The 105,811-nt window shown below is 42.1% G+C and overlaps 5 protein-coding genes across 5 annotated transcripts; 4 read left to right on the top strand and 1 right to left on the bottom strand.

Annotated features, from left to right (window-relative positions):
* Positions 1-5,288: 5,288 nt before the first annotated feature.
* Positions 5,289-80,196, top strand: LOC141795225 (uncharacterized). The gene is made up of 9 exons (XM_074676040.1): positions 5,289-5,337; positions 9,090-9,309; positions 9,416-9,670; positions 9,770-10,015; positions 10,143-10,400; positions 10,475-10,777; positions 16,414-16,683; positions 16,966-17,049; positions 79,851-80,196. The coding sequence occupies exons 1-9, from the start codon at positions 5,289-5,291 to the stop codon at positions 79,915-79,917; spliced, it is 1,752 nt and encodes a 583-aa protein (XP_074532141.1). The 3' UTR covers positions 79,918-80,196.
* LOC141795163 (uncharacterized) lies at positions 21,336-40,583 on the top strand. The gene is made up of 10 exons (XM_074675953.1): positions 21,336-21,438; positions 23,250-23,687; positions 23,827-25,426; positions 25,620-25,886; positions 26,191-26,628; positions 38,845-39,108; positions 39,215-39,469; positions 39,569-39,814; positions 39,945-40,202; positions 40,277-40,583. Exons 2-10 carry the CDS (start codon positions 23,297-23,299, stop codon positions 40,581-40,583), a joined length of 4,026 nt encoding a protein of 1,341 aa, XP_074532054.1. The 5' UTR covers positions 21,336-21,438; positions 23,250-23,296.
* LOC141795162 (uncharacterized) lies at positions 55,301-72,883 on the top strand. Its single transcript, XM_074675951.1, has 10 exons — positions 55,301-55,365; positions 55,533-55,970; positions 56,110-57,709; positions 57,903-58,169; positions 58,474-58,911; positions 71,145-71,408; positions 71,515-71,769; positions 71,869-72,114; positions 72,245-72,502; positions 72,577-72,883. The coding sequence occupies exons 2-10, from the start codon at positions 55,580-55,582 to the stop codon at positions 72,881-72,883; spliced, it is 4,026 nt and encodes a 1,341-aa protein (XP_074532052.1). The 5' UTR covers positions 55,301-55,365; positions 55,533-55,579.
* Positions 80,197-83,684: 3,488 nt separating the features above from the next.
* apmap (adipocyte plasma membrane associated protein) lies at positions 83,685-95,626 on the top strand. Its single transcript, XM_074675018.1, has 9 exons — positions 83,685-83,934; positions 85,094-85,210; positions 88,582-88,697; positions 89,526-89,618; positions 90,084-90,200; positions 90,562-90,736; positions 90,896-91,030; positions 92,685-92,877; positions 93,867-95,626. The coding sequence occupies exons 1-9, from the start codon at positions 83,852-83,854 to the stop codon at positions 94,074-94,076; spliced, it is 1,239 nt and encodes a 412-aa protein (XP_074531119.1). The 5' UTR covers positions 83,685-83,851; the 3' UTR covers positions 94,077-95,626.
* Positions 95,627-97,639: 2,013 nt separating this feature from the next.
* cst7 (cystatin f) lies at positions 97,640-104,624 on the bottom strand. The gene is made up of 4 exons (XM_074676214.1): positions 104,099-104,624; positions 100,397-100,575; positions 98,638-98,763; positions 97,640-97,928 (listed from the first exon to the last, which is right to left on the bottom strand). The coding sequence occupies exons 1-4, from the start codon at positions 104,145-104,147 to the stop codon at positions 97,848-97,850; spliced, it is 435 nt and encodes a 144-aa protein (XP_074532315.1). The 5' UTR covers positions 104,148-104,624; the 3' UTR covers positions 97,640-97,847.
* Positions 104,625-105,811: the final 1,187 nt, after the last annotated feature.

Raw genomic sequence — 105,811 nt, 5'->3', positions numbered from 1 at the left:
ACTGTTCATTTAGTCATGTTGTTATTTTTGAACCCTATTGAAACCCTCCTGGTACTTTTATTTATCTAGCTTACAGATCCCATTTCAAAACATTTCATCATCATTGCAAAAGATGTTTGTATATTCTATATTTATCCCTGTTATCTAGATTTTAATGTGTTGTTTGTTTTGTTTGAAGCCACTGACATGTTACATTGGTTTAATGCTAATATTTTAATCTATTTATTCAGTTTATTCCTCATTGTTTATTTATTTCTTATCACTGACATCAAGCCTCTGTTGTTCTACAGCAAAAAGATTGATAAAATGTTCCCTTGTCCAATTCTAATTAATACAACTAAAAATTATGTTATCAGAATGGAACAGAGCACACTTCAAGAAACTCAACCAAACAGCAGCTTAACTCTTTATTGGTCTTTGATTTTTACTGAATATTGAGAGGTCAAACATGAAGTCTGGTATCTGTAGGCTCAGATCTGATTGATCGATCAGTTACTGTGTGAAGTGTTAAGTTTTAGTTCACACTGACCCCAAAGCAGAGACTGAGACAGGTAATTGAAGTCACAAAAAACAGAAGCATTTAATAAATCAAAAATTCAGGCAGTGAAGGCAGGGAGCTGGCTGGCTTGATGAGAATCCTCAGAAGACAACAGGAACATAGATGACGAAAAAACGCAGCGAGGAACCCAGGAACATCTGCACACAAAAAAGACATAGGTAAGAACCAAAAAACTGCAGAAAACACAAAAAGCCTCACAGTGAAGAGCAACTTGAAAATCCACAAGGAAGAAAGTTGGGAAACTACCCAGTAGAACGAAATTATCTGGCAGAGCAGTGAAGTGAAGACCAGGCTTTTATAGGAGAGTTGATGAATTGAGTGAAACCAGGTGTGCCTCTGCTGCTGAGAGGAGAAGCCAGCCACACCCCCTGCCACTCACCTACCTGCAGGTGAAAGAACAGAAAGGGAAGGGGGAGGAGGAAAAGCAGAACAAAACATAAAACCCCACAACAAAAACCAAAACCAAACAGAATCATAACAGTACCCCCCCCTCAAGGGACGCCTCCTGGCGGCCTACCAGGCTTGCCAGGGTACCGTGAATAGAAGTCCCTAATGAGAGCAGAGTCCAAAATCAGGGAGCAAGATATCCATGAACGCTCCTCTGGCCCCTTCCCCTCCCAATCAACCAAGTACTGGAATCCTCGACCCCGCCTCCGGACATCCAACAACTTCTTAACTGTGAAGGCCGGGTGATTGTCAATGATCGGGGGGGTGGAGGGGGTTCAACCTGAGGGCTCAGAGGACTGGTGGTAACTGGCTTCAGGAGTGACACATGAAATGATGGGTGAACATTCAAAGAGGGAGGAAGCTTTAGACGAACCACACTGGGGTTGATAATGCGTTCAATCTCATAGGGGCCAATGTACCTGGGTGCCAGTTTCCGGGACTCAGTTTGAAGAGGGAGGTCACGGGAGGATAGCCACACTTTCTGTCCAGGCTGATACTCCGGGGCCGGAATGCGATGGCGGTCTGCCAGTCTCTGGTTCCGAGCCGCAGTACGGGTGAGAGCCGCTCTGGCTTCTCGCCAAACTCGGCGAGCACGTCGAAGATGCCCCTGCACAGAGGGGACTGCCACATCTGCCTCCTGGGCTGGGAAGAGTGGAGGTTGAAAACCGTTAGAGGCCATAAATGGAGACATACCTGTGGCAGAAGAAACCAGGGAGTTGTGGGCATATTCAACCCAGGGAAGGTAGGTGGACCAGGAAACTGGGTTACGAGCAGCGACACACCGAAGAGCTGATTCCAGATTCTGATTCACTCGTTCGGTCTGACCGTTAGTTTGAGGGTGGTACCCAGAAGATAGACTGGCTGATGCCCCCAACCCCTGACAGAAGGCTCTCCAGACCTGTGAGGAAAATTGTGGACCCCTGTCCGACACAATGTCCAGTGGGATACCATGCAGTCTGAAAACATGCTGGGTAAGCAGAGAGGCAGTCTCGAGGGCAGAAGGTAGTTTGGGTAAGGGAATGTAATGCACCATCTTGGAAAAACGGTCAACAACAGTCAGAATAGTAGTGTTACCTTCTGATGGGGGCAGGCCTGTGACAAAATCCACAGCAATGTGAGACCAAGGCCTGTGAGGAATGGGAAGAGGGCGAAGAAGACCAGCCGGGGCCTGGTGAGAGGCCTTACCACGGGCGCAGACGGAGCAGGCAGAGACGTATTCCTTGGTGTCAGCAGACATAGATGGCCACCAGAAATGTTGCTGAAGAAGGCTCAGGGTCCGATGAACACCAGGATGACACGCAATCCGGGAGGCATGTCCCCACTGTAGTACCGGGGATCTAGCAGATGGAGGCACAAACAGACGATCTGGCGGGCAACCCTCAGGAGGTTGATGCGCCACTTGGGCCTCCTGGACCACCCTCTCAATCTCCCAAGTAGCTGCTCCCACCACACATGAAGATGGCAGAATAGTCTCCTCAGAAACATCCTCAACCGGTGGAGCAAACTGACGTGACAGGGCATCAGGCTTAACATTCCTAGAGCCTGGACGGAACGTCAGAGTATAGTTGAAACGGCCCAGGAACAGGGCCCAACGAGCCTGGCGAGAGTTTAGCCTGCGGGCAGAACGAAGATAAGACAAATTCTTGTGATCTGTCCATACCACAAATGGGTGCGTAGCTCCCTCCAGCCAATGCCTCCATTCTTGAAAGGCCAAAACGATAGCCAGCAGTTCTCTGTTCCCTACATCGTAGTTCTTCTCTGCTGGGGTGAGCCGTCGGGAGAAGAAAGCACAGGGGTGCAGCTTCTGATCAGAGGTGGAACGTTGAGAGAGAACAGCACCAACGCCAGAGTCTGAGGCATCAACCTCCACCACAAACTGAGCTGTAGGATCGGGATGGGACAACACAGGAGCAGAGGAAAACAAACCCTTCAACTGAACAAAAGCAGCCTCTGCCTCAGCAGACCAAACAAACGGAACCTTGACAGAAGTTAACTTGGTAAGAGGTGCAGCGACTCGGCTATAGTCTCGGATAAACCTTCGATAGAAGTTTGCAAAACCAAGAAACCTCTGGAGTTGTTTCCTAGTTGTAGGAGCGGGCCATTCGGCCACTGCCATGACCTTGGCAGGGTCGGTCTTTATTTGGCCCTTCTCCACAATGAAACCAAGAAAACTAACAGAGGAAGCATGAAACTCACATTTCTCCGCTTTAACATAGAGTCTGTTTTCTAATAGTCTTTGCAACACCAATTTCACATGCTGAACATGCTCTTGGAGTGTGCGAGAGAAAATCAGAATGTCATCCAAATAAACAAACACAAATCTGTTGAGCATGTCACGCAGGACATCGTTAATGAGAGCCTGAAAAACAGCAGGAGCGTTAGTAAGACCAAAAGGCATGACAAGATACTCAAAATGTCCCAGTGGCGTGTTAAAGGCTGTCTTCCACTCATCCCCCTCCCTTATCCTCACCAAGTGGTAGGCATTGCGGAGATCCAACTTGGAGAAGATGGTGGCTTGGCTGAGGGGAGCAAAAGCAGAGTCAATGAGTGGAAGCGGATACTTGTTCTTCACGGTAATGTCATTTAAGCCCCTGTAGTCGATACAGGGGCGCAGCGTCTTGTCCTTCTTCTCAACAAAAAAAAATCCTGCTCCTACCGGGGAAGTTGAGGGACGGATGAGTCCAGCAGCAAGAGAGTCAGTAATATAAGTCTCCATGGCCTCCTTTTCAGGCCTTGAGAGATTATAAAGTTTGCTGGAAGGTAGAGGTGCACCAGGGAGCAAGTCAGTGCTACAGTCATAAGGTCTATGGGGGGGGTAGCGATAAGGCACGGTCCTTGTTAAAAACCTCTCCAAGGTCATGGTACACAGAGGGAACAGAAGAGAGGTCAACAGGTTTAGGTGAAACAGACGTGGTAGTGGCAGAGGTAGGTATAGCTGAGTGCAAACAGTGTGAGTGACAAAACAGGCTCCAGTTGGTGATGGATAAAGTTGACCAATCTATGTGTGGATTGTGGAGCTTGAGCCAGGGGAGACCTAACACGAGTTGTGAGGAGGGTGAAGGAATTATGTACAGAGAAATTGTCTCGTGATGGTTACCCGAAACAACCAATGAAAGAGGACCAGTGTGATGTGTGACACAAGCAAGGAGCTTTCCATCTAAAGCAAACACGTCCTTAGGCTCAGGAAGGGGCTCGGAGGGAAGGTTAAATTGTGACACAAAACCAGAGTCAATGAAATTGTCATCAGCACCTGAATCTACCAAAACTTGGAGAGGATGAGAGACTTGAGACCAGGAAACAGTACCTTTGAGCTGCAAGCGTCTTGAGGGGGATGAACCGTCTGCAGTATGGCTCACCAGCGCCCCCTCCGTGGCTGATGAGCCTGCTCTTTTGGCAAAACAGGACATTGGATCAGGATGTGGCCAGCCTGACCACAGTAAATACACAGTCTCTGGCGAAGACGACGTTGCCGTTCCTCAGGAGTGAGCCTCATTCTTCCCAGCTGCATGGGTTCCTCAGAGCTGGGAAGAGATGATGCTGTAGGCGGAGAGGCACTGGTGGATGGTGACTCCAAAGGGGTTGCTTGATGAGCTGATGGTGTAGACTGGTGTGGAGGCTTGGAGTTGGAAAGGGAGAAAGGGAATCTTTGCCTGCCTGCTCTCTCCCTACGCCTCTCACGGAGGCGGTTATCTAAACGAATAGCCAAAGAAATTAACTCCTCTAAGGAAGTAGTTTCATCTCGAGCAGCTAACTCATCCTTTAATTCCTCACTTAGCCCACGAAAGAATAGTCCTTGTAAAGCTTTCTCATCCCAACCACTTTCAGCTGCGAGAATGCGAAAATCAATGGAGTAATTGGAAACGGAATCAAAACCCTGACGTAAGGAAAGAAGCCGGTTACTGGCTTCCTTACCCTGTAAGGGATGATCAAACACTTTGAGCATCTCAGTAGAGAATAACTGAAGAGAGTCACAGATGGGTGAGTTACTGTTAGCCATAGCTAGCGCCCAGGCTGAGGCCTTATCAGTCAACAAGCTCATAATGAAAGCTATCTTAGACTTATCAGATGTGTATGTCAAAGGTTGCTGATCAAACACAAGAGAACACTGGTGAAGGAACTGACTGCATGACCCTAGCACTCCTGAGTACCTGACAGGTGTGGGGATAAAGGGTTCACGGGGAGTGCTGGCCTGGATGTGGGTTGAAGCCAGAGCAGGTGCTGGAGCCGTAGCTGTAGCAGAAGTAGAAGCGGAAGCCTGAACAGGACCAGTAAGTGTGGCAAGATGGGTGGAAACCTGGTCAAGATGGCTGCCGAGCTGTGCCATGCCAGTGGTAAGAGTCTGAAGGGTGCTCATTATTTCACACAGAGCCTTTTCGTGCTGCCCAACCAAAGCTCCTTGAGAAGATAGAGCCTGCCTTAATCTATCAGTCTCTGCGGGGTCCATCTTGGCCAGATAATTCTGTTAAGTTTTAGTTCACACTGACCCCAAAGCAGAGACTGAGACAGGTAATTGAAGTCACAAAAAACAGAAGCATTTAATAAATCAAAAATTCAGGCAGTGAAGGCAGGGAGCTGGCTGGCTTGATGAGAATCCTCAGAAGACAACAGGAACATAGATGACGAAAAAACGCAGCGAGGAACCCAGGAACATCTGCACACAAAAAAGACATAGGTAAGAACCAAAAAACTGCAGAAAACACAAAAAGCCTCACAGTGAAGAGCAAATTGAAAATCCACAAGGAAGAACGTTGGGAAACTACCCAGTAGAACGGAATTATCTGGCAGAGCAGTGAAGTGAAGACCAGGCTTTTATAGGAGAGTTGATGAATTGAGTGAAACCAGGTGTGCCTCTGCTGCTGAGAGAAGCCAGCCACACCCCCTGCCACTCACCTACCTGCAGGTGAAAGAACAGAAAGGGAAGGGGGAGGAGGAAAAGCAGAACAAAACATAAAACCCCACAACAAAAACCAAAACCAAACAGAATCATAACATCAAGTTTTCTTTGGCTCCTCCTGCTGCTTCATGAGCTGTATCCCAGTTTATCAAACTATCTGTGGATGCAGAGGAGAGGACAGAGCTCTGAGGATGGACTCAAGTCAGAAAACCTGTTCTGAAGATCTTCATTTGGTGTCAGGGATCAGTCCTCTACATTTAATGGACTTGGTTCAGAGTCATTTGAGTTTGAGATTGAGGAGAGGAACTGATCTCTGCTCACAAACAGCTATTTGTTAGCTTTTAGTAGAAACACTCCATGAGTAAAACATGTCTCCTTTCCTGCTGTTAACATCACATCCTGACAAACTCTTCATCTTCTGTTTCAGTTTCTCTGACAGGTCTGAAAATGGAGTCAAGTTTTGTGGGAGACTGTTCTGTGCAGCAGCAGAGAGAGATCAGCAGACAGGAGGGAACACACTGGATCTGTTAGCATCACTGTGCACACATCCGTGGTTTTCTTTTTCATACACTGAAGGAATCCACCAGTGTGGTTTCCTTCTGGATCTGTTCTCCTACATGAAGGTCTATGAGACTGAAACAGGCCTTAGTGTTCTTCCATCTCTACAGTCAGTTTTAAAGTCAACTCCTGCAGTCTGGATCATCAACCTCTCAGAGAGAAAGACCTCCATCCTCCTGGAGGTGCTGAAACTCCAACCAGAGAAGACACCTGTGAAGCTGTGGGGCTGTTCATATGAAAAGAGTGAATTGAGGACTTTCCTGCAGTGTCTGCCTTATATCTCACAGCTCAGGTAAATGAACAGTTCTTCACACATCAGTGCTCACCTGTTGAGGTGTGCTCCTCCATCTCAGTCAGCTCACTGTGACATTGGAGGTGAAGATCAAGGAGAGTAAAATTCCAGAGGGCTGGATGAAAGTCTGTTAATGTCAGTTAAAGTTGATCAGGACATTGTTGCAAAGTCTTAGTTACATGTTAGTTTTTCTCATTTCATTTTAAGAACATATCTTAATGTTCAGAGGTCACTGACAGGTTAAAGCAGCTAAGAAGTACTGATTGATTGATCGGTTACTGTGTGAAGTTTTCTTTGGCTCCTCCTGCTGCTTCATGAGCTGTATCACAGTTTATTAAACTATCTGTGGATGCAGAGGAGAGGACAGAGCTCTGAGGGTGGACTCAAGTCAGAAAACCTGTTCTGAAGATCTTCATTTGGTGTCAGGGATCAGTCCTCTACATTTAATGGACTTGGTTCAGAGTCATTTGAGTTTGAGATTGAGGAGAGAAACTGTTCTCTGCTCACAAACAGCTATTTGTTAGCTTTTAGTGGAAAGACTCCATCAGTAAAACATGTCTCCTTTCCTGCTGTTAACATCACATCCTAACAAACTTTTCATCTTCTGTTTCAGTTTCTCTGACTGGTCTGAAAATGACGTCAAGTTTTGTGGGAGACTGTTCTGTGCAGCAGCAGAGAGAGATCAGCAGACAGGAGGGAACACACTGGAGCTGTTAGCATCACTGTGCACATACCAAGAGTTCCCTTTAGAAATAACTGATGATGATGAAGAATATAAGGAAGTGCAGTGTGGTTTTCTTCTGAATCTGTTCTCCTTCATTAAGGTCTATGAGACTGAAACAGGCCTTAGTGTTCTTCCATCTCTACAGTCAGTTTTAAAGTCAACTCCTGCAGTCTGGACCATCAACCTCTCAGAGAGAAAGACCTCCATCCTCCTGGAAGTGCTGAAACTCCAACCAAAGAAGAAACCTGTGAAGCTGTGGGGCTGTTCAAATGAAGAGAGTGAATTGAGAACTTTCCTGCAGTGTCTGCCTTATATCTCACAGCTCAGGTAAATGAACAGTTCTTCACACATCAGTGCTCACCTGTTGAGGTGTGCTCCTCCATCTCAGTCAGCTCACTGAGACATTCAGGTTGAAGATCAAGGAGAGTTAAAATCCAGAGGGCTGGATGAAAGTCTGTTAATGTCAGTTAAAGTTGATCAGGACATTGTTGCAAAGTCTTAGTTACATGTAAGTTTTTCTCATTTCATTTTAAGAACATATCTTAATGCTCAGAGGTCACTGACAGGTAAAAGCAGCTAAGAAGTACTGAACTAGATCGATTACTGTGTGAAGTTTTCTTTGGCTCCTCCTGCTGCTTCATGAGCTGTATCACAGTTTATCAAACTATCTGTGGATGCAGAGGAGAGGACAGAGCTCTGAGGATGGACTCAAGTCAGAAAACCTGTTCTGAAGATCTTCATTTGGTGTCAGGGATCAGTCCTCTACATTTAATGGACTTGGTTCAGAGTCATTTGAGTTTGAAATTGAGGAGAGGAACTGTTCTCTGCTCACAAACAGCTATTTGTTTGCTTTTAGTGGAAGCACTCCATGAGTAAAACATGTCTCCTTTCCTGCTGTTAACATCACATCCTGACAAACTTTTCATCTTCTGTTTCAGTTTCTCTGACAGGTCTGAAAATGACGTCAAGTTGTGTGGGAGACTGTTCTGTGCAGCAGCAGAGAGAGATCAGCAGACAGGAGGGAACACACTGGAGCTGTTAGCATCACTGTGCACACATCCGTGGTTCTCTTTTTCATACACTGAAAGAGTCTACCAGTGTAGTTTTTTTCTGGATCTGTTCTCCTACATGAAGGTCTATGAGACTGAAACAGGCCTTAGTGTTCTTCCATCTCTACTGTCAGTTTTAAAGTCAACTCCTGCAGTCTGGACCATCAACCTCTCAGAGAGAAAGACCTCCATCCTCCTGGAAGTGCTGAAACTCCAACCAGAGAAGAAACATGTGAAGCTGTTGGGCTGTTCATATGAAGAGAGTGAAGTGAGGACTTTCCTGCAGTGTCTGCCTTATATCTCACAGCTCAGGTAAATCAGATAAATTCTTCTTGTTTGCTGAAATGTGAGGATGCTTTCAGAATAGAATAAACAACTAATGAGGAGAGAGAGGAACTTTTGATGAATGATAATCTCATTCAGTAGCTTTTTGTGTCAATGTTTTTGTATTTTTTTGTTCTTTTCAGCTCTTGTCTCCTCTTGTACCTGAGCTGTGTTTACACTTCTTTTTTTCTGTTTTAGCTGTGGTCCAGAGTTTTTCCAGCGTGTGTGTTCATCCCTGTCAGTGAGATCCAGAGAGGAGGCTGAGCAGTTTGTTTCTCTGCTGCAGCTGCTCGGGTTCATCCTGACATTAAAAGGAGAGTTACCCAGCAAAACGTGCAAATCTGTTGGACGAGTTCTCGGTCTTTGTGGTTCTGAAGTGGATCTGATCCTCACACCCACCAAGATTTCTGTTCAAGGAGCCTCACTCCTATTCAGACACACAGCAAGTCTACGCAGGCTGAGGTCGGTATCATACAATTCCTGTTTTTGTTTTTTTTCAAACATGTCTTCTCCAGCTTAATGTCTGTATTGTTCATGTCTCAATGCTTCCTGTGTGTGTGTGTCTCAGGCTTTCCAGTGACATGGCCTTGGTTCTGTGTAGATGGGTAAAAAGAGGGAGAGTGAACCCTCTGTCTGTCACAGAGGAGCTCTCTCTTTCCTCTGAGAAACACCCACCTTCAGAGAGAGTTGTGCTGAGGGTTGTCAGCAGTTTGGCATCCCTGCTGCGATCCTGGACAGTCAGACAGTTAGACCTGACCGAGTCCAGGATCCCTGCTCAGAGTCTGATCCCCCTCCTGCTTCACGATGGCCCTCTCACTATCAAGTAAAAGTTTTCCGAGCCTTCTAACCAATTTCTGGTGTTTAAGAAATGTTACGTTGTCAGTACCATGATACTTTGACTAAGACACATTTTCTTTAACAGACTGAGAGGGGAGGTTTCAGAGTCACTACTTGCCATCCTTTGTGAAATTCAAGACAAGGACTTGACCAGGTCCTGTTTGAGTAAGGTTGGTGGAGACCTGACCCCTGTCTGTCTGAACTGGGAGCTTCTTCATCATCTTTTGGAGTCTTCACATCAGACTGTTACTGTGGACCTGAGGAAAAACAGCTTCCTACAGGAGAGCTTCACACGTCTGCTCCCCTTTCTGGACAGGGTTCTGTTTAAAAGGTTTGTTTGTGTTTTTGTGACCCATGATGACATGGTCTGGATATGTGTACATGGTTTTATCAGCCTGAACTTCTGCAGTCTCTGTGAAATCCAGAGACTTGTGTAAATACTCTTATTTGACTTTCAGGCTGTCCCCCAGCTTTGTGCTGACTGCCATCAGAGAGGTCCATACGGCTCGTGCCAGTTCCTTTATTCCCAGTTTACTGAGGTCGTTTGATCATGAGATCAGCCTGACCTGCAGAGAGATGGACTCAGAGGACTGTGCTGCTCTGCTCTACACCCTCAGACACAGTGCTGGGGCAAAGCTGAACCTCATGTGGACCTCCATACCAACAGAGGAAATCAGCTCCATCCTCTTCACGCTGGACAAAGTTTCTCAGCTCAGGTCAGACATTAGTGCTGGTTTCCCACAGACAGGGCTCTATCAGCAGTGTGTTTTTAAAGCACTTTCTCTTCCAGTGTTGACAGGGATCTGCTGCTGAGGATCGTCCACTGCTGTGCTGCCTCTGCTGCCCCGCAGGAGAGAGCAGCCAGTCTGCTCAGGAGTCTGCAGCACAGGTTGGATCTGTCCTGCTCCTCTCATGTGGAGCTGTCAGCAGGGGGTCAGACTCAGACCCTCTGTCTCAGTGTCTCTGACTGTAGGGCCATCTTCACCGTCCTGAGATACAGCAGCCAGGACACAGAGCTCCGACTGCAGGACTGTGAGGTGGGGGACAGTGGACTGGACCTGCTGTATCCTGTCCTAGACAGAGTCCAGCTCAGGTAGGAGGACTACAAAACGACCAAGATCCTGGCTCTAGTTTTATTCATGATTTTATTTCATTTTTTTAATTCTTTATTTAGAGGATGGTTGTGAGCATAAACTATTAGCCATGCAGTTACAGAGGGTATGAAGGGTCCACAGTGAAAGTCCGCTGCAAACATGGAAATATCTTCAAACCCTTTTCCTCTTTAACATCCTTAATATTTATTTTTTTAGCAATAAACTCCTTATTACTCTGTAGCTATATACAGTCTGTAAGAGGGATGTGCAGTTACCCTGATCTTCTTTCATACGTAGGGTAATTCATGAACATTAATCAAAGCAGAGGGCCAAAGAGAACAAAAACAAAATACAGGAAAAAAAGACAAACACCCCTCAAAAACAACAACAAAAACAACCCCAACATCTTATGAATGATTAACATATAAGACATCAGTAAACATATATGTTTGCATGAGAATAACATCAACTGTTAATTTACCAATTCACAGAAGTTTGGTCATGACTGACGTACAGTACAGGCCAAAAGTTTGGACACACCTTCTCATTCAATGTGTTTTCTTTATTCTTATGACTATTTATATCGTAGATTCTCACTGAAGGCATCAAACTATGAATGAACACATGTGGAGTTATGTACTTAACAAAAAAAGGTGAAATAACTAGTGCTGTTAGGCGATTAAAAAAATTAATCTAATTAATTGTAGGATTTGTAATTAATTAATCTAATTAATCGCATTTTAATCTCATATCTGCTTAAGGTCCCAAAATAAAGAATTTGAATTCCAGGACATTATAATTACATCAAGAGACATTAAAAACATTTAAAAATAAGGTGGGAATATATACAACACATTTTAGGTACCCTGAGGCATAAGGAACAAATGAAAAAAGTTTTATGGTTTTATCTTTACAAAATCTACACAGTCCTGCACCTAAGATAAGCTGATTTTTAGGATGGTTTTTGCTTCTGTCACATTTTTACTTGATGTGGACTCAATTTTCACTGCAATATGAACTTCTATACTTCTATGAGGTCAGGAAAACACTTAATTCAAGTCTTGGATCAAAGAAAAAATAAGTATTTTCAGTTTTATACGCTCTGAACACACAAACTGTTGCTTATTGGTGCAGAGCAGCCCCAAGCTGAAACATGACACCAGGAAGATAAAAGGCAATTTTCAAAGAATTCTTTAGATTTAAATACAGAACAAATATCGATTATTCAGGGCTTGTTTGATGCAGTAAAGAGTGTAGAATTATCTGTTTTTTACAGAATTGAGCTAGAGCAATGGTTGATTTTCTGCAGATTTTCAAAAAGGACGTGTGAATAAACGAGATGTGGACGGCAGTCCCCCAAAAATCACTCTTGCTTCCCCCCGGTTTAAAGCATGTTGCTGACATCAAGTGTGATATACTCAGGGACTGTCGGAAATTTGAAAATCTGACAAGACCACCACTTTTTCAAAGTAGGACAAACGGTTTGTAAATGCCAGACATTTGAAAATAAGTGCGTCCTTGAACGCCCCGCGGGTTTGGGGTCCAGATTAATCTGCATTAATTTTTATAACGCGTTAATTTGCGGTGTAATTAATTAATCTAATTAACACGTTAAAATGGCAGCCCTAGAAATAACTGAAAACGTGTTTTATATTGTAGTTTCTTCAAAATAGCCACCCTTTGCTCTGGTTACTGCTTTGCACACTCTTGGCATTCTCTGGATGAGCTTCAAGAGGTAGTCACCTGAAATAGTTTTCCAACAGTTTTGAAGGAGTCCCCAGAGGTGTTTGGCACTTCTTGGCCTTTTTGCCTTCACTCTGCCGTCCAGCTCATCCCAAACCATCTTGATTGGGTTCAGGTCTGATGACTGTGGAGGCCAGGTCATCTGCCCCAGCTCTCCATCACTCTCCTTCTGAGTCAAATAGCCCTTACACAGCCTGGAGGTGTGTTTGGGGTCATTGTCCTGTTGAAAAATAAATGATCGTCCAACTAAACGCCAACCGGATGGGATGGCATGTCGCTGCAGGAGGCTGTGGTAGCCATGCTGGTTCAGAGTGCCTTCACTTTTAAATAAATCCCCAACAGTGTCACCAGCTAAACACCCCCACACCATCACACCTCCTCCTCCTCCATGCTTCACAGTGGGAACCAGACATGTGGAATCCATCCATTCACCTTTTCTGTGTCTCACAAAGACACGACCGTTGGAACCAAAGATCTCAAATTTGGACTCATCAGACCAAAGCACAGATTTCCACTGGTCTAATGTCCATTCCTTGTGTTTCCTGGCTCAAACAAATCTCTTCTCCTTGTTGCCTCTCCTTAGCAGTGGTTTGCTAGCAGCTATTTGACCATGAAGGCCTGATTCATGCAGCCTCCTCTTAACGATTGTTTTAGAGATGGGTCTGCTGCTGGAACTCTTTTTGCCATTCATCTGGTCTCTGGTCTGAGCTGCTGTTAACTTGTGATTTCTGAGGCTGGTGACTCGGATGAACTTATCCTCAGAAGCAGAGGTGACTCTTGGTCTTCTTTTCCTGGGTCAGTCCTCATGTATGCCAGTTTCATTGTGGCACTTAGTTGTTTTTTCGACTCCACTTGAGGACACATTTAAGGTTTTTGCAATTTTCCGGACTGACTGACCTTCATTTCTTAAAGTAATGATGGCCACTCATTTTTTTAGTTAGCTGTTCGGTTCTTGGTATAATATGAATTTTAACAGTTGTCCAATAGGACTGTTGTCAGCTGTGTATTAACCTGACTTCTGCACAACACAACTGATGGTCTGAACCGCATTAGCCACGTTTACATGGACCCAAATATTCCGCTTGCATTCGGATTATTTTCTCAAACGGAAAGAATTTAACCTTTGTATACACCTCATTCTGAAAGAAAAGTGCCAATCCAAATGAACATGTAATCGGTTTCACAGGGGTGGAATATTCCTTTCCCCAAACTGATTGAGGTATCATGTATCCACTCAAACAGAAAGTTGTCAGGGTGCGTTCTTTCAGTGCATGCTCAGATATGACGTAAGACGTTCCACAACTTTAAAAATGGCGGCGAGCTGTCAGCACTGGACTGCTGCTGAAAGTTTGTTTTTGATCCAAACTTTGAAAGAAATTAACATACTTTCAAGACTGGATGGACGACAAACTCGCAATATGGAGTATTGCAACACCGTGATAAACAAACTGTCGTCCTCCAGCTTTGATAAATCACGTGGTGTTAAGGTTGACTATTCTGTTTGATTACAGCGGCGCATGTAGACCAGAGATTGGAATATTCCTTTCCATGTATACTATTGTTTTCGGAAAAGTCATTCGGAAAGATTCCATTCAGGAAGACGGAAAACTCCTCATGTAACCGTGGCTATTAATAAAGCCAGAAATTCTACTAATTAACCCTGAAAAGGCACACCTGTGAAGTGAAAACCATTTCAGGTGAACACCTCTTGAAGCTCATCCAGAGAATGCCAAAAATGTGCAGAGCAGTAATCAGAGCAAAGGGTTGCTGTTTTGAAGAAACTACAATATAAAACATGTTTCCAGTTATTTCACCTTTTTTGTTAAGTACATGGGCTGCACGGTGGCGCAACTGGTAGCGCTCAATTCCCAGCTTTGTTTTAATTTCTTTGTCGAAGAGTGCAAATTTATAAAAAGATACATTTCAATCTTCTTAATATTGCAATACACATCAATGTTCCAACATAGTGAAGAAGATATAAAAAAGAAATATTGGTATTCCCAATCCTCACTGTTTTTTCTTATTTATTAATTTTCCCCCCAGATTTTTAATTAAGGGAGCTTTAGGAGAGGCTGATAAAACCTTAAAATGACACCTAAACTGACACCAGATTCGAAGAGTAGATCTTACAACTAGATTTTCTGTAAAGCCAGAGGGGTTGAGTGGCAATGAAGATGTGAGAAGAGCATCCAGAAAAGACAGACTACAAGGTTGTCTTTCAAGTCTGCACCATGAGACATCGGGAGATTTAACCCAGTGTATAATCTTTTGAATATGTGCTGCCCAGTAACATAACTGAAAATTAGGCATAGCAAGACCTCCATTAAATTTACATCTTTGTAGAAGAGATTTTTTAATTCTAGGAGCTTTTTTTCCCCAAAGGAAAGTTGAAATAATATTTTCAATAGTTTTAAAGATTTTTTTGGTATATAGAGTGGGATACATTGAAACAGAAAGAGCAGCTTTGGTAAGACGTTCATTTTTACTGTATCAATCCGTCCAATGAGAGAGAGTGGTAAACTATTCCATTTCTCCAGATCAGTTTTTAGCTGAGTTATTAGGGGTAAGAAATTGGCAGAAAATAAAGAGGACATACTACGTGTAATATTTATCCCCAAGTACTTGAAACCAGTGGAGTTTATTTTAAAGGGAATATCTGTCTGTTGTAGTTGTAGTGCCAGGTCATTTATTGGCTAACAAATGCTTTTAAGCAGATTCACTTTATAACCCGAAAATGATCCAAACCTCTGCAAGGTCCTCTGGATAAAAGGGATGTTTCTGACAGTGTCTAATACATACAATAAAAGATCATCAGCAAATAATGAAAGTTTAAATTCCTTATCTACTCGAGTAAGTCCTTGATAAAAGGGAGATGATCTAAGTGCAACTGAAAGAGGTTCTATCACCAAGGCAAACAGCAAGGGCGACAGAGGACAACCCGGTCTAGTTCCTCAATTCCCAGCTTTGCCAGTGGGCCTTTCTGTGTGGAGTTTGCATGTTCCCCCCGTGCATGTATGGGTTCTCTCTGGGTCCTCCCACAGTCCAAAAACATGCTCACCAGGTTAATTGATCACTCTAAATTGTCCCTAGGTGTGAGTGTGTCTGCGTGAATGGTTGTCTGTCTATGTGTCAGCCCTGTGATTGGCTGGTGACCAGTCCAGGTTGTGCCCCGCCTCTCGCCCAATAACAGCTGGGATAGGCCCCAACCACCCGCTACCCTGAACAGGATAAGCAGTTCAGAAAATGGATGGATGTTGAGTACATAACTCCACATGTGTTCATTCATAGTTTTGATGCCTTCAGTGAGAATCTACGATGTAAATAGTCATGGAAATAAAGAAAACGCATTGAATGAGAAGGTGTGTCCAAACTTTTGGCCTGTACTGTACGTATGAGACCCATCCTGATCATAATTGCTAAATTTCATCCATTTGGAAACGAAGTGAAAATGAAATATTTTCCAACACGTATATTCCATTTACGATATCCCCCTCACTCTATCGTGGGGGGGTCAGGACGTAGCCAGTGTCTGGTTATGGTCTTTTTAGCTGCAGTTACCAGAATGCCAAATAATTAGACATCAAAGTGTCCAGCAATACAGTCAACTCTCCCAAAAATGTAAGTATTAAACTCAAAGGGTATTTTTTTTGTAAATATTAGCTCCAGAATGTTGTGGATTCTCGAACAGACATCTTTTAATAATTGGACAGTTTAAAGTATATGCCAGTGGTTAACATCTTTGCTCCCACATTGTTTCCAGCATTCTGGATCCTCTCCTGTGAGATAAGATTTCCAACCAAGTTCCCTCCATGTATGAGAGTTAGTAGATTTCCTCTGAAAGTCAGTGTTCATGATTCTAAATCTTAACGTGCTGCTCTGTTCTCCTTTTTAGGGCTGGTGGAGCCGTCCTCCTCCAGATGGTGTCCCTGGTAGGTTATATCTCTGAGTGGGACTCAGCGAGTCGAGCAAGGTCCCTGTGCAGAGCCCTGGGTGGAGAGCTGGTTCTCAGTCACACCAAACTGGATCAGACGGCCTGTGAAGCCTTGGCCTTGGTGCTGGACTACGCTGAGGAGCTGACTGAGCTGGACCTGAGTTACTGCCAGCTAACCGACCAACTGCTGGTCACACTCATCGAGTATCTGCACAAAGTCCAAGTCCTGGAGTGAGTTCATGAGACATGAGTGTTTATAATGCAAAGTTAGCTGGAGCATGACGAGTGTGTCATGGAGGTAATAACACAGAAGCAACAAATCACACAAACAAATATCTCTGTACCGTACTTCTGGATCTTTAATATCTACAGAGAAATGTGTGAATCTTGTTCTCTGATGTGTGTTTGTCAGATACACCTGGAGATGATCCATGAGGGTTTAGTGCTTGAACAGGATCAACAGCTTACCATGATACTAACTCTGTGTCACTTTGATTTGTGTGCACTTTGCAGCCTGAGTCACAACAGGATCACAGAAAAATCCACTTCCATGTTGCTCCGACTGGTGGACACCAACCCAGGCATTGAAACTGTGCGGTGAGCATGAATTCATGAGTTCACTATTCCTTTCTGTTGACATTTGAAGTGATTTCCCATCAGCTGACCATTCAGAACGACAGCTTGTTCAAATGGATGCTGAAACACGTTGTTCTGGCTGGATGAATGATGTTTGCTCTCTCTGCTTTGGGCTTTTTCGTAGACTCTTCGGGAACAACATTGTGGGCCGAGCACCCTTTGAGACACTGAAGCAGTTTGAAATCTGGTGAACCAGGTGTCACTGTGGTGGTAATGTGACACTCAGGGAAAAAAAAACCTGTAATCTCAGAATAATGTTCTGTCTCAGGAAATATTTGTTTTACAGCTAGATAAACAAGTAACTTGTTAAAATCTCAGGTCATATCATCTTGTGTTTTATTTTTCTCATGATGCAAGGGCAGAATTTTCTAATGATCATGTGTCAGTAACAGCCTTTGATACAAATTATTTATTTTCTGTTTGGGATTATTCTGCCAGGACCTGATTGAAATTTTCACTTGTTGATAAAAGTGATAACTGTTCTGTGATCGACATGTTATGATGCTGTCTTTGAGTTGTGTAATATTTTTTTAAATGTGTGACAAATATGTGACAAACTGGGCTGCACGGTGGCGCAACGGTTAGCTCTGCACCCTCGCAGCTCCAAAAACATGCTCACCAGGTTTATTAAACACTCTTAATTGTCTGTAGGTGTGAGTGTGTGTGTGAATGGTTGTCTGTCTCTTTGTCAGCCCTGTGATTGGCTGGTGACCAATCCAGGGTGTACCCTGCCTCTCACCCAATGACACATGGGATAGGCTTCAGTCACCCGTGACCCTGAACAGGAGAAGTGGTTCAGAAAATGAATGAGTGTAACAAACTGTGAGGGAGAATGACCGTAAATTTACCTCAAAGTTAAACTTACCAAAGACGGATCAGGTGAAAAAAGTGACTTCTCTTTTGTTTTATCCTTTCTTATTTTGGATGTTGAAAATAAAAAAATGATATGAGAAACAAACACTTGTTCCTGCATTTTCTTGAATTGATTTCTTTGACTGTGTGTTTATGTTTACATTTAAGACAGTGATGTTTTGGAGGATTAAAGCTCACTAGTCAACGTAAAACAGGAGCGTTCACAGGTGCATTGTGTCAGAGTCACAACAAATCATATGAGGTTTGTACTTCTAATGACATAAATGTACTGGCTCAGAAGTCGTCAGAAATATTCTGCCGTCATGTTCCTCTTCACAGGAGGCAGCTCAAGGAAACAGAACCTCAACCTCGGTGTTGACACAGTTAAAGGCTCAGTTTTATTTGTATTGAATAGAAACAGGTATTTTGAAATGTAAAAGGAAAACAGAAAAGCCAAAAAAGGTACAACAATTTGTTGGACTTATTCAAAAGAGGAGAGGGGTGAAGCTCAGTTTTAGGGGTATTTGATCCAACCCCTCTCCCATTAGATAGTATGGTTAACAGTTAATTATTTAACTCCCTTATTCATGTAAACCTCAGGAATAATTACTTCACTTACTCCTGTCCAGTTCATTAATTACCAATAATCTTTGTTTTATAACAAGAAATAAATGAACAAGAAAAGGATTGCTACAAAACACAGCTTAGATATAAACCTTTAACAAATACAATCACAAATTTTTTGGTCTCAAAAAAACATGAATACATCAGTGTTTTCTTTAATCTTTTAAAATGTGTATCTAAATTTGAATTATATAAAAGATACAAATATCATTAGATGTTTTTTTTTGTTTGTTTTTTTTTGTTGGGGGGGGGGGGGGGGGGGGGGGCATATTAACACTTAATATAACAACACTCAGTAAAAAAAAGTGGATGAGATTTTTATCCAGGGATCATCCTCCCAGCTTGGTGGCTGTCATAGCCTCCAGTGTCCCAATCACTAATGGCACCACTGTTGCCCTCACACGCCACATCATCTGTAGCTCTTCCTTTAGCCCTTGGTATTTCTTCAGCTTCTCGTGTTCCTTCCTCCTGATGTTGCTATCTTTCAGTATTGCTGCATCTGATGTTTGTCAACCTCCACTATGTCAGGCTGAGAGGCTTTCACCATCTCGTCAGTCTGGATCTGAAAGACCCACAGGACCTTGGCATGCTTGTTCTCTGCCTGTGTCAGTTACAACCTTTACCACAGATGATTTATTTTCTGTTTGGGATTATTCTGTCAGGACATGATTCAAATTCTCAATTGTTGATAAAAATGATAAATGTTCTGTGATCGACATGTTATGATGCTGTCTTTGAGTGGTGTAATATCTTCTTTTATTTTTAATAATTATGTAACAAACCATGAGAAATAATAACCGTAAATTTACCTCAAAGTTAAACTCACAAGAGAGGGATCAGGCGAAAAAAGTGACTTCTCTTTCATTTTATCATTTCTAACTTTTAATGTTGAAAAGAAATAATGAAAAGAGAAACAAACACTTGTATCTCCACTTGATTAAATTTTCTGTCTGTCTACATGTTTACATTTAATACAGTGATGTTTGGAGGATTTAAAAAAAATCCTAATGTAATTTTAAAACAGGAGAGTTCACAGATGTAATTTTGTGTCATAAAAGAATCATGAAGTATACTTCTACTGACATAAATGTATTGTATCGAAAGTCATCAGAAATATTTTGCTGTCATGTTCCTCTTCACAAGAGGTAGCTCACACAGACACCTGAAGGCAACAGAAACTGAACCTCTGCTGACACGGTTAAAGGCTCACTTAAATTTGGATTGAACAGAAATGTGTAATTGAAAATGTAAAAATGAGAAGTGATCACACAAGTGCAGGTAGATATGGACAGAAGGAATGAAAAGTAATAATAACAAACAATAATGACTTGACTTAGCTTGACAAGCTGCCAGATCTTAGACTCTACTCGAGAGTTAGTCTAGCTCCAGCCTTTGCTTCAAATATTCATTTGTGCCTTTTTGACGCCCGAGCTCAATCCTGTTCTCCTCTGTTTTAGAACCTGCTCTGGAATCCCAGCCTGCCATACCCTTCTCTACATCCCTGGATTCTTCAGCATTACCGGATTTACCCATTTATTTTAGCTTACTCCAATTAGCATTTGTTAGCATGATGATATCAAACAGACACTTCCCCGTTTCTTCTTTTTCTTCTTCTTCTTCTTATTTTTTTTATTTTTTTTTTTTACAATCTGAAGAGAACAAACTGGTCCCTGTACTTGATTATTACCCTCTGTCTTTGCAGAGTCATGCTTTAAAATCTCCAAGTATACAGATGCATTGCAAAATATTAGAATACTGTGAAGAATTTGATTATAGAGCACAAAAAAGTTTATTCTTTATACTGTTATACATCTGGTGAAAGACATCAAGCCTTTTTTCATTTGAATGTTGGTTCATAGCTCCAAAGATCTTTCAAAAAAGAGCATCTCTAAACACACAACACGTCCAAGCTTGAAGCAGATGGGCTACAGCAGCAGAAGACCACACCGGGTGACCCTCCTGTCAGCTAAGAACAGGAAACTGAGGCTACAATTCACACAGCAACACCAAAACTGGACAATAGAAGATTGGAAAAACGTTGCCTGGTCTAATGAGTCTGGATTTCTGCTCCACATTCAGATGGTAGGGTCAGAATTTGGTGTCAACAACATGAAAGCATGGATCCATCCTGCCTTGTATCAAAGGTTCAGGCTGCTGCTGCTGGTGTAATGGTGTGGGGGATATTTTCTTGGCTCACTTTGGGCCCCTTAGTACCAACTGAGCATGGTTTAAAGTCCACAGCCTACCTGAGTATTGTTGCTGACCATGTCCATACCTTTATGAGCACAGTGTATCCATCAAATCTGCAGCAACTGTGTGAGGTTATCATGTCAATATGGACCAAACTCTCTGAGGAATGTTTCCAGTACGTTGATGAATCTAAGCCACGAAGGATTAAGGCAGTTCTGAAGGCAAAAGGGGGTTCAACCCAGTACTAAGGGTATAGCTAATAAGGTGGCCGGTGAGTGTGGATATCTTTAAATAAATTTTGATGACAGATATTTGAAAACTGAGATATCTATAATTTGATTTTGACTAGTCAAAATTGAATACAGATATCTCTTTTTTACATTTGGCCTATTCCAAATTGATTTACAGAAATCCTGAATTAAAATTCTGACTATTTAAAATGTTATTACAAATCGTCAGGTATGCGTTGTTTAAACAATGTTAATTTCGGATGTAGCTTGATGTTAAAATCTATTGCCATGCACGCCCCTCCCAGTTATCGTGTTCAATAATTCAAACAGGATGTGACGTTCGTGGCAAAAGTGAAAGTATCCAGAAGTTTCTGTCCGGTTGACGGAGAGCTCCTCAAACTCAGCTACACAAACCCACTGAAAACGGAAAACTGTCTGGATGTATCTAGCCCTGGTGAGTCTGAGGGTAAGAGCAGAGCATTGCTTTTAAATAAGTTAACAAGAGAGATTATTATCACTACAGATGAAGAGCAGACCGGCTCGGCTTCCTGCAGTTTGTTCAGTTTACGCTACAGTCAGATTTCAATGTTCAAGACCTGATCTGTTAAACAAGTGAAGCAGGCATCAAGTGAAAGTCCCTGCTTACCGAAAAGTTTCATTTTTAATCCTGAAGTGGACACTGTGGATATACTTTCGTGTTGATACGGAGGTATATTTCAGGGCTCTCAAGTGTCAGGCATTGAGCGGGACAGTCACTCTTTCTGGTCTGTTGTCACGCACTCCAGCCACACATTGTATTTCTCACGCTGATAAAAATGTCCACAGACTTGACTTGAACAATCGTTACGATCTCTCTTTTCCTGGCGTATAAAAATTAGGATAACTATGAAATGTCTGATCAGCTATGGCCCATCATAGATATGACGCGCGTCTAGCGGTCCCGCACATTAGCAGGCCTACATCCGATGTGCCGCTACGATCCGCTCTGTGGACTACAGACTCGATATCTTCTATTTAAAGTGTGGCTGTTACTGTTGTTGTCTGACAGTAATGTCACAGCCGATGTACGTGTGAATATCTGACCTAAATATCTCCCGAAACGCTCGACGTCTTTGGGAGCGCTCCCTGTGCCGGTGAGAGTAAAGACGCAGACAGAAAACTCCATCTCCAAGCTGCTGTTTTTAGTCACTCACTGAAATGATAAATTTAATCCGAGGTATCCTGCATCATGTATTGTCTATACCGGGGTGAGGACAGTTTCATTTTTAACGTTCGCCTTTTTTTCTGTAAAAGTTGTGAGAGGATGGCCAGGACACATTAGAGGTGATTAAAAAAAGACAAAGCTTGAAATTCAAAGTTGAAAAAAGCACATTTATAGCAACTGGCCCTTGATTATGGTCTCTGTGAGTTTTTTTTTATGACCTTTTATAAACAAATTTAGAGCTGTGGAAGTTGTGAGAGGATGTCCAGGACAGAGGTTATTTGGTGTCAATAAATTAAAATTTGACAAAGGGGTTGAAATTATAACCTGGAAAAAGCACATTTTCATCGACTGGCCCCTGATTATGGTCTCAGTGTTTTTTAAATCACCTTTTATAAACTAAATAAAAACTGTGAAAGTTTTGAGAGGAGAAAGCTACCGATATTTAAACCTGAAAAATTGTCTTTTTAAGGCAAAATGTTGATGATGATGATGAAGATTAGCAGTTTCTTTTAATTATTACATAGTATTTATTGTTGTGATATGTTAAGGGCTGTCACATCCTAAAATAACAGTGGATTGAGGCGAAAAGTTATGAAAGACCCCAAATCCTATAACCTGCGGGGTTTCTGCACTAGTCTGCACTCAAACTCGAGAGCCCTATATATTTACACACACACACACACACACACACACACACACACACACACACACACACACACACACACACACACACACACACACACACACTCTGTAGTGGAATAATAATCCTCAAGGGGGTCGAATATTTTGTTATCGGGTTTTTAAGGGAACTGAAAAATTGTGGATGCTACGCTGAGATAGACATGGAAATATGAGACGTGCCCATCAAGGTTCAGGTCCAGGACTGGTTCTCAGGTACTGATCTTGGATCTTGGATCAAATTCCTGATGTTTGGACACCCCTGCCAAAGAGTCAGTTGGTCCAGCAGATGTGGGGTAGTTGTCACGATGGTGAATGGATCAGAGGTAAATGAATTCTTCCAGAGTATGGACATGATATTAACTGGCTCTTTTGTTCTCCAGATCACTGAAGGCCGGTCTGTGTGCAGAGCAGACAGAGGCAGGGAAACATGGCGTGTACATCACAGTCTGCCCTGGAATATGTCAGGTCTGCCAGACTCCACCTTGTGACACACTTAAGGGACCTCTCAGTGATTGTTGAGAATCTGTATCAGGAAGAAGTGTTTCATGGTGAAGAGGTCAGTACGATACAGGCAGAAAGAAATGAGTTTGAAAAAGCAAGAAAAATACTGGACTCAGTCACAAAGAAAGGGGAAGAAGCCTGCTACAAGTTCCTCAGGGTTATTGACAGGACATGGAAGAGGACTTCAGGAAGGGGATCTGCTCATTCTGAGACAACGACTGAAGCTTCCTCTGAGACTGAAAAGTTTAACCTGTCCTACTGGATCAGCTGCTATCCTTTCAGAGAAGATGCTGGAAACTATGAGGGCCTCTCAGCAGGTAATTTGAAGCAGCATTTGGTTGATATTGATCAGTGTATTTACTTTATGTGATGCACCTTCATGTGTCTGTGTACAAATCAAGTGTAGGCTCACTTCATTTGTCGTTGATTCTCTCACTGCTTAAATATTTCTTTCAGGTCCGAGATCATGCCAAAAGTACCAGGAAAGGCTGAAAACACGAGCACGAAAAAAGTCTTCTGAATTTTGGATGAGGAACAAAAAACTGCTTGATGAAAGCTACAGCCCTGATCTGTGCTACAGTCCACTGGTATTAGTCACACAAGGACGTGAATCTGCATCAAAAATAAAGAAACTTAAGAGCAAAAAAAGCAAGATGAGTCGCCCTAAAAAGCTCAAGACGTACATCCCTGTGGACAAACCCAACACATCTCCCCATGAGCTGCTGAAAACAAACCAAAACATACTCCTGGTTGGTAAACCTGGAATTGGAAAGACAGCACTATGTCATGAAATGTTCAAACTCTGGGCAGAAAAAGAGAACAAGGAGCTGGATTACATGTTTTACTTTGACATGAGACAAACATCTGACTTCACAGAGAGGATGAGCCTGGAGGAACTCCTTTTCCGTGTGTGCACTGAGCCCGATGAGGGTAAAGAGGAGGTCTTAGCGGACATAAAAAAGTTCTCTGATAACGTCACAATGGTTTTTGATGGAATCACAGATCTCTCCTCTTCACTGGTGAAAAGCGTGGTGGAGAGGGACCTGCTCCCCAACGCCAAAGTCATCATAACCTGCAGACCAGACGATGAAGACGACTTCTTTTCTGGAGACTTCCTCAGAGTGGAGGTGGAAGGCTTCAGTGAGCAGACCATCAGGAACTACTTCTCAGTAATTCTTGGCGAGGACCACAAGAAGGTTTTGTGTCACTTGGAGTTGTTCACTCTTTGCCACGTCCCGGTGTACGCTCTGATGGTGGCTGCCTGTTTTCTATCCAAGACACCAGAGGACTCGCCACAGCCGTGCAGCATGACAGAAATATACATCAATATCGTCCGCTTTTGCCTTCAGAGGAGCGGCAACAAAACCACCAGGTTCCTCAATTCCTTCATCCAGGAGAAGAAAGACAAAATCCTTTCTTTGGCTGAGCTTGCTTTTCATGCAACCAAGAGAAAAAGTGTGAACTTAACAGACCTTCCCTGTGAAGACAGCTGTGTGCTCTGCTTCCTGAAACCACTTGTTGTCAAAGTGGCTCCCACTGAAACAAGAACAACATATGCGTTTCTCCACTACACAGTGCAGGAGTTTTTTGCAGCTCTGTGGCTCCTGAAGAATCCAGATCAGATCAATGGTGTTTTTCAGCAATGCCTCACAGAGGAGGGGAAACACATGAAACACCTGATCCCTTTCATGTGTCGACTGTTGACTGAGAAGAGCCCCAGTTTGTTGGAGCACCTGGTTCCAGCTCAGGAGCTGAAAAGTACATCTAGCTGGATCTTCCAGGAGATGATAAGCACATTTTGTCCTGATGTGGACCTGCTGTTCTTTTGCCAGTGCTTGTATGAGTCACAGTGTCCTGCTGCATGTGTGGACTTCCTGGAAACACTTGACTACCATCTTGATCTCAGTGCTGAGAGTCTTGATTCCTATCTTTGCTGTGCTGTGGCCAATGTGGTCACAATGTCGAAGGAGAGGAAGGTTCGGCTGAACCTGGAGGACGTGTCTGTGTCAGAACAAGGAATCACAAGACTGATTGGATGTCTTGATAATGTCTTATGGTACGTCTTAAAGGTGTCACAGTGCTGCTCAAATTACAATGTACAGGGATAAAATGAGCCCATGATCATAACCAGGATCAGTTTTTGTTAGAACTGGATAAAAAATATTATCCTCTGCAGTTAAACAGCCTTGTTTCTCTTCTCTGCTCCTTTATAATTTGTAAATGGGCTCTGTTTCTCCTTTGAATTACAGGTGTGACCCTCTGCCACAACAGGTGTGGAGGATTGTCTTTCTCAGTGAAGGACAGTTCAATGACGCCAGCCTGCTCAGCTGTGATGGGAACCAGTTGAACCTCCCTCTTCAGGGTAGAAGAGAGCTGTTTGAAAGGGCAGCGAACATCTTACAGAAGAATCCAACAGAGGTGAACGTTTGCCTTCACTGGGACAGCAGAGCAACTACTGTCTGCCCGAGTCTGAGCGAGTCCCTCCTCAAAGCTCTGCCCTGCATCAGGTCACTCAGGTGAGCAGCTTCTGGTTGATCTAACATGCAAACTACAGAGAGGGGAGAGGTCTTAATAAGCCCCCTCTAATCCAAACAAAGGTGTGAGTCAATAAATAACCCAACTCACTGAGCAGAGAGAAAACACAGCCTCTTTCCAAATGATTACCTGGAAATCATTTCTCTTTAGATTTGATTGATTATCTGAAGCTGAACCAAATCTATTTTTATTTCAGAAGACAATTATTCAAGGAGGCATGTGTAATCTGAAAAGTTAAACAGCTCATGTAATGCATTCATTGATATATTTTTTTTACTCTTTCAGCTTCAGGATAAACGATACAGGTCCAGAACTGCAGGACAAGAAGGAAAGGGTCAGGAAACTGAAGGAGACAAGAAAGAAGCTGTTCCTGGATTTATGTCTGAAAGCAGCACTCCACAAAGAACAGAGCATTCAAGATGTACTGCAAAGGTTAAGGTCATTGTTTTCAGATTACAACGAGCAGGAGTTCATCCTCGATTTATATCAACACATGGAGAGTGAAGGCTGTCTAAGTGTTATTCCAAGACTCAGACTCAAAACTCTTTTCAAGTCAACTCCTGCAGTCTGGTTCATCAACGTCTCAGAGAGAAAGACCTCCATCCTCCTGGAAGTGCTGAAACTCCAACCAGAGAAGAAACATGTGGAGCTGTGGGGCTGGTCATATGAAGAGAGTGAAGTGAGGACTTTCCTGCAGTGTCTGCCTTATATCTCACAGCTCAGGTAAATGAACAGTTCTTCACACATCAGTGCTCACCTGTTGAGGTGTGCTCCTCCATCTCAGTCCTCCTGCTGCTTCATGAGCTGTATCCCAGTTTATCAAACTATCTGTGGATGCTGAGGAGAGGACAGAGCTCTGAGGATGGACTCAAGTCAGAAAACCTGTTCTGAAGATCTTCATTTGGTGTCAGGGATCAGTCCTCTACATTTAATGGACTTGGTTCAGAGTCATTTGAGTTTGAGATTGAGGAGAGAAACTGATCTCTGCTCACAAACAGCTATTTGTTAGCTTTTAGTAGAAACACTCCATCAGTAAAACATGTCTCCTTTCCTGCTGTTAACATCACATCCTGACAAACTTTTCATCTTCTGTTTCAGTTTCTCTGACTGGTCTGAAAATGACGTCAAGTTTTGTGGGAGACTGTTCTGTGCAGCAGCAGAAAGAGATCAGCAGACAGGAGAGAAAACACTGGATCTGTTAGCATCACTGTGCACACATCCGTGGTTTTCTTTTTCATACACTGAAGGAGCCTACCAGTGTGGTTTTCTTCTGAATCTGTTCTCCTACATTAAGGTCTTTGAGACTGAAACAGGCCTTAGTGTTCTTCCATCTCTACAGTCAGTTTTAAAGTCAACTCCTGCAGCCTGGACCATCAACCTCTTAGAGAGAAAGACCTCCATCCTCCTGGAAGTGCTGAAACTCCAACCAAAGAAGAAACCTGTGAAGCTGTGGGGCTGGTCATATGAAGAGAGTGAAGTGAGAACTTTCCTGCAGTGTCTGCCTTATATCTCACAGCTCAGGTAAATGAACAGTTCTTCACACATCAGTGCTCACCTGTTGAGGTGTGCTCCTCCATCTCAGTCAGCTCACTGTGACATTCAAGGTGAAGGTTAACCTCAAAACTTCTTGAGAAAATATATCTGTATCAGAAAGATGGTGAATGGTGCTCATTTTAAAATCCCAGGAGGGGGTCTGCAGCTTGTTTTTAAACCATGAAGATCAACAGATCAAATATAAAAGACACAAACTTTCTAAACATAAAGAAGATTTTAATCTGTAGTGATAAATGAGGATGCAGATCTCAGTGTGTGCAGTATTTCAAAGCTGTGATCCTCAGCAGTGACAGGCTGTAAACTGTTCATTTAGTCATGTTGTTATTTTTGAACCCTATTGAAACCCTCCTGGTACTTTTATATAAACTAGCTTACAGATCCCATTTCAAAACATTTCATCATCATTGCAAAAGATGTTTGTATGTTTTATATATATCCCTGTTATCTAGATTTTAATGTGTTGTTTGTTTTGTTTGAAGCCACTGACATGCTGCATTGGTTTAATGCAATATTTTAATCTATTTATTCAGTTTATTCCTCATTGTTTATTTATTTCTTATCACTGACATCAAGCCTCTGTTGTTCTACAGCAAAAAGATTGATAAAATGTTCCCTTGTCCAATTCTAATTAATACAACTAAAAATTATGTTATCAGAATGGAACAGAGCACACTTCAAGAAACTCAACCAAACAGCAGCTTAACTCTTTATTGGTCTTTGATTTTTACTGAATGTTGAGAGGTCAAACATGAAGTCTGGTATCTGTAGGCTCAGATCTGATTGATCGATCAGTTACTGTGTGAAGTTTTCTTTGGCTCCTCCTGCTGCTTCATGAGCTGTATCCCAGTTTATCAAACTATCTGTGGATGCAGAGGAGAGGACAGAGCTCTGAGGATGGACTTTAGTCAGAAAACCTGTTCTGAAGATCTTCATTTGGTGTCAGGGATCAGTCCTCTACATTTAATGGACTTGGTTCAGAGTCATTTGAGTTTGAGATTGAGGAGAGAAACTGATCTCTGCTCACAAACAGCTATTTGTTAGCTTTTAGTGGAAAGACTCCATCAGTAAAACATGTCTCCTTTCCTGCTGTTAACATCACACCCTGACAAACTTTTCATCTTCTGTTTCAGTTTCTCTGACCGGTCTGAAAATGGAGCCAAGTTGTGTGGGAGACTGTTCTGTGCAGCAGCTGAGAGAGATCAGCAGACAGGAGGGAACACACTGGAGCTGTTAGCATCACTGTGCACACATCCAGGGTTCCCTTCACCAAACACTCAAGCAGTCTACCAGTGTGGTTTTCTTCTGAATCTGTACTCCTACATTAAGGTCTATGAGACTGAAACAGGCCTTAGTGTTCTTCCATCTCTACAGTCAGTTTTAAAGTCAACTCCTGCAGTCTGGATCATCAACCTCTCAGAGAGAAAGACCTCCATCCTCCTGGAAGTGCTGAAACTCCAACCAGAGAAGAAACATGTGAAGCTGTGGGGCTGTTCATATGAAGAGAGTGAAGTGAGGACTTTCCTGCAGTGTCTGCCTTATATCTCACAGCTCAGGTAAATGAACAGTTCTTCACACATCAGTGCTCACCTGTTGAGGTGTGCTGCTCCATCTCAGTCAGCTCACTGTGACATTCAAGGTGAAGGTTAACCTCAAAACTTCTTGAGAAAATATATCTCTATCAGAAAGATGGTGAATGGTGCTCATTTTAAAATCCCAGGAGGGGGTCTGCAGCTTGTTTTTAAACCATGAAGATTTACAGATCAAATATAAAAAACACAAACTTTCTAAACATAAAGAAGATTTTAATCTGTAGTGATAAATGAGGAAGCAGATCTCAGTGTGTGCAGTATTTCAAAGCTGTGATCCTCAGCAGTGACAGGCTGTAAACTGTTCATTTAGTCATGTTGTTATTTTTGAACCCTATTGAAACCCTCCTGGTACTTTTATTTAAACTAGCTTACAGATACCATTTCAAAACATTTCTTCATCAATGCAGAAGATGATTGTATATTTTATATTTATCCCTGTTATCTAGATTTTAATGTGTTGTTTGTTTTGTTTGAAGCCACTGACATGCTGCATTTGTTTAATGCTAATATTTTAATCTATTTATTCAGTTTATTCCTCATTGTTTACTTATTTCTTATCACTGACATCAAGCCTCTGTTGTTCTACAGCAAAAAGATTGATAAAATGTTCCCTTGTCCAATTCTAATTAATACAACTCCAAATTATGTTATCAGAATGGAACAGAGCACACTTCAAGAAACTCAACCAAACAGCAGCTTAACTCTTTATTGGTCTTTGATTTTTACTGAATGTTGACAGGTCAAACATGAAGTCTGGTATCTGTAGGCTCAGATCTGATTGATCAATCAGTTACTGTGTGAAGTTTTCTTTGGCTCCTCCTGCTGCTTCATGATCTGTATCCCAGTTTATCAAACTATCTGTGGATGCAGAGGAGAGGACAGAGCTCTGAGGATGGACTCAAGTCAGAAAACCTGTTCCGAAGATCTTCATTTGGTGTCAGGGATCAGTCCTCTACATTTAATGGACTTGGTTCAGAGTCATTTGAGTTTGAGATTGAGGAGAGGAACTGTTCTCTGCACACAAACAGCTATTTGTTAGCTTTTAGTGGAAACACTCCATCAGTAAAACATGTCTCCTTTCCTGCTGTTAACATCACATCCTGACAAACTTTTCATCTTCTATTTCAGTTTCTCTGACTGGTCTGAAAATGGAGCCAAGTTTTGTGGGAGACTGTTCTGTGCAGCAGCAGAGAGAGATCAGCAGACAGGAGGGAACACACTGGATCTGTTAGCATCACTGTGCACACATCAAGAGTTCCCTTTACCAAAAACTAAAGCAGTCTACCAGTGTGGTTTTCTTCTGGATCTGTTCTCCTACATGAAGGTCTATGAGACTGAAACAGGCCTAAGTGTTCTTCCATCTCTACAGTCAGTTTTAAAGTCAACTCCTGCAGCCTGGACCATCAACCTCTCAGAGAGAAAGACCTCCATCCTCCTGGAAGTGCTGAAACTCCAACCAGAGAAGAAACATGTGAAGCTGTGGGACTGTTCATATGAAGAGAGTGAAGTGAGGACTTTCCTGCAGTGTCTGCCTTATATCTCACAGCTCAGGTAAATGAAAAGTTCTTCACACATCAGTGCTCGATCGTTGAGGTGTGCTCCTCCATCTCAGTCAGCTCAATGTGACATTCAGGTTGAAGGTTTAGGAGATAAAAAATCAAGAGTGCTGGATGACAGTTGGTTAATCTCAGTTCAAGTTGATCAGGACATTGTATGAAAGTCAATTGTCAGTTTTTTCTCATTTCATTTAAAAAACATCTCCTTAATGTTCAGAGGTCACTGACAGGATAAATCAGCTAAGAAGTACTGATTGATCAATCAGTTACTGTGTGAAGTTTTCTTTGGCTCCTCCTGCTGCTTCATGAGCTGTATCCCAGTTTATCAAACTATCTGTGGATGCAGAGGAGAGGACAGAGCTCTGAGGATGGACTCAAGTCAGAAAACCTGTTCTGAAGATCTTCATTTGGTGTCAGGGATCAGTCCTCTACATTTAATGGACTTGGTTCAGAGTCATTTGAGTTTGAGATTGATAAGAGGAACTGATCTCTGTTCACAAACAGCTATTTGTTAGCTTTTAGTAGAAACACTCCATCAGTAAAACATGTCTCCTTTCCTGCTGTTAACATCACATCCTGACAAACTTTTCATCTTCTATTTCAGTTTCTCTGACTGGTCTGAAAATGGAGCCAAGTTTTGTGGGAGACTGTTCTGTGCAGCAGCAGAGAGAGATCAGCAGACAGGAGGGAACACACTGGATCTGTTAGCATCACTGTGCACACATCAAGAGTTCCCTTTACCAAAAACTAAAGCAGTCTACCAGTGTGGTTTTCTTCTGGATCTGTTCTCCTACATGAAGGTCTATGAGACTGAAACAGGCCTAAGTGTTCTTCCATCTCTACAGTCAGTTTTAAAGTCAACTCCTGCAGCCTGGACCATCAACCTCTCAGAGAGAAAGACCTCCATCCTCCTGGAAGTGCTGAAACTCCAACCAGAGAAGAAACATGTGAAGCTGTGGGACTGTTCATATGAAGAGAGTGAAGTGAGGACTTTCCTGCAGTGTCTGCCTTATATCTCACAGCTCAGGTAAATGAACAGTTCTTCACACATCAGTGCCAACCTGTTGAGGTGTGCTGCTCCATCTCAGAGTCTCACTGTGACATTCAAGGTGAAGGTTACCTTTAAAACTTCATGAGAAAATATATCTCTATCAGAAAGATGGTGAATGGTGCTCATTTTAAAATCCCAGGAGGGGGTCTGCAGCTTGTTTTTAAACCATGAAGATCAACAGATCAAATATAAAATACACAAACTTTCTAAACATAAAGAAGATTTTAATCTGTAGTGATAAATGAGGATGCAGATCTCAGTGTGTGCAGTATTTCAAAGCTGTGATCCTCAGCAGTGACAGGCTGTAAACTGTTCATTTAGTCATGTTGTTATTTTTGAACCCTATTGAAACCCTCCTGGTACTTTTATTTAAACTAGCTTACAGATACCATTTCAAAACATTTCTTCATCAATGCAGAAGATGATTGTATATTTTATATTTATCCCTGTTATCTAGATTTTAATGTGTTGTTTGTTTTGTTTGAAGCCACTGACATGCTGCATTTGTTTAATGCTAATATTTTAATCTATTTATTCAGTTTATTCCTCATTGTTTACTTATTTCTTATCACTGACATCAAGCTGCTGATGTTTTACAGCCAAGATATCACAAGAGGATTGATAAAATGTTCCTGTGTCTAATTCTGATTAATACAACTCCAAATTATGTTGTCACTTCAAGAAACTCAACCAAACAGCAGCTTAACTCTTTATTGGTCTTTGATTTTTACTGAATGTTGAGAGGTTAAACATGAAGTCTGGTATCTGTAGGCTCAGATCTGATTGATTGATCAGTTACTGTGTGAAGTTTTCTTTGGCTCCTCCTGCTGCTTCATGAGCTGTATCCCAGTTTATCAAACTATCTGTGGATGCAGAGGAGAGGACAGAGCTCTGAGGATGGACTCAAGTCAGAAAACCTGTTCTGAAGATCTTCATTTGGTGTCAGGGATCAGTCCTCTACATTTAATGGACTTGGTTCAGAGTCATTTGAGTTTGAGATTGAGGAGAGAAACTGTTCTCTGCACACAAACAGCTATTTGTTAGCTTTTAGTGCAAACACTCCATCAGTAAAACATGTCTCCTTTCCTGCTGTTAACATCACACCCTGACAAACTTTTCATCTTCAGTTTCAGTTTCTTTGACTGGTCTGAAAATGACGTCCAGTTTTGTGGGAGACTGTTCTGTGCAGCAGCAGAGAGAGATCAGCAGACAGGAGAGAACACACTGGAGCTGTTAGCATCACTGTGCACACATCCAGGGTTTCCTTTTCTAAACACTAAAGCAGTCTACCAGTGTGGTTTTCTTCTGGATCTGTTCTCCTACATTAAGGTCTATGAGACTGAAACAGGCCTTAGTGTTCTTCCACCTCTACAGTCAGTTTTAAAGTCAACTCCTGCAGCCTGGACCATCAACCTCTCAGAGAGAAAGACCTCCATCCTCCTGGAAGTGCTGAAACTCCAACCAGAGAAGAAACATGTGGAGCTGTGGGGCTGGTCATATGAAGAGAGTGAAGTGAGGACTTTCCTGCAGTGTCTGCCTTATATCTCACAGCTCAGGTAAATGAACAGTTCTTCACACATCAGTGCTCACCTGTTGAGGTGTGCTCCTCCATCTCAGAGTCTTACTGTGACATTCAGGTTGAAGATCAAGGAGAGTTAAAATCCAGAGGGCTGGATGAAAGTTTGTTAATGTCAGTTAAAGTTGATCATGACATTGTGGCAAAGTCTTAGTTACATGTTAGTTTTTCTCATTTCATTTAAAGAACATATCTTAATGTTCAGAGATCACTGACAGGTAAAAGCAGCTAAGAAGTACTGATTGATTGATCAGTTACTGTGTGAAGTTTTCTTTGGCTCCTCCTGCTGCTTCATGAGCTGTTTCCCAGTCTATTAAAATATCTGTGGATGCAGAGGAGAGGACAGAGCTCTGAGGATGGACTCAAGTCAGAAAACCTGTTCTGAAGATCTTCATTTGGTGTCAGGGATCAGTCCTCTACATTTGATGGACTTGGTTCAGAGTCATTTGAGTTTGAGATTGAGGAGAGAAACTGATCTCTGCTCACAAACAGCTATTTGTTAGCTTTTAGTAGAAACACTCCATCAGTAAAACATGTCTCCTTTCCTGCAGTTAAAATCACATCCTGACAAAGTTTTCATCTTCTGTTTCAGTTTCTCTGACTGGTCTGAAAATGACGTCAAGTTTTGTGGGAGACTGTTCTGTGCAGCAGCAGAGAGAGATCAGCAGACAGTAGGGAACACACTGGAGCTGTTAGCATCACTGTGCACATACCAAGAGTTCCCTTTAGGAAACACTGATGATGATGAAGAATATAAGGAAGTGCAGTGTGGTTTTCTTCTGGATCTGTTCTCCTACATTAAGGTCTATGAGACTGAAACAGGCCTTAGAGTTCTTCCATCTCTACAGTCAGTTTTAAAGTCAACTCCTGCAGTCTGGATCATCAACCTCTCAAAGAGAAAGACCTCCATCCTCCTGGAAGTGCTGAAACTCCAACCAGAGAAGAAACATGTGAAGCTGTGGGGCTGGTCATATGAAGAGAGTGAAGTGAGGACTTTCCTGCAGTGTCTGCCTTATATCTCAGAGCTCAGGTAAATGAACAGTTCTTCACACATCAGTGCTCACCTGTTTAGGTGTGCTCCTCCATCTCAGAGTCTTACTGTGACATTCAGGTTGAAGATCAAGGAGATTTATAATCCAGAGGGCTGGATGAAAGTTTGTTCATCTCAGTTAATGTTGATCATGACATTGTGTAAAAGTCTAAGTCACATGTGAGTTTTTCTCATTTCATTTTAAGAACATATCTTAATGTTCAGAGATCAGTGACAGGTTAAAGCAGCTAAAAAGTACTGATCCTGTTCTCTGGTCTTTGAGTTCAATGAGGATTATTTTCAGAGACAGAACGACTCTTAGACAATAAATGAACTGAGGCTGAATGTGGGTCTGAAAAGATCATTTCTTAAAGAGGACAGACAAGATAATTAGTGTTTGTTTAAAAAATTACACTCACTGAAAAAATCAACATTTGTTGATCATCAAACCACAGTTTTTCTCCAGGAGGGAGGGACTGGTTTGATGCAGCTTGGTCATAAAAACAAACCAGCACAATGACACCAAATCAGTTAGACAGAAGAGTTTAAACACTGATTAAGATCAACATCTACTACTGATTAATACATGAGATGATTCTAATGTCCTCAGAGTGTAATGAGTGACCTGCTCTAACACTGAACTTTAACATTATTATAATCATGAGGTTTCACTGACAGAGGTCAAACAGGAAGTCTGGTATCTGTAGGCTCAGATCTGATTGATTGATCGATCAGTTACTGTGTGAAGTTTTCTTTGGCTCCTCCTGCTGCTTCATGAGCTGTATCCCAGTTTATCAAACTATCTGTGGATGCAGAGGAGAGGACAGAGCTCTGAGGATGGACTCAAGTCAGAAAACCTGTTCTGAAGATCTTCATTTGGTGTCAGGGATCAGTCCTCTACATTTAATGGACTTGTTTCAGAGTCATTTGAGTTTGAGATTGAGGAGAGGAACTGTTCTCTGCTCACAAACAGCTATTTGTTAGCTTTAGTGCAAACACTCCATCAGTAAAACATGTCTCCTTTCCTGCTGTAAACATCACACCCTGACAAACTTTTCATCTTCTGTTTCAGTTTCTTTCCCTGGTCTGAAAAAGGAGTCAAGTTGTGTGGGAGACTGTTCTGTGCAGCAGCAGAGAGAGATCAGCAGACAGGAGGGAACACACTGGATCTGTTAGCATCACTGTGCACATACCAAGAGTTCCCTTTAGAAATAACTGATGATGATGAAGAATATAAGGAAGTGCAGTGTGGTTTTCTTCTGGATCTGTTCTCCTACATTAAGGTCTATGAGACTGAAACAGGCCTAAGTGTTCTTCCATCTCTACAGTCAGTTTTAAAGTCAACTCCTGCAGCCTGGACCATCAACCTCTCAGAGAGAAAGACCTCCATCCTCCTGGAAGTGCTGAAACTCCAACCAGAGAAGAAACATGTGAAGCTGTGGGACTGTTCATATGAAGAGAGTGAAGTGAGGACTTTCCTGCAGTGTCTGCCTTATATCTCACAGCTCAGGTAAATGAAAAGTTCTTCACACATCAGTGCTCACCTGTTGAGGTGTGCTCCTCCATCTCAGAGTCTTACTGTGACATTCAGGTTGAAGATCAAGGAGATTTATAATCCAGAGGGCTGGATGAAAGATTGTTCATCTCAGTTAATGTTGATCATGACATTGTGTAAAAGTCTAAGTTACATGTGAGTTTTTCTCATTTCATTATAAGAACATGTCTTAATGTTCAGAGGTCAGTGACAGGTTAAAGCAGCTAAAAAGTACAGATCCTGTTCTCTGGTCTTTGAGTTCAATGAGGATTATTTTCAGAGACAGAACGACTCTTAGACAATAAATGAACTGAGGCTGAATGTGGGTCTGAAAAGATCATTTCTTAAAGAGGACAGACAAGATAATTAGTGTTTGTTTAAAAAATTACACTCACTGAAAAAATCAACATTTGTTGATCATCAAACCACAGTTTTTCTCCAGGAGGGAGGGACTGGTTTGATGCAGCTTGGTCATAAAAACAAACCAGCACAATGACACCAAATCAGTTAGACAGAAGAGTTTAAACACTGATTAAGATCAACATCTACTACTGATTAATACATGAGATGATTCTAATGTCCTCAGAGTGTAATGAGTGACCTGCTCTAACACTGGACTTTAACATTATTATAATCATGAGGTTACACTGACAGAGGTCATACATGAAGTCTGGTATCTGTAGGCTCAGATCTGATTGATTGATCAGTTACTGTGTGAAGTTTTCTTTGGCTCCTCCTGCTGCTTAATGAGCTGTATCACAGTTTATCAAACTATCTGTTGATGCAGAGGAGAGGACAGAGCTCTGAGGATGGACTCAAGTCTGAAGACCTGTTCTGAAGATCTTCATTTGGTGTCGGGGATCAGTCCTCTACATTTAATGGACTTGGTTCAGAGTCATTTGAGTTTGAGATTGAGGAGAGAAACTGATCTCTGCTCACAAACAGCTATTTGTTAGCTTTTAGTGGAAAGACTCATCAGTAAAACATGTCTCCTTTCCTGCTGTAAACATCACATCCTGACAAACTTTTCATCTTCTGTTTCAGTTTCTCTGACTGGACTGAAAATGGAGTCAAGTTTTGTGGGAGACTGTTCTGTGCAGCAGCAGAGAGAGATCAGCAGACAGGAGGGAACACACTGGAGCTGTTAGCAACACTGTGCACACATCCAGGGTTCCCTTTACCAAAAACTCAAGGAGTCTACCAGTGTGGTTTTCTTCTGGATCTGTTCTCCTACATTAAGGTCTATGAGACGGAAACAGGCCTTAGTGTTCTTCCATCTCTACAGTCAGTTTTAAAGTCAACTCCTGCAGTCTGGATCATCAACCTCTCAAAGAGAAAGACCTCCATCCTCCTGGAAGTGCTGAAACTCCAACCAGAGAAGAAACATGTGAAGCTGTGGTGCTGGTCATATGAAGAGAGTGAAGTGAGGACTTTCCTGCAGTGTCTGCCTTATATCTCACAGCTCAGGTAAATGAACAGTTCTTCACACATCAGTGCTCACCTGTTGAGGTGTGCTCCTCCATCTCAGTCAGCTCACTGTGACATTGGAGGTGAAGGTTAAGGAGAGTTATAATCCAAAGGGCTGAATGAAAGTTTGTTAATCTCAGTTAATGTTGATCAGGACATTGTGTAAAAGTCTAAGTTACATGTGAGTTTTTCTCATTTCATTTTAAAACATCTCTTTAATGTTCAGAGGTCAGTGACAGGTTAAAGCAGCTAAAAAGTACTGATCCTGTTCTCTGTTCTTTGAGTTCAATGAGGATTATTTTCAGAGACAGAACGACTCTTAGACAATAAATGAACTGAGGCTGAATGTGGGTCTGAAAAGATCATTTCTTAAAGAGGACAGACAAGATAATTAGTGTTTGCTTAAAAAATTACACTCACTGAAAGAATCAACATTTGTTGATCATCAAACCACAGTTTTTCTCCAGGAGGGAGGGACTGGTTTGATGCAGCTTGGTCATAAAAACAAACCAGTACAATGACACCAAATCAGTTAGACAGAAGAGTTTAAACACTGATTAAGATCAACATCTACTACTGATTAATACATGAGATGATTCTAATGTCCTCAGAGTGTAATGAGTGACCTGCTCTACCACTTGACGTTAACATTATTATAATCACGAGGTTTCACTGACAGAGGTCAAACATGAAGTCTGGTATCTGTAGGCTCAGATCTAATTGATTGATCAGTTACTGTGTGAAGTTTTCTTTGGCTCCTCCTGCTGCTTAATGAGCTGTATCTCAGTTTATCAAACTGTCATTTGAGTTTGAGATTGAGGAGAGAAACTGATCTCTGCTCACAAACAGCTATTTGTTAGCTTTCAGTGGAAAGACTCCATCAGTAAAACATGTCTCCTTTCCTGCTGTTAACATCACATCCTGACAAACTTTTCATCTTCTGTTTCAGTTTCTCTGACTGGACTGAAAATGGAGTCAAGTTTTGTGGGAGACTGTTCTGTGCAGCAGCAGAGAGAGATCAGCAGACAGGAGGGAACACACTGGAGCTGTTAGCATCACTGTGCACACATCAAGAGTTCCCTTTACCAAACACTCAAGGAGTCCACCAGTGTGGTTTTCTTCTGGATCTGTTCTCCTACCTTAAGGTCTATGAGACTGAAACAGGCCTTAGTGTTCTTCCATCTCTACAGTCAGTTTTCAAGTCAACTCCTGCAGTCTGGACCATCAACCTCTCAGAGAGAAAGACCTCCATCCTCCTGGAAGTGCTGAAACTCCAACCAGAGAAGAAACATGTGAAGCTGTTGAGCTGTTCATATGAAGAGAGTGAAGTGAGGACTTTCCTGCAGTGTCTGCCTTATATCTCACAGCTCAGGTAAATCAGATAAATTCTTCTTGTTTGCTGAAATGTGAGGATGGTTTCAGAATAAAATAAACAACTTATGAGGAAAGAGAGCAACTTTTGATGAATGATAATCTCATTCAGTAGCTTTTTGTGTCAATGTTTTTGTATTTTTTTGTTCTTTTCAGCTCTTGTCTCCTCTTGTACCTGAGCTGTGTTTACATTTCTTTTTTTCTGTTTTAGCTGTGGTCCAGAGTTTTTCCAGCGTGTGTGTTCATCCCTGTCAGTGAGATCCAGAGAGGAGGCTGAGCAGTTTGTTTCTCTGCTGCAGCTGCTCGGGTTCATCCTGACATTAACAGGAGAGTTACCCAGCAAAACGTGCAAGTCTGTTGGACGAGTTCTCGGTCTTTGTGGTTCTGAAGTGGATCTGATCCTCACACCCACAAAGATTTCTGTTCAAGGAGCTTCACTCCTATTCAGACACACAACAAGTCTACGCAGTCTGAGGTCGGTATCATACAATTCCTGTTTCTGTTTTTTTTCAAACACGTCTTCTCCAGCTTAATGTCTGTATTGTTCATGTCTCAATGCTTCCTGTGTGTGTGTGTCTCAGGCTTTCCAGTGACATGGCCTTGGTTCTGTGTGGATGGGTAAAAAGAGGGAGAGTGAACCTTCTGTCTGTCACAGAGGAGCTCTCTCTTTCCTCTCAGAAACACCCACCTTCAGAGAGAGTTGTGCTGAGGGTTGTCAGCAGTTTGGCATCCCTGCTGAGATCCTGGACAGTCAGACAGTTAGACCTGACCGAGTCCAGGACCCCTGCTCAGAGTCTGATCCCTCTCCTGCTTCACGATGGCCCTCTCACCATCAAGTAAAAGTTTTCCGAGCCTTCTAACCAATTTCTGGTGTTTAAGAAATGTTACGTTGTCAGTACCATGATACTTTGACTAAGACACATTTTCTTTAACAGACTGAGTGGGGAGGTTTCAGAGTCACTACTTGCCATCCTTTGTGAAATTCAAGACACAGACTTGACCAGGTCCTGTTTGAGTAAGGTTGGTGGAGACCTGACCCCCGTCTGTCTGAACTGGGAGCTTCTTCATCATCTTTTGGAGTCTTCACATCAGACTGTTACTGTGGACCTGAGGAAAAACAGCTTCCTACAGGAGAGCTTCACACGTCTGCTCCCCTTTCTGGACAGGGTTCTGTTTAAAAGGTTTGTTTGTGTTTTTGTGACCCATGAAGATGACATGGTCTGGATATGTGTACATGGTTTTATCAGCCTGAACTTCTGCAGTCTCTGTGAAATCCAGAGACTTGTGTAAATACTCTTATTTGACTTTCAGGCTGTCCCCCAGCTTTGTGCTGACTGCCATCAGAGAGGTCTATACGGCTCGTGCCAGTTCCTTTATTCCCAGTTTACTGAGGTCGTTTGATCATGAGATTAGCCTGACCTGCAGAGAGATGGACTCAGAGGACTGTGCTGCTCTGCTCTACACCCTCAGACACAGTGCTGGGGCAAAGCTGAACCTCATGTGGACCTCCATACCAACAGAGGAAATCAGCTCCATCCTCTTCACGCTGGACAAAGTTTCTCAGCTCAGGTCAGACATTAGTGCTGGTTTCCCACAGACAGGGCTGTATCAGCAGTGTGTTTTCAAAGCACTTTCTCTTCCAGTGTTGACAGGGATCTGCTGCTGAGGATCGTCCACTGCTGTGCTGCCTCTGCTGCCCCGCAGGAGAGAGCAGCCAGTCTGCTCAGGAGTCTGCAGCACAGGTTGGATCTGTCCTGCTCCTCTCATGTGGAGCTGTCAGCATGGGGTCAGACTCAGACCCTCTGTCTCAGTGTCTCTGACTGTAGGGCCATCTTCACCGTCCTGAGATACAGCAGCCAGGACACAGAGCTCCGACTGCAGGACTGTGAGGTGGGGGACAGTGGACTGGACCTGCTGTTTCCTGTCCTAGACAGAGTTCAGCTCAGGTAGGAGGACTACAAAACGACCAAGATCCTGGCTCTAGTTTTATTCATGATTTTATTTCATTTTTTAAATTCTTTATTTAGAGGATGGTTGTGAGCATAAACTATTAGCCATGCAGTTACAGAGGGTATGAAGGGTCCACAGTGAAAGTCCGCTGCAAACATGGAAATATCTTCAAACCCTTTTCCTCTTTAACATCCTTAATATTTATTTTTTTAGCAATAAACTCCTTATTACTCTGTAGCTATATACAGTCTGTAAGAAGGATGTGCAGTTACCCTGATCTTCTTTCATACGTAGGGTAATTCTTCAACATGATTTCAAAGCAGAGGGCCAAAGAGAACAAAAACAAAATACAGGAAAAAAAAAAGACAAACACCCCTCAAAAACAACCCCAACATCTTATGAATGATTAACATATAAGACATCAGTAAACATATATGTTTGCATGAGAATAACATCAACTGTTAATTTACCAATTCACAGAAGTTTGGTCATGACTGACGTACAGTACAGGCCAAAAGTTTGGACACACCTTCTCATTCAATGTGTTTTCTTTATTCTTATGACTATTTATATCGTAGATTCTCACTGAAGGCATCAAACTATGAATGAACACATGTGGAGTTATGTACTTAACAAAAAAAGGTGAAATAACTAGTGCTGTTAGGCGATTAAAAAAATTAATCTAATTAATTGTAGGATTTGTAATTAATTAATCTAATTAATCGCATTTTAATCTCATATCTGCTTAAGGTCCCAAAATAAAGAATTTGAATTCCAGGACATTATAATTACATCAAGAGACATTAAAAACATTTAAAAATAAGGTGGGAATATATACAACACATTTTAGGTACCCTGAGGCATAAGGAACAAATGAAAAAAGTTTTATGGTTTTATCTTTACAAAATCTACACAGTCCTGCACCTAAGATAAGCTGATTTTTAGGATGGTTTTTGCTTCTGTCACATTTTTACTTGATGTGGACTCAATTTTCACTGCAATATGAACTTCTATACTTCTATGAGGTCAGGAGAACCAGGGCTAAAGGCTAAAAACTGTAAGGAACTATGTACAAAACACTTAATTCAAGTCTTGGATCAAAGAAAAAATAAGTATTTTCAGTTTTATACGCTCTGAACACACAAACTGTTGCTTATTGGTGCAGAGCAGCCCCAAGCTGAAACATGACACCAGGAAGATAAAAGGCAATTTTCAAAGAATTCTTTAGATTTAAATACAGAACAAATATCGATTATTCAGGGCTTGTTTGATGCAGTAAAGAGTGTAGAATTATCTGTTTTTTACAGAATTGAGCTAGAGCAATGGTTGATTTTCTGCAGATTTTCAAAAAGGACGTGTGAATAAACGAGATGTGGACGGCAGTCCCCCAAAAATCACTCTTGCTTCCCCCTGGTTTAAAGCATGTTGCTGACATCAAGTGTGATATACTCAGGGACTGTCGGAAATTTGAAAATCTGACAAGACCACCACTTTTTCAAAGTAGGACAAACGGTTTGTAAATGCCAGACATTCGAAAATAAGTGCGTCCTTGAACGCCCCGCGGGTTTGGGGTCCAGATTAATCTGCATTAATTTTTATAACGCGTTAATTTGCGGTGTAATTAATTAATCTAATTAACACGTTAAAATGGCAGCCCTAGAAATAACTGAAAACGTGTTTTATATTGTAGTTTCTTCAAAATAGCCACCCTTTGCTCTGGTTACTGCTTTGCACACTCTTGGCATTCTCTGGATGAGCTTCAAGAGGTAGTCACCTGAAATAGTTTTCCAACAGTTTTGAAGGAGTCCCCAGAGGTGTTTGGCACTTCTTGGCCTTTTTGCCTTCCCTCTGCCGTCCAGCTCATCCCAAACCATCTTGATTGGGTTCAGGTCTGATGACTGTGGAGGCCAGGTCATCTGCCCCAGCTCTCCATCACTCTCCTTCTGAGTCAAATAGCCCTTACACAGCCTGGAGGTGTGTTTGGGGTCATTGTCCTGTTGAAAAATAAATGATCGTCCAACTAAACGCCAACCGGATGGGATGGCATGTCCCTGCAGGAGGCTGTGGTAGCCATGCTGGTTCAGAGTGCCTTCAATTTTAAATAAATCCCCAACAGTGTCACCAGCTAAACACCCCCACACCATCACACCTCCTCCTCCTCCATGCTTCACAGTGGGAACCAGACATGTGGAATCCATCCATTCACCTTTTCTGTGTCTCACAAAGACACGACCGTTGGAACCAAAGATCTCAAATTTGGACTCATCAGACCAAAGCACAGATTTCCACTGGTCTAATGTCCATTCCTTGTGTTTCCTGGCTCAAACAAATCTCTTCTCCTTGTTGCCTCTCCTTAGCAGTGGTTTCCTAGCAGCTATTTGACCATGAAGGCCTGATTCATGCAGCCTCCTCTTAACGGTTGTTTTAGAGATGGGTCTGCTGTTAGAACTCTTTTTGCCATTCATCTGGTCTCTGGTCTGAGCTGCTGTTAACTTGTGATTTCTGAGGCTGGTGACTCGGATGAACTTATCCTCAGAAGCAGAGGTGACTCTTGGTCTTCTTTTCCTGGGTCAGTCCTCATGTATGCCAGTTTCATTGTGGCACTTAGTTGTTTTTTCGACTCCACTTGAGGACACATTTAAGGTTTTTGCAATTTTCCGGACTGACTGACCTTCATTTCTTAAAGTAATGATGGCCACTCATTTTTTTAGTTAGCTGTTTGGTTCTTGGTATAATATGAATTTTAACAGTTGTCCAATAGGACTGTTGTCAGCTGTGTATTAACCTGACTTCTGCACAACACAACTGATGGTCTGAACCGCATTAGCCACGTTTACATGGACCCAAATTGTTACGGTTCAGAGGAACCGATGTGTTTTTAAATGACCCAAAAGCAGGCGGAGGCAGTGGAGACAGTAGATGAGTTTTTATTGAGAGTTGTAGATGAAAAGGTGAGTCCAAATCCAGAGTTCCTTTTGTCAGAGAGTTGAGGCTGTGTGAATGTTTTCAGGGCTGCTGCAGGTTGAAGAGGAGGCACTGAAAGGAGAAGAGGGAGAGCAGGCGTTAGGGACTGGTAAGTAGGCATACAAAAGATCAAACAATCTCAAGCAATACTTAGACAGGTTGAGCACTGGTACCGCGGTCGAAGCTTCAATACTCTGGCACCGGTCTTCACTCAAGCCAGAGCTTAAGAGCAGGAGCGGCTGATTGCTCATGCGGCGCAGGTGTGCCAGGACCTCGTGCAGCAGCTTCAGAGAGGGGAGGAGGGAGAGGAGGAACAACTCCACACAGCCAAGGAATCACCACACAAATATTCCGCTTGCATTCGGATTATTTTCTCAAACGGAAAGAATTTAACCTTTGTATACACCTCATTCTGAAAGAAAAGTGCCAATCCAAATGAACATGTAATCGGTTTCACAGGGGTGGAATATTCCTTTCCCCAAACTGATTGAGGTATCATGTATCCACTCAAACAGAAAGTTGTCAGGGTGCGTTCTTTCAGTGCATGCTCAGATATGACGTAAGACGTTCCACAACTTTAAAAATGGCGGCGAGCTGTCAGCACTGGACTGCTGCTGAAAGTTTGTTTTTGATCCAAACTTTGAAAGAAATTAACATACTTTCAAGACTGGATGGACGACAAACTCGCAATATGGAGTATTGCAACACCGTGATAAACAAACTGTCGTCCTCCAGCTTTGATAAATCACGTGATGTTAAGGTTGACTATTCTGTTTGATTACAGCGGCGCATGTAGACCAGAGATTGGAATATTCCTTTCCATGTATACTATTGTTTTCGGAAAAGTCATTCGGAAAGATTCCATTCAGGAAGACGGAAAACTCCTCATGTAACCGTGGCTATTAATAAAGCCAGAAATTCTACTAATTAACCCTGAAAAGGCACACCTGTGAAGTGAAAACCATTTCAGGTGAACACCTCTTGAAGCTCATCCAGAGAATGCCAAAAATGTGCAGAGCAGTAATCAGAGCAAAGGGTTGCTGTTTTGAAGAAACTACAATATAAAACATGTTTCCAGTTATATCACCTTTTTTGTTAAGTACATGGGCTGCACGGTGGCGCAACTGGTAGCGCTGCAGCCTCATAGCAAAGAAGGTCACCGATTCAATTCCCAGCTTTGTTTTAATTTCTTTGTCGAAGAGTGCAAATTTATAAAAAGATACATTTCAATTTTCTTAATATTGCAATACACATCAATGTTCCAACATAGTGAAGAAGATATAAAAAAGAAATATTGGTATTCCCAATCCTCACTGTTTTTTCTTATTTATTAATTTTCCCCCCAGATTTTTAATTAAGGGAGCTTTAGGAGAGGCTGATAAAACCTTAAAATGACACCTAAACTGATTCCAGATTCGAAGAGTAGATCTTACAACTAGATTTTCTGTAAAGCCAGAGGGGTTGAGTGGCAATGAAGATGTGAGAAGAGCATCCAGAAAAGACAGACTACAAGATTGTCTTTCAAGTCTGCACCATGAGACATCGGGAGATTTAACCCAGTGTATAATCTTTTGAATATGTGCTGCCCAGTAACATAACTGAAAATTAGGCATAGCAAGACCTCCATTAAATTTACATCTTTGTAGAAGAGATTTTTTAATTCTAGGAGCTTTTTTTCCCCAAAGGAAAGTTGAAATAATATTTTCAATAGTTTTAAAGATTTTTTTGGTATATAGAGTGGGATACATTGAAACAGAAAGAGCAGCTTTGGTAAGATGTTCATTTTTACTGTATCAATCCGTCCAATGAGAGAGAGTGGTAAACTATTCCATTTCTCCAGATCAGTTTTTAGCTGAGTTATTAGGGGTAAGAAATTGGCAGAAAATAAAGAGGACATACTACGTGTAATATTTATCCTCAAGTACTTGAAACCAGTGGAGTTTATTTTAAAGGGAATATCTGTCTGTTGTAGTTGTAGTGCCAGGTCATTTATTGGATAACAAATGCTTTTAAGCAGATTCACTTTATAACCCGAAAATGATCCAAACCTCTGCAAGGTCCTCTGGATAAAAGGGATGTTTCTGACAGGGTCTAATACATACAATAAAAGATCATCAGCAAATAATGAAAGTTTAAATTCCTTATCTACTCGAGTAAGTCCTTGATAAAAGGGAGATGATCTAAGTGCAACTGAAAGAGGTTCTATCACCAAGGCAAACAGCAAGGGCGACAGAGGACAACCCTGTCTAGTTCCTCAATTCCCAGCTTTGCCAGTGGGCCTTTCTGTGTGGAGTTTACATGTTCTCCCCGTGCATGTGTGGGTTCTCTCTGGGTCCTCCCACAGTCCAAAAACATGCTCACCAGGTTAATTGATCACTCTAAATTGTCCCTAGGTGTGAGTGTGTGCGTGAATGGTTGTCTGTCTCCGTGTCAGCCCTGTGATTGGCTGGTGACCAGTCCAGGGTGTATTCCGCCTCTCGCCCAATAACAGCTGGGATAGGCCCCAACCACCCGCTACCCTGAACAGGATAAGCAGTTCAGAAAATGGATGGATGTTGAGTACATAACTCCACATGTGTTCATTCATAGTTTGGATGCCTTCAGTGAGAATCTACGATGTAAATAGTCATGAAAATGAAGAAAACGCATTGAATGAGAAGGTGTGTCCAAACTTTTGGCCTGTACTGTACGTATGAGACCCATCCTGATCATAATTGCTAAATTTCATCCATTTGGAAACAAAGTGAAAATGAAATATTTTCCAACACGTATATTCCATTTACGATATCCCCCTCACTCTATCGTGGGGGGGTCAGGACGTAGCCAGTGTCTAGTTATGGTCTTTTTAGCTGCAGTTACCAGAAGGCCAAATAATTAGACATCAAAGTGTCCAGCAATACAGTCAACTCTCCCAAAAATGTAAGTATTAAACTCAAAGGGTATTTTTTTTGTAAATATTAGCTCCAGAATGTTGTGGATTCTCGAACAGACATTTTTTAATAATTGGACAGTTTAAAGTATATGCCAGTGGTTAACATCTTTGCTCCCACATTGTTTCCAGCATTCTGGATCCTCTCCTGTGAGATAAGATTTCCAACCAAGTTCCCTCCATGTATGAGAGTTAGGACATTTCCTCTGAAAGTCAGTGTTCATGATTCTAAATCTTAACGTGCTGCTCTGTTCTCCTTTTTAGGGCTGGTGGAGCCGTCCTCCTCCAGATGGTGTTCCTGGTTGATTTTATCACTGAGTGGGACTCAGCGAGTCGAGCAAGGTCCCTGTGCAGAGCCCTGGGTGGAAAGCTGGTTCTCAGTCACACCAAACTGGATCAGACGGCCTGTGAAGCCTTGGCCTTGGTGCTGGACTACGCTGAGGAGCTGACTGAGCTGGACCTGAGTTACTGCCAGCTAACCGACCAACTGCTGGTCACACTCATCGAGTATCTGCACAAAGTACAAGTCCTGGAGTGAGTTCATGAGACATGAGTGTTTATAATGCAAAGTTAGCTGGAGCATGACGAGTGTGTCATGGAGGTAGTAACACAGAAGCAATAAATCACACAAACAAATATCTCTGTACCGTACTTCTGGGTCTTTAATATCTACAGAGAAATGTGTGAATCTTGTTCTCTGATGTGTGTTTGTCAGATACACCTGGAGATGATCCATGAGGGTTTAGTGCTTGAACAGGATCAACAGCTTACCATGATACTAACTCTGTGTCACTTTGATTTGTGTGCACTTTGCAGCCTGAGTCACAACAGGATCACAGAAAAATCAACTTCCATGTTGCTCCGACTGGTGGACACCAACCCAGAAATTGTAACTGTGCGGTGAGCATGAATTCATGAGTTCACTATTCCTTTCTGTTGACATTTGAAGTGATTTCCCATCAGCTGACCATTCAGAACGACAGCTTGTTCAAATGGATGCTGAAACACGTTGTTCTGGCTGGATGAATGATGTTTGCTCTCTCTGCTTTGGGCTTTTTCGTAGACTCTTCGGGAACAACATTGTGGGCCGAGCACCCTTTGAGACACTGAAGCAGTTTGAAATCTGGTGAACCAGGTGTCACTGTGGTGGTAATGTGACGCTCAGGGAAAAAAAAACCTGTAACCTCAGAATAATGTTCTGTCTCAGGAAATATTTGGTTTACAGCTAGATAAAAGAGTAACTTGTTAAAATCACAGGTCATATCATCTTGTGTTTTATTTTTCTCATGATGCAAGGGCAGAATTTTCTAATGATCATGTGTCTGTTACAGCCTTTGATACAAATTATTTATTTTCTGTTTGGGATTATTCTGTCAGGACCTGATTGAAATTTTCACTTGTTGATAGAAGTGATAACTGTTCTGTGATCGACAAGTTATGATGCTGTCTTTGAGTTGTGTAATATTTTTTTAAATGTGTGACAAATATGTGACAAACAGGGCTGCACAGTGGCGCAACAGTTAGTTCTGCAGCCTCACAGCAAAGAAGGTCACTGGTTCGAATCCCAGCTTGACCGGTGGGCCTTTCTGTGTGGAGTTTGCATGTGTGGGTTCTCTCCGGGTGCTCAGACTTTCTCACACAGTCCAAAAACATGCTCACCGGGTTAATTGATCTCTCTAAATTATCCATAGGTGTGAGTGAGTGTGTGTGTGAATGGGTGTCTGCAGGGCTTGAAGACCTCCGGCATAGTGCCGGAAATCCGGCGTAGACAAACCTGCCAGATTGTGAAATCCTGCAGGTCGGTCTGGCTGCCCTCCGTTGATTTCACTCGATCGAGTTCCGACTGAACCAGTCAGGAAAGAGAGGCGGGAGCTGCAGAGAGCAGCTCCCGCCTCTCTTTGACAAACAAGCAGCAGCGGCCCAAATCCGCTACGTCATACCGTGGCTTGATGCGTATTGGTCTATGATGAGTGTGACTGGCAGAACGATCGTCCAATATGGCACTGTCCGTCTAATTTGTCAGATAAATGTGCTTCGTGAAGAGAGTAATTAATGACGGAGGCGGAGAGCAGAAGCGGAGTAGCAACCCCTTATAACGAAGCAGTGATATTGAGAGATGTTTTTGGACAACAAAGAAGCTTGGCTTCAGAGAGCAAGTTTACCACGTAATCGGGATACCCGCTCGAAAACTGCGCCGCCAGCGAGTCTGTAATCACGCAATCGGGCGCGCATGGATGTATTTTTCATCCATGCGAATTTCAGTAAAACCGTCACTCCTACTAGCGACTTCGGCGGGTTGAATTATTTAATTGTAGTTTTCTGAAACGGCATCTGAAATACTAAACCCATTGCAGTATGAGACTACGACACCACAACTCCCACGAGCACTGCCTGCACACAGTGTTTGCTCATTGGTCCCTTCGCAAAGTCTTCTACTGAGAGGCGCCCCAGACGCGCTGGTCTTCAGCCTTCGTCTCGGACACTGTGACAGCTCCCGGTGTTTAGCGCTTAATAACGTGATTTAAAACTTCCTCGCGTCTTATTTGCTCTCTATGGTAAACGGATTCCGGGATTTAAGTCACAATCTAGCGCCAAATATTCCGTAACTTGTTAAAAGTGAGGACATTTATCAGACGGAGCTCATTTAAGCTCACAGTGCACCGTTCTCACCAGTAACACTCACCTAGAGCAGGGGAGGAGGAGAAGACAGGAGGACACGTAGAGAAGTGAAACTGATCATAGATATGAGAAGCCGTAGGAACAGTATTTAAACCTCCTAATAAACAAACATTTTAAAAGTTATATGTAAAAAGTTCACTCTGGAAATAGTGTAAACAAACCAAATCATTCTAAATTAATGAAACTTATGGTCCAGTGTGACTTATGTAGGCCTACGTTATTTTCGTCTTCATGACGCATTTTTTTGACTGATACGACCTCAAAAAATGTATGATAGTACTACGAAGTGACTTGTAGTCCAGAAAGTATGGTACTAGTTTATTAGTGAAAAATTACTGTTGTAAATAAATATTAAAGTAGACAGTGTTTCTAGAAAGCTTTTTCAGTTTAGTTTTTATTTTTTCAATTAATCTTCAACCTTCACAACTTTCATTGAATGCAATATTATGCTCCTCCTTTAATTACTTTGTTTCAATAGTCTGCATATTTTCATATTTAAGGAGCACAACCATTTCAGAGCTGAATACCTGATTTAGGTAGTCTTTATTTGAGTGTGCACAGCGGTCATTTATATTTAAAAAGGTTTTAAATCTATTTCAGGTAAACTTTAGCATTTCATCATCCGCCTTGATCATATCAAACATATTTATCCAACAACAAAATTGTGGACCCTACCAGAAGCGATGGCCACAGGTACTTATGCTGTATCGCTGACTGACCGTTTGTGTGAACAAAAAATTAGTGTTACTGTGTTTAATGTTGTTTTTCTTATTATTATTATTATTATTATTATTAATAAAAACAATATTAAACGCAGTAACCACCCCCCCCCCCCCCCCCCCCCCCCCCCCCCCGCTTTCAGGCACAGGATTTTTTCCTGCTTCAAGCCCTGTGTCTGTCTCTGTGTCAGCCCTGTGATTGGCTGGTGACCAATCCAGGGTGTACCCCGCCTCTCGCCCAATGGCAGCTGGGATAGGCTCCAGCCACCAGTGACCCTGAACAGGAGAAGTGGTTCAGAAAATGAATGAATGTAACAAACTGTGAGGAAGAATGACCGTGACAAAGTTAAACTGACACGAGAGGGATCAGGTGAAAAAAGTGACTTCTCTTTTGTTTTATCCTTTCATATTTTGGATGTTGAAAATAAAAAATGAGAAACAAACACTTGTTCCTGCATTTTCTTGAATTGATTTCTTTGACTGTGTGTTTATGTTTACATTGAAGACAGTGATGTTTTGGAGGATTAAAGCTCACTAGTCAACGTAAAACAGGAGCATTCACAGGTGCATTGTGTCAGAGTCACAACAAATCAGATGAGGTTTGTACTTCTAATGACATAAATGTACCGGCTCAGAAGTGATCAGAAATATTCTGCCGTCATGTTCCTCTTCACAGGAGGCAGCTCAAGGAAACAGAACCTCAACCTCGGTGTTGACACAGTTAAAGGCTCAGTTTTATTTGTATTGAATAGAAACAGGTATTTTGAAATGTAAAAGGAAAATAAAAAAGCCAAAAAAGGTACAACAATTTGTTAGACTTATTCAAAAGAGGAGAGGGGTGAAGCTCAGTTTTAGGGGTATTTGATCCAACCCCTCTCCCATTAGATAGTATGGTTAACAGTTAATTATTTAACTCCCTTATTCATGTGAACCTCAGGAATAATTACTTCACTTAGCCCTGTCCAGTTCATTAATTACCAATAATCTTTGTCTAATAACAAGAAATAAATGAACATGAAAAGGATTGCTACAAAGCACAGCTTAGATATAAACCTTTAACAAATACAATCACAAATTTTTTGGTCTCAAAAAAACATGAATACATCAGTGTTTTCTTTAATCTTTTAAAATGTGTATCTAAATTTGAATTATATAAAACATGCAAATATCATTTAAATGTTTTTTGGGGGGCCATATTAACACACAATATAACAACACTCAGAAAGAAAAGTGGGTAAGATTTTTATCCTGGGGTCATCCTCCCAGCTTGGTGGCTGTCATAGCCTCCAGTGTCCCAATCACTAATGGCACCACTGTTGCCCTCACACTCCACATCATCTGTAGCTCTTCCTTTAGCCCTTGGTATTTCTTCAGCTTCTCTTGTTCCTTCCTCCTGATGTTGCTATCTTTCAGTATTGCTGCATCTGATGTTTGTCAACCTCCACTATGTCAGGCTGAGAGGCTTTCACCATCTCGTCAGTCTGGATCTGAAAGACCCACAGGACCTTGGCATGCTTGTTCTCTGCCTGTGTCAGTTACAACCTTTACTACAGATGATTTATTTTCTGTTTGGGATTATTCTGTCAGGACATGATTCAAATTCTCAATTGTTGATAAAAATGATAAATGTTCTGTGATCGACATGTTATGATGCTGTCTTTGAGTGGTGTAATATCTTCTTTTATTTTTAATAATTATGTAACAAACCATGAGAAATAATAACTGTAAATTTACCTCAAAGTTAAACTCACAAGAGAGGGATCAGGCGAAAAAAGTGACTTCTCTTTCATTTTATCATTTCTAACTTTTAATGTTGAAAAGAAATAATGAAAAGAGAAACAAACACTTGTATCTCCACTTGATTAAATTTTCTGTCTGTCTACATGTTTACATTTAATACAGTGATGTTTGGAGGATTTAAAAAAAATCCTAATGTAATTTTAAAACAGGAGAGTTCACAGATGTAATTTTGTGTCATAAAAGAATCATGAAGTATACTTCTACTGACATAAATGTATTGTATCGAAAGTCATCAGAAATATTTTGCTGTCATGTTCCTCTTCACAAGAGGTAGCTCACACAGACACCTGAAGGCAACAGAAACTGAACCTCTGCTGACACGGTTAAAGGCTCACTTAAATTTGGATTGAACAGAAATGTGTAATTGAAAATGTAAAAATGAGAAGTGATCACACAAGTGCAGGTAGATATGGACAGAAGGAATGAAAAGGAAGAAATATCAGCAATAATGACTTGACTTAGCTTGACAAGCTGCCAGATCTTAGACTCTACTCGAGAGTTAGTCTAGCTCCAGCCTTTGCTTCAAATATTCATTTGTGCCTTTTTGACGCCCGAGCTCAATCCTGTTCTCCTCTGTTTTAGAACCTGCTCTGGAATCCCAGCCTGCCATACCCTTCTCTACATCCCTGGATTCTTCAGCATTACCGGATTTACCCATTTATTTTAGCTTACTCCAATTAGCATTTGTTAGCATGATGATATCAAACAGACACTTCCTCGTTTCTTCTTTTTCTTCTTATTTTTTTTATTTTTTTTATTTTTTACAATCTGAAGAGAACAAACTGGTCCCTGTACTTGATTATTACCCTCTGTCTTTGCAGAGTCATGCTTTAAAATCTCCAAGTATACAGATGCATTGCAAAATATTAGAATACTGTGAAGAATTTGATTATAGAGCACAAAAAAGTTTATTCTTTATACTGTTATACATCTGGTGAAAGACATCAAGCCTTTTTTCATTTGAATGTTGGTTCATAGCTCCAAAGATCTTTCAAAAAAGAGCATCTCTAAACAAACAACACGTCCAAGCTTGAAGCAGATGGGCTACAGCAGCAGAAGACCACACCGGGTGACCCTCCTGTCAGCTAAGAACAGGAAACTGAGGCTACAATTCACACAGCAACACCAAAACTGGACAATAGAAGATTGGAAAAACGTTGCCTGGTCTGATGAGTCTGGATTTCTGCTCCACATTCAGATGGTAGGGTCAGAATTTGGCCTCAACAACATGAAAGCATGGATCCATCCTGCCTTGTATCAACGGTTCAGGCTGCTGCTGCTGGTGTAATGGTGTGGGGGATATTTTCTTGGCTCACTTTGGGCCCCTTATAAGGGGCCCATGCTCAGTTGGTACTATAGTACCAACTGTTGGTACTATAGTACCAACTGAGCATGGTTTAAAGTCCACAGCCTACCTGAGTATTGTTGCTGACCATGTCCACCCCTTTATGAGCACAGTGTACCCATCAAATCTGCAGCAACTGTGTGAGGTTATCATGTCAATCTGGACCAAACTCTCTGAGGAATGTTTCCAGTACCTTGATGAATCTATGCCACGAAGGATTAAGGCAGTTCTGAAGGCAAAAGGGGGTTCAACCCAGTACTAAGGTATAGCTAATAAGGTGGCCGGTGAGTGTGGATATCTTTAAATAAATTTTGATGACAGATATTTGAAAACTGAGATATCTATAATTTGATTTTGACTAGTCAAAATTGAATTACAGATATCTCTTTTTTACATTTGGCCTATTCCAAATTGATTTACAGAAATCCTGAATTAAAACTCTGACTATTTAAAATGTTATTACGAATCGTCAGGTATGCGTTGTTGAAACACTGTTAATTTCGGATGTAGCTTTTAAATGTTAAAATCTATTGCCATGCACGCCCCTCCCAGTTATTGTGTTCAATAATTCAAACAGGATGTGACGTTCGTGGCAAAAGTGAAAGTATCCAGAAGTTTCTGCCGGTTGACGGAGAGCTCCTCAAACTTAGCTACACAAACCCACTGAAAACGGAAAACTGTCTGGATGTATCTTGCCCTGGTGAGTCTGAGGGTAAGAGTAGAGCATTGCTTTTAAATAAGTTAACAAGAGAGATTATTATTACTACAGATGAAGAGCAGACCGGCTCGGCTTCCTGCAGTTTGTTCAGTTTACGCTACAGTCAGATTTCAATGTTCAAGACCTGATCTGTTAAACAAGTGAAGCAGGCATCAAGTGAAAGTCCCTGCTTACCGAAAAGTTTCATTTTTAATCCTGAAGTGGACACTGTGGATATACTTCCGTGTTGATACGGAGGTGTATATATTTCAGGGCTCTCAAGTGTCAGGCATTGAGCGGGACAGTCACTCTTTCTGGTCTGTTGTCACGCACTCCCGCCACACATTGTATTTCTCACGCTGATAAAAATGTCCACAGACTTGACTTGAACAATCGTTATGATCTCTCTTTTCCTGGCGTATAAACATTAGGATAACTATGAAATGTCTGATCAGCTATGGCCCATCATAGATATGAGGCGCGTCTAGCGGTCCCGCACATTAGCAGGCCTACATCCGATATGCCGCTACGATCCGCTCTGTGGACTACAGACTCGATATCTTCTATTTAAAGTGTGGCTGTTACTGTTGTTGTCTGACAGTAATGTCACAGCCGATGTACGTGTGAATATCTGACCTAAATATCTCCCGAAACGCTCGACGTCTTTGGGAGCGCTCCCTGTGCTGGTGAGAGTAAAGACGCAAACAGATAACTCCATCTCCAAGCTGCTGTTTTTAGTCACTCACTGAAATGATAAGTTTAACCTGAGGTATCCTGCATCACGTATAGTCTATACCGGGGTGAGGACAGTTTCATTTTTAACGTTCGCCTTTCTTCTGTAAAAGTTGTGAGAGGATGTCCAGGACACATTGGAGGTCATTTCTTGATCATAAATTAAAAAAGACAAAGTTATTGACATTTCAAGTTGAAAAAAGCACATTTATAGCAACTGGCCCTTGATTATGGTCTCTGTGAGGTTTTTTTATGACCTTTTATAAACAAATTTAGAGCTGTGGAAGTTGTGAGAGGATGTCCAGGACAGAGGTTATTTGGTGTCAATAAATTAAAATTTGACAAAGGGGTTGAAATTATAACCTGGAAAAAGCACATTTTCATCGACTGGCCCCTGATTATGGTCTCAGTGTTTTTTAATCATCTTTTATAAACTAAATTAAAACTGTGAAAGTTTTGAGAGGAGAAAGCTACCGATATTTAAACCTGAAAAATTGTCTTTTTAAGGCAAAATGTTGATGGTGATGAAGATGAGCAGAGTTTTAATTATTACATAGTATTTATTGTTGTGATATGTTAAGGGCTGTCACATCCTAAAATAACAGTGGATTGAGGCGAAAAGTTATGAAAGACCCCAAATCCTATAACCTGCGGGGGGGGGGGGGTCACTCTAGTCTGCACTCAAACTCGAGAGCCCTATATATTTTCACACACACACACACACACACACACACACACACAAACACACACACACACACACACACACACACACTGTAGTGAAATAGTAATCTTGAAGGGGGTCGAATATTTTGTTGTCAGGTTTTTAAGGGAACTTAAAAATTGTGGATGCTACGCTGAGATAGACATGGAAATATGAGACGTGCCCATCAAGGTTCAGGTCCAGGACTGGTTCTCAGGTACTGATCTTGGATCTTGGATCAAATTCCTGATGTTTGGACACCCCTGCCAAAGAGTCAGTTGGTCCAGCAGATGTGGGGTAGTTGTCACGATGGTGACTGGATCAGAGGTAAATGAATTCTTCCAGAGTATGGACATGATATTAACTGGCTCTTTTGTTCTCCAGATCACTGAAGGCCGGTCTGTGTGCAGAGCAGACAGAGGCAGGGAAACATGGCGTGTACATCACAGTCTGCCCTGGAATATGTCACGTCTGCCAGACTCCACCTTGTGACACACTTAAGGGACCTCTCAGTGATTGTTGAGAATCTGCATCAGGAAGAAGTGTTTCATGGGGAAGAGGTCAGTACGATACAGGCAGAAAGAAATGAGTTTGAAAAAGCAAGAAAAATACTAGACTCAGTCACAAAGAAAGGGGAAGAAGCCTGCTACAAGTTCCTCAGGGTTATTGACAGGACATGGAAGAGGACTTCAGGAAGGGGATCTGCTCATTCTGAGACAAGGACTGAAGCTTCCTCTGAGACTGAAAAGTTTAACCTGTCCTACTGGATCAGCTGCTATCCTTTCAGAGAAGATGCTGGAAACTATGAGGGCCTCTCAGCAGGTAATTTGAAGCAGCATTTGGTTGATATTGATCAGTGTATTTACTTTATGTGATGCACCTTCATGTGTCTGTGTACAAATCAAGTGTAGGCTCACTTCATTTGTCGTTGATTCTCTCACTGCTTAAATATTTCTTTCAGGTCCGAGATCATGCCAAAAGTACCAGGAAAGGCTGAAAACACGAGCACGAAAAAAGTCTTCTGAATTTTGGATGAGGAACAAAAAACTGCTTGATGAAAGCTACAGCCCTGATCTGTGCTACAGTCCACTGGTATTAGTCACACAAGGACGTGAATCTGCATCAAAAATAAAGAAACTTAAGAGCAAAAAAAGCAAGATGAGTCGCCCTAAAAAGCTCAAGACGTACATCCCTGTGGACAAACCCAACACATCTCCCCATGAGCTGCTGAAAACAAACCAAAACATACTCCTGGTTGGTAAACCTGGAATTGGAAAGACAGCACTATGTCATGAAATGTTCAAACTCTGGGCAGAAAAAGAGAACAAGGAGCTGGATTACATGTTTTACTTTGACATGAGACAAACATCTGACTTCACAGAGAGGATGAGCCTGGAGGAACTCCTTTTCCGTGTGTGCACTGAGCCCGATGAGGGTAAAGAGGAGGTCTTAGCGGACATAAAAAAGTTCTCTGATAACGTCACAATGGTTTTTGATGGAATCACAGATCTCTCCTCTTCACTGGTGAAAAGCGTGGTGGAGAGGGACCTGCTCCCCAACGCCAAAGTCATCATAACCTGCAGACCAGACGATGAAGACGACTTCTTTTCTGGAGACTTCCTCAGAGTGGAGGTGGAAGGCTTCAGTGAGCAGACCATCAGGAACTACTTCTCAGTAATTCTTGGCGAGGACCACAAGAAGGTTTTGTGTCACTTGGAGTTGTTCACTCTTTGCCACGTCCCGGTGTACGCTCTGATGGTGGCTGCCTGTTTTCTATCCAAGACACCAGAGGACTCGCCACAGCCGTGCAGCATGACAGAAATATACATCAATATCGTCCGCTTTTGCCTTCTGAGGAGCGGCAACAAAACCACCAGGTTCCTCAATTCCTTCATCCAGGAGAAGAAAGACAAAATCCTTTCTTTGGCTGAGCTTGCTTTTCATGCAACCAAGAGAAAAAGTGTGAACTTAACAGACCTTCCCTGTGAAGACAGCTGTGTGCTCTGCTTCCTGAAACCACTTGTTGTCAAAGTGGCTCCCACTGAAACAAGAACAACATATGCGTTTCTCCACTACACAGTGCAGGAGTTTTTTGCAGCTCTGTGGCTCCTGAAGAATCCAGATCAGATCAATGGTGTTTTTCAGCAATGCCTCACAGAGGAGGGGAAACACATGAAACACCTGATCCCTTTCATGTGTCGACTGTTGACTGAGAAGAGCCCCAGTTTGTTGGAGCACCTGGTTCCAGCTCAGGAGCTGAAAAGTACATCTAGCTGGATCTTCCAGGAGATGATAAGCACATTTTGTCCTGATGTGGACCTGCTGTTCTTTTGCCAGTGCTTGTATGAGTCACAGTGTCCTGCTGCATGTGTGGACTTCCTGGAAACACTTGACTACCATCTTGATCTCAGTGCTGAGAGTCTTGATTCCTATCTTTGCTGTGCTGTGGCCAATGTGGTCACAATGTCGAAGGAGAGGAAGGTTCGGCTGAACCTGGAGGACGTGTCTGTGTCAGAACAAGGAATCACAAGACTGATTGGATGTCTTGATAATGTCTTATGGTACGTCTTAAAGGTGTCACAGTGCTGCTCAAATTACAATGTACAGGGATAAAATGAGCCCATGATCATAACCAGGATCAGTTTTTGTTAGAACTGGATAAAAAATATTATCCTCTGCAGTTAAACAGCCTTGTTTCTCTTCTCTGCTCCTTTATAATTTGTAAATGGGCTCTGTTTCTCCTTTGAATTACAGGTGTGACCCTCTGCCACAACAGGTGTGGAGGATTGTCTTTCTCAGTGAAGGACAGTTCAATGACGCCAGCCTGCTCAGCTGTGATGGGAACCAGTTGAACCTCCCTCTTCAGGGTAGAAGAGAGCTGTTTGAAAGGGCAGCGAACATCTTACAGAAGAATCCAACAGAGGTGAACGTTTGCCTTCACTGGGACAGCAGAGCAACTACTGTCTGCCCGAGTCTGAGCGAGTCCCTCCTCAAAGCTCTGCCCTGCATCAGGTCACTCAGGTGAGCAGCTTCTGGTTGATCTAACATGCAAACTACAGAGAGGGGAGAGGTCTTAATAAGCCCCCTCTAATCCAAACAAAGGTGTGAGTCAATAAATAACCCAACTCACTGAGCAGAGAGAAAACACAGCCTCTTTCCAAATGATTACCTGGAAATCATTTCTCTTTAGATTTGATTGATTATCTGAAGCTGAACCAAATCTATTTTTATTTCAGAAGACAATTATTCAAGGAGGCATGTGTAATCTGAAAAGTTAAACAGCTCATGTAATGCATTCATTGATATATTTTTTTTACTCTTTCAGCTTCAGGATAAACGATACAGGTCCAGAACTGCAGGACAAGAAGGAAAGGGTCAGGAAACTGAAGGAGACAAGAAAGAAGCTGTTCCTGGATTTATGTCTGAAAGCAGCACTCCACAAAGAACAGAGCATTCAAGATGTACTGCAAAGGTTAAGGTCATTGTTTTCAGATTACAACGAGCAGGAGTTCATCCTCGATTTATATCAACACATGGAGAGTGAAGGCTGTCTAAGTGTTATTCCAAGACTCAGACTCAAAACTCTTTTCAAGTCAACTCCTGCAGTCTGGTTCATCAACGTCTCAGAGAGAAAGACCTCCATCCTCCTGGAAGTGCTGAAACTCCAACCAGAGAAGAAACATGTGGAGCTGTGGGGCTGGTCATATGAAGAGAGTGAAGTGAGGACTTTCCTGCAGTGTCTGCCTTATATCTCACAGCTCAGGTAAATGAACAGTTCTTCACACATCAGTGCTCACCTGTTGAGGTGTGCTCCTCCATCTCAGTCCTCCTGCTGCTTCATGAGCTGTATCCCAGTTTATCAAACTATCTGTGGATGCTGAGGAGAGGACAGAGCTCTGAGGATGGACTCAAGTCAGAAAACCTGTTCTGAAGATCTTCATTTGGTGTCAGGGATCAGTCCTCTACATTTAATGGACTTGGTTCAGAGTCATTTGAGTTTGAGATTGAGGAGAGAAACTGATCTCTGCTCACAAACAGCTATTTGTTAGCTTTTAGTAGAAACACTCCATCAGTAAAACATGTCTCCTTTCCTGCTGTTAACATCACATCCTGACAAACTTTTCATCTTCTGTTTCAGTTTCTCTGACTGGTCTGAAAATGACGTCAAGTTTTGTGGGAGACTGTTCTGTGCAGCAGCAGAAAGAGATCAGCAGACAGGAGAGAAAACACTGGATCTGTTAGCATCACTGTGCACACATCCGTGGTTTTCTTTTTCATACACTGAAGGAGCCTACCAGTGTGGTTTTCTTCTGAATCTGTTCTCCTACATTAAGGTCTTTGAGACTGAAACAGGCCTTAGTGTTCTTCCATCTCTACAGTCAGTTTTAAAGTCAACTCCTGCAGCCTGGACCATCAACCTCTTAGAGAGAAAGACCTCCATCCTCCTGGAAGTGCTGAAACTCCAACCAAAGAAGAAACCTGTGAAGCTGTGGGGCTGGTCATATGAAGAGAGTGAAGTGAGAACTTTCCTGCAGTGTCTGCCTTATATCTCACAGCTCAGGTAAATGAACAGTTCTTCACACATCAGTGCTCACCTGTTGAGGTGTGCTCCTCCATCTCAGTCAGCTCACTGTGACATTCAAGGTGAAGGTTAACCTCAAAACTTCTTGAGAAAATATATCTGTATCAGAAAGATGGTGAATGGTGCTCATTTTAAAATCCCAGGAGGGGGTCTGCAGCTTGTTTTTAAACCATGAAGATCAACAGATCAAATATAAAAGACACAAACTTTCTAAACATAAAGAAGATTTTAATCTGTAGTGATAAATGAGGATGCAGATCTCAGTGTGTGCAGTATTTCAAAGCTGTGATCCTCAGCAGTGACAGGCTGTAAACTGTTCATTTAGTCATGTTGTTATTTTTGAACCCTATTGAAACCCTCCTGGTACTTTTATATAAACTAGCTTACAGATCCCATTTCAAAACATTTCATCATCATTGCAAAAGATGTTTGTATGTTTTATATATATCCCTGTTATCTAGATTTTAATGTGTTGTTTGTTTTGTTTGAAGCCACTGACATGCTGCATTGGTTTAATGCAATATTTTAATCTATTTATTCAGTTTATTCCTCATTGTTTATTTATTTCTTATCACTGACATCAAGCCTCTGTTGTTCTACAGCAAAAAGATTGATAAAATGTTCCCTTGTCCAATTCTAATTAATACAACTAAAAATTATGTTATCAGAATGGAACAGAGCACACTTCAAGAAACTCAACCAAACAGCAGCTTAACTCTTTATTGGTCTTTGATTTTTACTGAATGTTGAGAGGTCAAACATGAAGTCTGGTATCTGTAGGCTCAGATCTGATTGATCGATCAGTTACTGTGTGAAGTTTTCTTTGGCTCCTCCTGCTGCTTCATGAGCTGTATCCCAGTTTATCAAACTATCTGTGGATGCAGAGGAGAGGACAGAGCTCTGAGGATGGACTTTAGTCAGAAAACCTGTTCTGAAGATCTTCATTTGGTGTCAGGGATCAGTCCTCTACATTTAATGGACTTGGTTCAGAGTCATTTGAGTTTGAGATTGAGGAGAGAAACTGATCTCTGCTCACAAACAGCTATTTGTTAGCTTTTAGTGGAAAGACTCCATCAGTAAAACATGTCTCCTTTCCTGCTGTTAACATCACATCCTGACAAACTTTTCATCTTCTGTTTCAGTTTCTCTGACCGGTCTGAAAATGGAGCCAAGTTGTGTGGGAGACTGTTCTGTGCAGCAGCTGAGAGAGATCAGCAGACAGGAGGGAACACACTGGAGCTGTTAGCATCACTGTGCACACATCCAGGGTTCCCTTCACCAAACACTCAAGCAGTCTACCAGTGTGGTTTTCTTCTGAATCTGTACTCCTACATTAAGGTCTATGAGACTGAAACAGGCCTTAGTGTTCTTCCATCTCTACAGTCAGTTTTAAAGTCAACTCCTGCAGTCTGGATCATCAACCTCTCAGAGAGAAAGACCTCCATCCTCCTGGAAGTGCTGAAACTCCAACCAGAGAAGAAACATGTGAAGCTGTGGGGCTGTTCATATGAAGAGAGTGAAGTGAGGACTTTCCTGCAGTGTCTGCCTTATATCTCACAGCTCAGGTAAATGAACAGTTCTTCACACATCAGTGCTCACCTGTTGAGGTGTGCTGCTCCATCTCAGTCAGCTCACTGTGACATTCAAGGTGAAGGTTAACCTCAAAACTTCTTGAGAAAATATATCTCTATCAGAAAGATGGTGAATGGTGCTCATTTTAAAATCCCAGGAGGGGGTCTGCAGCTTGTTTTTAAACCATGAAGATTTACAGATCAAATATAAAAAACACAAACTTTCTAAACATAAAGAAGATTTTAATCTGTAGTGATAAATGAGGAAGCAGATCTCAGTGTGTGCAGTATTTCAAAGCTGTGATCCTCAGCAGTGACAGGCTGTAAACTGTTCATTTAGTCATGTTGTTATTTTTGAACCCTATTGAAACCCTCCTGGTACTTTTATTTAAACTAGCTTACAGATACCATTTCAAAACATTTCTTCATCAATGCAGAAGATGATTGTATATTTTATATTTATCCCTGTTATCTAGATTTTAATGTGTTGTTTGTTTTGTTTGAAGCCACTGACATGCTGCATTTGTTTAATGCTAATATTTTAATCTATTTATTCAGTTTATTCCTCATTGTTTACTTATTTCTTATCACTGACATCAAGCCTCTGTTGTTCTACAGCAAAAAGATTGATAAAATGTTCCCTTGTCCAATTCTAATTAATACAACTCCAAATTATGTTATCAGAATGGAACAGAGCACACTTCAAGAAACTCAACCAAACAGCAGCTTAACTCTTTATTGGTCTTTGATTTTTACTGAATGTTGACAGGTCAAACATGAAGTCTGGTATCTGTAGGCTCAGATCTGATTGATCAATCAGTTACTGTGTGAAGTTTTCTTTGGCTCCTCCTGCTGCTTCATGATCTGTATCCCAGTTTATCAAACTATCTGTGGATGCAGAGGAGAGGACAGAGCTCTGAGGATGGACTCAAGTCAGAAAACCTGTTCCGAAGATCTTCATTTGGTGTCAGGGATCAGTCCTCTACATTTAATGGACTTGGTTCAGAGTCATTTGAGTTTGAGATTGAGGAGAGGAACTGATCTCTGCTCACAAACAGCTATTTGTTAGCTTTTAGTGGAAACACTCCATCAGTAAAACATGTCTCCTTTCCTGCTGTTAACATCACATCCTGACAAACTTTTCATCTTCTATTTCAGTTTCTCTGACTGGTCTGAAAATGGAGCCAAGTTTTGTGGGAGACTGTTCTGTGCAGCAGCAGAGAGAGATCAGCAGACAGGAGGGAACACACTGGATCTGTTAGCATCACTGTGCACACATCAAGAGTTCCCTTTACCAAAAACTAAAGCAGTCTACCAGTGTGGTTTTCTTCTGGATCTGTTCTCCTACATGAAGGTCTATGAGACTGAAACAGGCCTAAGTGTTCTTCCATCTCTACAGTCAGTTTTAAAGTCAACTCCTGCAGCCTGGACCATCAACCTCTCAGAGAGAAAGACCTCCATCCTCCTGGAAGTGCTGAAACTCCAACCAGAGAAGAAACATGTGAAGCTGTGGGACTGTTCATATGAAGAGAGTGAAGTGAGGACTTTCCTGCAGTGTCTGCCTTATATCTCACAGCTCAGGTAAATGAAAAGTTCTTCACACATCAGTGCTCGATCGTTGAGGTGTGCTCCTCCATCTCAGTCAGCTCAATGTGACATTCAGGTTGAAGGTTTAGGAGATAAAAAATCAAGAGTGCTGGATGACAGTTGGTTAATCTCAGTTCAAGTTGATCAGGACATTGTATGAAAGTCAATTGTCAGTTTTTTCTCATTTCATTTAAAAAACATCTCCTTAATGTTCAGAGGTCACTGACAGGATAAATCAGCTAAGAAGTACTGATTGATCAATCAGTTACTGTGTGAAGTTTTCTTTGGCTCCTCCTGCTGCTTCATGAGCTGTATCCCAGTTTATCAAACTATCTGTGGATGCAGAGGAGAGGACAGAGCTCTGAGGATGGACTCAAGTCAGAAAACCTGTTCTGAAGATCTTCATTTGGTGTCAGGGATCAGTCCTCTACATTTAATGGACTTGGTTCAGAGTCATTTGAGTTTGAGATTGATAAGAGGAACTGATCTCTGTTCACAAACAGCTATTTGTTAGCTTTTAGTAGAAACACTCCATCAGTAAAACATGTCTCCTTTCCTGCTGTTAACATCACATCCTGACAAACTTTTCATCTTCTATTTCAGTTTCTCTGACTGGTCTGAAAATGGAGCCAAGTTTTGTGGGAGACTGTTCTGTGCAGCAGCAGAGAGAGATCAGCAGACAGGAGGGAACACACTGGATCTGTTAGCATCACTGTGCACACATCAAGAGTTCCCTTTACCAAAAACTAAAGCAGTCTACCAGTGTGGTTTTCTTCTGGATCTGTTCTCCTACATGAAGGTCTATGAGACTGAAACAGGCCTAAGTGTTCTTCCATCTCTACAGTCAGTTTTAAAGTCAACTCCTGCAGCCTGGACCATCAACCTCTCAGAGAGAAAGACCTCCATCCTCCTGGAAGTGCTGAAACTCCAACCAGAGAAGAAACATGTGAAGCTGTGGGACTGTTCATATGAAGAGAGTGAAGTGAGGACTTTCCTGCAGTGTCTGCCTTATATCTCACAGCTCAGGTAAATGAACAGTTCTTCACACATCAGTGCCAACCTGTTGAGGTGTGCTGCTCCATCTCAGAGTCTCACTGTGACATTCAAGGTGAAGGTTACCTTTAAAACTTCATGAGAAAATATATCTCTATCAGAAAGATGGTGAATGGTGCTCATTTTAAAATCCCAGGAGGGGGTCTGCAGCTTGTTTTTAAACCATGAAGATCAACAGATCAAATATAAAATACACAAACTTTCTAAACATAAAGAAGATTTTAATCTGTAGTGATAAATGAGGATGCAGATCTCAGTGTGTGCAGTATTTCAAAGCTGTGATCCTCAGCAGTGACAGGCTGTAAACTGTTCATTTAGTCATGTTGTTATTTTTGAACCCTATTGAAACCCTCCTGGTACTTTTATTTAAACTAGCTTACAGATACCATTTCAAAACATTTCTTCATCAATGCAGAAGATGATTGTATATTTTATATTTATCCCTGTTATCTAGATTTTAATGTGTTGTTTGTTTTGTTTGAAGCCACTGACATGCTGCATTTGTTTAATGCTAATATTTTAATCTATTTATTCAGTTTATTCCTCATTGTTTACTTATTTCTTATCACTGACATCAAGCTGCTGATGTTTTACAGCCAAGATATCACAAGAGGATTGATAAAATGTTCCTGTGTCTAATTCTGATTAATACAACTCCAAATTATGTTGTCAGAATGGAACAGAGCACACTTCAAGAAACTCAACCAAACAGCAGCTTAACTCTTTATTGGTCTTTGATTTTTACTGAATGTTGAGAGGTTAAACATGAAGTCTGGTATCTGTAGGCTCAGATCTGATTGATTGATCAGTTACTGTGTGAAGTTTTCTTTGGCTCCTCCTGCTGCTTCATGAGCTGTATCCCAGTTTATCAAACTATCTGTGGATGCAGAGGAGAGGACAGAGCTCTGAGGATGGACTCAAGTCAGAAAACCTGTTCTGAAGATCTTCATTTGGTGTCAGGGATCAGTCCTCTACATTTAATGGACTTGGTTCAGAGTCATTTGAGTTTGAGATTGAGGAGAGAAACTGTTCTCTGCACACAAACAGCTATTTGTTAGCTTTTAGTGCAAACACTCCATCAGTAAAACATGTCTCCTTTCCTGCTGTTAACATCACACCCTGACAAACTTTTCATCTTCAGTTTCAGTTTCTTTGACTGGTCTGAAAATGACGTCCAGTTTTGTGGGAGACTGTTCTGTGCAGCAGCAGAGAGAGATCAGCAGACAGGAGAGAACACACTGGAGCTGTTAGCATCACTGTGCACACATCCAGGGTTTCCTTTTCTAAACACTAAAGCAGTCTACCAGTGTGGTTTTCTTCTGGATCTGTTCTCCTACATTAAGGTCTATGAGACTGAAACAGGCCTTAGTGTTCTTCCACCTCTACAGTCAGTTTTAAAGTCAACTCCTGCAGCCTGGACCATCAACCTCTCAGAGAGAAAGACCTCCATCCTCCTGGAAGTGCTGAAACTCCAACCAGAGAAGAAACACGTGGAGCTGTGGGGCTGGTCATATGAAGAGAGTGAAGTGAGGACTTTCCTGCAGTGTCTGCCTTATATCTCACAGCTCAGGTAAATGAACAGTTCTTCACACATCAGTGCTCACCTGTTGAGGTGTGCTCCTCCATCTCAGAGTCTTACTGTGACATTCAGGTTGAAGATCAAGGAGAGTTAAAATCCAGAGGGCTGGATGAAAGTTTGTTAATGTCAGTTAAAGTTGATCATGACATTGTGGCAAAGTCTTAGTTACATGTTAGTTTTTCTCATTTCATTTAAAGAACATATCTTAATGTTCAGAGATCACTGACAGGTAAAAGCAGCTAAGAAGTACTGATTGATTGATCAGTTACTGTGTGAAGTTTTCTTTGGCTCCTCCTGCTGCTTCATGAGCTGTTTCCCAGTCTATTAAAATATCTGTGGATGCAGAGGAGAGGACAGAGCTCTGAGGATGGACTCAAGTCAGAAAACCTGTTCTGAAGATCTTCATTTGGTGTCAGGGATCAGTCCTCTACATTTGATGGACTTGGTTCAGAGTCATTTGAGTTTGAGATTGAGGAGAGAAACTGATCTCTGCTCACAAACAGCTATTTGTTAGCTTTTAGTAGAAACACTCCATCAGTAAAACATGTCTCCTTTCCTGCAGTTAAAATCACATCCTGACAAAGTTTTCATCTTCTGTTTCAGTTTCTCTGACTGGTCTGAAAATGACGTCAAGTTTTGTGGGAGACTGTTCTGTGCAGCAGCAGAGAGAGATCAGCAGACAGTAGGGAACACACTGGAGCTGTTAGCATCACTGTGCACATACCAAGAGTTCCCTTTAGGAAACACTGATGATGATGAAGAATATAAGGAAGTGCAGTGTGGTTTTCTTCTGGATCTGTTCTCCTACATTAAGGTCTATGAGACTGAAACAGGCCTTAGAGTTCTTCCATCTCTACAGTCAGTTTTAAAGTCAACTCCTGCAGTCTGGATCATCAACCTCTCAAAGAGAAAGACCTCCATCCTCCTGGAAGTGCTGAAACTCCAACCAGAGAAGAAACATGTGAAGCTGTGGGGCTGGTCATATGAAGAGAGTGAAGTGAGGACTTTCCTGCAGTGTCTGCCTTATATCTCAGAGCTCAGGTAAATGAACAGTTCTTCACACATCAGTGCTCACCTGTTTAGGTGTGCTCCTCCATCTCAGAGTCTTACTGTGACATTCAGGTTGAAGATCAAGGAGATTTATAATCCAGAGGGCTGGATGAAAGTTTGTTCATCTCAGTTAATGTTGATCATGACATTGTGTAAAAGTCTAAGTCACATGTGAGTTTTTCTCATTTCATTTTAAGAACATATCTTAATGTTCAGAGATCAGTGACAGGTTAAAGCAGCTAAAAAGTACAGCTCCTGTTCTCTGGTCTTTGAGTTCAATGAGGATTATTTTCAGAGACAGAACGACTCTTAGACAATAAATGAACTGAGGCTGAATGTGGGTCTGAAAAGATCATTTCTTAAAGAGAAAAGACGAGATAATTAGTGTTTGCTTAAAAAATTACACTCACTGAAAGAATCAACATTTGTTGATCATCAAACCACAGTTTTTCTCCAGGAGGGAGGGACTGGTTTGATGCAGCTTGGTCATAAAAACAAACCAGCACAATGACACCAAATCAGTTAGACAGAAGAGTTTAAACACTGATTAAGATCAACATCTACTACTGATTAATACATGAGATGATTCTAATGTCCTCAGAGTGTAATGAGTGACCTGCTCTAACACTGAACTTTAACATTATTATAATCATGAGGTTTCACTGACAGAGGTCAAACAGGAAGTCTGGTATCTGTAGGCTCAGATCTGATTGATTGATCGATCAGTTACTGTGTGAAGTTTTCTTTGGCTCCTCCTGCTGCTTCATGAGCTGTATCCCAGTTTATCAAACTATCTGTGGATGCAGAGGAGAGGACAGAGCTCTGAGGATGGACTCAAGTCAGAAAACCTGTTCTGAAGATCTTCATTTGGTGTCAGGGATCAGTCCTCTACATTTAATGGACTTGTTTCAGAGTCATTTGAGTTTGAGATTGAGGAGAGGAACTGTTCTCTGCTCACAAACAGCTATTTGTTAGCTTTAGTGCAAACACTCCATCAGTAAAACATGTCTCCTTTCCTGCTGTAAACATCACGCCCTGACAAACTTTTCATCTTCTGTTTCAGTTTCTTTCCCTGGTCTGAAAAAGGAGTCAAGTTGTGTGGGAGACTGTTCTGTGCAGCAGCAGAGAGAGATCAGCAGACAGGAGGGAACACACTGGATCTGTTAGCATCACTGTGCACATACCAAGAGTTCCCTTTAGAAATAACTGATGATGATGAAGAATATAAGGAAGTGCAGTGTGGTTTTCTTCTGGATCTGTTCTCCTACATTAAGGTCTATGAGACTGAAACAGGCCTAAGTGTTCTTCCATCTCTACAGTCAGTTTTAAAGTCAACTCCTGCAGCCTGGACCATCAACCTCTCAGAGAGAAAGACCTCCATCCTCCTGGAAGTGCTGAAACTCCAACCAGAGAAGAAACATGTGAAGCTGTGGGACTGTTCATATGAAGAGAGTGAAGTGAGGACTTTCCTGCAGTGTCTGCCTTATATCTCACAGCTCAGGTAAATGAAAAGTTCTTCACACATCAGTGCTCACCTGTTGAGGTGTGCTCCTCCATCTCAGAGTCTTACTGTGACATTCAGGTTGAAGATCAAGGAGATTTATAATCCAGAGGGCTGGATGAAAGATTGTTCATCTCAGTTAATGTTGATCATGACATTGTGTAAAAGTCTAAGTTACATGTGAGTTTTTCTCATTTCATTATAAGAACATGTCTTAATGTTCAGAGGTCAGTGACAGGTTAAAGCAGCTAAAAAGTACAGATCCTGTTCTCTGGTCTTTGAGTTCAATGAGGATTATTTTCAGAGACAGAACGACTCTTAGACAATAAATGAACTGAGGCTGAATGTGGGTCTGAAAAGATCATTTCTTAAAGAGGACAGACAAGATAATTAGTGTTTGTTTAAAAAATTACACTCACTGAAAAAATCAACATTTGTTGATCATCAAACCACAGTTTTTCTCCAGGAGGGAGGGACTGGTTTGATGCAGCTTGGTCATAAAAACAAACCAGCACAATGACACCAAATCAGTTAGACAGAAGAGTTTAAACACTGATTAAGATCAACATCTACTACTGATTAATACATGAGATGATTCTAATGTCCTCAGAGTGTAATGAGTGACCTGCTCTAACACTGGACTTTAACATTATTATAATCATGAGGTTACACTGACAGAGGTCATACATGAAGTCTGGTATCTGTAGGCTCAGATCTGATTGATTGATCAGTTACTGTGTGAAGTTTTCTTTGGCTCCTCCTGCTGCTTAATGAGCTGTATCACAGTTTATCAAACTATCTGTTGATGCAGAGGAGAGGACAGAGCTCTGAGGATGGACTCAAGTCTGAAGACCTGTTCTGAAGATCTTCATTTGGTGTCGGGGATCAGTCCTCTACATTTAATGGACTTGGTTCAGAGTCATTTGAGTTTGAGATTGAGGAGAGAAACTGATCTCTGCTCACAAACAGCTATTTGTTAGCTTTTAGTGGAAAGACTCATCAGTAAAACATGTCTCCTTTCCTGCTGTAAACATCACATCCTGACAAACTTTTCATCTTCTGTTTCAGTTTCTCTGACTGGACTGAAAATGGAGTCAAGTTTTGTGGGAGACTGTTCTGTGCAGCAGCAGAGAGAGATCAGCAGACAGGAGGGAACACACTGGAGCTGTTAGCAACACTGTGCACACATCCAGGGTTCCCTTTACCAAAAACTCAAGGAGTCTACCAGTGTGGTTTTCTTCTGGATCTGTTCTCCTACATTAAGGTCTATGAGACGGAAACAGGCCTTAGTGTTCTTCCATCTCTACAGTCAGTTTTAAAGTCAACTCCTGCAGTCTGGATCATCAACCTCTCAAAGAGAAAGACCTCCATCCTCCTGGAAGTGCTGAAACTCCAACCAGAGAAGAAACATGTGAAGCTGTGGTGCTGGTCATATGAAGAGAGTGAAGTGAGGACTTTCCTGCAGTGTCTGCCTTATATCTCACAGCTCAGGTAAATGAACAGTTCTTCACACATCAGTGCTCACCTGTTGAGGTGTGCTCCTCCATCTCAGTCAGCTCACTGTGACATTGGAGGTGAAGGTTAAGGAGAGTTATAATCCAAAGGGCTGAATGAAAGTTTGTTAATCTCAGTTAATGTTGATCAGGACATTGTGTAAAAGTCTAAGTTACATGTGAGTTTTTCTCATTTCATTTTAAAACATCTCTTTAATGTTCAGAGGTCAGTGACAGGTTAAAGCAGCTAAAAAGTACTGATCCTGTTCTCTGTTCTTTGAGTTCAATGAGGATTATTTTCAGAGACAGAACGACTCTTAGACAATAAATGAACTGAGGCTGAATGTGGGTCTGAAAAGATCATTTCTTAAAGAGGACAGACAAGATAATTAGTGTTTGCTTAAAAAATTACACTCACTGAAAGAATCAACATTTGTTGATCATCAAACCACAGTTTTTCTCCAGGAGGGAGGGACTGGTTTGATGCAGCTTGGTCATAAAAACAAACCAGTACAATGACACCAAATCAGTTAGACAGAAGAGTTTAAACACTGATTAAGATCAACATCTACTACTGATTAATACATGAGATGATTCTAATGTCCTCAGAGTGTAATGAGTGACCTGCTCTACCACTTGACGTTAACATTATTATAATCACGAGGTTTCACTGACAGAGGTCAAACATGAAGTCTGGTATCTGTAGGCTCAGATCTAATTGATTGATCAGTTACTGTGTGAAGTTTTCTTTGGCTCCTCCTGCTGCTTAATGAGCTGTATCTCAGTTTATCAAACTGTCATTTGAGTTTGAGATTGAGGAGAGAAACTGATCTCTGCTCACAAACAGCTATTTGTTAGCTTTCAGTGGAAAGACTCCATCAGTAAAACATGTCTCCTTTCCTGCTGTTAACATCACATCCTGACAAACTTTTCATCTTCTGTTTCAGTTTCTCTGACTGGACTGAAAATGGAGTCAAGTTTTGTGGGAGACTGTTCTGTGCAGCAGCAGAGAGAGATCAGCAGACAGGAGGGAACACACTGGAGCTGTTAGCATCACTGTGCACACATCAAGAGTTCCCTTTACCAAACACTCAAGGAGTCCACCAGTGTGGTTTTCTTCTGGATCTGTTCTCCTACCTTAAGGTCTATGAGACTGAAACAGGCCTTAGTGTTCTTCCATCTCTACAGTCAGTTTTCAAGTCAACTCCTGCAGTCTGGATCATCAACCTCTCAGAGAGAAAGACCTCCATCCTCCTGGAAGTGCTGAAACTCCAACCAGAGAAGAAACATGTGAAGCTGTTGAGCTGTTCATATGAAGAGAGTGAAGTGAGGACTTTCCTGCAGTGTCTGCCTTATATCTCACAGCTCAGGTAAATCAGATAAATTCTTCTTGTTTGCTGAAATGTGAGGATGGTTTCAGAATAAAATAAACAACTTATGAGGAAAGAGAGCAACTTTTGATGAATGATAATCTCATTCAGTAGCTTTTTGTGTCAATGTTTTTGTATTTTTTTGTTCTTTTCAGCTCTTGTCTCCTCTTGTACCTGAGCTGTGTTTACATTTCTTTTTTTCTGTTTTAGCTGTGGTCCAGAGTTTTTCCAGCGTGTGTGTTCATCCCTGTCAGTGAGATCCAGAGAGGAGGCTGAGCAGTTTGTTTCTCTGCTGCAGCTGCTCGGGTTCATCCTGACATTAACAGGAGAGTTACCCAGCAAAACGTGCAAGTCTGTTGGACGAGTTCTCGGTCTTTGTGGTTCTGAAGTGGATCTGATCCTCACACCCACAAAGATTTCTGTTCAAGGAGCTTCACTCCTATTCAGACACACAACAAGTCTACGCAGTCTGAGGTCGGTATCATACAATTCCTGTTTCTGTTTTTTTTCAAACACGTCTTCTCCAGCTTAATGTCTGTATTGTTCATGTCTCAATGCTTCCTGTGTGTGTGTGTCTCAGGCTTTCCAGTGACATGGCCTTGGTTCTGTGTGGATGGGTAAAAAGAGGGAGAGTGAACCTTCTGTCTGTCACAGAGGAGCTCTCTCTTTCCTCTCAGAAACACCCACCTTCAGAGAGAGTTGTGCTGAGGGTTGTCAGCAGTTTGGCATCCCTGCTGAGATCCTGGACAGTCAGACAGTTAGACCTGACCGAGTCCAGGACCCCTGCTCAGAGTCTGATCCCTCTCCTGCTTCACGATGGCCCTCTCACCATCAAGTAAAAGTTTTCCGAGCCTTCTAACCAATTTCTGGTGTTTAAGAAATGTTACGTTGTCAGTACCATGATACTTTGACTAAGACACATTTTCTTTAACAGACTGAGTGGGGAGGTTTCAGAGTCACTACTTGCCATCCTTTGTGAAATTCAAGACACAGACTTGACCAGGTCCTGTTTGAGTAAGGTTGGTGGAGACCTGACCCCCGTCTGTCTGAACTGGGAGCTTCTTCATCATCTTTTGGAGTCTTCACATCAGACTGTTACTGTGGACCTGAGGAAAAACAGCTTCCTACAGGAGAGCTTCACACGTCTGCTCCCCTTTCTGGACAGGGTTCTGTTTAAAAGGTTTGTTTGTGTTTTTGTGACCCATGAAGATGACATGGTCTGGATATGTGTACATGGTTTTATCAGCCTGAACTTCTGCAGTCTCTGTGAAATCCAGAGACTTGTGTAAATACTCTTATTTGACTTTCAGGCTGTCCCCCAGCTTTGTGCTGACTGCCATCAGAGAGGTCTATACGGCTCGTGCCAGTTCCTTTATTCCCAGTTTACTGAGGTCGTTTGATCATGAGATTAGCCTGACCTGCAGAGAGATGGACTCAGAGGACTGTGCTGCTCTGCTCTACACCCTCAGACACAGTGCTGGGGCAAAGCTGAACCTCATGTGGACCTCCATACCAACAGAGGAAATCAGCTCCATCCTCTTCACGCTGGACAAAGTTTCTCAGCTCAGGTCAGACATTAGTGCTGGTTTCCCACAGACAGGGCTGTATCAGCAGTGTGTTTTCAAAGCACTTTCTCTTCCAGTGTTGACAGGGATCTGCTGCTGAGGATCGTCCACTGCTGTGCTGCCTCTGCTGCCCCGCAGGAGAGAGCAGCCAGTCTGCTCAGGAGTCTGCAGCACAGGTTGGATCTGTCCTGCTCCTCTCATGTGGAGCTGTCAGCATGGGGTCAGACTCAGACCCTCTGTCTCAGTGTCTCTGACTGTAGGGCCATCTTCACCGTCCTGAGATACAGCAGCCAGGACACAGAGCTCCGACTGCAGGACTGTGAGGTGGGGGACAGTGGACTGGACCTGCTGTTTCCTGTCCTAGACAGAGTTCAGCTCAGGTAGGAGGACTACAAAACGACCAAGATCCTGGCTCTAGTTTTATTCATGATTTTATTTCATTTTTTAAATTCTTTATTTAGAGGATGGTTGTGAGCATAAACTATTAGCCATGCAGTTACAGAGGGTATGAAGGGTCCACAGTGAAAGTCCGCTGCAAACATGGAAATATCTTCAAACCCTTTTCCTCTTTAACATCCTTAATATTTATTTTTTTAGCAATAAACTCCTTATTACTCTGTAGCTATATACAGTCTGTAAGAAGGATGTGCAGTTACCCTGATCTTCTTTCATACGTAGGGTAATTCTTCAACATGATTTCAAAGCAGAGGGCCAAAGAGAACAAAAACAAAATACAGGAAAAAAAAAAGACAAACACCCCTCAAAAACAACAACAAAAACAACCCCAACATCTTATGAATGATTAACATATAAGACATCAGTAAACATATATGTTTGCATGAGAATAACATCAACTGTTAATTTACCAATTCACAGAAGTTTGGTCATGACTGACGTACAGTACAGGCCAAAAGTTTGGACACACCTTCTCATTCAATGTGTTTTCTTTATTCTTATGACTATTTATATCGTAGATTCTCACTGAAGGCATCAAACTATGAATGAACACATGTGGAGTTATGTACTTAACAAAAAAAGGTGAAATAACTAGTGCTGTTAGGCGATTAAAAAAATTAATCTAATTAATTGTAGGATTTGTAATTAATTAATCTAATTAATCGCATTTTAATCTCATATCTGCTTAAGGTCCCAAAATAAAGAATTTGAATTCCAGGACATTATAATTACATCAAGAGACATTAAAAACATTTAAAAATAAGGTGGGAATATATACAACACATTTTAGGTACCCTGAGGCATAAGGAACAAATGAAAAAAGTTTTATGGTTTTATCTTTACAAAATCTACACAGTCCTGCACCTAAGATAAGCTGATTTTTAGGATGGTTTTTGCTTCTGTCACATTTTTACTTGATGTGGACTCAATTTTCACTGCAATATGAACTTCTATACTTCTATGAGGTCAGGAGAACCAGGGCTAAAGGCTAAAAACTGTAAGGAACTATGTACAAAACACTTAATTCAAGTCTTGGATCAAAGAAAAAATAAGTATTTTCAGTTTTATACGCTCTGAACACACAAACTGTTGCTTATTGGTGCAGAGCAGCCCCAAGCTGAAACATGACACCAGGAAGATAAAAGGCAATTTTCAAAGAATTCTTTAGATTTAAATACAGAACAAATATCGATTATTCAGGGCTTGTTTGATGCAGTAAAGAGTGTAGAATTATCTGTTTTTTACAGAATTGAGCTAGAGCAATGGTTGATTTTCTGCAGATTTTCAAAAAGGACGTGTGAATAAACGAGATGTGGACGGCAGTCCCCCAAAAATCACTCTTGCTTCCCCCTGGTTTAAAGCATGTTGCTGACATCAAGTGTGATATACTCAGGGACTGTCGGAAATTTGAAAATCTGACAAGACCACCACTTTTTCAAAGTAGGACAAACGGTTTGTAAATGCCAGACATTCGAAAATAAGTGCGTCCTTGAACGCCCCGCGGGTTTGGGGTCCAGATTAATCTGCATTAATTTTTATAACGCGTTAATTTGCGGTGTAATTAATTAATCTAATTAACACGTTAAAATGGCAGCCCTAGAAATAACTGAAAACGTGTTTTATATTGTAGTTTCTTCAAAATAGCCACCCTTTGCTCTGGTTACTGCTTTGCACACTCTTGGCATTCTCTGGATGAGCTTCAAGAGGTAGTCACCTGAAATAGTTTTCCAACAGTTTTGAAGGAGTCCCCAGAGGTGTTTGGCACTTCTTGGCCTTTTTGCCTTCCCTCTGCCGTCCAGCTCATCCCAAACCATCTTGATTGGGTTCAGGTCTGATGACTGTGGAGGCCAGGTCATCTGCCCCAGCTCTCCATCACTCTCCTTCTGAGTCAAATAGCCCTTACACAGCCTGGAGGTGTGTTTGGGGTCATTGTCCTGTTGAAAAATAAATGATCGTCCAACTAAACGCCAACCGGATGGGATGGCATGTCCCTGCAGGAGGCTGTGGTAGCCATGCTGGTTCAGAGTGCCTTCAATTTTAAATAAATCCCCAACAGTGTCACCAGCTAAACACCCCCACACCATCACACCTCCTCCTCCTCCATGCTTCACAGTGGGAACCAGACATGTGGAATCCATCCATTCACCTTTTCTGTGTCTCACAAAGACACGACCGTTGGAACCAAAGATCTCAAATTTGGACTCATCAGACCAAAGCACAGATTTCCACTGGTCTAATGTCCATTCCTTGTGTTTCCTGGCTCAAACAAATCTCTTCTCCTTGTTGCCTCTCCTTAGCAGTGGTTTCCTAGCAGCTATTTGACCATGAAGGCCTGATTCATGCAGCCTCCTCTTAACGGTTGTTTTAGAGATGGGTCTGCTGTTAGAACTCTTTTTGCCATTCATCTGGTCTCTGGTCTGAGCTGCTGTTAACTTGTGATTTCTGAGGCTGGTGACTCGGATGAACTTATCCTCAGAAGCAGAGGTGACTCTTGGTCTTCTTTTCCTGGGTCAGTCCTCATGTATGCCAGTTTCATTGTGGCACTTAGTTGTTTTTTCGACTCCACTTGAGGACACATTTAAGGTTTTTGCAATTTTCCGGACTGACTGACCTTCATTTCTTAAAGTAATGATGGCCACTCATTTTTTTAGTTAGCTGTTTGGTTCTTGGTATAATATGAATTTTAACAGTTGTCCAATAGGACTGTTGTCAGCTGTGTATTAACCTGACTTCTGCACAACACAACTGATGGTCTGAACCGCATTAGCCACGTTTACATGGACCCAAATTGTTACGGTTCAGAGGAACCGATGTGTTTTTAAATGACCCAAAAGCAGGCGGAGGCAGTGGAGACAGTAGATGAGTTTTTATTGAGAGTTGTAGATGAAAAGGTGAGTCCAAATCCAGAGTTCCTTTTGTCAGAGAGTTGAGGCTGTGTGAATGTTTTCAGGGCTGCTGCAGGTTGAAGAGGAGGCACTGAAAGGAGAAGAGGGAGAGCAGGCGTTAGGGACTGGTAAGTAGGCATACAAAAGATCAAACAATCTCAAGCAATACTTAGACAGGTTGAGCACTGGTACCGCGGTCGAAGCTTCAATACTCTGGCACCGGTCTTCACTCAAGCCAGAGCTTAAGAGCAGGAGCGGCTGATTGCTCATGCGGCGCAGGTGTGCCAGGACCTCGTGCAGCAGCTTCAGAGAGGGGAGGAGGGAGAGGAGGAACAACTCCACACAGCCAAGGAATCACCACACAAATATTCCGCTTGCATTCGGATTATTTTCTCAAACGGAAAGAATTTAACCTTTGTATACACCTCATTCTGAAAGAAAAGTGCCAATCCAAATGAACATGTAATCGGTTTCACAGGGGTGGAATATTCCTTTCCCCAAACTGATTGAGGTATCATGTATCCACTCAAACAGAAAGTTGTCAGGGTGCGTTCTTTCAGTGCATGCTCAGATATGACGTAAGACGTTCCACAACTTTAAAAATGGCGGCGAGCTGTCAGCACTGGACTGCTGCTGAAAGTTTGTTTTTGATCCAAACTTTGAAAGAAATTAACATACTTTCAAGACTGGATGGACGACAAACTCGCAATATGGAGTATTGCAACACCGTGATAAACAAACTGTCGTCCTCCAGCTTTGATAAATCACGTGATGTTAAGGTTGACTATTCTGTTTGATTACAGCGGCGCATGTAGACCAGAGATTGGAATATTCCTTTCCATGTATACTATTGTTTTCGGAAAAGTCATTCGGAAAGATTCCATTCAGGAAGACGGAAAACTCCTCATGTAACCGTGGCTATTAATAAAGCCAGAAATTCTACTAATTAACCCTGAAAAGGCACACCTGTGAAGTGAAAACCATTTCAGGTGAACACCTCTTGAAGCTCATCCAGAGAATGCCAAAAATGTGCAGAGCAGTAATCAGAGCAAAGGGTTGCTGTTTTGAAGAAACTACAATATAAAACATGTTTCCAGTTATATCACCTTTTTTGTTAAGTACATGGGCTGCACGGTGGCGCAACTGGTAGCGCTGCAGCCTCATAGCAAAGAAGGTCACCGATTCAATTCCCAGCTTTGTTTTAATTTCTTTGTCGAAGAGTGCAAATTTATAAAAAGATACATTTCAATTTTCTTAATATTGCAATACACATCAATGTTCCAACATAGTGAAGAAGATATAAAAAAGAAATATTGGTATTCCCAATCCTCACTGTTTTTTCTTATTTATTAATTTTCCCCCCAGATTTTTAATTAAGGGAGCTTTAGGAGAGGCTGATAAAACCTTAAAATGACACCTAAACTGATACCAGATTCGAAGAGTAGATCTTACAACTAGATTTTCTGTAAAGCCAGAGGGGTTGAGTGGCAATGAAGATGTGAGAAGAGCATCCAGAAAAGACAGACTACAAGATTGTCTTTCAAGTCTGCACCATGAGACATCGGGAGATTTAATCCAGTGTATAATCTTTTGAATATGTGCTGCCCAGTAATATAACTGAAAATTAGGCATAGCAAGACCTCCATTAAATTTACATCTTTGTAGAAGAGATTTTTTAATTCTAGGAGCTTTTTTTCCCCAAAGGAAAGTTGAAATAATATTTTCAATAGTTTTAAAGATTTTTTTGGTATATAGAGTGGGATACATTGAAACAGAAAGAGCAGCTTTGGTAAGATGTTCATTTTTACTGTATCAATCCGTCCAATGAGAGAGAGTGGTAAACTATTCCATTTCTCCAGATCAGTTTTTAGCTGAGTTATTAGGGGTAAGAAATTGGCAGAAAATAAAGAGAACATACTACGTGTAATATTTATCCCCAAGTACTTGAAACCAGTGGAGTTTATTTTAAAGGGAATATCTGTCTGTTGTAGTTGTAGTGCCAGGTCATTTATTGGATAACAAATGCTTTTAAGCAGATTCACTTTATAACCCGAAAATGATCCAAACCTCTGCAAGGTCCTCTGGATAAAAGGGATGTTTCTGACAGTGTCTAATACATACAATAAAAGATCATCAGCAAATAATGAAAGTTTAAATTCCTTATCTACTCGAGTAAGTCCTTGATAAAAGGGAGATGATCTAAGTGCAACTGAAAGAGGTTCTATCACCAAGGCAAACAGCAAGGGCGACAGAGGACAACCCTGTCTAGTTCCTCAATTCCCAGCTTTGCCAGTGGGCCTTTCTGTGTGGAGTTTGCATGTTCCCCCCGTGCATGTATGGGTTCTCTCTGGGTCCTCCCACAGTCCAAAAACATGCTCACCAGGTTAATTGATCACTCTAAATTGTCCCTAGGTGTGAGTGTGTGCGTGAATGGTTGTCTGTCTCCGTGTCAGCCCTGTGATTGGCTGGTGACCAGTCCAGGGTGTACCCCGCCTCTCGCCCAATAACAGCTGGGATAGGCCCCAACCACCCGAGACCCTGAACATGATACACGGTTAAGAAAATGTGTGGATGTTGAGTACATAACTCCACATGTGTTCATTCATAGTTTTGATGCCTTCAGTGTGAATCTATGATGTAAATAGTCATGGAAATAAAGAAAACGCATTGAATGAGAAGATGGGTCCAAACTTTTGGCCTGTACTGTTCGTATGAGACCCATCCTGATCATAATTGCAATATTTCATCCATTTGAAACCGAAGTGAAAATGAAATATTTTTCATAACGTATATTCCATTAACTATATCCCCCCCACTCTATCGTGGGGGGGTCAGGACGTAGCCAGTGTCTAGTTATGGTCTTTTTAGCTGCAGTTACCAGAAGGCCAAATAATTAGACATCAAAGTGTCCAGCAATACAGTCAACTCTCCCAAAAATGTAAGTATTAAACTCAAAGGGTATTTTTTTGTAAATATTAGCTCCAGAATGTTGTGGATTCTCGAACAGACATTTTTTAATAATTGGACAGTTTAAAGTATATGCCAGTGGTTAACATCTTTGCTCCCACATTGTTTCCAGCATTCTGGATCCTCTCCTGTGAGATAAGATTTCCAACCAAGTTCCCTCCATGTATGAGAGTTAGTACAGTTCCTCTGAAAGTCAGTGTTCATGATTCTAAATCTTAACGTGCTGCTCTGTTCTCCTTTTTAGGGCTGGTGGAGCCGTCCTCCTCCAGATGGTGTTCCTGGTTGATTTTATCACTGAGTGGGACTCAGCGAGTCGAGCAAGGTCCCTGTGCAGAGCCCTGGGTGGAAAGCTGGTTCTCAGTCACACCAAACTGGATCAGACGGCCTGTGAAGCCTTGGCCTTGGTGCTGGACTACGCTGAGGAGCTGACTGAGCTGGACCTGAGTTACTGCCAGCTAACCGACCAACTGCTGGTCACACTCATCGAGTATCTGCACAAAGTACAAGTCCTGGAGTGAGTTCATGAGACATGAGTGTTTATAATGCAAAGTTAGCTGGAGCATGATGAGTGTGTCATGGAGGTAATAACACAGAAGCAACTAATCACACAAACAAATATCTCTGTACCGTACTTCTGGATCTTTAATATCTACAGAGAAATGTAAGAATCTTGTTCTCTGATGTGTGTTTGTCAGATACACCTGGAGATGATCCATGAGGGTTTAGTGCTTGAACAGGATCAACAGCTTACCATGATACTAACTCTGTGTCACTTTGATTTGTGTGCACTTTGCAGCCTGAGTCACAACAGGATCACAGAAAAATCAACTTCCATGTTGCTCCGACTGGTGGACACCAACCCAGAAATTGAAACTGTGCGGTGAGCATGAATTCATGAGTTCGCTATTCCTTTCTGTTGACATTTGAAGTGATTTCCCATCAGCTGACCATTCAGAACGACAGCTTGTTCAAATGGATGCTGAAACACGTTGTTCTGGCTGGATGAATGATGTTTGCTCTCTCTGCTTTGGGCTTTTTCGTAGACTCTTCGGGAACGACATTGTGGGCCGAGCACCCTTTGAGACACTGAAGCAGTTTGAAATCTGGTGAACCAGGTGTCACTGTGGTGGTAATGTGACGCTCAGGAAAAAAAAAACCTGTAATCTCAGTTCCGTTGTTAGGAGCTACCCAAGTAGCTGCCTGTTGCAGCAGCTCTCTCGTCTTTGTCCGTTTCTTGTAATTTTTTTCGTCTCTTTTTCGTCATCTTTGTATTTGGAGTGGATCATCACTTTGTATGGTTCATTGTTGGTCACGGACACCAAACTTTTTGTGGCTTCGGCGATATTTTTACTACTTTTCTCCTGTGTTTGTCTGGAGATCCTACGTGTAACCATGGCTGCATTGTTTACATGCGAACTCAGCTGTTAGCAGCCTGTAGCATGTCAATGCTAACTAGTGTAGGGCTTGATGGTTTCCCTCGAGCTGAGGAGGAGGAGGTGAGGACGACGTGCCGGTTCTCGGGTGTGAGCTGGGAGGTGACGACGTGGACCTGTCCTTCCATCAATCGTTGTTGGGAATGTGGGATCCAGCTCCGGGGGATGGACGAGCTAGCCGTGCTAACCCAGCGGCATCGTGCTGTTCACGGACGTGGCTGACGGGGCAGACATCGGACGCCGGCGACACATCGGAGGAGCTTCGCCTGCTGTGAGCAGACAGGATCCAGGAGACAGAGACTGAACAGACTTCTGGGGAGGCTCAGTCCTGGACCCTGTGGAGGTGGAGACTGGCTGGGCTGGAGAGTGGTGGACGAGTGGTGGACGGGAAGTCGTCATCTAATTTCTTATGGACCTTTTTGCACTTTCTATACTCTTTCTTACTTTTGTTTTCTTAAATGCTGCGGTGACTCCTGAATTTCCCCTTGGGGATAAATAAAGTATTTTCTATTCTATTTAATTCTATTCTCTAATCTCAGAATAATGTGCTGTCTCAGGAAATATTTGGTTTACAGCTAGATAAAAAAGTAACTTGTTAAAATCACAGGTCATATCATCTTGTGTTTTATTTTTCTCATGATGCAAGGGCAGAATTTTCTAATGATCATGTGTCTGTTACAGCCTTTGATACAAATTATTTATTTTCTGTTTGGGATTATTCTGTCAGGACCTGATTGAAATTTTCACTTGTTGATAGAAGTGATAACTGTTCTGTGATCGACAAGTTATGATGCTGTCTTTGAGTTGTGTAATATTTTTTTAAATGTGTGACAAATATGTGACAAACAGGGCTGCACAGTGGCGCAACAGTTAGCTCTGCAGCCTCACAACAAAGAAGGTCACTAGTTCGAATCCCAGCTTGACCGGTGGGCCTTTCTGTGTGGAGTTTGCATGTGTGGGTTCTCTCCGGGTGCTCAGACTTTCTCACACAGTCCAAAAACATGCTCACCAGTTTAATTGAGCACTCTAAATTATCCGTAGGTGTGAGTGTGCGTGTGAATGGGTGTCTGTCTCTTTGTCAGCCCTGTGATTGGCTGGAGACCAGTCCAGACCATTTTCTTGAATTTATTTTTTTGACTGTGTGTTTATGTTTACATTTAAGACAGTGATGTTTTGGAGGATTAACGCTCACTAGTCAAAGTAAAACAGGAGCGTTCACAGGTGCATTGTGTTAGAGTCACAACAAATCATATGAGGTTTGTACTTCTAATGACATAAATGTAGTGGCTCAGAAGTGATCAGAAATATTCTGCCGTCATGTTCCTCTTCACAGGAGGCAGCTCAAGGAAACAGAACCTCAACCTCGGTGTTGACACAGTTAAAGGTTCAGTTTTATTTGTATTGAATACAAACGGGTATTTTGAAATGTAAAAGGAAAATAAAAAAGCCAAAAAAGGTACAACAATTTGTTAGACTTATTCAAAAGAGGAGAGGGGTGAAGCTCAGTTTTAGGGGTATTTGATCCAACCCCTCTCCCATTAGATAGTATGGTTAACAGTTAATTATTTAACTCCCTTATTCATGTGAACCTCAGGAATAACTACTTCACTTAGTCCTGTCCAGTTCATTAATTACCAATAATCTTTGTTTTATAACAAGAAATAAATGAACAAGAAAAGGATTGCTACAAAACACAGCTTAGATATAAACCTTTAACAAATACAATCACAAATTTTTTTGGTCTCAAAAAAACATGAATACATCAGTGTTTTCTTTAATCTTTTAAAATGTGTATCTAAATTTGAATTATATAAAAGATACAAATATCATTAGATGTTTTTTTTTTTTTTTTTTGGGGGGGGGGGGGGGGGGGGGGGGGGGGGGGGGCATATTAACACTTAATATAACAACACTCAGTAAAAAAAGTGGATGAGATTTTTATCCAGGGGTCATCCTCCCAGCTTGGTGGCTGTCATAGCCTCCAGTGTCCCAATCACTAATGGCACCACTGTTGCCTTCACACTCCACATCATCTGTAGCTCTTCCTTTAGCCCTTGGTATTTCTTCAGCTTCCCGTGTTCCTTCCTCCTGATGTTGCTATCTTTCAGTATTGCTGCATCTGATGTTTGTCAACCTCCACTATGTCAGGCTGAGAGGCTTTCACCATCTCGTCAGTCTGGATCTGAAAGACCCACAGGACCTTGGCATGCTTGTTCTCTGCCTGTGTCAGTTACAACCTTTACTACAGATGATTTATTTTCTGTTTAGGATTATTCTGTCAGGACATGATTCAAATTCTCAATTGTTGATAAAAATGATAACTGTTCTGTGATCGACATGTTATGAAGCTGTCTTTGAGTGGTGTAATATCTTCTTTTATTTTTAATAATTATGTAACAAACCATGAGAAATAATAACTGTGAATTTACCTCAAAGTTAAACTCACAAGAGAGGGATCAGGCGAAAAAAGTGACTTCTCTTTTATTTTATCATTTCTCACTTTGAATGTTGAAAAGAAATGATGAAAAGAGAAACAAACACTTTTATCTCCATTTGATTGAATTTTCTGTCTTTCTACATGTTTACATTTAATACAGTGATATTTGGAGGATTTAAAAAAAAATCCTAATTTAATTTTAAAACAGGAGAGTTCACAGATGTAATTTTGTGTCATAAAAGTATAAAAGTGCAGATAGATATGGACAGAAGGAATGAAAAGGAATAAATATCAGCAATAATGACTTGACTTAGACCTGTTTTAGTTCATTAATGACCATTAATCTTTGTTTCATAACAAGAAATAAATTAAGAAAAAAAAATTATATCAAAAAAGAATGATAAATTACCCTTTGCCAAATACTTCACTGATTTGTTTATTCACAACAAAACATAAATAAAACTGATTTTTTAAATTATTTTAAAATCATGTATCAAAATTTAGATTATATAACGCATAAATAATCTAAGACAAATTACTTCTGATGTATATTATAATAGATGTTATGTTCACTATAACAATATCTGATTGTTCATGTTTGTGTTACATAGCTTTATATTTACAATAAACATAAAAATATGTTATTTAAATCTTTGTTAAGCCATCTGTTTCTGTTATATTTCATTACCAGCCAAAACTCCTCACAGGGGCTTTAAGATATGATAACTTTTATTAATCCTTTACGCTTGTAACATCAGGAGATCAAAATATTCATAGGGAAGCTGATTGACAAAGAAGATTTGTGCAGAAATAAAATTTAAAAAAATATTTAAAGTTACCAAGAAGTACGACAGAAGTCCAATATTTTTATGTTAATCCGTTTAAATAATATTATTATGAAACTGGGACGTTTATTGTAATTTTAAAGTATTTCTCCCTGTGTCGTTGGGGACTTTTATTCTGAAGGACATAAACGGAAGCGTGTGTTGAGTGGATCTCTTATTATGAAACCTCGAACCGGAAGCTGTCAGTTGTCCTCCCTCCGGTAGCATGGTCCGGCTGTCACCGGGTTCGCTCCCTGGTTATCCGGGTTAAAGTCCAAACAGCAGGGTTTTGCAGGTGCAGGTAACTGACCGATTGGAGCCGGCTAACGTCAGAGTCCAGTCCGGATGAGATGGAGGGGCTCCGGTTCCGTAAGGTCCAGAGACCGCAGGTCATCACTGACGAGCTGCCGGAGCACCATTACAAGTCACACGGGTAAGAAACGGATCCCTGTAGACCCCGAACCATGCTCTGACCCACACCCGGGTACAAACACGAATCAGAAACACCAACAATCAAAATCCTGAGGATCTGGTTCCGGAACAGGCAGGGCAGCATCTCTCAGTGACAGCTGCTGGATGTTTCCGGTCTATTTACCAGCGGGAGCTTCCTGCCTGACAGCTCAACTGAAGAAATGCTCCAATGAAAATGAATGCAGTTCATCAAATTCAGCTGTTTCCATAAATGATTTTATCTATGTCGCACACAACCACAAAAAGTGTCCTCTCAAAGATGCTAAACAACAACATCAGCAGATGTAAACATGCTGATGTTATCTTATTAACAAAGACCCCACATCAGGACGATGGGTCTGATTCAGTCTGCTTTTGAAAACATTTACAGAGACCAGCTCACTTGGACACAAATTTCCCTGCTGCAGATCCCAGGCTGCAGGAGGAGAGGACCTAAACTCCTTTTTCCTGTTTGAAGACTCACTCAGAGGACAACAATCAAAAAGAAGTTTAGTGACTGGTCACAGAGTGAAGACTGAAGCAGCATTTTACATTAAAAAAAAAATTACAATAATGTGGCAGCAAGTTGAGAATCGCCTTTAACATAAGGACATGCACTGATATAGTCTGCAGACAGTGTAGACCAGCCAGTGTGAGCATACAGGGAGCAGTGATGAGAGAGAGACCTGAGCTGAACCTCAGAGCTCCATGGTGAACAGGATCCAGAGAATGAAGGCTCTGAGATGAAGCACGCAAGTATAATACATGTAGCAGCAATATGTTTTCAAAAACATGACTTATAAGGCTACGTTGGTGTTTGTTGAACCATGTGCACCATGTATCAGGACCACATCATGTATCCTGTGACTCCACCCCAAACAGTGTTGGTTTTTATAAATCCATGACACAAACAATTCAGGAGTTTAAATTTTATATGACTGCTAGCTATGAATAATCATTTTTTGATAATGCCTTTGGATTTCTAAATTATGTATTTATGAAAAATCGAATAAAAGTATTTGTTTTATTGGAAGCACAGAGGACCACAAAATGAGCCCTGAGGAATCCCAGAGACCGTCATGTAGAGAGATCAGGTTGAAGTTTGGTTTTCTCTGAAGTGTTTCTGACTTTGTCTCCCTTAGCACCTACAGCGGGAAGGTTTTCCAGGTGACTCTGCTCTCCGTTGGTGGATTTGTGCTGTTTCCTCTGTTGGTCATCATCCTCATCCTGGAGTCTCCCATACATCCTGAAGTCTTCAGGTAAGTCCACCTGCTTTCTGGTGTGGCTGGTGGCTGGTGGCTGTTGTGAGGTGCTGCTCTGTGTAGGGAGTCTGTGGGCGCCCCTGGGCTTTCTGGTGTTGAGATCCTGGTCTCTTCTGGGGCTTGGTTCTTCGGGGGGTGGGGGTCTGCCCAGCCTTGGCGATACGACCCATTCACTCTAGCTTATCTTTTGCTGGGATCTGGACCAACTCCTCCATGTGTCAGGTCCCCTCCTCCTGGGGGGTGCCTGGTCTTGGAGGGCTTGGCTCTTGGTGTGCTAGGAAGCCTCTGGTCCAGCCATGGGGGGTGGGAGGTGCTGGGTGTGTTATGCCCACCCACACCTCTCGCTCCATGGGTTTACCTTTGGAGCCTTTGGTGGTGTGGGTTGGCTCCCCTCGTGGTGCCCCTGGGGCGCTTTTGGTTGGTCTTTGGGCCTTGGGTGATCACAGAGTACAGAAACTCATGCTCCTGTCCAGACTCAATGTGAATAAGTCCCGTCAAAACATGCTGAGTTACACCCCACACCCATCACATGTCGTGTAACACATGCTCCCACCTTACCTGGTCTATGTTGACCCACCTTCTTCGATCAGGACCTCAGGATCTCTGGTGATCCTGGGTTTCTTGCAACCTTTACTTTCTGAATGGTGTTTGAACAGCACAGCACCTGTACTTCTATTTTAAATTAATAACTCTGCATGTTTGTCCTTTTCCCTGTTCGTCTTGCCTCGTCCTATTTGTCACTAGTTTCCCTTCTGTAGCACTGTGGTGTAGCACAGTCCTCCTCAGTTCACATCGAGGAATAAATAAAGTTTGATGTGATGATGTAGCCTACAGGGTTGGTGATAATCACTGGCAGCAGTTAACCACATCTACTTCTCTTTCACCGCAATAAAAAAAATGCATTGTCCTCTCAATGCTGGCATCGGTCACAGTGCTCAGCTATGTGGACAAATGCAGACAAGGGGATAAAAACAAGGGGATAAAAAAGGTAAGTCCAAAAGATGAACAGTGTAAACTAAAGTCAGAAATGACTTCCTGTTTCCCCCGTCTGATCTGTAGTTAGTCTGAGGTTAGAAGGTTGGTAAACAAAGGGGTTTGTGGCTTAAAGGTCCCATATTCTGCTTCTTCTCTGCAGTTTAATATGGATCATTGATGTCTTTATGAAATGGTAGAAACATGTTTTGGTCTAAAAAGCCAATAAATCAAGCACAGCAGCATTGTTTCCAGGCTCTCATAGCCCCTCTGTTCAGAACGCTCTGATTTAGTGGGCGTGACCTTCATATGTAAATGAGCCACTGCTGATACCGCCCCGCTCTTCAGCGTCACTGAGAGTGGCACCACAAGCTCCGAGTGCACAATGTTTAGAAAACAGTGGAGCTCGTTTACGGTAACATTACAGGCTAAAAAAACAGGCTAACTGTAGCTAAAGTTAGCATCCTGAAGCTAACACAGAGACAGGGGGGGACACTGAGGAAAAGCTCTTACATCTGCTCCACAGCACACAGCATTTAAAATACTCACATTTCCAGGGTCCCAGGTTTGTTGGAGGATGGTTGGTAATGCGCCTGGATTCAGGACCAGTCTATTCGCTAGCCCTCTGTTGTACTGTCCAAAGTTGGAAAAGCAGTTGGCCATGAAGTGACTAGCACATACATGCACAGTTTTACAGAGTGTAGCTGGAACATTTCCTTGATAAATGAACTCTAGACACTTAGTCTGTCTTCTTCTGAGATGGGAAGCTTGAGCATGGAACCATGTGGCTGCTTACAGCCAAAAACAAAGCAGTGATGGCTCTTCAACTTTGGCATTCTCCTCCCTGCTGCTGGAGGGGAGTGGGCAGGGAGGGGGTTCGGGGGGTATCTGCTCCGGCGGACCAATCAGGTCAGACTTGCTCCTGATTGGTCAAAAAAGGGAATCGCTGACGTCATCAAATCCCTAATATCCAAACAGCTTGTTTTAAGTCTGGATTTTACATTCACAAGCACTACTAAGTACAGGTTTTGTCATTAAATATCACATTATGTGGGCTGGGAGGAAAGCCAAAGACCCACAAATTTCACTAAAAGAAGTGATTTTTGCATAATATGGGACCATTAAATAGAACGATTCCACCTTAGTTTGCTGAACTAGCTCCCCCTTTTGAGCTGAATACAGTTCAAATATGTTCCTTTATCCAAAGGGTCATTATTTATCAAATTATTGGTGGGTTTCTGAAACCCGAGGCTGTGTTTATTTCTGTGATTATTCAGTTTTTAGTCCACAGTGTGGCGTCCGTGGGTGGGCTGAGCACAGAGCGACTGATGGTTCCACTTTCATGCTGAATATTTGAACGCTGTGCTGCAGATTTCTGAATATCTGCTGACTCTCTAACTTCTCCTGTTTAATAATTCAGTAAGATAAACATGCCACGCAGATCTCTGAAAGGGTCAGGAAAGGTTTAGAAAGAGTTTGCCACCTTGGATTAGTAAAAATTGTGTTAGAAAATGATATAATGCAATCAGGATTTAACCAAGTTTTGATACAAAAATCTGTGTTTCTTTAAGAATAAAACCGGGGTTTTTAGTTGGACACACAGAGGGAAAAGCTTCTTATATTGAGTCTTATGTAGTTATTTGTGCTTGTTTTTTTTCCATCTTTTTATTACAGATAACTGCACATTAGGCTATTTTTTCTTACCACTTTGGCAAACCTGTTTTTTCTTTATCATTATAATCATTTTGAGTCAGGTCCTTAGTTTATAACATCTTGGAATAAGAAATTTATGAGTGTGGCTCATTTTAAGTCTACCAAGACATTTCTTTTCACAGACATCAGACAAAAACACTTGCCGAGTGTAACACTACGTGGGTTGCAACCATAGACTGTAAAAAAAAATTAACGTCCGCTTGCTGGGCTCGAAGTGAGGTCTCCACAAAAACTGCTCCCCCTAGTGGCTGGCTGCAGTATAGGTTTTAAAATGCAGCTTTCCAGTCATTCCAGATGGGCTGTGGTCAAACTTTAAAAAATATTACTCTTCATAGAAATGTTCCTCCCGTCTTGATTGTTGCAGTGATTTGAAGATATTATTTGGCTGCCTTGTATCCAAGTCCTCTTTTTTTCTGAAAAAAAAACACCACTTTCTTTTTTTTATATGAGGTTAAAAACAAGGCTTTACATAACGTTTAACAAAAAAAGTTTCAGGGATGGGAAAAAACAAATCAGTGTCACTTTGAAATAAAACTGCTTAAAGATTAATATCATTATTTAAGAAAAACAATCAAAGATTACTTTCGAGACTTTAAACTTTTACGACCAAGTTTGAAAAACTAAGCACAATAATAAATATCAGCCTGGGTCTTGTATCATAACATCAGTGATGTGTTGTGCAGTCTGAAGGAGCCTCCAGTGATGAAGGGCTGCTGGGAACCAAACCTGAAACTCAGAGAGGCTGAGAGACTGTTTGAAGACCAGATCACTGGACCAGAGTCCATCACCAACGTTGGAGGTCAGTGTCCAGTTTGATTTCAAGTTTTTAATTTGTGGTTGTTTGTCATTTTTATTTTGATGGACAGTTTTTTTTTCTGCACAATATCTGTTCAGGTCCTTTTGAGTCTCAGCTCATGTCACAGAAAGTTTTTAAATTTCTAAACTTGGGAAAAAAAGTTAACTCAGAATCTTTTTATTTTCAAAAGAAGGGTCTATTTTCATATGGCCCCCAGCTTTCATCTTATTATGTATGTTTTATGACACTGAATGAATCATGCTCTAACTGATTTACATTTTCTGCCAAAGTCACAAACAAACCAAAGTCTATGTAGTGACATCTCTCTAAACCCCATTTGGACTGTGCATAGGCTGCTTGTATGAAGCTAAAGCTCTGTACATTCTGCAGAAACTCATCAGTTCTCACAGGTGACGTCTTTACATGACTGTTTTTATCGTGATGTGAAAATGTTAGAGTTCAAAAATCACATCAGAGGACACAAGACCAGATTAAAGTTATGACATGATGCAGAAAAATCATGCAGAATGCAGGATCAGTAATATTTGGGTCTAAAATGTTGTTTTCAGGTCAAAATAATCTGAATATGAAAAACAATCCTGATAAAATACAGGTCCTGATCCTGACATAAAATCAGTATAAAATCATCATTTCCTCATATAAAAAAATCAAATCACCCAGAGAAATAGTGAACGAATAGAGCTTCCATATGTTGCTTTCACAGTTAGTAGATATATGAAGAAGAGCTGCTGGCCCCTGTTCATTTTCACTGGATCAGATGTGGCCCTCGCCGGCTGAAAGCTGACAGATATTCAACTCTTTACTCTGCAGATGTTTTGTTTACTGGAACGGCTGATGGGAGGATCTTGAAGCTGATTGGTCGGAGGATTCTCACGGTGGCCAGACTGGGAAAACTGCCCTGTGGTGAGAAACAAGGAGGCTTAGTTAGTTTACAGAGCTATTTCATTATAACTCTGGGTTGGTCTTCAGCGAGGCTCTGACCTAGAGCTCGCTCACATTCAGACTCAGACGTTTCCTCTCTCTGATTGTTTCAGTCTGGAGTTTCAACGCTCAGTTTGGTTCTCAACCATAGAGTGACGAAACCCTCTGGCACACGAGGAGCATGACGAAACCTGCTCTGAATCTGCTACTCTCATCATTCAGTGATAAAAAAAACCCAACATACAAAGAGTATTTTCCTTTATCCTGTTTTTAACGCTTTTACAATGCTGGACCCAGAGCTAACTCACCAAAAAACAAATGAGGGTAAAATTAAAATTTGGGGAAGAAAATTTTTTGTACCCAAATAGTTGCATTAAAAATAACTGTGGAGTTTTCGTGTGAAGTTTGTAGCTTTTTTTTTTCAGTTGTACTGATGTGTGTCTTCAGGGTCTAGAGAGGAGGAGCCCAGCTGTGGGAGACCGTTGGGGATCAGGATGGGACCAAATGGGACTCTGTTTGTGGCGGATGCTTACCTGGGTGTGTTTGAGGTCAACCCCACCACAGGTGAGAGGCAGAGCGCACAGTACAGAGTATCAGAGCTCGTGTTCTCTCCGTCCTCTCGTCTTCTGCTCACACAGACTTCATGAAGCCTCAAATATTAAACGTTTGACTCTTTATTTGGATGATCACAGAGTGCTCGCTCGTCTTTTGAGCTCCTACATTAATTAATCATTTGCTGAAGTCATTTAAGCTCAGACTTGTGTAAAAGTTTTTAATATTCATAAAGTTCTGTATCCCTACAGTAAAATAAGAGCCACTGATAACCAGTCCTTGTATCATCTCTGAAGAAAGACAGTTCGTTCAGCTGGTCGTCATGTTGCTGCGTCTTCACTCTAACTCCAGGGTCCTCTTTGTTTTCCTGCAGGTGAAGCGGTCAGGTTGGTGAAAGGGGGCGAGGAGGTTGCTGGCAGGAAGCTGTCGTTCATCAATGACCTGGCGGTGACACAGGATGGGAAGAAGGTGTACTTCACAGACTCCAGCAGCAGGTGGCAGCGCAGAGAGTACCTGAACCTCATCATGGAGGCCACAGCTGACGGACGGTAGGCTGAAATATTTCAATACAAACTCCCAGCTGGTGTTCATTACATGTTCTACATACACTTTTAAATGTTTTAAGATTATTAAAACCTTTTTATTTTGCAAGCATCGAGTTCCTCCCTGTGGTAAAAACAGATCTGTGGTTGTGTTTGTGTTCTCAGAGTGTTGGAGTACGACACAGAGAGCAGGGAGCTAACCGTGGTGATGGAGAACCTTCGATTCCCAAACGGCATCCAGCTGCTGCCGGATGAGGAGTCTGTGCTGGTGGCTGAGACCACAATGGCCCGGATACGAAGGTAACACACCCGAAACCTGACAGGCAGGAACAGACTCATGACAGACAGACACCTGCTGAGACGGTTGGGGTTAGAGACAGATGCACAGAGTTCATACTTCTGCTATTCTTCATCAGTCAACTGCTTCTTAACAGTCAGTTTCTCATCTAACTTGGGAGATTAGCACTTTTAGCTGTGATGAGGTCATTAAACAGTCTGTTCAAAGGTCCCATATTATGCAACTTTTCAACGAGTTCAAACAGGTCTCAGAGGTCCCAGGACAGTCAATTTAAAGTTTTTTTTGCCAAAAAATCCAGTTATTTCCTGGATTTCAGCCTCTCTGTAAATCCTCTCTCCCGAGCGCTCCTGACAACAAGCTGTTTCTGTGGGCGTAGCTCTAAGTGATAATGAGCTGCCCTGTCCACGCCTCCTTCACAACTTCTTTGGACAAGGGTGTGGCTTCCGCTCCGGTAACATGCTGCAGTGTTTACAGAGAGTGAGTAGATATGGTTCGTAGAAGCGCCATGGTTCAGTCAAACCAGTTTGATTCAGAGTCTGACCCAGAAGGAGAGGTGCCTAAAGAAATCCAAACTCTGCAGCTGCAGCAGGACGTTTCTGAGTGGTTAGTTACTGCTGCAGTTACCATCAGGTAAATAAAATTAACGTTAGCAGCTTGGTGCTAACCAGAGTTATATGACCATACCGAGCAGAAAGAACTGCGTGCAGCCTGGACTGTTAGTTTTTCCAGACAGTATCATGAGGGACCTCTATCAAGCAAACTAAACTGCAGCAGTAACACACACATTAGCTGTGACTGTGGTCTTAGCCTCCGTAATAACAGCTGAGAGTGCGTTCCCTACCCTATAGCACAACATAAGCTCCGCCGGGGACTACCGCAACAAGTAGTCACATCTGTCCAAACAAAAGATAACATTATGTTTATAAAGCTAGCTTTGCGTGTAATATATGTCCATATATCTTCTCTTTAATGTCCCCTGATATTATTTACTCATGTGTGTTAATGTAGTGTAAGGAAACTAAGTTACAAACCGTAACTTACGTTAGCTGCCATGCTAAAACCACATTCATCAGCAGTTGGACAGTTGGTACAGATCCATGCTTCTGCTTCAGGTTCTTGGTGAATCCTGCTTTGTACTGGCCCTCGTTGAGAAAGCAGTCCAAAGTGAAATGGTGAGCACACACATACAACATTTTAGGAGTTGTTGTGGGTGCATCTCCATCAAAAATAAAATCAATCCACTATGTCTTCAAAACCTCAGATGATGGAGTTAAAAAAAGACTTCTGTGCTCTTTTGTGCAGCCAACAACAGAGCACCCGCCAAGCTTTGCTCGTACCTTCGCCATGATTATTTTACCGAAGCAGCCAAGGTGAAAAACGCGCTGCACAGAAGGGGCACTACAAGGGGTGGGCCTTGAGGAGTTACTATTTAACTTCTGCCATGCAATACGTCATGCAGGGCAGATCTCAACTCCCCATGTTTGAGCACACATGTTCTAAAACTTTATCTGGAGCAAGCAAGAGAAGGAGACAATAGAATTTTCTCATATCGGGGGTGTTTGTAGACAGGCTGGGGACGCATATTACAGTTACAAAAACAGTCTAAGGTGAATTTTGCATAATATGAGACCTTTAAACTGTCTCTTTTTTTATCAGGGTCCATGTTGCCGGTCTGAACAAAGGCGGGATGGACACGTTCATGGACAACCTTCCCGGTTTTCCCGATAATATCCGTCCCAGCTCCTCAGGAGGTTACTGGGTGGCCATGTCAGCAGTGAGACCAAACCCGGGTTTCTCCATGCTGGACTTTCTGTCCCAGAGACCCTGGATAAAGAAATTTATCTTCAAGGTAAATCTGCTCAGAGACGCTCCAGGTCTCATGTGAAGCTTTGTGGGTCTGGTTTTACGGAGAGTTTCAGGTTTTGTGATCTCGGTCCAGGAGACTTTAAATTCCAGGTCAATTATTCAGTGAACATGAACCACACATATTAACCCAAAGACTGTGAGGACCTCAGGTGTTAAGATGGAGAGAGAACATCCCAGGTGTCCAAATCAAACAGCCATTGATTTTTCCGGCGTGAAACAGGAACGGAAACCCCTTTTTTTTTTTTTAATACAGACATATTGATTGACAGTAATAGTAACATATGAATCTTATATTTTACTTTTTCTGTTAGTGATTTCTGTAAAAATCAGTCTCTAAGTGTGCTCAGACATCCTTATATCATCATCACAGACTGATAAAATCAAAGCTCACCTGTCCCTCAGGTGTCTCTTGATCCCAGATGATCAGTGGTCAGTTTTCTGCTGCTATTATGTGCTGCTTAAACATCAGCAAACTCTGCTTCAGACCAAGGAAAATTTTCTCCATCAGGGGGCGATACGGGCAAAGTATGTAGGATTTCTTTTATGGCAGTATCAGGATCTGGATGTTATCAGATTAGTTTTTCATACTCAGATTATTTTTGACCTCAAACAACATTTTTAGACCAAAGTATTTCAGATCCTGCATTCTGCGCCATTTTTCTCCACATTTTTTTTTTATTTTCTTCATTATTTCATAACTTTAATCTGGTCTTGTGTCTGCTGATGTGTTTTTTTAACTCATATTTTCACATCATGTTGAATCCAATCATTTAAAGACATCAGCTGTAAGAGTTGTTGAGTTTCTGAAGAATGTACAGAGTTTTAGCTTCATACAAGCAGACTATGCACAGTCTAAATGTAGATAAAGTGAGTCCTTACTGGATATGTCAGTTTACACAGAATTTGGAGCATGAGTGATTTCAGTGACTGTCTTTGTAAGACCCTCTTGCCTTCTGTCCACTCTCCTTCCAGCTCTTCAGTCAGGATGTGATCATGAAGTTTGTCCCTCGATACAGCCTGGTGGCGGAGCTCCATGACGGTGGAATCTGCACACGAAGCTTCCACGACCCCAATGGTCTGGTGGCGGCTTATGTCAGCGAGGTGCATGAGCATGATGGGAGTCTGTACCTGGGCTCCTTCCGGTCACCCTACATAGCAAAACTGGACCTGAGCAAGGTGTGAACCAGACCTTACTGAAGCACAGACGAGACTCAGTGACTCAGTGTGACGTCTGGGAAGGGATGGTTTGATTTGATGGTGGTTTGATGAAGCAGGATGTGGAGTATTAACTGTAACAGCAGGTGGTTGGTCAGACTCTGGAGGCTGGGGGATCACAGCTTTGTCCTGGAGTGATGTTTCTCCCCAGCAGGGTCAGCCTGATGAGGTGTGGGGGAATAAGTGTTTGGGAAGGAATATGTTGTTCATTCTGCGACAGGGTTTCAGAAATTTGAGGTGATGAATACCTGTCAGGTACTGAAATTCAACATCTAGTGATATGATTGCACTGGGCTGCCAACTAATATTTCTATGATCAACTTATACCAATGAAATATCAACAACAAAGAAACTTTGCTCTTATTTAAGAGGCATTACAAGCAAGAAAATGTTTGGAGTTTGGCTCCTAAATTATGAAAATTCTAAAGTTTTTGATTCACAATTTTGCTGATCAGATTTCTCTGTATTCAGGTCAGTTTTTCTCTAATTTTAATCTATATTTAGGTTCTTTTGCCAGCTAATGATCAGGAATGATTTGATTTTTTTGTTTGCTCTAATAATTTCAGTGAAAAAGGATTTTTTCCCCATCTTTCAGAGCAAAGTATCGAAGAGGATTGTGTCTGAATTGGCTCTAAATCTGAGGCACATGTTTTTGGCATGTGTATAAAAAGATAACACACTTTAACATGCACTGGAATCACATTAGCTTTTCCAGCTAGCTCTAGCTGCTCATCTAGCCCCCCTGGCACTCTGGCTAACTCACCAATGGAGCAGCAGCATTAGTTTGCTAGCTTTGAGGGTAATTCCACTTAAGCGAGCTGGCGCTGTCAGTTTAGCCCTGTGTGTAACTTTGGTCAGTAAACAAAAGGTTGTTTTTTAAATTCGTACTAAATTTGGATTTTTTTTCTGTTGTTGTTGATTCACAGCACAGCCCGCTACCTCTGATGCTAACCTGTGTGTTTTGGTAAGGATGAGAGTTTCCTTCTGTTAGCGTGCCAAACGCTAGTGTCTGTGTGTTTCCACTTTAAAACATTGAGCTCAACAAGCAGAGAAATGTTTAAAAACCAGAACAGAGACATCATCAATCTGTCAGTGGAGTATTATCTGATGACGTTCTCTCATAATAATGAATAACTGTTTGTTCAGTCTGGTAAATTTGATTTGGTGAGATTAAGTAAAGTAAAGAGGCCTGAGTGTGAAAAGTGTCCTGCTGTTCTGAGTTCCTTGAGAGATGTTGTTTTTGTGTTTTTTGCTTTTCTTGTGAGGTAAAACCTTTTATTACGTGGGTGTTTTTTAAACGAGGTGCCAAATTTAGTTTTTTTTATTTATTTAATTCATTTTTTTTGCACTAAAATCTCTTCAAACACGTCTCTCATGACGCACAGAGTGCTGTGATAGCAAACGTAACTTCAGTATTTCCTCTGTGGTATCCCTCTTTCAAAGTAAAATGACAATGAACTGCACTCTGTTTCCGTTTGTTTGATGAATAAACCTGTCATGCAGATTTTTCAGCTTCTTTCAATAAAAACTGAATCAAATCTTCTTCAATGAGTTTTTTTAGAGTGAATGCAAACTTCCTAATAAAGAGTTGTCTTTGTGAAAGTTGGTACTCAAGAGTTTAGGCAGCAGCTATTCACCAGAATTAGTCAGAATACTTCGAAGACCTCCTCAATCCCACCGGCACGCCTTCCTTGGAGGAAGCAGGGCCTGGGAATGATGGGGTGGGCTCTTCCCTCTCTGGGGTTGAAGTCGCCGAGGTGGTTAAAAAGCTCCTCGGTGGCAGGGCCCCAGGGGTGGATGAGATCTGCCCAGAGTTCCTTAAGGCCCTGGATGTTGTGGGTCTGTCGTGGCTGACATGACTTTGCAACATCGCATAGACATTGGGGACAGTGCCTCTGGACTGGCAGACCGGGGTGGTGGTTCCTCATTTTAAGAAGGGGGACCAGAGGTTGTGCTCCAACTACAGGGGGATCACACTCCTCAGCCTTCCTGGTAAGGTCTATTCGGGGGTACTGGAGAGGGGGGTCCGTAGGATAGTTGAACCTCGGATTCAGGAGGAGCAATGTGGTTTTCATCCTGGCCGTGGAACTGTGGACCAGCTCTATACCCTCAGCAGGGTCCTCGAGGGTGCATGGGAGTTTGCCCAACCAGTCCACATGTGTTTTGTGGACTTGGAGAAGGCATTCGATCGTGTCCCTCGGGGAGTCCTGTGGGGGTTTCTCCAGGAGTATGGGATGTCAGGCTGCTTGTTACGAGCCGTCCGTTCCCTGTACGACCGGTGCCAGAGCTCGGTCCGCATTGCTGGCAGTAAGTCGGACTCGTTCCCAGTGAGGTTTGGACTCCGCCAGGGCTGCCCTTTGTCACCGATTCTGTTCATAACTTTTATGGACAGAATTTCTAGGCACAGCCAGGGTGTCAAGGGGGTCCGGTTTGGTGACCTCAGGATTGGACCTCTGCTTTTTGCAGATGATGCGGTCCTGTTGGCTTCATCAAGCCGTGACCTTCAACTCTCTCTGGATCGGTTCCCAGCCCAGTGTGAAGCGGCTGGGATGAGAATCAGCACCTCCAAATCGGAGTCCATGGTCCTCAGCCGGAAAAGGGTGGAGTGCCCTCTCCGGGTCGGGGAGGAGATCCTGCCCCAAGTGGAGGAGTTTAAGTATCTCGGGGTCTTGTTCACGAGTGAGGGAAGGATGGAGCGAGAGATCGGCAGGCAGATCGGTGCAGCGTTTGCAGTAATGCGGACTCTGCACAGGTCTGTCGTGGTGGAGAGGGAGCTGAGCTGGAAGGCGAAGCTCTCTGTTTACCGGTCGATCTTCGTTCCCACCCTCACCTATGGTCATGAGCTTTGGGTAGTGACCGAAAGAACAAGATCGCGGGTACAAGCGGCCGAAATGAGCTTCCTCCGTAGGGTGGCTGGGCTCTCCCTTAGAGACAGGGTGAGAAGCTCGGCTATCCGGGAGGAGCTTGGAGTAGAGCCACTGCTTCTCCGCGCTGAGAGGAGCCAGATGAGGTGGCTCGGGCATCTGATGAGGATGCCTCCTTGACGCCTCCCCAGGGAGGTGTTCAGGGCACGTCCCACCGAGAGGAGACCCCAGGGCAGATCCAGGACACACTGGGGAGATTACGTCTCTCGGCTGGCCTGGAAATGTCTCAGGATCCCCTGGAAAGAGCTGGACGAAGTAGCCAGGGAGAGGGAAGTCTGGGCTTCCCTGCTTATGCTGCTGCCCCCACAACCCGTCCCCGGATAAGCGGCAGAAAATGGATGGATGGATGGATTGATGGATGGATGGATGGATGGATAGATGGATGGATGGATGGTCAGAATTAAGAATTAACCAAACATTTGGATCTAGATTTGCCATCCTCCAAGTCTTTCCAACTTTCTCTTGAAAGTATCCCATGAGATCAATTCATTGACTGTCAATGAACTTCACATGATCACATAAAATTCCTTTAGCAATTGTACATTTTTGGCTTAAAAATAACAGAAATTGTGACATTAAACACAGGTCTTTGTTTTCAAAGGTTGCATTTATTACATGTTCTGGATTCATTGTGTGTGAACAGTTTAGCTTTACAGAGGAGATGAGGTGACAGCAGCAGATCAGACAGGTGAGTTGTACTGTAACAGGTGAACTCTATCAGGAAACAATAAAAGATGACGATGGAGGATGAAGATGGAGGATGAAGATGGAGGATGAAGATGGAGGATGAAGATGGAGAACGTAGCTGGTGGTTTCAGGGTTTACACTCAAACAACTCAATTGTGTTTCTTTTAAGCCAGGGAATCACCCAGACCTCCAAATGACACTGGAATGTCTGAAAAAGACACAACAGGAAGTGTCATTTCACTTTCACATTTCACATGAAAAGCCTTCAACTACTATAAATGTGACATATTAACAAAAAAATAAATCTGTTTTTTTGTTTACATGTGAGCACATTTCTTTATCGCTCAAAGTGAAGGTAGCTTTAAAGTCAGAAATCTACTTCCTGGATTCTTCATAACAACCACCAGGGGGCAACCTAACTGGCTGTGTCAAGGTCTTTTAGCTTCATCTGATAGCTCTGATGTACCAAATCAAAGCTGGAAGAGAATGGTTCATCCGTAGGGGGTCAGTGTGGGTTTGACTGTCAGGTGGTCATGTCGTAGCTGTTAGATGGGATAGTCAACTGTCCCCTCAGCAAAGGACAAACAGAGCTTTGTTTTTACATTTCCTTCAGAATATCTGCAGAATTTCTTACTAATTGAACGTAACACCACCAGTTATATCAAGGTGAAATAAAAACTTTAAGTAGACACATATAGAGGCTAAAAACAATGACACAATTTAAAACTGGAATGTATGTTAAGGAGAGAGTGAGAGAAAAAACAAAGACAGCCTCTCTGTCCCATGACTGTCTCAGGGTCGAATGACTGTAGGATGACAGGTGGTTAGATCACACATCATAACATCTGGGACAGATTGATTCTAACAGGATCTATAGTGGTGATTAAAGCATTGGTGTACACCTGTCCTGTACTCACCTGGTGCAGAGGACCCTTGGGCTGAAAGTCACAGTTAGTCAGATCGTTGTTGTTCTTGTCGTTGTGTTTACGGCAGACCGTTCTGGAAATCTCAAAATCTACGTTGTATCGAAGCCCCTTCACAACCTGAAACACACAGACATATCCATTCAGTTGGTTAACTGTTGAAAATAAACATTAATTTAGAAAAAGTTGCATACCAACAGCTTACTGACTTAACAATGTACCTACCAGGTATTAGCCTATACTGCTCTGGCAGGGGGGGCAGCCGATGTAAACTAGCCTTTTGGCTAACTCGGGTGCATTTACATTTTCATGACATGTTTATTTATGTGCAGTGTCCCTCCCTACTGGTTCAAGTCCTATCGTAAGGACAGGACTTTCTTTGCTGAAATTGGTAACTGTGTCTGAGACCAAATGGCCCTGACCTGTGGGGTTCCCCAGGGTTCGATCCTGGGACCCCTATTATTCAATTTGTTCATGCTTCTATTAGGTCAGCTAATACACAACTATAATGTGTCCTACTCGATTCTGTTCATTACTTTTATGCTCAGGGTTTCTAGGCACAGTCAAGTGGCGGAGGGAGTCAGGTTCGGGGTCTCAGGATCCCATCTCTGCTTTTTGCAGACGATGTGGTTCTGTCGGCCTCATCAAACACTGATCTCCAGCTCGCACTGGGGCGGTTTGCAGTCGAGTGGGAAGCAGCTGGGATGGAGATCAGCTTCTCTAAGTCCGAGGCCATGGTTCTCAGTCAGAAAAGGGTGGACTGCCCACTCCAGGTCAGGAGAGAGTCTTTGTCCCAAGTGGAGGAGTTCGAGTATCTCAGGGTCTTGTTCAGGAGTGACTGTAAAATGGAGCGAGAGGTTGACAGACGGATTGGGGTTGCGTCGGTAGTGATGCGTATGCTATACCGGTCTGTTGTGGTGAAGAGAGAGCTGAGCCAGAAGGCAAGGCTCTCAATTTACCGGTCAGTCTCATTCCGACCCTCACCTGGCCACGAGCTGTGGGCAGTAACTGACAGAACAAGATCGCGGATACAAGCGGCTGAAACGAGTTTCCTCCGCAGGGTGGGTGGGCTCAGCCTTAGGGATAGGGTTCGTAGCTTGGACATCTGGGAGAGGGTCGGAGTTGAGCCGCTGCTCCTCCAGGGGAGCCAGATGAGGTGGTTCCAGCATCGGTGGAGAGATTATATCTCTCAACTGGCCTGGGAACGCTTTGGTATCCCCTTAGAGGAGCTGATGTAAGTAGCATGGGAAAGGGGTCATTGGTCTTCGCTGATGGCACCGCGACCCAGACCCAGATAAGCGGAGGAAAAAGAAACAAAAAAAAAAGTGTCCTACCACAGCCATGCTGATGACCCTCAGATCTACGTGTCAATGACGGCAAGCAAACATGGGCCTGTAGGTTAGAAATCTAGGGGTGAAATTTGACTCAGACCTGAACTTTAACAGCCACATCAAATCAATAATATCAGCGGCTTTTTACCATCTTAAAACATTACCAGAATTAAAGGAATAGAGTCTAAACTTGACTGAGAGACTGATCCATGTGTTTGAAATTTTGAAGTTGTTTGAAAATGATGAAATAAGTTTTAAACTCTGGTGAAATCTGGTGAAATCTGGTTTATTGAACACAGTCATTTTTGCATTACTTGACAAATTATTCAATAAACCTTATGTTTGAATTCTACACATTGTGCCTTTAAAACTACAGACTGTACCTTTAAATATCATACACTGTGCTGTGTTTCCTGTCCTACCTGTCGCTGTGCTCTGTGGATGGCAGAGGGTTTGAAGAGGAAGGCGTCATTTGATTGGTTGTTGAAGGAGTAAGTGGCGATGAGGACGACACTCTGGAGGTTGTGGTCATTGCTGCTGATGTTGCGTGGAGATCCAGGCATAGAGTGGCCATGATAGAAGCCCCTGGCCAGCGTCACCTCTGCAGGGGAGGAAGATAAGAGCACATTTTAAGTTGATTTCACCAGTTTATTTACCCAAACCTTGACCAATATACAAACTAGAGGCCCTCACATCAGGGTTAGATACTTTTTAAAACCCTGTTAAAGGATCATCAAGCTGCAGAATGGCCCCTCCCAGTTTTCTGTCTGCACCAGAACTGCACTCCTACTGTCAACACCAACACTTCCCATCATCCCTTGCAGGCTCTGACAAAGGGTTTAGCATATTCTCTCATCACTCCTCAAACTTCTGTAGGTAAATAAACCTTTGAGGAGTGTTGAGGTAGGAGCCTCGACGACAAACACTTACCGTCATGAATGTTTCAAACAGAGAGGAGCTCAGTAACTGTTGTGTTAGCTTTAGTGGTTATAGCATAAGAAACCTACAGTTTAAGTTAACTCATAGAGGAACTTCAGATGTTTTTCAGATTATTTTAGGACATTCTTATCACCTGGCCCTGGTAGGAACAGACAACCAGAAGCAGAGACATAGCCCAATGAGAGTCCCAGCATCCACATACCAACTCAGTCAATGTTTTTAGACTTTTTATAGGAAGCAGAAGCTTTGATTATAATTCACTGATTTGTTGGTGCATTTTCAAGGGTTTGGTCCATGTGTGAAAGGAGAGGGATCAACTGAAAATCATCAGAGCAGGCTGATGGAAATGCGCGTCTTGTTTGCATAAAGATAAAGAGTTATCAGCTTCAGATCTAAGCTGAGTAGACAAAGGTGAGTTCAGAGAACCACAGCAACCAATCAGCACACAGAGCCATGAACAGAACTCTCGTGTCATGTCTGACAACAAGAAACCTATGAGTTTACTGGTTAGCTGAGCCCAACACAAGGATTCAACCCAAGGCCATCAGTCAGTCCAACCAGCTCCAACCAGTCCGCTCCAATCAGCACTGGTTCATCGGAAGGGTCAAAGGAGGAGCTCTGGTCTTCATAGTGGATAGACACGAGGGAGCTGGGCCTGTGCTTCACTCTGCACACTGCCTTCTCAGGGGACAGGGTGAGAAGAGCCTGCAAAGTTGGTGGAAAACACCAGGTGGTGGAGGTGCCAGGACTACAACCACAACACAAGCCGAGTCGACCTTTCAGACCAGCTGATTGGCTCCTATTCCTCACAGAGAAGGAGCAGGAGGTGGTACATGACAGTGCTGCTTCACTTCACTGATAAAGCTGTAACAATCAGCTTCTACCAGATCCCTGAACCACTTAACCACTTAAACTAGATCTGGTTTAATCTTAAACCAATTCAACCAATGAGCTAAACCAGCCCCGACCAGTTCCAGCAATAAGCTTTAACCAGTTAACCTACACGTTTAAACTAGCTTTACCACCAATAAGCTTTGGCTAGTTCCACTAACCATCTTAAACCAGGTCCACTGACCTTATTAAACCAGTTACACGTACCATCTTTAACCAGTTACACTGATCTTCTTAAACCAGTTCCACCAACCAGCTAAACAAGCAACAACAAGTTACAGCATAACTTTGACCAGTTAAACTAAAAAGTTTAATCTAGCTTTACCACCAACCAGATTAAATCTATTACACCAATCTTCTTAAACCAGTTTTACCAATCTTCTTGAACCAGTTACACCAACCAGCTTTAACCAGCCCCAACCAGTTTCACCAATAAGCTTTAAACAGATGAAATAAAAAGTTACGATTAGCTTACCACCAACCAGAATAAACCAGTTTCACTCACCATTTTAAACCAGTTCCACCAACCAGCTTAAAACAGTTTCACTAACAAGCTTGAACAATCTTCAAAAACACAATCCAACCAGCTAAAACCAGCCCAAATCAGTTCCACCAATAAGCTTTAACCAGTTCAACTAACATGTTTCGACCAGCTTTGCCAACAATAAGCTTTGGCTAGTTCCACTTACCATATTAAACCAGATCCACAAACCTTTTAAAACAGTTCCACCAACTATCATAAACCAGTTTCACCGATCTTCTAAAACCAGTTCCACCAACCAGCTAAACAAGCCCCAACCAGTTCAAGCAATAAGCTTTAACCAGTTGAACAAAAAAAATTTAATCTAGTTTAACCACCAACCAGATTGAATTTATTACACCAATCTTCTTAGACCAGTTCCATCAACCAGCTTTAACCAGCCCCAACAAGTTCCACCAAAAAGCTTTAACCAGTTGGACAAAAATGTTACCATTAGCTTTACCACCCAGATTAAACCAGTTCAACCAACTTCATTAAACCAGTTCCACTAAGCATCTTAAACCAGATCCACCATTAAACCAGTTTAACCAACCAGATCAAACCAGTTCCACTAAGCATTTTAAACCAGATGCACCAACCGTATTAAACCAGTTTAACCAACCAGATTAAAACAGTTTCACTAATCAGCTTGAACCATCTTCACCAACAAGCTCCAACTAGCTAAAACTAGCTCCAACCAGTTCCAGCAATAAGCTTTAACCAGTTGAACTAACACATTTCAACTAGCTTTACCAACAATAAGCTTTGACTAGTTCCACTAACCATCTTAAACCAGATCCACTGACTTTGTTAAATCAGTTACACCAACCAGCCCCAAACAGTTACAGCAATAAGCTTTAAACAGTTTTAAACTAAGAAGTTTAATCTAGCTTAACCACCAACCAGATTAAATCTATTACACCAATTTTCTTAAACCAGTTTCACCAACCAGCTTCAACGAGTTCAATTAACAAAAAAATACCTAGCTTAAACTAGCCTCACCATCAAGCTCCAAACAGTTTGAACTATAATCGTGAACAAGTCCCACTAACCAGCTTAAAACCAGTTTCACCAATAGTTTAAACCAGCTTTAAAAAGGCTCTGTCTAGAGCATAATAATAATATGGACATAATATGTCCTGTCTCAAGGCAGACTTGTTGGCCACTAATAAAACTTGTGCTCACTGCATGAGAAGTGGATTTTTATGTTAATAGTTTTAAACAATGTTTAACTTCAGTCATCACCAACTTTAAATTAATTGATCAGAGTTCCTAGCCCTCTGTCAGCTAGTTTGGAGAACACACTCTCACAGAGACACAAAGACAGAAATTATTTTTCAGAAACTTCTGATTAATAATTTGACTTCAAAAAGGAGAAACTTATAGCTACACAGAACCTGGTCCAAAAATAACCCTTTCTATCTCCAGAGTCATGGCAGTCATTTGTGGTCAGAAAAACTGCTATCTCAGAGGACTTTCTGCAGGCTGTCTAGAAAGCTGTAGTCCTCTTAGAGAGAAAAACCAGGTGAAAAAAAGAACACCTGGAAGAACAGCTGTAAGTTCAGAGCGGAGAAGAGCTTTCATCTGGGGGGAGTACAGGATTTTGGGTTCGAAGCAAGGTCATTAAAAAGTGATGAGCAGCAGAACTGTAACTAAGACACACATGGACAAAAAACTAAGCTCAGGTTCAGAACTTTAAACATCCACAACATTTAAACAGTGAGACAGTTTAAAATCACGTCTTAAATAGTTAGTTTGGAAGTTTGTTTTTTACCCAGAACACCAAGCAGAGAGAGGAGCAGCAGCGTCTTCTGTCCCATCATGCACCCTGTAAATGCTTGTGTTTCCTGTGAGGTAGCAACACTCTGACCACAGATCAGATCTGCTCACAGCGGCAGTGAACAAACTCATGTTTGTTTCTTCACACCCAGAAGCTGCAGGACCTGTTGGTTCACTTCCTGGTGTTTGCATCATTTCCTGAGCATGCTCAGAGACTGACCTCCTCCTGATGCTCTCTGAGAAACCGTCACAGTGGAAATAATGTTTGAAAGTTTCCTGAGCCTCAGTGTCACCCTGCAGCCTGATGCTGAGCACAGTGTCCCCACAGCTGATGGTGATCAGTTAGTTTTGGCCCCGCCCACCATTAATCACCATTAAAACAGCTCAGCATGGCCTCTCCTCCTCCTCCAACTCACAGGTATGGTCACTAATAAAGTACAGCATCAAGTTTAATCCAAGGAAGCACTTTTTAAAGCTGTTTCAAAAGGGCTGTTCAGATGAAATAAACGCTGAGATCTGTTAGTTCCCCACGGTGAAGCAGCAGGAAGAGGAGGAGTCATCTCAACGGTCATCTTCACAGTGTAAAGAGAAGAAAGCTTGAGTGGTTTTGGTGGAGTCATCAGGTTATCGGTCCAACAGAGGGCGCTCTGGCTCCAAAGCTTATAGTAGAGGATGTGCATATGGCCTCTAAGTCTGAATCTCAGTGTCCTCTCTAAGCCCTAAACCCCAAACCCAGAGCCCCTCAGGGCTTAAGGACATCACCTGGAAAGGGACTGAGTGCTTAAACTGACATGACATGTTAGTGTAGAGATGAATAGCCTTTGGCTGGTTAAGGCTGTGTTTTCAACTTTAAGCAAATTTTTGTTGGCAACATCAACACCCAGGCTCTTGCTTGCATGTTTTTATTTTTTCTGTTACAGAGGTAGTTTACTGGTCAGTGTTTGCAGGCTTCCCCTGGGAAGCTTGCGTTTACGTCAGAACCCGATGAGCTCTGGGTGATTCCTCCATCCTAAATTTGAAGATATTCCCATATATGAAAAGGAGGCACAAAAGGCTCAGAAAGTCTCTCAGGCACTTGATGAATTTGACTCTAGGACGTCCTGCGTCCTAAGCCCTCACTTCTGCAAACAAGAAGAAAAAAACAACTTTGCAATTACCAGATGCTTCACAGAGTCAGAGCTGTATTTTTACAATTTTAGCTCAGGAATATTTGAAACTTTTAGGGTTTTGTTGACACCAACTTAGATGTTTTTTTTCTTTCCAAGCACATTTGATCATCACCAACCTCCACTTCACTAGCCCACAGTTTTTCCACTGAGGCCACATTTCTGGATTTGGAGTCTTGAAGTCCAGTCAAGGTGAGTTTTGGTGATGAGGTAAATAAATCTGATGGTATGGTTTAACTGTAAGTCATGGTAACATTAAAGTTAAACTTACATATGCTTATCATAATGTGAATAATTATTGGAGGCTAGTTACATAAAAAATAGTCATGACAGTTAGATCCAGTTCCTGAAGATTTTGTCTGAGATTTGAGATTATTTCAATTTTTTTTTTTTTTAAGTGTTTTATTGCTGCAATCTTTTTCACCTGTTTTAGATTATGGAGACCTTTTGTACATAGATGCTCTGCACAGAGTCTCAATGTGGCTGATACTGCCTACCATGCCTTTTTGAGGTTCATAACGAACAGTAAACCTCTCTGACCA

Source organism: Halichoeres trimaculatus, unplaced genomic scaffold (assembly GCF_033239565.1).
Source record: "Halichoeres trimaculatus isolate MK-OKI-2021-1 unplaced genomic scaffold, fHalTri1.1 fHalTri1_scaffold_8, whole genome shotgun sequence".
In the NCBI taxonomy this organism is placed as follows: domain Eukaryota; kingdom Metazoa; phylum Chordata; class Actinopteri; order Labriformes; family Labridae; genus Halichoeres; species Halichoeres trimaculatus.
The sequence above is the reverse complement of the archived record's forward strand: the minus strand, read 5'-3'. Positions and strand labels throughout refer to the sequence as shown.

Excerpts from the sequence above, each read along its gene's own strand:
- LOC141795225 (XM_074676040.1), top strand. The coding sequence starts at position 5,289 with ATGGGTGGAAACCTGGTCAAGATGGCTGCCGAGCTGTGCCATGCCAGT. Across the intron at positions 9,310-9,415 it reads GCAAGTCTACGCAGGCTGAG|GCTTTCCAGTGACATGGCCT; the intron begins GTCGGTATCATA and ends TGTGTGTCTCAG. Across the intron at positions 16,684-16,965 it reads CACAAAGTCCAAGTCCTGGA|CCTGAGTCACAACAGGATCA; the intron begins GTGAGTTCATGA and ends TGCACTTTGCAG.
- LOC141795163 (XM_074675953.1), top strand. The coding sequence starts at position 23,297 with ATGGCGTGTACATCACAGTCTGCCCTGGAATATGTCAGGTCTGCCAGA. Across the intron at positions 25,427-25,619 it reads TGTCTTGATAATGTCTTATG|GTGTGACCCTCTGCCACAAC; the intron begins GTACGTCTTAAA and ends TTTGAATTACAG. Across the intron at positions 25,887-26,190 it reads CCCTGCATCAGGTCACTCAG|CTTCAGGATAAACGATACAG; the intron begins GTGAGCAGCTTC and ends TTACTCTTTCAG.
- LOC141795162 (XM_074675951.1), top strand. The coding sequence starts at position 55,580 with ATGGCGTGTACATCACAGTCTGCCCTGGAATATGTCACGTCTGCCAGA. Across the intron at positions 55,971-56,109 it reads CTATGAGGGCCTCTCAGCAG|GTCCGAGATCATGCCAAAAG; the intron begins GTAATTTGAAGC and ends TATTTCTTTCAG. Across the intron at positions 72,115-72,244 it reads GACAGGGTTCTGTTTAAAAG|GCTGTCCCCCAGCTTTGTGC; the intron begins GTTTGTTTGTGT and ends TTTGACTTTCAG.
- apmap (XM_074675018.1), top strand. The coding sequence starts at position 83,852 with ATGGAGGGGCTCCGGTTCCGTAAGGTCCAGAGACCGCAGGTCATCACT. Across the intron at positions 83,935-85,093 it reads CACCATTACAAGTCACACGG|CACCTACAGCGGGAAGGTTT; the intron begins GTAAGAAACGGA and ends TGTCTCCCTTAG. Across the intron at positions 91,031-92,684 it reads ACAATGGCCCGGATACGAAG|GGTCCATGTTGCCGGTCTGA; the intron begins GTAACACACCCG and ends TTTTTTTATCAG.
- cst7 (XM_074676214.1), bottom strand. The coding sequence starts at position 104,147 with ATGATGGGACAGAAGACGCTGCTGCTCCTCTCTCTGCTTGGTGTTCTG. Across the intron at positions 100,576-104,098 it reads CTCTCTGCTTGGTGTTCTGG|AGGTGACGCTGGCCAGGGGC; the intron begins GTAAAAAACAAA and ends CCTCCCCTGCAG. Across the intron at positions 98,764-100,396 it reads TCCACAGAGCACAGCGACAG|GTTGTGAAGGGGCTTCGATA; the intron begins GTAGGACAGGAA and ends TGTGTGTTTCAG.